Source organism: Manacus candei, unplaced genomic scaffold, assembly GCF_025592945.1.
Source record: "Manacus candei isolate 608988 ecotype Guabito, Panama unplaced genomic scaffold, ASM2559294v1 h1tg000113l, whole genome shotgun sequence".
Taxonomy (NCBI): domain Eukaryota; kingdom Metazoa; phylum Chordata; class Aves; order Passeriformes; family Pipridae; genus Manacus; species Manacus candei.
In genome coordinates this window covers 3135172-3279350 of record NW_026138161.1, presented here as the reverse complement: position 1 = coordinate 3279350, position 144179 = coordinate 3135172, and the positions used below count along the sequence as shown (strand labels likewise).

The 144179-nt window shown below is 43.5% G+C and overlaps 1 protein-coding gene and 1 long non-coding RNA gene across 2 annotated transcripts; one reads left to right on the top strand and one right to left on the bottom strand.

Moving 5' to 3' along the window:
• Positions 1 to 44184: 44184 nt before the first annotated feature.
• JAG2 (jagged canonical Notch ligand 2) lies at positions 44185 to 114668 on the bottom strand. Its single transcript, XM_051769985.1, has 26 exons — positions 114300 to 114668; positions 113706 to 114029; positions 88148 to 88202; positions 80968 to 81222; positions 79973 to 80033; positions 69090 to 69220; positions 68585 to 68704; positions 66395 to 66508; positions 65442 to 65555; positions 64789 to 64902; positions 64227 to 64273; positions 63765 to 63938; positions 61272 to 61422; positions 60821 to 60985; positions 60128 to 60241; positions 59010 to 59123; positions 58511 to 58624; positions 57453 to 57569; positions 56758 to 56785; positions 55681 to 55766; positions 53304 to 53417; positions 52997 to 53112; positions 51127 to 51372; positions 50554 to 50685; positions 49394 to 49550; positions 44185 to 46512 (listed from the first exon to the last, which is right to left on the bottom strand). Exons 1-26 carry the CDS (start codon positions 114666 to 114668, stop codon positions 46040 to 46042), a joined length of 4005 nt encoding a protein of 1334 aa, XP_051625945.1. The 3' UTR covers positions 44185 to 46039.
• Positions 114669 to 126723: 12055 nt separating this feature from the next.
• LOC127461844 (uncharacterized) lies at positions 126724 to 140354 on the top strand. The gene is made up of 4 exons (XR_007900215.1): positions 126724 to 127104; positions 131468 to 132152; positions 135328 to 135449; positions 140065 to 140354. It is a non-coding gene; the product is annotated as an uncharacterized LOC127461844 (long non-coding RNA).
• Positions 140355 to 144179: the final 3825 nt, after the last annotated feature.

Here is a 144179-nt window from a genome sequence, read left to right as displayed (position 1 = left end):
GAGTCAGACTCTTTAGAATTGAGAATAAAATCCAGTTCTAAATGCACTTTTCCTCTGGCATACTGGACGAAGTTGCCTGCTCTCTTACATTCATTACCGCTTTACGTCAGTCTGCCATAAAGTGCTTTATCCATATCTTCTTCCCTTTGAAATGGATATAACCCCAAATACCAGTGGATCCCTGCAGAGGATCTTTAGCCATTTCTGCCAGCTTTGGAACTTCTGATGTACCGATGAGATCAGCCATGACTGATTTGATTTGGTGCTAACACACAGCGTTGCCATGACTCTTCATATTGCAAACTCTTCTCTTCTTTTCCCAAAGTCAAATATGGAAAAGCTGTGACAGCAGCATGAGCAAAAGGATATTGGAAATAATCCTCTTCATTCAGCCTGCATGCAAGATTTAGTGGTGCAGTAGCATTGCAAGGATGATTTCCACGCATCTGATAACACTGTGACACCCTATAATAAAACATATACCTTCTGTTTCATTTTATCCATTTAAGCCCTTTGAGCAACCAGCAGTTGTTGAGTTCCCCACTCCAGCTATTAATAGTCGGGGCAGACCACGTCTGCCTACTTAGATTTATTACATTTTAACTAATCTTGATTGAAGTCTTCATATGTAAAGGCTCCAGGGCAGTCACTCACTAGGGTTACACACAGTGTACACACACACACATACACACACAGAGTTTGCCCTGAAATTATCTCATTAGATCTCACATAATAACCGTTTAATGTGAAAAAAAACCAGGTTTTGATTTCCCCTTTCACTTATGAAACCTGGACAACTAAACACAAGGATCACCTCTTTCACCATCATGGATGTATTCTGGACTTTGACCCATGTGAAAATTCCTCTGAAGTCTATGGGGAGATTTTCCTGAGCTGGGAAACCTGTGCAGGTCCACAAGTTTTGTCTGTACTGAGAAGCCATGATTCAAAAGACGTCACACACAGGAAAGCAGAGAAAATCCACCGTGATACTCTATATTTTTTGCTGAATATTTTCAGTTATGGACTATAAGCCCAGGGACTTGTTAGTGACATATGAAAACCTGCTCAGGGGAAAATTTGTGATGCAGATTTTCAGCTCAAGATGAGATCTGACAAGCCCCATGTATGTATTGCACAGGGATGATGAAAAGACTGATGCTCTCCCCATGGCTGGGAGAAGGGGATTTGGAGGCTGCCATGTCCTTGTGTCCCTCCTTCCTCCCCCAAGGATTGCATGAGTAAGCTGGATGCCTGGCTGAGGAAGGACTTCTGAAGACACTCTGAACACTTTGCCTTAAACACAACCTTTCAGTTCCTGTAAGACAAAATATTTTGTTTAATTTCCATGTTTCAGTTTTTATTACTCCAATAAAAAGTCAATCATGCTCACTTCCTAAAAGATATGTCAACTTTAAAGGTTTCTTGAGAAACATCCAAAACCTAAAAATAAAATAAACCAAAAATACTTCCCATTCTGGGCAAGAGTATCTCCGTTCTTAGATTCAACCCACCATGAGTTTTTCCAGGAACTGAATTTGCCAGTGAACGAGCTATACACCAGCAACATACCCTGACTGCAGGTAACCCTCTCTGGAGGAGCTAGGCAATCTTGGGAGAAAAGGCTGTCACCTCCTAAAAATCCTCAAGACACAGATTCTTTTGCTTGAATCTGATTTTCACAGAATGCCTCCTGCAACCAGTGCTGGGGGCAGGTGTAAGTGCAGCTCCCAGACTGTGGGATCTGAGGATGCTGTCAGCACACTGCAGGACCCTGTGAGAGAGTGCACATGAACTATAGAGACCATATTCCTGGAAACTTTGGAAGAAACCTGGCTATTGGCAAAACTCTGCATTTGGGGAGGGGCAGCAAGAGACTGATAGGAAACTGTTTTCCTGACAATTCAGCAAAAATCCCAGGAGGAATGATAACTAGGGAGGGGCTTGCGTTGTCTGTGGTTTGGCAGTGGGTTATGGCTCAGCTGGGACTTTCCACCTGTTAAAGCCCTCCCATTGTCTGGGTCCAGGACAGAGGTGACAATTTGTTTCCTCTTGCTTCCTTCCTCTGGCACATTGGGGTTTCTGGCCTTCCACTGGAAATGTGTGTTGAGGACAGCCTTGGTCCTGCACTGCATGGTGGGGACATGCAGGGCCAGCAGTGGAGAGCGATGCTCACAGGATTGAGGGGGGCTGGACTGGATGGTCCCAAATGCCTTCCCATCCTGTGTTGGGTGGTATCTTCTACTTTGAACCACTGCTTTGACCTGCAAGCTGAGGGATGAAAATCCATGCTGCTCTGATGTGGCAAACAGGTAGAAAATTCACCCTTTTACTGATCTTTCTGTCCCCGACTGTGCAGTGTGCCTCTGCCTGCCTGGCCACTGAAAGAGCCTTTCATGAAGAGCTGATGGCTGGTGACATTTGTTCTCAAGAACAGAGTAAAAGGGAGATGTGGGAGTCAGTGTTAGATGTGGAAAGGTGATGTGGACACCGCTTCAATGCTTGTGTGGATGCTTTAAAAGAGCAACTGGGTGGTTCAGTGATGTCTGCCAGGAGTAGCACTCTGTGTTTGGCTTGTGACATTGGCATACACCCCACATAGCTAAAGGGACCTCTGCATACCCACTAGAATCGTAAAAACATCAGCTGCAGGGGATTTGCATCTAATGTCTTTCTTGGCACAAACAGGACCTCCCCACCCCCAGCAACCAAACAATCCATCCCCCCTATCTGCTTTTGCCATAATATGTAATGCAGATCAGCACTCCCATCAGGGAGACCTAAACACTTTTATAAGCAATTTCATAAAAAGATACTTCTCTGAGCCTACATACAGGAGAATCTGGAACAAAAGATAAAGCACAGTGACAAATCCATCCATTGCCAGCAATATATTTAGGAAATTTTATGTCTTTTTCTGTCTCACACACCTATTGCAAAACTCTGTATCTTATCAGTTGTTCTAAACAGTGTCCAGATTTCCTCTGTAAATCATTTTTAATTCACAGCCATCACTTTGTGACTGCTAATGACATTATTTACAAGACATTTTTACAGTTACCAGCAGCTTGATGTATGTATATATTCCAGTGAAAAAAAAAATTGAGCAGCCAAGCAAAGCATGAAGATTAAAATGTTGTTTTAAGACTATTGAGGCACAACAGAGATGGAAGAAACTTTTGGTGGGAGAAAGAAATCTCAGTGGACATTTTGGAGCAAAGGCTTGGGGCTGTGACTGTGGTCCCTGCTGGGGATTCTGAGCTGGAAAACAGGCTTTGCTGTTTTCAGCCAGCTGGGAAACCTTCTCCATTTTCCTGGGTGTGGATTTTCCCGAAGCATTGTGACTGCAATGTGTTTTCCCAGGGGTTCGCACGGAAGACAGGAGCCCATGGAGCAGTACTGGTGAGACAGCCACTGTTGCTAAGCTGATGAGGTGCCCTGGTCTGGGATGGAGTGCCATCCTCATCCCAGCCTGCAGGGACTTGTCAGCAGCGCTGAACCCACAGGAAAGCCAGACCTTGCTCAGGGCTGAGAGCAGCAAAAGCCCTCCCCGAGGTTCATTCCTGGGCTGACCTCAGCATATGGTTGGCCCACAGCAAGGAAATGTGTGTGGGAGAGCAGGCAGGGAAGGGAAGCATAGCTGTGAAGAAGGGGAGAGGCTGAGATGGAAAATCCATGGGCATCACAAGCCCGAAGGAAAAGCCCCAGTGGTAAGTGGTGGGTACCGAGGTGTGGAGGCAGGTCCTTCTCCTGCAAACAGTGGGGAAAGGCTTTTGCAATCCAGGGGAAAGTGCAATCAAGACCTGGCAAAAGTCTTTGTTCAAGCCATGCTTCTTTGATGCTCCTGTGGCCAAGTTGAAAAGAAAAATCCTGTTTAAAAGAAAATAAAGGGCTTAACAGAGCATATCAATTATATAATAACAATACTTATAAAACCATCTGCTGGCCCCTGATGCCTCACTTAGTTACAAGCAATTACTTGGTGCATTTTGCTTTCTAAATAGCAGGATGTCCCCTGAAAAAAGCAAACTCAGAGCTGCTTCTTGGGAGAAAAGCAACATTCCATTTGTTGAAACCCGTGCTGTGAGCCAGCACATCAAGGAAGAAGAGCGTTTCCTCAGCTTTTCCTCCTGGAAACCATTTTGGAGGAAGCCTTCCTTACGAAGGCAGAGCATGCCCCCAGTCCAGTTCCATTCTTTTTAAACGCCATCCCAGGCTTTGCAGCGGGCTTGAGAGGGCTCAGCCAATCCTGGAGTGACAGGAATTCCTTAAAAAATGATCTGCATGCCCCCCTTGAGCCCCCTCATGCTTGTGCTCCCCCGGCCCTGGGGAGGCAGGAGGACTTTGTGAGGCTGCTGTGGTCCAGACAGCCTTGAAGCAGCCCCAGTGGGGTGATTGATGGGCCCTGTGGTGGTGGGAGCGCTGAAAATAATCCCAACACATGTTTCCCAGTAGCACCTGGCAGCCAACCAGAAGACAGCACTAGCATTTCCTAAATACTGGAAAAATGACTGTCACCGCAGATGCCTTGCTAAATATAACCTCAGTGAGGTGGCAGCCTGTGAAAGGCTGGAGAGGGGCAGCTACCCAGGACATACATACAGCTCTGGTCCCATCTGAGCCCTGGCTGTCTTCCCTGGACTGCAGGATCTCCAGCACTGCTTGTAGCACAGGCTTCGGAATCACAGACCTGATGAGGAAGTGCCACTCAAGGCGTAGGTGCCAATAAAATGCTGGAAATTAAAAATATAGATCTGTCCTAGCAAAGCAGGCTCTTACTGCCCATGTGCAGGAGGTATGATTTAGGGTGCCTCTCCACATTTTGGTATCTCTGGGATGGGGTTTTCCCCTCTTTGAGGCCATGGACTTGGGACTACAGATTGTGTGGTCCTCCATGGTGCCTGCTCTCTGCCTCTGCAGAGGGGCCTGGGCAAGCCCCTTTGTCTGGCACCCAGCTGAGAGCTGAGCAGCTTGCACACCTAGAATTTCCTGGCTTTTCTCAGCGTTTCACAGAGCAAAGTGCTACCCAGTGTTGGAGCAGTAGAACACAGTGTTTAATTTTTAAAGGAGATGGGGATTATCCTCCCCAGTGTGCCCCTCTCCCCTTTGCCCCCTGGCCTCACCTCAAGGATTAGTTTACCAGCAGAGTCCAGTGGTTCCTTGGGTGACAGCACTGCAAAGCATCAGTCCTGGGAGCTGCTCTGTATTGTGTTACAGGGCAAGTCAAGGGGTAGTGCTGCCAGTGTTTGCTTTAGCAGCTTGCTGGGCCACCATATGCATCCAGATACATGGTTCTGACTGATAACCCGAGTCTCGTTTTCCCAAGATGGTTTTTGTAGGGGGGAGTAGAGCTGAAGGGACCTCTTGGGTCAGTCTTGAAATCTGGGATCTGGGACAAGCCCCGCTCAAGGTGTTTCATGCTTGTGAGACTCAGAGGTACCATTCAAGAGTCAAAATGTTAAAATAACATGCCTAGATTTGTGCTTCTAAGAGAGAAGAGTTTGTTTGCAGAGGTTTCATGTGCTCTTCAGCTTGCTGTCACCCCCCAGTATGAAGTGTATAAGGTCAGCCCTATACACTACAGACACAGCCCTAAGGAGCTGTGTCATGAACTCTGCCAGGTGAGAGCCAAAATCAGAATTTTAAATTAGTAGCATTTTTCTTCACTCCCTAACAGGGCTTGTGAGCCATGGGGAGTGACAAGGCAGTGGAAGAGAGCCTTCAAATCTGGGAGCACAGAAAGCCCCCAGTAAGAAAGAGTTACCATCCAAGAGAGCCTGAGTGAGGCTGCAGAGCAAGGCAGTCACTGTAGAATGCTCGTTGTCTTTGTCTAAGTAGCAGGATGAACAGAGCCCTGAAATCATTATGACCCTGCTTTTACCTGACTGTCACTCAGGTCTCCAGCAGGGACCTGTTCTTCTGTTACCTGTGCTTGACAAAGCTCATGTCATGGAGCCCTTGCTAGAAAACTGCTATCATTGTTCTAACACGCACAGCAGTCATGCTTCATCCTGCTTTGTGGAAAAACCCACAGATGAGGCAACAAAAAAAACCATTAAAAAAATCTTTTCCTGGTTTTGTGTTCTAGGAAATTATGGGAATGTCTTTTGGGGAAGTGACAGGAACAACATTGCTAACACCAAGTCCAATCTTCTAGCAAGCCTTGCCCAAGATCAGTCCACTGCCAGATAGGGAAGGGCTCAACAGCACGTTTCCAGTCTAGATGCTCTAGCCCAGGTTGGCCTCCTTGGTAGAGTAAATGGGCCTTTTTTCTGTTGGCCAAAGAAGGTTACAGCAGTATGAGATGCCACTGCTGGAGTGTTTGCTGGTGCAGCAATCTTTGATTGCTTTTACAATGTCTGCTCTTGGATGTTTGGCATCTAACACTGCCAGAATTTGAACTTTGTGCTGGACCTCAGTTTAATTTCAGCGATGCAGAAAGAGGGCCTGAGTGGAAGATTTGTTTTTCTGGATTTGGCCTTGCCCTTTGATCCTGATCTGTATAAAGCAACAAGTAACCTTTTCACAGCTCTGATTCAGGAGCAGAATTTAAAAAGAAAAAGATTAATCAGCAGAATAGAAAGAAAAGCCCATCCTGTATACTCTGAGCTATGTCCTTTCTATATGTGTGCAGAGTGCCTGCTGGGGCAAACTCAGGGATCCTGAAGAGTTATCATCAGACAGGTAGACTGCAATGGCAGACTTCCATCTCAAATCCTTCATGTAACATGCTGGCAGAGGGTAATTCTGGAACTCATTATCTGAAGCTGCCATCTTCTAGATGCAGCTCCCCATACACAGTTCTAAATACTCTTTGGAAATTCTCACTCTTCCACTTTTTTAAATGATTTAGGTTTCAGCCCATCAAGATGAACAATTAATTTCCAGCCCAAGGAGCACAAGGTTTCAGACTTGCAGGTGTTCCCTCTAATAGGAGCTGTCATAGGAACGGTTCCTACAGCAGAGTAGGTAAACAAACGGATATAGAACACAGTCCTCTGTAGGACAGCTGGTGAGAAAAGCTGTAAGGGCAGAAGTGTCATTTAAACAAAAATAGCTAATTTGGGATCTCCTGTACAGGACACAAGCCTTTAGGATTTGCCAGTGTTCGACCACATTAGAGTACATGGTTATGGCTGATCCATTTTTGTCTCCAGCATTATCTGTACAACCCAGAATGCAGCATGTGAAATTTTTTTGTGCAATGAAATGGGCAAAACCAATCTCAATAAAGGGATGTGCAGCTTCATCAGCACTGCCTGCATTTCTGGGTTTCCTTTTTTGCTGTGTGCTTCCCTCCAGCCTGGCTGTCCATGTCCACCTGTTGCCTCTGCTCTTATGTTTCGATTGTAACCACTTTGAGATGCAAAGACTTATCTTCATGTGGGGCACTTGTGCAGGGCCTTAAAGCTCTGACATTTTGTGTAATGGTCTCCTATAGCAGTAAAGTCTGTAATACATACAAAAGTGTGTGCTCACACGTATGTTCAGACTGCGTGGTGTGGCATTTCATGAACCCTGGTAGGTGGGAAGTGTTGGGGTGGGACCAGCAGGCATGGAGCTGGATGTGGGGGCTGCTGAACCACCTGCACCCCAGTTGGGGGAAGGGAGACATCCTGTCCACAGTAACATCTCCTGCCTATCATGGGGCTCCAGGATCCATCCCTGGAGCAAGATATAGTGCTCCTGGGGAGGCTCCTGAGAGGCTTGCAGCGTGGGGCAGCGTAGGGCTGCAGCATGTGGAGTCAGCAGCCCCTGATCCAGAGTGAAAAGTAAGGGTTTTGGGAGTGAAGCACTCAGCTGAGGTGTGAGTGATGAAATTCCACCCCCTTTGCAGCATGTCATAGGATAAACCACCTTCTCAGGGCCTTGCTCCCACCCTCCTCTTTGTGTCTTGCCATCCTTCCCCTCGTCTCCTGCCAGTTTACGTCCTGCAGAGCTGGTTGTGTTTCATACCCATGTTTGTGGTGTGTGGTGGAGTTGGACTCAATGACCCTCGTGGGTCCCTTCTAACTCAGGATATTCCATGGTGAAGCAGCGAGGAGAGAAAGGGCTCCTTCAGCCCACTTTTCTGATTCCTCCCTGCCTCTGGCACAGCTTTCCTCCAGGCAATGAGAAAAATGCCTCCTGGTAAATCAGCTGAGCTGGGACTCCTTGAGACATCATTGCAGCAAATCTCATAACCTTTTAGGAGATTCCTCAGCATTCCCCCCCCCCCCTTGTGCCTTCATTCAGCATGCTTGAGGATGCTCTCAGGTGGTTTTGGAAGAGCAACCCTCCATGGCTGAGATGAAGAGCTCTGGGTCTCTTCTCTTCAGCCCTCCAGTGGGAAGCTGGTTTCCAAGAGGCGTTAGAGGGCACTAAGAAAAATCAGCTGATCAAAAAGCTCCCTTTATCCTCATACTCATCTTCTTTAGGAAGGCCCATTGTGTATCTTCCTTTGCATTCAGGTATTAGCAAAGTTAACAGGCACCTCAGGAGCCATTAGGATTTTAATATTCACACACTTTCCTAATTGTTCACTTCCCAGTGTCTTTTCTTCCTACCAGGAGATGATAATGTTCCTTGCCTAGAGCCAGATTCCTCCAGCTCTCTGACTAATTTTCCTACAAATTTTGCAGCAAAAGCAGTTGGCTTGTAGACCTGTTCAACACTGAAATTGTACTTTGTGTGAAATTCATGTCCCTAGTTGTAGATGCCTCCATCTAGCTCATTACCATTTAGCCTGCTGCTGTCTTTGGCTTCAAGCAGGATTTATCTCATGCTAAAATGGGTGCCCAAAATTAATTATCTCCATCCTTCTCTAGAACATGTTGCAGGACTGTGAAGGGAGCTCTGATAAGACAGCAATGCTGTAAACTTCTAAATCACAGTGAGATGAATCTTGTGCCACAACTGTTTTTCTCCAGTAACTAAAGTTGGTTAAAAAGAATGTTAGGATTTATAACAAATTCACAGCTGCATTGATCAAAGTCATCAAAAGCCTTGACTTCTTTCTTATTACTCCAGATGAAGAGTTCCTATTAGCTCCTAATCCCCAAAATTATCTTGAACCTCCCAATCCCAGTGACAGGTCCCAAGAAATTTTTATGAAGGTTCTGTATCAGCTTTCTGTGTGTTTGCCCACAGTTTGTTATCTTATCTACAATGAAGTGTCCCTTTCAGTGGCTGAACTGCAGGTTTGGATGCCTGAAGCAGCAGCTTTCCAGGTCTGTAGCTGTGAATTTAGGGCAGGTTGATGAGCTGTACATGTGCTTTGCCCACCCATGTCCACACCAGGGAAAACATGGGCAAAAAGAGAATTGTGGAGTCATAGAATGTTTTTGGTTGCAAGAGACCTTAAAGACCATCTCATTCCAAACCCCCGCCATGGGCAGGGACACCTTCCACTAGACTAGGTTGCTCAAAGCACCATCCAAACTGGGCTTGAACACTTCCAGGGATGAGGTATCCATGGCTTCTCTGGGCACTTGGTGTCAGCGCCTCACCACCCTCACAGGGAGGAATTTCTTCCTAATATCTAAACTAAACCTGCCTTTTTTCAGCTTAAGGACATCTCCCCTTGTCCTAAAACACTTTATATCCTAATTTCTTCTGAAAGTCTTCTTCACTTTGGTTCTGAGTTGTGAGTTTTCAGTCTTCCCAGTGTCTATAGAAACTTGTAGGGTCTTTAATTTAGTGGGAGACTTTGGCACATGTCAAAAGACAGCCACATAGTGAATCTCCCTCCTGAATAAGGAGACACTAAAGACTAGGGTCCTTTGAATAGAGTATTAGTGTTTATTTTAGGTCTTAGGGGCTGAAGTTATGCTCTTGCTGTATGGTTGTCCAGTGGACTGGAGACTGTGAGTCTGCAGATACACACATGCACAGACACACAACTGGTTTGCAAACTATCAATTACAGCACTAAAAAAGAGAGTTCGATATCTGCTGAGACACACAGACGAAGTGGGAAAAAAAATTAAGGAAAAAAAAAATAAAAAGCACAGAACTGGCAAGAGTACTGCCCAGAAGTAATAAGTGAAGTTTTTAAGCTAAGTTCGAAGACTAGCTGCAACTTGCCACACAGGAAAAAACAGAAGACAAAAGCACCATTATGCTTTCTTAAAAATGTAAGAGTACAGCACACACATTCCCTGACAAGGTCATTAAACATCGGTTCAGAGACCCACAGCAGCATATGCCCGGGTACAATGGGTGTTTACTCTTTGATTCAGCGAGGTGCTGGTATGCATAGGGGTTACTGTCGCCTGAAGAATATCGTTTTTGGCCCCGTGTGGATCATAACCACTTGGTTTGGTTAGTGCACAGAAATGTGGCTAGACCCACCCCTTCGGATATCTAATTTGTTTGGAATGACAGGCATGTCCTGACTAAAAATTAATTCTGCCAGGTGATACAACTTGTTTGAATTTGCAGGAATTTGCCATTTGGAAAAAGGAAAAACATTTAATTAGGGATGGAGCTAAAGCGGCTAAAGCAGCTAATTTGATCTTTCTATGGAAAAAAATAAATTACAGTTTGAAAATGAGGATTGTGTGCTTTGGGTGAAGCATGGTCCCTCCTTTCAGGTATGCTTTGATGAGGCTTCTTCCCCTGCTAAGAAATGCAGTGTGTGCCTCTGTCAAAGCAATGGCAGCACTGACTTCATCTTGCTCTTTGTCATCCTCCTGCCTCTGACCCTGAGCAGATGACCCAGCCATGCCAGGGATTTATCCAGGGGGCTTCACTCTGCTGTTCAGCTCTTTGTGCGACGAGTCAAAGCCAGCTGCTGTGGCACAGAGAACAGACTTGCCTCTCCAGGGCTTCCCACCCCACGCACAACTCTGGCTCAGCCTGTGCCCTCTCCTTCCCGGGAAGGAGACCCCCTACACCCCTTCCTATTCCCTGGAGCTGGGCAGTCCCTTTTATCCACACTTTTTATCACACCCAAACCCTGTGGCACAGCCCCTGCAACAGAAATTATGTGGTGGGGAGCCTGAGTCGGGTGGGCACAGTGCTGCCTGGTCTGGGCTGGCCCAAGCATGGCCATGAGACCACTGCCCACAGCTTCTCTGTGCTCTGGAGAGCCCCAGGGCAGCTTCAAAGGAGTAGTTTGTTTGGCATGTCCTCGGAGCTACCTCAGCCCCTGCCCAGATGCAAAATGAACCTTGCAGGTCGGTTTGACCTCCGGTCCAAAGAAACCCAGGCAAATTTCCTGTTGACTCCAGCACTGCAGATCATTAATAGCACCAAGGACATGTCCCAGCAGCAATGGTTTTTGGGCTTCCTTCTTCTAGGGGAAATCTGTGACTCCTTTACTCCTTCTGCCTCCCCTGGGACACCCAGCCCAGAAGCACAATTCAGGAGAGCTTTGTCACCCACGTCAGAGGGGTTCGAATGCAGACGGGTTCAGACCCACCCTTCCCCTGACCACGAGTCTAGACGACTAAAAAACCACATTTTCTGGAAGTAGGTACTCAGAGGGAGTCACTTCCTGACAGAGCTTTTTGTCTTTTATCAGGAGGAGCGCAATCAGAAAAAAAAGCGCTAATTATTTACTGGAGGGAGGCTTTTTTGCTTAAATCTTTTCTCTTTTCTTATTAGTGTCCTTCCAGTTTATTGCTCATCTGTGGCTTTTTTACAAGTTGTCTTTCAGGTGAGGCGCAGTGAAGTGGTGTTACATTCCATACATGTAGGGGCTTAGCAGCCGCTTCATTGTGTATTCAACCCTATAATTAAGACTCAGATGGAAGACTTTATGCCTCTAAAGCAAAGAAATTCTAGGTTTCTTGGCAAAACATTTGGCTGAGTACATAGAGAGCACCTTAAGTACTTAAATGGTCTCTACGTGAGGAAACCTGATGCCAGAAATGATGTACCTTAGAGGCAGGCTGTTGGGAAAAGGCAAACAAACCAACGCTAAAACGCTTGATGTCTCGAGGTGCATTCTTCCTGCGTATTACTTTTTTCTTGGAAGATGCTCTGTGAGAGGAATTGTATTCTCAAAAACTGCTTGATGCTGGCACCCGATCGCTGTTAATGTGAGCCACAGAAGGCGTGGGAGTCAGCAAAAACCACACGGCTGGTTCTCAATAAATTATGAGGGACTCGGCCACCGCCTTTAAGAGAATCAATACAGCGCTGCCGTGGTGTGCCAACAGCCAGGAATACTCCATGGGAGGAAGCCAGCATCTTTCTCAGGGCGTGTCCATGCAAGGCTGCAGTGCCTGGTCCCTTCAAGGGGGAGGATGGATGGAGTGAGGCATGGCAGCCGTGGGACTGCGGGATGAGGCTCACGGCAGGTTGGGGCGCTGGCACAGGAGGGCTTTACCCACGAGAAAACCCCTGCAGGGAAGAGGAGAAGCGTGTCTCCTTCAGCCCATAGCTCTGCACAGGACAGCCAAGGGCTGTACCCCTGGCTGTGGCAGGGCTGGGGCAGTCACCGGCGGGAGGAGATGCTCTGCTCTTGCCAGTGGTGTTTTCCCATCTGGGCATGCACTCATCATCTCCCCCCGCCTCTCCTCTCTGTGTGCTGCCCTGCAGCCTTCCCTGCATCCCTCAGGGCCTGCTGATGTGCAAATGGGACCCACTGCTGCAAAGGAAGGCTTTGGAGGTGGGAGTCAGCAGAGCAGCCCTGTGACCCACCCCTCCAGGGGGAGCAAGAGCAGTTGGTCTTTTACTTTTTGTCTCCTGCTGGAAGGCAGCCCAGCTCAGTGCAGACTTTGAAGCTGGAGATGGTAGAAAGGACACGGTCATTAGACTCGGGATAAGCAGCACAGGTCACCTCTCCCCATACTAAACTGTATCACCCACATGGTGCTCAGACAGCTGGGTGGAGCAACATGGACTGGCTTAACAGCCACCACTGGGGTAACAAGAGGCAGCAAGAATATTAATGCTAGCAATAATGGTCTCAAAATACTACAAAAAGGGATCAATAACTTTTTTTTGTAGATGGAGAAACAGTGTCACAGAGCGCTGACCTTGTCACTGCCATGCAGCTGGCTGCCTGAAGAGCCAGCAGCAGAATTAAATTCTCAGCCCTTGCTTTTCTCAGCCTAAAACAGACTCAGCTTTGCCAGTTTGGCTTTTCTCGGTGTCATTCCAAAATTTGGCAAAGATCCGTGTATCCTCCGCTCACCTCCCCTGTGTTTGGGGTCTATCAAATGTTAAATGAAACAGCAGAACCAGAGCAATAAAGATTTCTATCAATGGGGACCTCCCACTGCACAAGGAATGCATTTAGTTTGACCTTCAAAAGTAAGCATTTTGCCAAATTCAGCCCCAGGTTTTTAGGGCTATCTGTGCTTCTTTCAAGGAGATGGTCAGTTTGTATCAGATGAACCAAATCTGTTAAAATTACAGATGTGAAAAATTTAAACAGCTTCTTTTTCTTTCTTTTTGTTTTTTCGTTATTAGGCATCAGAGTAAATAAGTATAAGCCCTACACGGAGCATCTTGTTGGGGCATACATTGTATATGCTCCAGGGCACAAATATTTTACACACCCTCCCCTTTGATTTTTTTTTAATGGAATATGCAAATCGTGCATGTTTCAGCTGGGATTGTCTCTCTTTGATCTGACTGCTCTCCATCCTGGAATTTCTCGCAGCAGGGAGAAATTGAACTGAGATGTGCAGCTAAAGGGAATTTCACCCTGCACTTTCTGCAAACCTGTCGGGAGCAGCAAACTCCTTGCAGAGGCCTCGGAGGGTGGCAACAGGTTTGAAACAAAGCCTCTGCAAAGGAAGGGCCAGAGAGAGCACTGCTCCAGACCACTGCAAAGGAGGAGCAGGAGGGCTTGGTACCTCCCTCCATGCGAGGATGCACCTACAATGGGGACATACATGAAAGAAGTCATGCTTTCCTTTGAATTGCAATTCCTGTTCTCAGCATGAGGCAGTGATAGCTGGGTCCTGCAAGCATGATATGTGCAGAATGATGGAGAGCAGCGTGTAGCTCTCCCACCCAGGCAAAGACCTACACTAGTCAAATCCCTGTCAGGATCTGCTCTTAGTGCTGTTACCAGTTTGCTGCCTTTGCCCAGCACCTCTTGGCCCCGCAGGGTTTTAAAAGTAATTCAGGATGCAAACATGTCCAGTGGGAGCACCTTCAGGAGTCCCACGAAGCAGGGCAGGGCAGGGCAGGAGGTCCTCCGTCCACAAGCGATTCACAGGAAAATGGTTTTTAAAAGCACAGCGGGGGGAAAGCTGGCGTGAGAGCCACCTGCATCCATCCAGGAGGCCGGGGCAGGCGCCGCCGGAGAGGTCAGCTGGAGCAACAAGCGGTGCCTTGGCTACGCTGCCAAAACAGCTCACGCCGGGGCTTGAATTACCGCCTTTGTGCAAACACCCCGCGCGGCCACCGCCATCAGCTCCGGGCTTTGATGAAGCAGATAGGGCCGAAAGGAAAACAGAACAGGGAGAGAAAGCAACATATGGCGATACGGGTGGATTTGCCGGACGAAACCTGCTCCTGCTCCCGCTGGAGCCAGGGGAAGTTTTGCCTCTGACCCCAGTGACAGCAAAAGTGGAGCTCAGGGGACTGGAGGGGTGTTTTGGCACACAGGGAAATGAGCTGTTGATCGGGGGCATATCCATCGCCAGGAAGACCATCCACCTGTATTCCAGGCTGTGCTGCAGCAAACCAAGCAGGTTCAGGAATTTACAAGTTTTCAGAGAGAACCATTTAAGCTGTCAGGAGAAAAATATACTTATACTGGGGAAAAGAAGGAGGGAGAAAAGACGAGAGGGAGAGAGGGAGGGAGGGAGCCCTTCCCGAATTTGGAAAGCGTTCCTGTTTATTTCTGCTTGCCTGTGGGGGAGAGGGAAGCATAATGAATCATCCCAGCCACATAAAGAGCACAACTAAGATTTTACCTGAGCGAGAAGAACGCTTTTTCATGGCTCATAAATGCTTATTGATTTGTCCTTTTCTATTTGTGTGCCTCTGCATTTCCGGGAGCACAAGTGGAAAGAAAACATCCCTGAAAAAAACCACAACACTATTAGCAGAGGTCTGACCCTCGGCCCCTTGACAGGGATGTAGCCACTTGCCTCCAGCAATGGATTTGGTCCATCCTCTGCTGACAAAAGCAAACCAGCCCCGGCGTGTGGAGCCCCTGGCCTGCAGCAGTGCCCTGCTGTGCTCCCCACTGCCTCTCTCCCGCACACCTTTGCCTTTCTGGAGAGTGCAGGACACTGCCAACGGTCAGCTGGGGGGTAGCCAAGAGTTTGGCCTGCAGTGTCTTGGGGCTTATCAATGGGCTGTTGTTCAGCTTGGGATTCCTGAGCTTCTTAGTCACATCTTTGCAGGTAACTATAAATCACCTTCTGTAGAGCCCGGGGTTTTGCAATACTTGGCCCTTTGCAATGTTGCCTCTTTTGCAAATAACAAGAGTAGCCATTTTTGCCCTGCTTGAGTCAGGCTTTCCAGTTATGGGCTCTGGTTCACAAAGAATTGTTTGGGCTGATTCTGCTTCCTTGCCAAAGTTATTAAATTTCATTAAAAGCAGCTAGAAACACATTAAGTTCCTCTGTGCTCTTGTTTTCCCATATAAGGAATAGTTGCCAGTGGGGTGGAAAATTGGCAAAAGCATCCATAAAAGCATCACTAAACAGTCTTGGGGAAGAGAAATCACATACCTGGATGAGTGTACATCCCTGGTCCATCTCACCCTGGTGGGTGGCCTTCCCCCTCAAGTGGGCTCAAAGTTGGTTGTGGGTTCAAACCCTCCTGCTGTTGCTGTGATGGTGATCAGTCCTGCAGAGGCAGGTGAATTCTGGAGTCTCCCTTTCCCCCACATCAAATCACATCTGCCTCTATGGGTGATGGAGTCCCAGAGGACAAACCTGGCACCCACACTCTTCCCCTCTGTGTCATGCCATGCAGTTTCATGGTGCTCCAATTTGACTGGGACCATGGCTGCACAGCTAAATGTGGGTCCCAGGGGATATCAGCTGATGGTTTAGCAGTGCTGTGGCCTTGGCAGGGCTCTGCACAGGGCAGGAGGCCCTGCCACCACTCCCATCTGTGCTTCAGGATCAAGGGGATGTGCTGACAACAGAGCTAGAGCTGAGCTGCTTTGCACCAGCCAGGGTGTCCTCCAGCCTCAGGTGACAGCACTGCCACCCCAGGAGCACCCAGCCAGGCTCACAACCCATACATCCCTGTATGGGACTGCATCACGTCTGTGGGGTTTGGCTCTGGGACAGCTCATCCAATGGCAAAGTGTTTCCACTCCCTCAGCACTGAGCTAATTAGGACAGAAACAAGTCTACTGCAGGCTTTAACATTTACTGCCTCATTTTTCACAAAGTCACTAAAATCATGGAAAACCCCCACGCTGCTGCAGCAAACCATCAGCATGGCTGTCATGTCTCTGTGCCTGGCCCGCTCTGCCCATGGGAGCAGCTGCTGCATTGGCTACTGAGGCTGCTCAGGGTTGGATTTATTTTTAAATTCCTTTTTATTACAGGGATAGTTTTGGCTTTTCCACTTTTCAGGTTCACTCACTCTCTCTCTCTCGTCGGTGCCTTTCCCTCCCTGAGATCACTTAATAATGCATGACAAGGAGCACAGGCTGCTCGCTCTGCCACAGCAGCAATAATGCAGCGCGGCCCCGCTCCGTGCAGGGTCAGGTTTCTGCCGCTCGGGAATTCGACAGATGGAAATGCTGGGATTCTTTCCATGGCCCTCCTGCCTCCCAGGCCCCCAGGATAGCAGAAGATTATCGGGGGCATATCCCAGCACAGTCACAGGCATGGGAGAGAGAGGACCCATGGTGAGGGTGGGGGAGAGGAAGAGAGGGTATGAGTCATTTTAATGAAACTGTTGAAGATGAGACCCTTTCCTCTGCCTGGGAAACAGTGCTAATTAAATCAGTTTGGTTTCTTTAAACTGACTTTTTTTCACTCTCATGACCCAACTAATTAAAAAATTCAAATTCAGACAAAAAAAAATAAAAACAAGGTCTCCTCATCTCCATCTTCAAACTGATGCTTGTGTTTCCTCTCCTTTGTTTTCTCTGCACCACATCAGGAGCAGAATCCCTCTGTTCCAAGGGATTCTGAAGAAGATGTCCAGACACTGGGGTCTGCCCAGACTCCCTCACCCACTAGGGAGGAGGCCATGATTACAAGATCAAGTGCTTCTGCCACCCCTGAGTCACTGCTGCTTCCAGATACCCACTTCTAGAGTTGTAGGGACTGTCCATATGATCAGGCCTCTCCCCTATCCATGCAGAGGATACTGCTTTCAGATCAATCCCTTTTGTGCCAGATACCCCACAGGTGCCAGACTGGTGCAGTAGAGAAGAAAAAGGAATATTGCAAGCTGGTCTGGTGGTAGAGCAATGTGAATCTTATTTCCCTAATCTGTGTTGTCTGGGAGAGCTAGGGTCTTCAGGTTATAGAAGATAAGACAGAAAAACCTGGATTACGAAAAGCAAAAATGCACATGAGGTCACTGAAAAGAGGAGCAACAGAGAAGGTGTCACAGCCAAAGTTAAAGAAGAACAAAAAAGACAGCTCATCTGTCAGGTTTGTGTTCTGAAAACAAAGCACCAGTGGTGGTTTTCTGCGTCATATATCTTTGTTTCTTTATACTGAGAAACATGGATGGGAGCAGCAGGGTGCACAGGCCAGGGATTTGGGGGTTTCAGGATCAAGTGACAGTCCATGCTGGAATGTGCACAGGTGAAGACATCCTGAAAAATGGGTTGAAACCACACCCGTTCTTCTCCCTGAGTCTGCCTCCCATCACCTCTCACATTCATTAACATTGTGGCATGATGGTTTCTGACTCCAGCCCCAGTCCTTTCTATATGGGGAAAGACCTGGGCTTCTTTGTCTACAGGAGTCATCTTTTCTTCCAAACACCCCAAAATCTCACCTACCTTCCAAGTTTCATCCCAGGTTAAATAGCTACTTGTTTCAGAAACAGCCGTCTGCCCAGTAACAAAAATATTCATCATCATTTTCATGTAGGAAACATTGCAAAAGCCAAAGCTGGTTATATTTTACAGTTATGTCAGGTGGCTGAAGCAGTCCCACAAAAATGGTGTTTCTGTCAGAAATGGATTACTGGGACATGGAAACATCAGTGCAGAGGACAGTGTGAAGTTTCGGGGACCATTCAACTGCTTTTGCAGTTGCTTCCAGTGGAGAAAGAGTTGAACAGGAACCCAGTACCTGATGCAGTGCAGTACCAGCGTCTACCCCAGGTGCTCAGTTGTGGCTGAGTGAACACAATGAGAGCTGGTTGGTGTCTTGGCACACTGGGTGAATGCCCTCAGCTGGTGCTGAGACAGGGGCTGCCCCCCATAAGGTTCCTCCTTCTGCATTTGCAACCCTCATTTCATCTCCTGATGCTGCCCCATACGGTGACAAGCAGCTAAATGTGGGACTTAGACACATCCATAGTAAGAAGTCACTGATTTTTGTCTCGGCTGGGAGATGTACAGTGCTCTGGGAGCTGAGCATGTGGGAGAGGGAGCTGAGATGCTCCCAGAACCTGAGAGGGGTGGTGCAGCCCCAGTGCTCCATGGCCAGCAGAGCTGCGAAGAGAAGAATGATATAAGTCTTACGAGGATCAGATGAGGGAACTAGGGGTGTTTAGCCTGGAGAAAAGAAGGCTCAAGGGGGACCTTATCACTCTGTACGACTACCTGAAAGGAGGTTGTACCAGATGGAGGTCAGGCTCCCTTCCCAGGTAACAAACAGCAGGACAAGAGGAAATGGCCTCAAGCTGTGCCAGGGGAGGTTCAGTTTGGACATTAGAAAAAAATGTTTTCTGAAAAGTTTGTCAAACATTGGAACAGGATGCCCAGGGAAGTGATGGGAGCTACCATCCCTAGAAGCATTCAAAAAATCTGTAAATGTTGTTCTTAGGGATGTGGTTTAGTGGTGGACCTGGTAGTGCTGGATAAACAGTTGGACTCGGTCATCTTAGAGGTCTTTTCCAAACTTAACAATTGTATGATTCTGTGATACGTGCTGGGATTTCACATCCTGAGGTGGCAGGGAGGAGGTGGCGTGGCAGTGGGTCTGCTTTGGTGTTTCAGTGCCTCTGTTAGGTGAGGGACAGCTGGTGGCCAGGGACATCACTGTGGGGCATGGCGAGCCTCCCCTCGGCTCCAGGGAGGAGGGAAGGGTATAACATGGAACATCAGGCAGGCATATCATTTGACTTTATCCCTTTATGAGGCCACTTTGTGGTCTCTGTCAATCCTAGATGACAAGACTTGTAGATGGAAGCCAGCATTTGCTCCGTGTCTCAGTTTGCCCACGCCAGCCATGTACAGAGGCTTAAAGCTCCTTCGGAACAGGGACAGAGGTTGATCCTGCACCAAAATATGTCACTGCTGGCTGACGCAATCCGGGCAAGAGACAAGGGGACTTAACGCAGCTCATGAAAAAAAATGCCATGAGACTCGCCTTTAAACCTTGCCTTCAGGCTTTTGGACTTAAAAATAACACACACCATTGGCCATTTATGTTTAGCTCGCTGGGGGCTTTCTTTCCTGCAGGAATGCAAGGATTAGATGGTCTTCTCCGCTTGTGCAGTGACTCCACCAGAGTCCTGCGAAGTGATCATGTTCTTCTCTCCTAGAGCCCAGGCTGGATTGGCAGCAGTGGTGCAACAGCAGATGCATGAATGAGATTCCAGCACTCCATGTCTGGTCCCAGTGGGAAGGAGGGGACCACTGTGCCGGACAGGCTCCAGGATGGGCTGGAGCAGGACCTTGGAGCTGAGTGAAGACTCCAAGAAGAATGTGGGTGACATTCACGTCTGTTTTGTAGGCAACAAACCCCACTGATTGCAATGCCCTGCTTTCTGAGGGTCAGATCCAGCTGCCTGGCTGAAATTGGTGATAAGCTGCCAACTTTATTCCACTACCAGCAGTGGAATAAAATGACTGGGAATGACACTAGGAAGTTGTTGTAGAGGTTTGTTGATCAAGGAAGTGTTAGATAGGCAGGTACTTAGCACGATGCAGCAAAATCATCGGAGTGGAGAGGTGTAACACCGGGCTGCCTGGAGCCAGGACTGGAGCTGTGACTTGGGGATGTTGGGGGCTCATAAACTTATTCTGCCCTCAGAGCTGAGTCTGAGCTCTCTGTGATACATCAAAACAGCATGTGGGGTAAAAACAAGCCATGGGTCTGGTGCTGGCTCCCCTCCAGTTCCTCCGCAGGACAGACACCTGAGTCTGAGAGATGCAGCCCCCAGCCTCTGTCTAGGCAGCAGCTTGCTCTGTGATTGAGTGGTGAATGTACATGTGCAGTCCTGAGGCACAATCCCGCAACCTGACAAGACAGAGGAACCAAATTCAATCTCCTCCTGCCCCACAAAGAAGAGGCTGCCCACAGTGGGCAGCTCATTGCTGGGCCTTCTGGGCAGGAGGCAGTACATTATACAAGGGACACAGTAAGGTTTCAGGGCCCAATGACAAGTACCTTGGCTACTACCAGCACCTCATGGTCTCTCTGGTGTGCACCTTGGGGGCCTGGATGGCTCTCATTAGCCAACTCACTGACACTTTTATTTATTTGTTATTTTGATTTTTGGTCATGTAACAATGTGGGGATGCTGAGGAATACAGAAATAAAAGAAGAGGTTTACTAGAAGAGGCCTAGAATGAGCATCCACACAAAACCTGAGAGCAGGTTTGATTCTGAGAATGAACCTGAGATGCAGGCTCTGCATCACAGCAGAAAACAAGTTTGTCACAGGAAGAGGGACTTGTGTCTTCATCTGTCAGGGGACAGATGAGTGGTGGAGTAGTTCCCCAGTGATATGCCTGGTGATTGCCTTGCAGATGCAGGGAGACAAATGCTGTTCAGAAGGAATTTCATTATCAGGGACAGTGAGGTTGGACTAGGTGCTGGTTGCCATGCTGGGTGTTGATGTGCTTTCCCCAGGTGGTACTGGCCCTCTGTCCTCTTGCAGGAGTAGTCCAGCCATCCAGCCAGAGGGATGCAGCAGCAGGCACTGCTGACCTCTGGTCTGTGTACTTTGGGATGAGATTCACAGAGGTGCTGCTTCCTCAGAGCTGAGGAAGTGGCTTCAGCCCAGGTAATACCTCCACCTCCCTCCCAACAGCTCAGGACATCAGTGCTGGCTGTCAGAGGCTGCTGAGCTTGCCATGACTTTCATCTTCAGACAGTTTCAGGCTTTCCTAGTGCCTCCTTCTTTTGTTATTTCACCTGCTTTGGGGTCTAGCCAGAACACTTCTGAGGTTCCCTTCACACTAGTCCCTTAACACATTTCACCTCCAACAGTGGTAAGAACTGATGCTGTTACCTTTGCTTCACAGAGCCTCCTAAGGTGCTGTGCTGTTGAAGACTCTGTCATAGTAGCACTCCTACACATGGACAGTAGCCTACTCCAGCCCACTGGATTGCACTGAGATAAGCAGTCTTCCTTCAAACTGCTTCAGCCTTCTATGATCTTTATGGAGCAATTTGTTGTGTTAAGTGTAGGAGGTAGCATGGGGCAGCAGAGCAGTGGTCCTTAAAATATGCTTGTTAGAGAAGGAACATTTGCAAAGGTGAACTTGAGGTGAGAAGAACACACAGCTCAGATGTCAAATGCCATACTGAAAAAGTGTTTGGTGATGAAATAAAGATTGGTAAACTCTCTTGTGATGGCTGGTTTGAGAGATCAAATACTGCCTTTGGGCTAACTGTAAAAATGTGGAGAATCTAAAGACACATGGGGCTTGGTGAAAGAGAGAAGTGGTAGGTGATCATTCATGCCGATCTAATAATGCTGGGAATAGTTTGAAACAAATTAGAGGTGGAAAAATGAGAGTAAAAAAAATTAAAAATAATAATAAAAAAGAAGGTAGGAAAGAACAACCTGTAGATATTGCTAATATTTCTTGTCCTGTACAAGTGAAAAATTTTCCTTGTGGATAATTGGACTCTCCAGCCAAGTGAGAATGTGTAATTGTAATTCATGCGGAGAAGAAACTCTTGGTTGTCATCATTAGTGATAATATATTAGTACTGGATGTTCTGATGAGGGCCCTCTGTGGTCAAGTAAACATGCCTGCAAGGCTTAGCAATAGTCCCTTCCTTTTAGAGAGCACTTAATTACATCTAGAGAGACCTATTGCACCTTCAAACGTGATAAATTACCACTGCTGTGCTTCTGACCCTAGAGCTGCCTGTCTGCAGAGCAGTGGTAGAGATCAGCAGACTCGGTGGGTGGTTCCTTAGTAAAGTGGAAATCACTTCCACCACCTGAGTCTACCCTTAATGTGTTTTACTTCCACACACCTTTTCATGGCCTGGTTCTGAGCTGGCCAAATGACACACACGATTTTCTTTTCTCCTGACCTCCCAGCCCATCGCCTAGGTGCAATTCCCAAGAGACAAAACATCAGGAGAAGGTCTACCACAATCATTGGCCCAGCTCTCAGGATGAAAGGAAGTAGCTCACCCAGCAGGTCCTCACAGGACTAAGCATCCCATGAAGATTCATGAAAAAGCCTGTGTTCAACCATTGCACATCAGGAACCCCTGCAGAGTTATTTACCAGAACACTTCCACTGCTTGCCAGGGGAAGAGATTGTCTCAGCCTCTTGAGTCCTTTGCAGAAACTAGCTTGAAGAACAGCAGAACCCCCTGGTGATCCCTCTGTATTTATGCAAATTAAATCTTAGTGTGAGAAAAAATAACTTTGGAATATTTTTTCTGGTCACCTTTCTGATTTGCAGCTACAAAGTTTTACTCAGTGGTGCCTGTTAATATGTTCCTTGGGAGCCGTTGGGGTGGCACTGTTCAGACAGGCCAGGAAGTGTTCGGAGAAGCAAACTGGCTCTCTGAATGCATATTAGCCCTCTGAGATAGCTGGAAAGCTCTTTCTTGTGGGATCTGCTAAATACTGTGGTCTAACAGGCCGTTATTTGCTCCTTTGTTCTGAAAGTAGGTGCTGAATGCACACCCTGGCATGACCTGATGCTGTTTGTCCAGACTGCAGGTTGGGCATAGAAATTAAATGAGCACAGACACACTGAGCCTGCAAAAACAACAGGTTCATAAACCACTTTCAGCTGTACACCGAGTCACACAGGTATGGGTCTTGCTTGGGCTGCATTTGCCCTTGTTTCATAGAATCATGAAATCTTTAAGGTTGGGAAAAACCTCTAAAAACCATCGAGTCCCACTGTTAACCCAGCACTGCCAAGCCCATCACTAAACCATGTCCCCAACTGCCACATCTACTCATCTTTTAAATTCTTTCAGGGACAGTGACTCCACCACTTCCCTGGGCAGCCCGTTCCAATACTTGACCATCCTTTCAGAGAAGAAATTTTCCCTAATATCCAGTCTAAACCTCCACTGGTGCAACTTGAGTCTGTGTCCTCTCATCCTATCACTTGTTACCTGGCAGAAGGGACCGACCCCCACTGTCAACAACCTCCTTTAAGTTAGTTGTAGAGAGCAATAAGGTCTCCATTGAGCCTCATTTTCTTGAGGCTGAACAAGCCCAGTTTCCTCAGCCACTCCTCATCAGACTTGTGCTCCAAGTTTCCCACTGGCATAGCCCTGATGACTTCAATGCCATATAAACAGGGTAAGAATCCCATGGTAAGTGTCTGTGAGCTTATAGAAGGGCTTGAGTATACAATAGTGGTGCAACAGGTCTACTTCTAAAATCAGGTGTGTTTCTATTAAGTAACTGTATGGAAGAGACTGGAGAGGCACAGTCCTGAGTAGGTCTGGAGCTGTATGCTTTGATCTGCTGCTGGGACAGCAGCTAAGAACACTATAAAGTGTCAGAAAACCCTTATATCACTTGAAAGGAGAGTTATAAACCCTTATTAGCTCAAGAGAAACCAGGTAGGCAGAACCCTATGGGTGAGGTTCCAATTCATCAAAGTCTTCCCCCATGGGTCAGCACATGGTCTACCCTAAAATACCGAGACCAGCCTGGCAATGACGTGAGTATGAGCATTTTCCCAGCTCAGTGCCCATGTGAGCGAACAGATCCATGAGAAAACAACCTTTCTTGTCCTGAGACAGCAATGACAAGGCTTGAGCCAGCCTGCCAGTCTCTTCCAGCCAAGGCAACAAAGCCCTGGCTGCACATGCCCATCTGCAGAGAGTTTCTCCATGCCCGTTTCTTCTGGACAAGGCGGTCAGGCCGTGGCGACTTGAGGCTACTTGGGGCGTGCTGGGCCACACACTGGGACAGTCATGGCATCCACGGTGGATCTGGGGATAGCTGGTGGAGTGAAGAACATTTCCACTGCTGTAAGCCTCGTCTCCCCTGCAGCACCCAACTGCAAACTGCCGCTAGGCAAAGAGAAACTGTTTCTCTGCACTCTTAGTTGCTTTTTGTCATATTTTCAGGATTGGTTCACATCCTGTTCTCTTTTCATTGTTAACTCTGAACTCCTCTCTCTCTGTGTTTTCCAAGCCTGGTGTCCTGCCAGGACATTTCCTTGGGAAATCTCCATGCCTCGAGTCCCTGAGCCTGCGCCCTGCACAGGATGAGGGTACGCAGTGCTGTTTATTTGCCACAGGGCATCAGGGCTTGTGGCTCTGGTTTGCTCCTGCTTGCCTGCACATTCCCACCTGGGATAACAGTATTGTCTCAAGGAGCGGCTGGCGTAGGTAAGGGATCAGGAAACTTGTTTAGTCATGCCGGAATCAGAGCAGGAACTCTCTTATCTGCTCTTATCACGCAGTCCTGCAGTGAGGCTTCCCTAACCCAGCAGTCTCTCCAAAACCTGGCCAGTGCAAAGGCTGCTGGTGTGGGACCACAGACTCTGGTGCAGCATCGCTACCCAAAAATGGATCAGGCTATCCTCCCTGCACTGATGGCCATGTTCTGCTTCCTTGGGGATGCCAGGGAAGCATGGAGGGAAGGAAGAAGTGCTGGGGAAAACCTGTGCATTCGTTGCAGCTCCAAGGCTGGGGTCAGCTGCTCTCTTGCAAGCAGCGCTGCATACAGATGCTGCACCTGGTCATGACATAAACCCCAGGGAAGGGGGTTTTGACTACCCACGAGCCTGACCAGGGAGCATCAGGACCTCCAGGAAGAGTAGTTTGGCACTGGGCACTTTAGAGAGCATCCATCAGCCAGGAGGTGCCTGTGCTGCCTTACTCCTGCTACAGCCAGCCTTCCTATGCTTATGTCATCTGCTTATGGGTGAGCTTTGAGAAAGCTGAGTCTAAGTTTTGCACTGCTTCAGGGGTCCAAAACAAGACCCAAAGTTCACCACAGTGTTTGCCACCCCTCCAAATCCTGCCTGGTGCTGCCTACCCAGTTTTTGATCAGGAGCAGAGGCAGGTGCCAGGTCTGCTCTCCACTGCAGCCCTTGACACAGAGGGTGGCCTGTCTCAGGCAGAGGCAACCAGGAGCAGCTAATTAACCCTGGCCTAATTTGAAATAATTGCTACACAAAACAGATGCACCCTACACTGGTTAATACACACCCCACTCCATGGTCAGTTGCCTCCTGGTGCTCCTGGACAGCCAAGGTTTGATGGTGGTTCCTCTGGATCTCTCCTTTTCCATACAGAGGAGCTGTGAGGGTGAAAACTCCCACACTGAGAGATGTCTTGTGCCTCACTGCCACCAGCTCCGTGCATGCATAACGTGATGAGGCAAGAAAATAAAACAGGAGCGTGAATTTCTGGTGGCATTTGAGCAGGAGAGGCTGGTCTTTCAAAACTCCGGCTTTGGGCTCGTTTCTGCCCTCCCTCTTCAGAGGAAGTGTCTCCAGATTTTTCTAGGCCTGTTTAAAATAAAAGCTAGTGAGCCTAGCAGATGTATTTCAGCATTTTGCCTCAGACCTTGCTCACCATGAAAATACTGTGATATTCAAAAATACAGGGGTAAACCAGAAGTTGCAAGCTTTGGGAAGCCTTGGATTGGGTCCAAGTGTGGGCAAAGTGACTGGACTGTTGCTATCAAAGTGTCTTTCTCCCTTTGATACAGCTGGGGCTGCTGTGGCTGACAGCACCTTGGCAGAATTCCCCCAAATCCAAGAACAGAGTTTCCCATCATGTGAAGACTGCTGTGATTTATTACAGTATAATCTATTGAAAGGGGGTGAAGGGACTGGTCAGGACAGGTAGCGGGGATCATGGTGTCCCGGGCAGGGACCGAAAGCAAATGGGACAAGAGTCTTTAGTGCAGAGCTGGGACATTGAAACAGTACAGATGCAAGGTGTAAGCCTAGGGTTCAGCAAAGCAAGCTGCTGGCTTCAGGCTTGGGCTGTAGGATTGACATCAGTGAAAGTAAAATATTGCAGAGGAATGGGCAAAGACTGTTGTGGATAGGAAAACACCATCTTTGCTTGCTTTCCTATATGCTGCCAGGAGCACCAGCAGCTAAGTAGCATCTGATGAGTTGTCCTGCATCTGAGGCATTACCAGCATCTACAGGCCCTTCTTGTCTATTATTTTACAATAAATCACAGCAGATCTTCCCCTGATGGAAACTCTCTGTTTGTTCTTGGATTTAGGAGGTGAGGCACGCTGGGGGCTGGCCGGGCCGGGATTGAATGTGTTTGCACATTCCCTCCCCTTATAGGATTGAATCCCTGTCAGCCCAGTGATGGATGCACTGCTGAGCCAGTGTATCTGATAGCCAGAATCATTAACTAAATTGTTGGAGGGTCAGGGGTTGGAAGGCCCAACACCGTCCCCGCTCCCGGATTTACAAGGTTCCTTTGTCGCATTGTGTGCGAGCACAAGCCGTGCAGGCAGGGAGAGCCACTTGGAGCCCTGACACTGTGGCTGATCCACAGGGGGACGTAGAGAACAAGGGACAAGCTGTTTGCACAGGGATGGGGAGAAAACTGTGGGGCTTGCGTCACTCAGCCGCTGGATCTGCCATATTTTTGGGAATGAATGCAGGATTTCCCCACGCTCGCATCTTCGTTTGAGAGTGGCATTTGCCTCTCCTCTCTGCAGAAGGAGAAAGGGCACCGTGGCTGCACTGGCTTCCACCCCCCATCTTCCTCGCTGCCCTCCCCCTCTTCCTCCTTTGGGAAAGGTCATTTACAGGACACAGCCTGTCTCCCCAGTCCATCAGGGCCTCCCTGCAGTTTCTAGCTGTCACACACATGCCCAGGAACTTTTCTGGAAAATTGCCCTCCATTTACTTACGTCTGACACACAAACACGTGTGGATCCCAGGGAGGCAGATACTTTCCCGGGCAGATGTCTCCAACTGTTAAAAAAAATAATCAGCTGCAAGATGGGATACTCCTGTTCATCCTGGGGGACAAACTGCAGCAGAAAAAAAGGGATGTGACTGTCCCCTGGCTCTTATGGAGGGTCTGTTGCTTAAGAGGCTATTGAGCCACATTTAATGCACCACTGAGGCATCTAAGAGGGGATTTAGGGACTTAAAATTTGCCTGTGGGCACCAATGCACACTTTGTGAACAAATGTCTGTGATCCTGAAAAGAATGACAAAAGACAGGGAAGAAGTAAATGGTTCATGTTGGGACAGACAAAGAAATGGGAATGGGACAAAATGGCAGGATGCTCAGGTGGGCCCAAGACAGGGAGAAAACCCCCACAGATGAAATTCCTGAGCAGAAAAATGTGCTGCCCAGAAGCTTTGGAAAATACTCTGGGAAAAGTGTAGAGGGAAAATGTGTGATATTAAGTACGTCCACTTCAGTGACCAAAAATACTTTTGCTCATTCTTCTGTGTCACAAGAAGACATTTTTGTCATAGCTTATTTAGACAGCTGCCTGCAAATAATCAGGTTGAGTCCTTTTTTGTCAGGGAAAAAAAAAAAAGAGGAAAAAAATGGAAAGGAAAAGAAGTACCATTTCTTAAATAAATTGAAACTTTCTGTGGGAACATGGAACTTTCAAACGAAAGTGACTTTGCAAGAAGTTACACTGGCACTTTTCTGCAAAGGTCAAGATATTCTCTCAGCCTTTTCTAAGAGCTTTTTTCTTCTTTTCTTCTTTTTTTGTTTTTGAAACAACTTTTCATTAATTTTTAATGCATATTCTATTACAAACACCAGTGCACTTCAGAAAAGACTGAGCCTGGAACAAGAAGCATTGATCGTATTGATGGAGAATGTTGATTTGACACCTGAAGTTCCACTTCTACCTTTGGAAGAGGATTTCAAATTTCTTTTTTTTTTATTACATTCTGAGTTTGAACCAATATTTCAAACTCAGATTCAAAATCACGTAAATTCCCTGCCACCCACTGAAGGAAATTCTCATCCCATGTAGCTTTACTCATTTCTTCCTCAGACCTGTGGAATGTGCCATTGCCAGTGCCTCTGCCAGGAGGAGGGATGAGGAGCTGCAGAGCTGGCAGAAAGCCACTTATGGGCTGTGGGGAATGGGAAAGCCTGTGAGAAAAAAACAAACATCAACTACCCCCAAACATAGATCATCTTCTTTTCAAAAGCCACGGGTATCCAGAGAGCACTGGGGATTTTGCTCCTGGTGTAAATACGTCAATATCATCAACATGATTGAAGAGAGAATTCCTTGGGGAAGACGTGTGAGGAGTGTGGAAGGCAGTAAGGTGCAGTGACCCTGTGAGCATCACCTGGTGAGAGGGATGCTGCAGGCAACACCTTCTCCAAGTTTTGTCCAAATAATGTCCCAAGCTGATTGTGGCCTGGGCTCTGGCTCAGGAGAACTGTGCCACAGAACTGTGACTGCATTAACCCTACTACTTACTGACCTTTGACAGGAGATATAACCTGTCAACTTGCAGTCCCTGTGGAGGTGCAGGCAGAAATGGAAGCAGTAAGGGGACCCACGGGATATCCAGTTTCATGACACAATGTGGTGGGGATAAAAAACTGCTGAAAAGGGGAATATTCAGAGGTGCTTTTTTTTCAGCTGCTGTTGGTGTGACTCCACTCCCAGAGATGCCAAAGGAGCTTTGGGAAGCCCTACTGCAGGCTGTCCAGCATGGTGAGAAGTTGGAAGGAAGGAGACTCTCTGCAGAGAGGATAACAGCTGAAGGACCTGTGGAGGCACACAGGAGATATCAGATTAGAGGGGACCCAAATTCCTGGGCAGTGGAATCCTTGCCAAACAGATTCTCTCATCTGCACCACCAAAATTTGAGGGTTTTGTGGACATAGTGACTGCACACCATAATGTTTATGGGAAGTGATGCCCATGCCAGGGGCTGGTCCCACACTAGCAGTGCTGAGCTGGCCTGCTGGGCATGTGCTGAGGTCAAAGGCAGGCTGGGTATCCCTCCTCTACAGCTGGCTACAGACCAAAACACGAGCCCAGACCAAGGGAGCAAGCCTGGGAATGTATGGGCAGGAGCTAAGCAGATGCCCCCAGAAGGTCTCATTAACTATCCATAAGGTAACTCAGCCTCTGGATGCACAGCAGAAAGGCAAAAGAAAGAAGCTGCACTAAAATCTGGCCTCATGCAGTAAGTTTTCAGCACATTTTCCTCTCCTGTGACTCCCGTTAGCTGGCTTGCTCAACAGCTGGGTGGTGTCCCAGTCCCATTGCAGATGTGTGGGCTCCAAATCCTCTACACTTGACTACCCATTTGGGAAACCGCCTTGAGGTCACTTAGGAAACCTGGCACCTGGAGGTTTCAAAGCTGTGTCTGACTCAGAGGTGTGCAGGAGCTGCTGCCGTGACCTTGGTTTGTGAGATAACCACAGACATCATCTCTGACAGGAGAGGCGATTAATACTACCCAGGCCACTGCTTGAGCTTTTGCAGAATCACCTCTCTCCTCTGCCTGAGATGGGTAATTATTATTATTTATTTTCGTCATAAGGAAGATGGGTTTCTTTTGTCTGTAAGCCTTGGGCTGCTCCGTGGCATCCAATTAATTTTACAGGAGAAAGCATCTTGGTCTCCTGTCCAGATTAAAAGCAACAAACAGGAAATGTTCCTTCTTCTGAAAACTGAAAGATTCACATGAGGGTAATAGAAAGGTGTGAGTATTCCTATGCTAGGACTTTATATTTTAAAGGAGAAATGATTTGATAACGAAGCAGTCACCACGCGATGCTCCGTTTCAGTGACATTTTTGTGTGGATTGGTGAATGAAATGGTGAAAAATTCATGGCTGGAGTCAGCCAGCTGTGGGCAAATGGTTCCTAAGTTGTCACCTGAGACACAACACTGCACAGAGGGCAAGCAAACACTTCAAACCAAGCTAATAATTCCCAGGAAGGAATTTGTTTGGTGAATGTGAGCGAGGTCCCTGTGATTCCTTGGAATTACTGACTACAGAGTTAGGTTTTTCTTGGCAGAGTCGGTGGGGAGTTTTGTTGGGCCTTATTTTTTTTTTTTTGCTTATTGTCAGAATTTCAGGTGCATTCTGATGGGAAATGTAAGCTGTGGCACATGATTGTGTGCCCAAATGAACCAAATAAAACTCTGCAAAGGATCTGCATTCAGAGTGGACTTTCTACAGCAGGAAAGACAATTCAGTGGGGATTAATAATTGTGCCCAGGCAACTAGAAGTGGGGGATGAACTGAGCTCCTTGAGGCTCATGTGAAAGAATAAAAAGAGAAAAATAATAAAATAGTCATAATAATGCAATGAGCTTAGTTTCTCAGGCAGTTCTGTGTGTTTATATGAAGTCACACTGTGCCAAAACTGAGAAGCCATGAGTTTGATGGTCCTCTGGTAAAATAAGTATTGCCAAGGCTCAAGTCAGGATTTGGTTACAGCTAGCTCCAGGACATCAGTAGGTCATTGCTCCAAGACACTAGCATGTCATTGCTTCAGGATGTTTTTTTGTCATTGCTCCAGGACAATAAGTTGTCACTGTTTCATGAAGGGAGCAAAGCCCAACAAGGCAATATCAAGTAGGTCTTAATGGGATATTGGCCTCTGGGGTACACTTCTGTTCTGTGATCAGCTAAACCCAGTTCAAGGAAGAGCTGCAGATGGAAAGTGACTTGTGTGGACAGAAGGACAACTCCAGAAGTGTGGCCCACAATAAAGATCCAGTGTGCTCTTTGCCTGATTTCTAACCTCCAAAACTGGAAGTGAGATCATGTGTTTCCAAAACTTGAACCCAGGCTAAATTCCAGGACCCCTTTAACATCTATTTTTTCTGTCACAGTAGGTACCAGGTCAGACACCAGCTGGCCAGGGAGCAAACAGGCTTTTCTCCCTGTCCCTGGTGCAAACCACCAGTGTTCCTGGATCTTCCCCATCTTGGTGAAGCCAAAGGCACAGGGAAGTTGAACACAGGTCTTGGGCTTTGCCTTGGGATGGGGGAAGGAGGAAGATGTCTCTCCACTCTGCACAGCAAGTTGAATACAGAATGAAGGGGGCTTCCTTTGGATATTGAGCTAAAAAATATGTGGAAAGGAAACCTCCTTTTCCAGTGAGCAGCTCTTGCTGTCAAGGTCCTACATCCTGAACTTCCTCACCCCAACCTTCTCTCAGAGATTTAGGCAATAAAAGCGCTGCCATAACCAGGTACGAGTGGACCAGATTCTAGATTGCAACTCGCTGTCCCTCCAGAATTTGAGTCCTGTTGGTATTCTTCTCCCTTTCTTTTTTAAGGGTATTTGAAAAGCCCCTACACTAGTACTTAGAGCCTGCTCCTCCTTCAGTGTTTGAGTCAATACCCCTCCTTGAGCATGTGATGGACTCAAAACACAGCCAATTGCTCCCCACAGTACTATCATCAAACCTGTACTGGCTGGTCTGGGATAACATCTGGGATGCCAACCCCCATGTCCAGTGCAGTACCAGGCCCTGAGTTGTTTCTCTGCCCCCATGTTGTATTTTCATCATGTTTATCAAGTCGTGTCATCTCTGAAGAGCACATGGGTATTTTGTCAGGTTCCACATAGATAAGAGGTCATCTTTTCCTTCCATCTTTCAAAACCCACTGTTTGTTCTTTATTCACTTCCTTCTGCTGATTTAATCTGCTGCAGAAATGAGCCGTTGCATTGTGGCTCCTGGAGGAGCCGTGCACTTGGGCACCCTCCCACAGAAACCATCAGCTCCTCGTTCAGGGTGGCCACCTCCCATGGAGATGCTTGCCCACGACCTGCTGCCGGTAGGATCTCAGCCATAGGAGGGTCTTCAGTAAATCTTATCCCAAAGTACCTGGTTTGGTCAGAGCCTGAGGAAAAATGAAACATCCTGAGTTTTGGAAACAGTTTGTGGTAGACCAGGTTTCTGATGCTGATTGCCAGGGGTGTATGTTACCCACCATGGATGTAGGAGGCAGAGGAGGAGGGCAGACCTTGGAGGCAGGCTCTTAAGAAGCTGAGTCTCTACATAATTTTAGCAAAGAGGACTGAGAGACAGCCTGATACACATGTTCTGAAGGGGTGAAAATATTCAGTGCTGCTGAGGTCTGCAACATTACCAAAGGCATTGGTGGATTAACAGATAAGGACAAGCATATTTGAACCAGAAGGAAAGCACATAACTGAGCTATGATGGTGACCAATTACTGAGACAAAGAGAAAGAAGAGCTCCCAGTGCCTTCAGAGCGATTTGGACTTCAGTGAAACAAGCTACTGAGTTTGAGTGATTGAGCTCAGTGATCTGTGTAAATCCAGATTTAGCAATTCCTCCTGGCCATAAACACTATGACCCTGCTGGTTCTCACAGTTTACCAGTGGGAAAGGGCCAGATTTGGTAAACTCAGACATAAGTGTCATGTGCTATATTTATACAAAGCAGTGCAACACTCTCCTTGTAGGGGAGCAGTCCTGTCCCTGCGTGGCAGCAGTCACTCATCAAAGGGTGGGAGCAAGTCTGGGGTGAGGGGACACCCCCTGGGAGGGTGGCTGGAAGCCATCCACTGCTGTCTGGACGTACTGGTGGTGCTGGCATCACAGACTCACTTCTACGCTCCCAAGGAAGCTCGGAGGCAGAGAGGGAGAGTTCTCTGCTCCCAGAAAGGCATCCCCAAGAGGTCCAGTGCTGGCAGCATCCTGCAATGCCCAGACAGGAGCCCAACACAGAGGGGAGTGATGTTTCTGAAGAATGTAGATAAACAGCATCCGCATTGCTGTGATCAGATCTGATTTGCTCTGCTTCATCCTGTATTCATGTAAATGCAATTCCCTGAACACCTAAGCTTTGCCAGCCAACCTCATTTGCCCACAAATCCCTGCAATAACTAAAAAATCCAAATGCAAGAAATATATCCCTGCAAGAAATATAAGCTTTGTAACTCCCCAAACCCACTTTGGTTCCAGGTTGTTGCTCTTGCAAGACAGAGGAGGATTTCCAGCTTTTGTCTGGAAGACAGCTTCACCTCCCATATAGGAATCCCTGGCACCAGTCCTCTGTCCCCTTGCAGGGCACACACATGTGAAGCCAGAAACACTGCTAACCCACCTGAGCCTGGGCACTGTTTTTTTGTAAGAGTCATGGTATTAACCAGGCCTCCTGTGAAAGGATCTTGAGCATGAAAGGTAATGCAGGAGTGGTTTGAAACTCACTGGGGAGAGTAATCAGAGCAGCAGCATCACTATAGCAATGGAGATAAGGGGCAGCCCTCACACCACAGCTGATGAGTGACATGGTTTCTAGCCCTTTCAATGCCTTGAAGTGTTTTCCTCCTTGACTCAAACTAGAAGTAGCACAACTTAAAAACAATTAAAGTCCCGTTGGAGAGGAAAAAAAAAAAAAACCAACAAAAAACAAACCCCAGTAATTTTTCCTTCTATTTTTAAGTCTCACTTCACCACAATAGCTCCGATATTTCACTCCTGATTCAAAGGTGAAGTCCGAGGGAGCAGGATATGCTATAGGGTATCTCTCTGGCCACACTATTCGTGTTATTTTCAAGTTCCTCTCTCCAGGGTTGATCTTGGCAGCAGATCACAGCGGCGGCGCAGCACAATGCAAACCGGAGCCATTGTTACTCCATCTCCCGCTCCTCGTCGCTGCAACAACATTTCCCCGCTCGCCTCCCAGCAAACTGTTGCATGTCCCGTCCTGCTTCCCCCGCCTCCGAAGGCCATTAGGCTCCTGCAGTTCAGCTACTCATCTATCCTCCTTGGAGGATCTGAAATAAAGAGGTTTCCCTTAGCTGACTGACACTAGGCAGGGTTTTGACGACTTGTCTCAGTGACGGTGGTGGGTGACTGTGCTGCAGGGCTGCCCCACGTTTCATGTCGTGTGCACTGAGCGGGCACAGAAGGCTAGTAGGGAAGCAGGCAGCTATCAAAATGGCCTGAAATTGCTTAACTTTCTTCAATCACCTGGTGAAGGCACAGTGGTGGGTCTGGTAAGAGGTCAAGGAGGTGACCCTTTCTCGTGGGATCAGCCTGTTGTGCCATCTGAGGAGCATACCAGGGTTTGGACCAATACAGCCAGGTGGCTTTTGCTGATGGATGAGTTGCAATACCAATGCAGAGCCCAGGGCCTCAGTCGTCATCAGTGGGACTTATGAAGCTTTTGCTCCAGCTTTCGCTGGAGCTTTTGCTTACAAATTGGTGGCTAATGGGGCACTGACACACGTAAATATGATGTATCTATGTGTATGCGTCTGGGCTCACTCCATCAACAACTCAAAGCCAACTGCACAACATCAGCACGATGCTGAACCTCAGCTGACCCACATTGCTTCACATGGGTGCGTGTTACCCTGGCCCCAGCAGCTGTAGCAGAAGGAGGATCTACCAGCAAAGCCAGCCCCATCCCTGCAGAGCTACTCACAGCCACGCTCTGCCTGGGCTGGTGGTGGATGGCACCCAAGATGGGCTGGGAGCAGCGATAAAAGTGATGTCTGTGGGAGTTCACCACCAACTTCAGTGAAACAGGATTAAGTTTTCAGTCACTTGGCATCCCACTTTATCAACGTGAACTTGTATCTCTTTCTGCTGCTGTTTTTCCAAGGGCTATTCATGGTTCAAAGCTGTAGACAACACTGTTCCTTTCTTCACTCACTGCCACCTAGTTATCTCTGGCAGAGTGTGACTCTGGAGAGAAGCAATTTGAGGGAGGAAATACATTGGAGATGGAAATAGCATGGAAGATATAACAAGGACTCGACTTTCTTGTTTCTATCTTATTCAAGATTATGTTTCCTGACTAAATCCCTGAAGTCATTCAAGTTGTTTTAAAAATTAGGAAAGCAACAAAAGAATTTTTTTTCATGCACATTGCAGAGAATCCAGAATGATTCAGCTGACTTCCATGGTGTGGAAGCAGGAAATGGGGTTTGGCCCTTGGCCCTTGGCTAAAGCATGAAATATAGGGAAGGCCCAGGGGCATGGAGGAAGAAAATTATGTGTCCCAATCAGATAAATACGTTGGAACATTTCTGTCAGCATCCCAGTTCATAGCTCATCGGAAAATCCATCTTGGTCTCTGAAAACTTCAGTTTCATAAAAATTCAGTAGGTGGACAGCAAAATGTCAAAATGGACAGGACAGGTTAAGTTGAAAGAAATGACTGATGAAATCTAAAGCCATAGGTTTCAAATCTTGGGTGTGCTCCCATTCCTTTGAAGCTTGCTGGAGCAGTTCATCTGTATGGTGAGGAAGTTTGTCTTCTCATCCTGGGCTTACCCTGAGTTTCCAAAGTTTACAATGGAATTTGGCTCAGAAGCTCTCACATGTTTCATTCATGGAAAGGTGAAGTGAAAAAAGTGCACATAAACACAAGAAAATTTTTATAGTAAGAGTTTTGCAATCTCAACAAAACTTTCCTTGAAAGACTAAAGCCATCCTCCCATGGGTAAATCTGATCTGACTGATTTGATATTCTGAAAAACATATATGTAGACGTCAGGTGATAAGTTTGCAATGAATTAACAAAATGAATGAAGAATAAACAGAATAGAAAGAAAATGACAGGAAAGTCGTAAAAACAATAACCTTGAGAAACAATTTAACAAATCCAATTTTTCTCCACTTAGCTGACCTGCAACAATTAAGGCTAAAAGGTCACATAAACCCCAGCAGGAGGGTGCAGTGGCTCTGCTTGGAACAGTCCCCTGAGGATGGAGGGACCTCAGGGAAGCATCCCATGGGCAGAGATCCTACTGTTGCCCCACTGCCTGGGGCACTTCCAGTGGCCAGGACACTGGGATACAAAGTGACATCAGGACATGACCTTATCCCCTTCATACCGCTGGGGCTGTGCGTTGGAAAGCCTCATTGAGAGAGTGGCTCTGAAGAGATTCAGAGCTGCCAAAAATCCCAGACTGAAACTTTCTATTTTGATCAAATCCAGCATGACCACAAAGCTTTTTTTCCTGCCTGATCCCAAATGGATTTGCAGGCAGGAAAATTTATGAGAAGTAAACAGCTAGAGTAAAATAAACACTTGCAGGCCTTTGGCTATCCTGGCAGGGGAAAAAAAATAAAGTAGAAACTTGACAGCAAATATTAGCAACAGATTTTTAACAGGTGGAGGAATTATCGTATGTATCTAGGAAAGAAAACAAAACAGGCACTCCTAAATCACCAGTGCTGATTTAAACATGAGCTTTTAAATATAGTGTGTGAGCAGCAAATGAGTTCTAATTGAGGAAGGCTTGTAAACAAACAACAGCTTTCATCTGCAGCATCACGCGCGATACAGGCTCTGTGCTGGGGGCTGGACTGTGCCACCACAGCCTGGGCCTGCCAGGGGAGATGGGAACAGGTTCTGATCTCCTCAATGAATTTCAAGGCATCCTGGAGCAAGAAGGAGCAACAAACCTGGACTCTCGCTTCCCAAGGTCTGGATGGGCAAAGGGAACAGCGCCTGGATCGGTGAACCAGGGACACACCAGGATCATGAGTTTTCTCCTCATCCAGGTGCTGCAGAAAACCAGAGCAGTGTCTGGAGACAGGCTCGGAGCAGCCAGACTGCAATGAGGGTCACCTTTTAAAACCACCTTTGAGAGATGTCATTTGCCTTGAAGTAAGAGAGGTGAGGACCCTTCCAGCACCTGTGTGGGCATCTGATCCGTGCCATGTTCACTCATCTGCCTCAGCATCCAAGGGCTAGTGAGCACCATAAAGTGTCTGAGGAGCAATCTGGGAGTCAGACAAAGAAGGGAACGTGGCTGGAAGCAAGCCTCTGAAAGATAGCTGGGGCTGTGGTCAGAAAGGAAAGGTCTGCTGCAGCAAAGCATGCACAGTTATTGCTCAGCCTGTGATGCAAGAGCAGGGGAGATACAGCACGTCAGGAAATGTCTATGCAGTGCAGATACAATCAGGCTGAAAACACGCAGAGCATGCCAAGGAAGTAACCTTGAATGTCTGCTGGTATTTTTCTCTGGAAAGCAACAACAGGATATTACAAAGGGACAGAAGCATGGACATGGTTGCCAGTGCTTACCAAGATACATAAATTACCTGCCCTGGAAATGAGCATGAAAGGGGAGAGTGTTTATGCCCAGTTCCAGACCAGGGCTCCTTAAAAGGCCAGCACTGGCTTTGCTTGTAGCAGTGCCCTGCTGAGCTGTCACAGTCAGCTGGATGTTTTGACAGCAGGGTGGTCATATTCAGCATTAGAGTTCAGCCTTTCCACTGGCTCTGCAGGGGACAGGCCATGGAAAACGCTCCGGTTGGAAGAGGGATATCCTGCAGCGGCCACGCTACATGTGCATCAGGCATCTGCTGCTGGGAAGAAGCAGTCAGCCTATGTTCAGTTTTTATTTCTACAAGTTTTAATCTCTCTCTCCTCTGATAAATGATTAATCGCTCAGATGAGCCGAACCAGAAACTGGCAAATCAAAGCCACCCTTTGTTTTGAAAACACGTTGCCCACAAACCCCAGTTTAGCACCATACCCCACAGCAGGAGAAACACAAACCCCAGCAGAATATAGCACCCGCAGCTCCCAACCCAAGTACCCAAATTTAGGCATGGAGATAGAGCAGCTTAACCCCGAGGATTGCTGGGACCCATATAGACCACCAGAGTCAATGGAAGCAGCAGGTGCTTGGAAACACTGCGAATCAAAGCACTCATTTAGGGCACTAAATATAGAGCAAAATTTAAACACCCAGGCTGGAAAATGTCGGCCATGTACTCCCTCCACTGCCTGGCGCTGCGGGTCCTGCACACCCAGGCTGCTGCTGCACAATGCCCCTAGAAGGGCTGGGTCTCTGCTCCCACCACCACTGCTCATTAACAGGCTTTTATCCATGGTGACACAGTGCAAAGAGGGTTCTCCTCCTCACTTTTCTAGAGGATATTGCTGCACTTGAGATAACCTCACTGGTTTATCTGTACTGAAAGCGATGTCAGCAGACTGTCAGAACACCTCCCTGCAGACCCGCCACGTCCGTGGAGCCTCAGGAACCTGCGTGAGGGTTGTCCCTGTGCCACCATACTGGGGACCCTCACCAGGCCCAGGTTTGCATCAGGCACCTCTGTCAGCCCACCAGGTCAGAACCAAAGTAGCTTCAAGAATATCTCAAGAGAGCAGAGCTCTCCGCTGCCAATTTTTTTCTTTTTTTTTGGGGAGGGAGCTATAATTTTATTTTAAAAAGAAGAAAGAGGGGGAAGAGAAATAGAAAGGACAGCCTGCTGATCCACACTCACCTTTTAACTTGCCTAAAAGTTCAACTCCAGCAATTTTCCTTCCCGTTGAGAAGCTGCTGCACTCACCATTCCTATTTTCTTCTCAGAAGCAGAGATAAGAAAATGCTGCAGCAGTTTGAGCCTTCGGCGCCCTATGGAGATGCTAGCCCTGCCTGGGGGAATTTTAGCACCATGGAAGGCAGTCCATGTCAAGGATATCACCTTGGGCAGAGCAAGGGCTGGTTGGCACATCTCCTGTGTAGGCTGCCTTGGGGATTCTGCACTGAACAGCCCTTTCTCCCTCCCCTTTACACCTCCTTGTAAGTAACACATGGAGGATTTTGGAGTGTAGCCCAGTCATGTAGACATACATCAGTGAAGGGACCACCAAAGAGGGAAGCACTAGATAAGCCACGTGGCAAAAGGAGAAGCAGATACAAACTGTCCCTGAATTTCTAATCCATAGAGCAGTCAGGTCCTGGGACCACATCTAACAGGGGTACAAAAAGAGGGACAACCCTTTGTTCCCTGACAGCTACCATACACTATTTTGAAATGATACCACAAAAGTTTACATGAAACTATGACTCCTGGATATGCAAAACTAATTTTGAGCTGTTTCTGAATGGAGTTATGTTGCTGCTTTTCCTGGCACTGGTAGGTACCAGGACCTAAAAAAGCCCTGTCAGAGCATTTCCTTTACTCCTAAAACAACAAACTGTCCAAAGCAGATCTTGGACACAGGTAAGCTTTTCATAAGTGGCATCCCCATGATGAACCAGAGCTGATGCTCTCTGATAGGTAATGGTGGGAAGAAGCCTCCTGGGCTGCTCCCCTCAAACTTGAGCAACTGCACGTCTGCCCAGGGCTGGGCACAGGACAACAGTCACCAGGCACCCACCCCTTCTCTCTTCTTCCTTTTGTGTCTCCAACAGCAAACCACAAATGCTGGTGCTGCAGCATGAATGTGGCCATTTTGGCCTCACCTTGGAGAGTGCAGGGCTGTGGATGCACCACTTTTGAGAAAGACTGTGCCAGCTGTGATTTGTTGCACAGCTCTTCAGCAGCAGGGAAATCTAGAAGGGATGAACAGATCCAACATAGTACCTACCTAACCGTCACCTCAAGATCTTGCTGATGTAGTGCTCCCCAAAACACAGTCCTCTTCCACACTCACTGATGCCCACATCCTTTTCAGACTCCTCCCTGCTGGGAAGGCTGCAGGGTTAGTTCCTCTACTACCTTGTGTGCACAAGTCCTGGGCATTGGCATATCCCCCCCATTCCCACTCCGCCCCAAACAGAATCACAACACTCACCCACAGTGCGGACCCCCACACCTCAGCACTGCTCCTTGCAGACAGTCAGGGCAGAGTGAGCTTCTCCAGGGACTCCAGCACTCAAACCAGCAAGGTTCAGACAGTTTTGCACCCTTGCTCTAACAAGAACCAGGCACACGCAGAGTCAAGGCTTGAAATAACCATCTTTGCTTCCTCACAAGCCTTGTAGTCAGCACGGGCTAAAAAGCAACTACCCCACCAGAAAGGATCTGAAGAAAATATAGAACAGTGCTGGACTCTGGAACTCATTGTCACATGATGTTGTGAAGGCCTAAAGCATAAAAAGGATGATATGATGCCATGGAGGAGAGATACCTATCAAATATATCTGGCTCAGGAACCCCATAAACCACTGAGCAACAGAAGCTGGATGGGTGGGAGAAGGGCTTATGCTGCAATTTACTGCTCTCTTGCACTTTCTGTAAGCATCTTCCTCTGGCCACTGCAGGACAGAGGATACCAGACTGTGTGGACCTTTGATCTGCACCAGTACAGCTGTTGGCTGAACCAACTTCCACCCACAGGTAGGGCTTCGTTAATTAATAGGTGGGGTTATGCCCAGAGTTATGCCTCCAGGCAGATGGCCAAGCCTTCAAAGGGCCTTCTGTATGCTGCTGCCACAGCAGTTTCCAAACCTGCTCCACAGCTCCCTGCTCAACCTTCTTCCATCCATAGTCTATCAGCACAGCAAATCTGCCAAAGAAGTCCCCTCCAACCCAAGCCTCCTTCAGATGGGTGGGAGAGAAAATAGGATAGCAGCTGAGAAAGATCTACAAGTTAACAAGACTCTCCCTACCAAACAGAGCTGAAGGATTTGCATTTCATTGGTTTGGGTTTTTTGGTTTGTTTTTGGTTTTTTTTTTTTTTTTTTTTTTTTTTTTTTGCAGAACACTGGAAAGTGTTCTTGGGAACCCAAGGGTCAGAAAACATCGTGCCTCCCTAGTCACATTTACACCTGGAAAGTGGTCCCTCTGTGTTATCCACCACTGGGAAAAAAAAAAAAAGAAATCTTAGTTTGGGTTTCAGAAAAGCACACGTTCCTTGTGTCTCTTAAGAGTAATACAGATGGAGTATATTACTCTGAGCAAACTCATAGCATCTCCTAAATGTTGCTTAAGGTTTCTGTGATTTTTTTTTTGTTTGTTTTTGCCCATCCAGAAAAAACTGAAGCAGCTTTGGTGCTAGAGAAAAAATTAACTAAAGTTCCTCCCCTGAGCTTCTAAAGACTGGGTCATTTGTCCCTCAAGCTAGTTGATTTCCACACTCCATTCATAAAGGTATTGCAAAGTACCCTTTGAGAAGGATGTCCCACACAGTTGTAGGAATGGGTTACAGGTATGAACTGTGGGACTTGTTACTGGCTGCAAAAATCATGAAGATGACAGTATTCAGTCTGTGGAAAATTACATGCCTGATGAATGGAGATCTTATAGCACCTTCCAGTTCCTAAAGGCATGTACTGGCAGGACAAAGGGGAAAGGCTTTAAACTGAAGATTTAGATTAGATATTAGGGAGAAATTCTTCACTTTGAGGGTGGTGAGGCATTGGAAGAGGTTATCAGGAGAACTTATGGATGCCCAATCCCTGGAAGTGTTCAAGGCCAAGTTGGATTGGGTTTTGAGCAACCTTTTCTAGTGGAAGGTTTTCCTTCTCACGGTAGGGACGTTGGAACTAGATCATTCTTAAGGTCCCTTCCAAGGCAAACCATTCCATGACTCTATGAAATCATGCTGATTGTCTGCAAAAAACTGGATTGTTAACTTTGAAGCAGGACAGGTGGGTCTCTGTTCAGCTCATTTGTAATGTACACTGCCCTGTACATTGTCTGTTTCTTCTTGCTCTAAAATTAGTATATACAATGTAAAAAGGAGATTCATATAAACCATCCAGAAACTTAATGATTCTTGTAGAAAAAGAAAAGACTTCCTTCTTCAGAATATTACATATGACATTCACTTATAAACATTTGATTGCAAGCACATGTTTACAATCAAATGGTCGAAGAAGAGATATTTTTGCACTTAGTCTAAGTCCCCATCACACTAACAAAATATACAGAGCATAATGTATACAAAGCAAAAGCAAAAAGTTCCACATATTTGTACAGAAACACTTTCACAAGAATGGGTGCCGTAACAAGGATGATCTTGGGAAGGATTCAGTCATCTCTCATTCTCAAGAGGACCTTTTGTTCCTTTACTGTTTTATAAGCCCATTCTTTATTCCACCACCTTGGATGAAATAATGACACAAGGCTAGTTAGGGACTGCTTTGTAGCACTGAACACAGCAAGTCTGAGCATCGTTCAGTTTTTCCAAAGCAAGAGCAAGATTCCAACTGAAAGTGACTCAAACACTCACTTTACCCTTGAGGAAGAGTAAAGCCAACCTCTACCACCCCCCTTCACACAAAATAACCCCCCCAAAGCTCACAGCTAGACTGTCCAACAGAAGAGATGCAACCTCCCCAGGACAGCTCACAAGCTATTTGAGCTCTTCTTCAGGCTAATTCTTTCTCTGGTGCATCCAAAGGAGTAAAATAGCCCACCAACACTCAAGAATAACGAGAGAGTTCAATTCTGTCACACATATCATAACTCTAATAGAATTTCCTCTGCAAGTTAATTTCATGTCCCCCCAATCCCTGTTGTCCAAGCTACCTCACAATTAGCTTGGCAACGAGTGTCCTCTGCAGCTTTCGAGGCAGTGACTGAAATGCCTTTCAACCCTTAGGTTATTCTGGAAAAGGTATGAGCAAGTTATTTTGCTGTATGAACTAACTTTATAGCTGAGCACAGTCTGATCTCAAGAGGAGTAATTACATGGCCTGCTGCAGAACAAACCAGACCACAGCAAATGGCCAGAGGAATCAGGCTCACCAGGTGATTCAGGGTAACATCAGATCTTGAAAAGAGCATTGGAGAAGAAAAATTAGCACAAAACTACTCATTATGTAGAAAAATCTTGAGGAAGAGTCCATTTATTAGTTTTCCTCATTATATAGCTCTTGCAACATATGATTCTGGTAGTACCCTCATGCTTAGTCGAGATGTAAGGGTTCAGCACTTGTAAAAATCAAAAGGAAACAAAACTACTGAATAAGGAGATTTCGGGTATGTGGAGAAAACATACAAGTAATTTAAGAGCAGCATAAAAATAAAATCTGCATAAAGTAGATTAAGGTTAATTTGTGCAAGTTAAAAAGCTCACTTTTTGTTCAACCTCCTACTTTATTCATCTTGTTCCATGTATCTCAGCATACATAACTTGCCCATCACATGAAGGAGGCACGAAATAATTCTTGGTTTTGGAAGGCAAAGAGCACTACAAAGCTAAACACTTATCTGTGGTGGTTTAGTGAATCCACAGTCCTGAACACAGTATCAGACACTTTGTTTAGAATAGCAGGTGATGACCATTCTTATGCCCCCATTACTTTATATGCTATTTCAGTACTGTGAAGAAGCAGAATCAGCACCTTTGGGAGCAGTGAGCCAGCTGACAGATGCACGACAGAACAGCAAGAGTCTTAACTCTGTATGTATATAAATCTATTTCTCCTTTTGAGAAAGGTAACAGAACTTGATTTTGAGAACTGACTTAGAAACAAACTCTTGCTTATCATGACAAAGACAAGCAAATACTTCAAGGAAAGCAGTAACAAAGTAGTTGTATGATGACAAGTAAAAGCTCTGCCAGGATCTACAATTCTTCTTTGGAGGTTGATAGCTATTAGGAAAAATCCAACTTTTATATTCCATATTACCTTACACAAGAATTCACCTTTTACTGCAAAAAATATTCCATACAAAGGCACTGTAAGAAACAGGCATAGACCTAGTGAACTGAAATTGGAGCATGACACAAACAGCTGCAGAATAGAGGAGGAAGGTATTACTTTAAAATCCAACTCAATTTGGCAAGGATATCACCTCAGGCCCCTGCACGCTCTTCTCACCTGAGGAACCAAAACGCTGCTGCTCAGACAAGCCTTCACTCAGCAGCCAGGAGAAGAACCACTGCAAAAGAGGCAGATCGTACACACAACCACAGAATATCCTGAGCTGGATGGGACCCACAAGGATCATCCAAGTCCAACCCCTGGCAGCTAAAACACAGCCCTTGTGCTTTGCAGAGGGGCAGCACAGGGAGAGCCTCGGTTTAGGAACTGGAGGCGTCCCTGTCTCTAAAGCACACATGGGACACCCCCTCCTCCACAGACTGTCAGCAGCGTGGGCACAGGACAAGGCTGCCAAGAGGGCTCAGGAAGTGTCGGCGCTCGGTGCAGGCTGAACGCTCGGGTTACGGGAAGTACCGGGAATTAAGTCAGGACTTTCACTCCTCCTCTGTTTAGCCCTGTCACATCCGAACTCCAAAGCACTTAGAAAGCAAACACAACCTGAAGTATCTTACACACAATGAGGGAATCATTTTATTAGATTATGGAAGACAGCAGCATTACAGTACAAAAAGTTACAAGAGTAGCAGAAAAAAAGTGTTTTTGGTTTAAATACTCAGGATTATACTGGGGAACATGAGAAGGATAGTACCCTTTTCTAAACTAACTCCTAACCAGGTTATCAAAATAAGTTTTGAATATTTAGCACAAGTAAAAAAGTTACAACAAACATCATTATAAAATGCTTTAATAAATAGTTTCTTTTCTGAAAGTGTTTTTTTTTCCAAGAACATGTCAAAAAAATGTACTAATACAGATGATCCTGCAAAGCAAATCCTGCATTCCTGTATAAAATAACTGGTTTCAAAACATTCACGTTTACATTGTTCATGGGCCAGAGTTTACACTCTCAGATGTCCGTTCCTCTCAGTGGCAGGGTAACTAGGTGTATGTAGTGTTATGCTTCTTCAGTAATTAAAAAAAAAAAACAAACAACTTACAGTTTGCCCAGTTAACAGCAATAATAAAAGCCTTAAAAAAAAAAAAAAAGCATAAGCCTTCCATAAGATATAACCATTTCTAATGAGATACTCCCATCCTCTGAGCTTGCCAGCCTTTTTTTCCTTTAGAGCGAAAGATGAATAAAGCACAACAGAAACAAGATTGAGGAAAATATTGTTCCCTTCATTAGGCCTGTATTTAAACGCAAAAAAAAAAAGTAATACCACATGTAATTAACATATTCACAAAAGAAAAAACAATGCCTCGCTATGTTGGTACTGTACAGTAGATGCACCCGTTAGTGTTCTTGAGATGGGCTGAACATGGGGATAAACAAACATTTCTGGATCTATTTACACATAGAGTGGTTATGTTCCTATGTAAATACAAATGACCAACAGATTTCCTAACATTGATTGTATTAACATCATTTTCTAATCTGGACATTATACCAAAAAAAGTCTTATAAACTGCCATAGAACCTCCTTTTCTGCAACATAAATTAAAAGGAATGACATGTAAAAAAAAAAAAAAAAAGACCAAAATATTTAACTTATTAAATCAAATATACAGAGTGATTCATTTAATATGTACATATTTACAAAAAAGCACTTTCACTATTAGAAAATAAACTGTGTCAGTTGGGGAACCTAGAGTTCTCACAATTTTACTATATTGATATGGCAGTCTTTGACAGTTGCTATAGAAAAAGTTTAATCTCAAGGCACTTGTCACATGCTTCAATACTGCAATTCTAAAGTAATTAAACAGAAATAAAAAGGCCACTTTTAAACCACAGTTGAAAGATCTCTATAATTATTTTTTTTGTTCCTATTACAAAGTGTGTAAGGCAAATTTGGAAAAAATCTTACAGAAGCTACTAACGTAACAAGTGCAGTGAGCTGCCATTAATAGAGATTCAAAGTCAAGAAAGCAGTTTAAAGTTCACACAATTTCCTCAACCAGGAGGTTTTAAAGCCACCATTAAATTAGAGCAAGTAATAAAAAGAAATACATTCTGTAAACAGTGTACAGTCTTTTGTAATAAACTTTACACATATTGAAAATACAACCTCTCCTCTGCCACACAGCGAGTGTATTATAAGTAAACTTTACAAAAATAGCAACTATCAAAGATTACTCATTTTTTTTTCATCTGACAGTCATTGAATAATTTATACAAGGCTAAAGAAACAAAATAAATTTTATTTATTATTTTTATTTATTTTTTTTTACGCAAAATAAAGAAACTATGAACATTTGACTCCAGATACTTTTAGTCCTTGATGCAAAGTGGAGATGTCAATTTTTCCCCTCCCCAGCAAGCGCAGGCGCAGTCTGCCTACGTCCCAAATACAGGTTAGACTCTACTGCCTTCAAAGTTTGATGCATTCACATTTTTTACAGATCTGTTGTCCATTTTGCCTATTTGATGGGATTTCTTTACTGGACTGCTCTCTGATGTGTCAGATACCTTTGTCGGCAAAGGCTTTGTGAGTTTGTGAGAGAGGAATTTGTCCATTTCCTCATCTCTTTCCTCCTCTTCATCCTCCTCTTCCTCATACTCTACGTACTCCTCTACTGCATCACAAGTTCTTTTTTGAGGAGATATGAAGTTTTTGCATTCATAACGAATGTCTTTGTTACTATAAGATCTGTCTATAGGATTTCTGATGGGATTTAAAGGCGCCCACTGGTTATTGGCACCCTCTTCTCTGGGAGGACGGCTTCTCTCTCTCTCTTTTCTTCTCTTCCGAGTCCACCACACGCAGATGATTATACAAGTCAGCCACACAATGCTAAATACCGCACAAAGAATTGGAACCAAATAATCTAGAGGGCAAACGAAAAGAAATAGTCTTGAGTTAACAGAACAAGATACATAGCACTGGACATCTGCAAGAAAAGCATCCATACTTAGCTACAGGTTACTCATTGAAAGATATTTTTGGGGCAAAGGAAGTAAGGTGTCTTTACAGCACAATCATAACTGCCTAAATGCACCAGTCCATCTGGAAGTGCTCTTTACTAGTTTAAAGTTAAGAGTCTCCTGTGATTAATGATGAGTGAGGAACGCTCCATTTGAGATGTTTTTTCCCCTCCAGAAGACAAACTGGTTATATAAGTAGCATCTTTCTCAAGCACCTACATGGAAGTTGGCCCAGAAAACCTCAGTAATGACTCCTAAGAGCCTGTCCCAGCAGGAGGCAGGCTATAGAGTAGTGCCTGTAAGTTGCTCTAGAAGTACTGACACTTGCCTCACAAATATGTCCTGCATTTACTATCAGTCCTTTAACATCAAATCTACAGACATTTATGTATCAACGATCTCCAGAAACATTCAGGTTAGAGCCATGTAATCAAATTGATCATGCACTCTCTAGGATGTTCCATTTTTCCTTCAGAATGAAACATCAGAATATTGTCACTAGAGACAAGAGTCTTCACTACTCAGTGAACAAACAAAAGGAGTTGAGGCAATTGCTTTCTCCACATTCCCAATCCAAAGCTCACTCTGGTGTTCTCCCAGCCACAGAACCTAGATTATTTCTATAGGAAAACATTCCTGAAAATGTATGTCTGTTTGGACTTTCCCCCCCCTTCCTCAAGGGCTTTACAGTTAGGACAGGATAACTACTTTTTCTATTCTTCTTAATAAGCAAAAATCCACATGTGCTAAGAGGTAACGAGACATGAGGTGCTTTGGTTTTTTGTAGAAAGCATGGGATCATTCAACAGCTCTGCAGGCAAATGCTGTCAACTCATCACTCTAATGTCTGATCCAAACAAATTCCCTCAGCAGTTTCAAGACATCTGCTTACAGAATAACCTGCAAAAGACTGTACAAAACCAAACAGTGTTTCGACACCACAGTCGTTCACTCTAACGTTCAAGTGTCTTCTGAGTATATTCCTATGTGGAATGTGAGACATCCTCAAACACTTCCTTTTGGTAAAGGGGGGTGAGTAAACTGCCAACATGGTTGGCCTCAAGGGATCTAAAAATTGTATTTTAACAGTCTGGAGAAGTATTGTACTTGAAGGAGTAACTGCTATTCTATCCTTATTTTTCGTAAGCAATTTAACACTAATCCATGAATGGAGGAAATACTTCAAGGAAAAAGGAGCTCTTCATAACAGCTTCTCCAATATTAGAATACAAAGCTTGCATTCTTACTGCTATCACATCTGTTATTTTGTCACAGTACCAGGGATCCAAGTTTACTTAATAACAGGTTCTTATACAAAATTGCATGCCTACAGATTCCAAATTCTTTTTAAGACAGAGAAAAATCAATGAAGTGTCAAAATGATCATCTCCACCTAGACACTTGAGCATCCCATAAAAATGAGATTCTCAACACACACATAGGCTTGACACCACATTTTGTGATAGGTTCCCACCTACCTTACCCAATTAAGGGGTAACAATAAACCAAATCAAATCAAACAACATGAGTGTCCAGGTTACAGCTTACTTCAGAACAACTCCGCTTAAAGAACTAGGGGCCAATATAGCATCTATACTAAAATGTGGAGTCTGGAAATCATTCTGCAAGAGAATCAGAGTTCATCCACTAATTTTGGAGAATCTTTAAATCTTATTGGAGGTAGGAGGCAAAGTAATCCACATCCCTTTTTCCCTAGCATTTAACATGCAATCAGGAAAACAGAGGCTGAAGTATGTACGTCAGAATCTCAGCTCGATTCTTTATCATCCACAAAACTGCTGTTCAAGACAAGAACAAAGAGGGTACACTCCTTGAGGAGAGCTAAGGAAATAATACATTTGCCAAGACTTTAACAGATGAAAGGCATTTCCTAGAAGGGAAATGCAAGGAAAGTAGAACCAGGCAATCTACTAATTGTTTGGACTATGGGTGGAAGATCTTCCAAAAGATTATGTTCGGGAGGTCTAGGAAAAAGTTGGGAGAGTCTCCTACCATTGTAAGATTTTTCACTCTGGGGATTAGTTGAACCTGAGCCTACCAGTGGTCTTGCACAAGACCATCTCCTGCCTCCCCCAGGCAGGAACACAGGCATGCAAAATCTTCAACCGCTTATTTTGGCACAGCTCTGGGAGAGCCAATATTCAGAGATAAAGGTCTCCAATCTCACTATATCCTCTGTAAGAGGAATGAACATTACATTTTAAGCCAGCTGTGCACTAGTCAGAAACACATGATGAAGAAGGGAGCAAAGTTTTACATTATCATGGCAAAGTATTGGAAAAAACTATACATCTTTAATTATTGAAGTAAATAATACATAAGCACTTCAGAAGATACTGGTACCACACTGTCTTCCCCCTCCCCATATTTTTAATTCCTCACAGCCTCAGTGCTGCAACATCAAGGGCTGACAGTGGCCTAAGGTTAACGTAGGAGATTTGAAAAGGACTGGAACCACGCACAAGAGCAACTCCTGATCTTGTGAAAGGTATGCTTAGACTGGGGAACTGCAATGGAAGTTAGATCCAAAACCGCAGCAAGAGTATCTGGGGATATCACATTAGGGATGAGGTTAAGTTTAAACTAGCACACAAGCACAAAAATCTTGATTTTAAAGCCACTTTCTCTTCAGTTAGTAACACCAATTAAAGACACAACCTGACCTGTCATTTTCTCCAACATGTAAAGAACGACAAGAGAAGATTGACAGCAGGGGAACAGAAAACACACACACATATAGGAGGTATTCTCTGGGAGACTTACCTGATGATGAATTCCCAACAACGATGGTCTCTACTTTGACTTCAGTTACTGCCAACATAACAGTGCTGTTCTGTCGCTTAGTGATGGCATTCACTATTGTATTAGCAGCATTCTGTATGAGGCTATTATCTTGTTCATCTCGGTGCGGGACAAAGGACTAAAGGGAGTGAAGGGGAAAACCAAGAAGTTATTGCAATCACCTAACCATGGAAATGTATTACAGCTAGACCTTAATTGAGTTCACTAGGTTGAATTTGCCTGACAGTAGCTACAAATAGTACTCTAGAAGTTTACCATAGCAATAGTATGGCTGGCTCTGCCCAAACTGCAGATGCAGTGTCAGACTTGGTGGGTAACGTGCCTACTTGCTAATCTAGCATACTTCAAAGGAAAGGCAGTGACTTCCATGTTACTTAAACTGATGAGCTAAACTTAGTCATAGTTTGGAGCAGTTCAATATGTGGATTATCTAGATAGAAGTTTGGACTAATAACAGTCTGCTCTATTTATGCCATACACTTTGCTCCCTGCATCATGGCTCAGCATGTTCTTTACAGTACTAGAAGAGACAGACAGTCCAGCTTCTGCCTGGATAAACATTTACTATGAAAATTAACCCTTCCTTGAAACCAAAGCTAGACACTGGTATCAAGTGATTGAGCTGTAAGTGCCTCTAAAGCAAGTCTTGAGCTCATTAGGGCAAGTTACTTTCATCTACTCATCTTGCACCTTCTTCCACTTCTCACTTAGTACCTTGTGTTTAATGAACACCCTGAAGCAGCCATGCTCTAAATGCACAGCAGAAACCCCTTCACAAGATCCAATCCAGCCACCTGCACCCATATCTCCTTACTGAGAAGGTCAATAGCCCAAGATTTCTGACAGAATAAGTAGGCACCTGTTCTCTAATTTGGGCTGAATTACTCTGAAGACTAATTTATCAGAAGGCTGTAGTAGCCTTCTGTCATTAATGAGACCTACAATTTCAGCTATCTGCCACTACAGGAAATTGTGAGATCACAAAATTGCTTTGCAGTCAAGACTAAGCCACAGATTTCACCACCTGCATTCAAGTGGAACAAGCTTAAATGACCTCTTCCCCAGCAAAAACTAATAAGAAAACATTTTTGTATATACACTAATACCAGTCTCATACTTACAATAGCGACTTCCACTGCATTCTCTGTAGAGTAAGACAGATCACATAATATTATCAGAGTCCTGTCCCTAGAAACAGTCCTAGTAGCTGGTAAATACCGGATTTCAGAACAGATATTTTCTGTTGTAGTGCCCTGTTAGAAGCAAGGGAGATGGTATGTTTTTAGTTCAAGTGAAAAATGGCATGGAAAAATAAACACCTTGAGTTCTTGCAGTTACTAAAAGCCAATGAAGGTAGCAAACACAGCAGCAAGAAAGGGCAGAAAAGTGAAGAACAGGGTTTTGGAATGAAGGGTGAAAAACTGAGCTTGCATCAATCTCCTAGTACAGCCTGAGCCCATCTTGAAATGTAAATAGTTCAAGACTAAAGAAAGAAAATAAAATATTCTGTACAAACCCTAATTTTGCCTCACCCTTTAGACAAGGCACAATTCACAGCAACAGAGGAGTCTAGTAATGGATTTTGCACGTTCATAATAGCAAGAGGTCATACTAGAAACCTTAATCTTCCATGCTGTGACGTAGAATAGATCTCTACATATATTACCATACTTCATTATGAATTCTATTCTTACCTGGGGGACTTTGTCTCCGTTAAAAATTAAAGTAATTCTAGCACAGTCATTGTCCAAGTACCCAGAATTAGGCAGACACTTGATATTGATAGGCAGAGGTTCAGAGGCACTGCATTCTCCCCAGTCTGTGCATGGTGGCTGAAAGCATTTCATGTACTTCTCCTGGCATTCTTGACCCATGGGACACTGGTTATTTGAGCTATCCCAGTATTTGTGTAACAGACAAGGTTTTTTTCCACACCACACCTAGAAATTAAAAAGAACAAAGTACTGTTACAGGTAATTGCTCAAATCAAAATAAGGAATTCATGTAAGATGGTCATCATCTACTGTTGACTGCAAAATATCCGTATTTTGATACTGTGGTAGTCTAGTAGCAGATGGAACTGCTCTTCCACAAAATGAGGACATTTTGTACGGACAGAAGAGTAAAAAACTGGACAAAAATAACCCGAGAAACCACTGACTGGGCATATCTCTTTAGAAGTTTATAGATTTGTACCACATAACTGAGCTATACAGAAATTTAAGTATTTATTTTAATCTAGTCATCCAGGTTTCTATAATCTAGAAAGAGAAGTATCTCCACAAAGATTAATTTCTTCAATATTTGTGCTGAGACCCTTGACAGAAAATGCTGAATATGTTAAGAGCTGATGTACACTGGTGATAAGCACTGCCACTTCAACCACACTCCCAAAAGAAAACAGTATGCTGGTACCCACAAATTACTGAGATGCAGGGAGTTTCCAAAGTTCCTTTCCAGGAGTTGGACTCCAAGGATCCTTGTGGGTCCCTTCCAACTCAGGATATTCTGTGATTCCATGTAACCTTTAAGATTCTACATAATACTCTACAGCTATTAGTGTAGAAACTTAGAGATTCTTAAAGCACAACTGTCAGTGATAAAGTGAATTTGTTCTGCTATGCAGGAAAGAACCAAATACCACACACTGATAACTTGCATTTACAGCACCCACCATTTGAGATTCTAGTTACCTTCACATACTGTTATCTTCTGAAGACATCTCAAACTCACAATCACACCACCATAAAGGGTCTAAAAGAGCATTTCTAAATTACTAAGTGCAATATTTAGCTACTTTTTTGCCTACAGTGTGCACTTAGCTAAAAATAAAAAAAAGATGCTGGATAGATAAAACCTGGAGGTTTTTTATCTGGTGCTCCCAGTGAAAGATGGGAGACTGCCATGTTAGGCAATGTTCTAAGTGCTATTAGTGCTCAGCTGGAGCCACCCACTTAGCCCACCAACCTTCCTTCTCTGTCTCCAGCTGTGATATGAAGTTGCACAGGTACCACAAATCCACTGAGAAATGCTATCTCAGGAGGGCAGAAAGGCCTGGAGCACATATACTAACACACATGTCCAATCTACATTTAGGTTAGTTTTACTTTTTCTAAGTCACAACCACCAGGATATAGTCCATAATAAATAAAGGTTGAAATCTGTCAATTCATAAAGCCACTAAAGGACAATACAAAAAGGCAATTAATACCCACTGAAAAAACTTCTTCCAACATGTCCTTCACCTTGGAACTAATGTTGCACAAAATTAAGAGCTCTAAAATTGTGTTTGGAAAGTTTTAGCAGAGTAATTTATTTATCCTTTCAAGGATCATTATTCCAGTTAGTATTTCATCTTCTGTAACAAGAGCTCTAGAGAGCCTGTTCTAGCAGGTAGAGAGCAGGACAGTACTTAGGATTATAAAGACAATCCATAAGTACTTTTACAGGAAGTAACTTTTTTTTTTAAACAAAGGATATTTAGGAGAGACAAATACAAACTTGTGCATGAAGAACAGCAAATTTCAGCCAGAAGAATTTAAAAAAATAGCTCAAAATGCCTACCTTGGTGCAGTCAATACGGCCATCCAAACAGTGGCAGCTGTTGCACTCCTGTTCCCACCGGCTCCCATGGGGAAAAGTCATTCCTTTAAGCCAGCAAGGCTTTCCAATTCCAATCACTAAAGAAAAAAAAAATCAACAAAACCACACTCAGACACTTCATCTCTTCAATGTTAAAACTATACAAATTTAAATAAAAAAATACTAGCTACTGTTCCTTACACATCAGACTACTGTATATAAACTCTATACTGGCTACATTGTGCCCTACTGATTTTTGGGTAGAGGTTGACAGCAGATATAGGAATACCTTCTTGGCATCTTGGACCAATTCTTCCAGGGGGACAAGTGCATCGGTATCCATTTATCTCATCTATACAGGTGGCACCATATCCACAAGGGGAAGACTGGCATTCATCAATATCTAGAGAGAAAATAGGTAAAACTCAGTGACGAAGACACAGAACATTGTAATTAATAATTTACTGAGATGTAATTTGACAATACCTCCTTTTCTAAACGCAAAGGACGGTTTCTCCTCAGAATTCATCTCCTAATTAAACAGTTCTATCATTTCAGCAGTAACCTGTAACAGATTTCTCATAATTGCACCCTAATTGAAGTTCTGGTAATTAAAACAGCAGTCATATGCTGACTCATCTCACAGAGCAGAGGTGTTGGAGAGCTGAAGGTGCTAATGCCTTCTCCACATTCAGCTATAGAACAAGTCCCACATCCTGTTCTAGTGCTAAACTCAGACATTTAGGCTTCCTAGAAAAGCACATGCTTTCATGAAGTTATCACAGTGCAAGAGCTGAACAATTAATTTGCTCAACAATGCTCAAAAAAGTGACTTAGTGCAATACAAGTCACCATGAGGCAGAAGAATAAGTTTGGTTTGTAACACATTTGATGAACATCAATAACCTTGAAATAAGTGAGCAGATTAATTTAGTGCATACATACTTAGCATGAAAGCCTCTTAAAAAAACCCCCCACCTTCCAAGATTCAGAGGCTTAGCTGTAGTAATCTATGGAAAAAGGCAGGGAAGCATAGTGCATTCAGATGCATGGCAAGGTGTCATTTGTTGTCCTGGGGAATTGACCAATACTAACTTGTGCAACAGTCTACAAAAGGCAACAGAGTCCAAATTCAGAAGCTACAGGCACCAACTTCTTCATTTTCAACTTTAATCTTTCTCTTCCAAAGCATCTTTTGAAAGGTTTCTATCCACTGAATACAAATGGCATTCATATTCAATCCCAACCCCTCAAAAAACCTGTTTAAATACCAGTTCTTGTCCAACACACAGTATCAGCTCATTTTCTGTCTTTAAAGGACTGAACTTTGAAAGCGAACACAATAAACGGCAGTAGTGAGACTGCTACACATGTAAGCAATAGAAAATAATCAAATGGATATGGAAGGGCTTTTGGTTCTATTGTAGCTTCCTTCAAAAGTGCACTAAGATGAAGTTTTACATAAACACACGAGTATCTAAACGTCAGTGGGGTTTAACTACTCTTTCCTTCTCTCTTCAAGCTATGTAGGTTTAAGATTCTCCAGTCTCTGTATGCTGAAAAAAGTGACTTAACTCTGTTTCTGTATCATCCATAAGAGGCATTTTTGTCAGAGCTACTCCTTCTGTCTATACCAGTCTAAACAAGTAAAAAAATGTCTGCAGTTCCATTAAAGCACAGTATTTGTATTTGTGACGTCCTACTCTTAAGGGGAAAAAGCACCCAAGCAGAATTTGATACCCCTTTCTGGGTGTCTGGACCCAGACACAGGATGATCTGCTATCCCTGGTTCTGTATCCAGAGATCACTAAGTGGATGCTTCTACAAGTGCTGCAGCTGCCCTCCAACTAGAGGTGGTGGTTTATTTTCTATGAGCCAGAATGAGGATGAAGTCTTAACTTGAAGGCATATTCACCATACTGATGGAGTGGAAGGACCAAGCCCAAAAGCCTCAAGGCTACAGAAGACTCAAAGTCTGATCTTCCAAAGTAGAAATAAGGTAAAAATAAGGTATCTATCCATGCAAGTCAAAATGGCAACATTCCATCAAAAAACCCCCCCAGAACAACGCCCAAACCCAACCAAACAATAAAACCCCACCACCAGATTCTTCCGCAACACTTCAACACATTTTTAGGGTCTGTTGCTCTCCCTTCTTTTCAGCCTCTATCCTTAGAATAATTGCAGTGCAACAGGTTTGTTTTCTAGCTTTGAAAGACCTTTATCATACTTTTGTTATTCATGTGCCAGCACTGCACTCCTTATGTTTTTGTTTTCATTTGTGGAGTCTCAGGGGATTTTCGTTTCTTATGTTAAGTGGAACACCTATTGATACACATCATCTTTACCAACAAGTTGTTTGTCAAGAAAAATATTTAAAACTTAAGCTTCTAAGAAACCAGCACCCCAGAACCTTCAGAATTGTCCAGTGAAACCCAGAAACCAAATTTTTCAGTGTAATTTAGGTCAAGTCATTTCAGCTCCATTTCATGAAATTAATAAAGGCATATAACTTGGCAATATTCACAAGGTATCAGTACCTGGCTTAACAGGTGGTTTCTGCTTCATTATTTGGAATTCAGCTAACCTAACACAAAAAGGGTCACCAGGAGTTTGTGCATTGGAATGGTTCAGCCATTCAGGCCTTTACCCACACAGGTACTTACTAATTCTGCAGTCAGGACCAGCAAACCCAGGTGCACATTCACATCGAAACCAATTCACCCCATCAACGCAGATGCCTCCATTGTAACTGTAAAAATAATAAACCTGTCATTACACTAAGCATTCTCAGGGTAGACTCACTAGTCTACAGATGAGTCTTAGGCAGCATGTTCAAATGCAAATTTCCATTGTCCCTATTCTATTTTTTCCTCACTATTCAACAATGCAGAATTAAAAGCTCCCTATTAATTCATAATACAAGTCTACTTAAAAAAGCCATCTGCATTATTCCATTGGTCTCCAGTTAAAAAACTCTGTTAATTAAAGCATCTGCTGCTGTTTAAGGGGACAATTTATTGCTATCAACAGAGAAAGTATAGTGCTAGACAAACAATATTGCTTAGTAAGTCACCTGTTAAAACAGCAACATCCTACAAATGCATGAGTAAGTATATCCACAGAACTCAAGGAGATGCAACAACAATTCCAAGTGAACATAAAGAAAGCCCAAACTTTTGCAAGTTTGTTTCTTTTTTAATACATGAAACACAGAGAAAGATAAGGCAGATTGTTTGCTTCATCCACACACTGTTTTTCACCTTCGACCATAAATATCAACTTCTATATTCAAAATATTCCCATTGTATCTTCCAAAAATTTAATTTTGTTTTTAAAACACATTTGGACACAGTAATTCATTTAACAGCACATTTAAATTTATTTATTGCAAATGAACAGGTTTCAATTTTTCTTTTTTATTCTGCTCAGTTGCAAAGGCTTCAAATGTTATCAAGTCTGATTCACTTCATATCACTGCAATTTACTGTTCAGCACTAGCACGAAGAGTACACTAAAATACTTTTATCTGTTCATACAGAATCGACTCAGGATTGTTTTGTGGTCTTTGTTGCTGTCAAGGAATAGATATGGCATGGCAAAAAAATGGCTTTAAGATATTTTAGAGAGACTGGCTTCAATTATCTTAGAGTAGAATTAGTTCTAATCTGAAATGGAAATCTATATTACTGTGTTCACTTTTGTTTTCACAATAGGTACAGAACTGGAGTTCACATACTTACCACGGATGAGGGTTGCAGTCATTGGTGTCTATAAAAAAGAACAATACAGACTAGTGTAACTAGTGGCACAATTTATTTTCTAATACATAATACTACAGTTTAGAAAACAACATATCTGACAAGGAAAGTAAAGAAAAATAATACAGAATTGAATGTTTTCTTCCACACTTGTAAAGAAAGTTCAATTATCATATCACCAGTAGACTTAAAGTAAAAACAGAGCTGAAATTTAGATTTTCCCTCCCCCAGTGTTATGCCTTGGGGGAAAAAAATAAACAAACCAAAGTTGCAGGCTTTACTCCACCTAAGCAATTCATTGTATTGGTATGTCAAAGTAGTTACTGCTATCCTCAGAGAAAATGGCTTATATGCTACTGCTCACCTTTCTGTATAGTTTTCATTATTAAAATTAGTAGTTCTGTGAGGATTTTTCTGCTCTGCACATGTTTCCAAAAGCTATATTTTTACAGAAGGCTGAGAGTCTTATTTTGGCAGAGACTAGATACAAAAAGAAGCATGACAAACCCTTCATTCATTACTCGAGCATCGTCTTCTTTACCTACCTCCCACTCTGAATGATTCAGATATTTTGGCACACGAACCCTATAAACTTGCTTTGTTTCAGTTAACAGCTCTCTGCCAGACACTCCCAATATCCCAGGGGAATGCAGGGGAAGAAAGGAGAAAAGCCTTACTCTGTGTGCATGTACGTCCTTCCCATCCTTCTTTGCAGATGCATGAAAAGGAATCTCCACTGCCAACACATGTTCCACCATTCATGCAAGGGTTTAGAATACAGCTGCTGTTTTTAGCTTTGAAAACAGAAAAGGTCTGTATTTAGCACAGGAAGCAAAGAGTATGTATCATCTGGGTATGCCAACATCACAATCCTAAACAATATTTAAATCAACAGTTCAAGACTCATAAGATCAAAGGGCTCCAAAAATAGTCACGTTGCATGATAATCTCTCACCTACCTTCACCATCCTCCCAATTCAATTGTTTAATTGAACCATGAAATTTTATTTAAGAAGAATTACTTATTTTCTTCCCCATCTGTGTAAGCATTCTTCATATACTGCTAAATTATTGCTTTGGCAGCAAGTTACCCAGATCATGAGGTGTTCTTCATGACAAAGTACTAGTATTTAAAGTTCAGGTTTTGATAAAAAGCTGCAAATGTATCTAAAAAGTAGAAAAACTGTACTGAATGACCTTCAGTAATGGAAGTTACTAATGGAAGTTTCATTTTCAGAAAGATGCACCACAGATACTACATTGAATTTCCAAAAAAACAAGAGTAGTTCCCTACAGCAGGCAGTAACCCTGCAAATCCCCCAGGAAGAAGCACTTCATTCCATTCTCCCTGAGTATGCCTGCTCAGACACCTCTCGATCACAAACTTATTCACATTATGACTCCACAAGCCAAGTAGGGAACTAAGTTCCCAGGAAAACCCTTACACAGGGCCTCTGAAGACTAATAGACAAATTAAGACAAGCCCAAGTGTTCTAAAACTGTTTAGGAGAAGCTATTGAAGAGACCAGAAATGCAGTCAGAGGAAAACAGCTTCCTAAAAATCAGTATCATGTCAGGTGAGCAGAAAAAGTTACTTTAAACTTCAGTCACCACCCAACTGGAACAGCTCTGAACTAGCCAGAAGAGTTTGCCTATTTACTAAACAATTTTTTTTATTATTTGAACACTTCTCTACTTCTTCTGGGTTCACCTGTAGATAATTCAGAAAGCTTACCAGTGTTGCAAGTGCTTCCTATCCATTCTGGAGGGCATGAGCAGCGGAATGTATCTCCATCATCATAGCACGTTCCACCATTGCTGCAAGTGTTTGCATCACACTGGTATTCACCTAAACATCACAACAAAGCAACTTTAGTTTCCATTCCTCTTGCTGATTTTAAAGAAGATATACTTCTTAATCACCAAAGTACTTTAAAAGAGACTTAATATTTAAATGCAACAGCACCAGAAACACGTAGTTCCACTTGTTGTATTACGGTAAGCAACCCAAAGAATGGAATCTAAGGACATCTCTTACAAAACTGTTTCACTACATGAAGGAATACGTTTTTTTAAGTGTTCCATTTTGTGACTGGGAAAATGGAAGAGGTAATGAAAACGTGCCTATTTTTTCACTGCAATTGTTTTATTTTAAATTTCAGGAACTCTAGTCCCTTGAGAAGAAAGAAAACAAATCTTTGGGTAATCTAAAGATCAAAGCAAAGAACACTTACGTGAATGACAAGTTTTGCCTTTCCAGTCATTCTTACACTCACAATAGAAGTCATTTACCAAATCAATGCATCGGCCACCGTTGTGACATGGGTTAGGAGAACAGTCATTGAAATCTAGAAAAACAGTTATTCAGCTTAGATGATCTAGCCCAGCCAAGGCCATGAGAAAATACAAAATGCTTCTCTATAAAGAAAATAAATTTTGTACTATTTAGGAAGATGGCGATCCTAATTATTACAAGGTTATCTTTATATAAGCAAGGAAAAAACTCTGATATAATACAGAACAATATGAATCATGAAAGATTTTCTGACAGCTTAGAAGGACCATTGAGTATGGTTTCTAAGTAGAGCACCAAAGTAACTCAATTTTTACAAACAGCTGTATTCTGAATGTCAGAAAAAGTTTTCTAGTAGGGACCACAGTGTCCTGAAAAGGAGTCCCAACACAGGACATCCACATGAGGCAGTTAAGGCCCCCTTCTTCTGCTTTATGTTTCAAAACAGAGTTAAAGCCATTAGGTGGTTTAACCATATATACACATGTATGTGTAAGTATACACACATTAAACATATATACACAAACATAAACTTTAGAGAAAATTCTTTTCACTTGAGACAAACGTTTTAATAGGTGGAACATAATTATTCCAGAACAAACTTCATTTAGACCACACAAAAGGCTCTTTCGACAGCAATAGCTGCCAAAAGCTTCTCAGTCTCTATTTCACATCTGAATTCATGCATGTCCTGTAATAAGTCTCAGCAAGTCCTTGCCATCATGTTTTAGAAGGGGCTTCATTCAGAGCAGAAAAAGAAACAACCAGAGTTTTCTCTGAGGTGACTTAACCATGAACTGGCCTAGTACACGTCTTGGACAATATTTTTGCCTATTCCCAGGAGAAAGTTCTCTCCTCCTATACCAAAGAATCAGATTCTGCTCCTATTAAAGGAACAGACTTCTAGAGTAGCTACCCAGAATATCTTCCTGAAAACACTTCTGCAAACAAGCCTGTAATTACAGAACAGAGAAACTACCCCATTATTAACTACATACCACCTCTAACTGTTACAACAAAGCTGTAATATTTGACCCCGCAACACTTAGCAATACTCACTTGTGTCACACAATTCTCCTTCCCAGCCACTTGAACAGAAACATCTAAATGAATCAACTTCATCGATGCATGTCCCACCATTCTTGCAAGGTTTCCCAAGACAATCATTGATATCTACAACAAAAAGTCAACAATTATGGCACAAGGCTCTTCTCCCCTACTTAGAGGAGTGATGTAGACTTGTGCCTCTAGGAAAAGTTATTACTTCATTCATACATGCAAAAGAAAGGCTCAAACACCTCTTCTCAAGCCTGGTAAGGTTCCTAGCTGTATTGTCCGTCATGCAGCAATTAAACCAGAGCATTAAGTTTACCTGGCAAAAATATCCAGGTGTTTAAAAAACACCTAGACCAGAATACATGTGCTACTAAGTTGTGCTGTCAATTTGTCAGTCTCTTCTTTATCACTCTCATGCTGGAGAAACCCATGGCTTCTATGACTGTACATAAAGGTAGCGGGCACTAACACATTCACACTGAAGTTGGACTAAAGCCAGTTTTCTTTCACAGAGGAAGTGTGAACCACTACAAAGACAACTGCTACCGGAAGAAACCGAATTTCAAGCAGTACAAGCAAAACAATGCTCTGTGTGCAATTTTATTAAAATCCAAATGTTCTGTTCTATGTTGTAAAGCTTCATAACAAAAACTAAAGTTTTTAGAGAAAAATAATTTACAGACAACTCCTACTTACTTTCATGACAGTATGTTCCAGTAAAACCTCTGTCACATGCACAGGTAAAGTTCCCTCCTGGCTGACTAATACACCGTCCATGAGGCCCACAAACATTAGATGAAATGAAACGGATTCCTTCTTGGGTAGCATTAGTGAAGACTTCTATTGTACAGCTGTCTATTACTAAGAATGAGAAGTGTATTATCAGAGTAATGATCTGCATCATCAGTTTTTAATTTTACAAACATTATACAAAAATTAAAACTAAATCACAGTATTATGTGATAAGTTACCATCTACCTCTATAGGTAGATGGTCTATAAGGAGCACTTCTTCTCACTGCCTCACTATTTTACAAAGTTTAAGTGAGTACAATAATATTTCTGCATTATTCTATTCCCAACAATACTACTTTTTTTACAATGTACCACCACTATATCACGACAGATTTCTGGACAACAGCAGGTACCTTTACAAGAATTGTTCTTGCAGTGGTCCTTGAGATGAGAGCAATTTTTTCCATCATAGTCATCAGGGCAGGCACAGTAATAATCTCCTCCCAGATCATAACATTTAGCCCCATTCTGGCAAGGGTTAGGTTCACAGAAATCAATATCCATCTGTAAGAGAGACCACAGTTAGCAGCAGCTGCTTCATTTCCCAGGAGCAGGCAGCATTATCTGCTTTGCCAAAGACACAGATGAAGCTAACGTACAAGGAACCTCCAGGTTTAAGAAGGTTTATGAATCATACATATTGCATTCCATCCTGCAAGACACAGAAACTTCAGCTTACTTTAGTCCATCCTAACGCAAAGCATTTGTGCTACTGCTAAGAAGATACTCCTTTGCAGGAAGCTGAATCAGCACATTTGCAACAACTTATTCAAGAGTTACTTAAGCCATTCAGAGACATCTCACTGTGACTGCTGTGGATCACTTTAAGTCACTTCTCTGTCCTTCACATTCATGGACTAAGGGCTATAATGCAAGTGAAATACCAGCGCACTTGTCGGCTTTGTGTGTGTAAGAGATTTAAAATACACAGAACCTGAACAAAATCCCATCCTCTAGAGCAACATCTCTTCCCACCTCAATTAACACAGAGAATTTATCACAAAACCACACAGCTTGGAACGGACCTCTAGAGGTCAGCTACTCCCCACCTCCAGCTCAAAGTAGGTCTGGTTAGACCCAGCTGCTCAGGGCCTTATTCTTACAGACACTGTCACCGTGCCAATTTACACACAGATACATGAGGTACATTTTGAACTCTTACCATCTGATTCAGAGAGCAAAATTTAAACCCAGCTTTCACAATATAACCTTTAACATAGACATTGCTGTGGCAAAACAATTCTGCTGCTTTCTGCTTTAGACTGACACACAGGATCAGTGATTCGTGATGCCCTAAATTGGTCTCAAAATCCAGAAAGCAGCCTCAAAAGGGATATTTTTACATCACAGTATCTTTCCTCCAAATTGTTATTCTTAAGGATTGCTTTTCTCCCCCCAAGTCAGTTTTTCCTTCTTCACATCTCTCTTGGGAGAAAGACAGCTTTCAACTTTACAGACATAAAATTAAGCCCAATAGCGGTTTTTCATCCCTATTTTTAGCAGTTCAGTAGTTAAATAGGAGAAAAATGCAAAACTAGCCAAAGCAGAAGCAACACAAATGGTGTTAAGTATTTAATTCAGAGGAGCACATACAATTCCAGCAAGCCATTTCGTGCTTTCATATGGAACATTCAAAGCAAACTATAAAAAAAATAGCTAAGGGCTGAGAAAGATTCTCAGATCTCCTCTATCAGATGTCTCCATTTGTTTCCTTCCATTAGTGTAAATTTCCCCTTCCCAATGCAAGTTCAGTAGCTGGTACTTTAGCATCTGGAATCAATGGTAGATGTTTCCTGCAACACACAAGGCAAGCAGCCAACTCTCCCCTATTATTCAAGCACATTTGCTAAAACTTTAGCTACACAGTGCTGTATGAATCAGCGCAGAGTAGGGCACTCGGGTTATGATCCTTATGCAGAAATGGTTCATGAGCTATTAGGTGCTGCACCAGTTTTATTAAACTGGTTGGTACCTGTAGCCCTTTTTAATTTTGAATAAAAGGAGGGCACTGCTTCTTTAACGATGCAAATAATAGAATAAAATTGCTTCACTCATTCACATCATTAAGACAGATCGCTCCAATGTCCTCCACAAAAAAGTCTGGAGCAAATCCAACAAAACTCTAACATAATGCCTCCAGCTGATGCTGTCTTGCTAAGCATAACACTCACATGGATTTGACCATCAGCAAGACCCAGGGAGTGCATACTTAATGCAAAATAATTTTACATTGAGAAGTCTAACATTCTCTCTAGAAAGAAGAATATCTTCATTATCATGAAGTACTTCAGGAATTATCATTAGGACTTCAATATTTCATATCTGAATCCTTAAGCACTAGAACTACATGTTCCTAAAATGATCTCAAACAAAGTTCTGAGAACTAATACTTGCATATCTGCCTGCCGTTAATAATTATATTAATTATCTACATTATATGTAATATAGATAATTGATAAATAATTAATATACTCCCAGCAACAGCAGTAGGATTACTTCAGTTATCAGGATGAGAACTTAAAGCATTCTAGTGTAACAAAAGGATGAAGGTCCTGACAATTGCAAAGGAAAATGTTTCAAGTTTAAGGAATACTTGCAGCCTTAAAACACTTAGGAAGGCCAACACCTATATGCAACAACTTGTAGTCTATCAGGCTGCAAATTCAAGTGTTAGAGCTACTATGACAGCACTGCACAACAAATTTGCTTATTCAGAGTATCAGGTAACAGCTACGACAGGCAGTAATGCTTCAGCCTCTGGTCACTCCCATTTAAACCCAGAGATATATTTCTTTCAAGAATTCAATCCATGAGAAGTATTGCAGTAATGTCTCCACTGCCCTCACCTCGCAAAAGACTCCCGAGAATCCCTGTGAACACAGGCAACTGAATCCATTCACCAGGTCTTTGCACCGGCCTCCATTTTGGCAGGGATTGCTCTCACACTCATTTGTTTCAATCTCACAGTTTTTTCCTGTGAAACCACGAGGGCACAAGCAGTGGTAACCGTTCACTTCATCCTTCAGAGGCAGGAAGAAAAGAAGCAAAAGTAGAAAGATTTGTTTATTGATAAAACTTGCACACAAATATTCAAGTTATTTCTATATTCTGTATTTGGGAACCACCAAAAGTAATTTTGTAGCACCACATAAAGTTATTTTGTGAAACGAGTGCGAGAGTCTGTAAATGTAATACTACGCTTTTAATATTTAAACTCACTTAAACAACCTGTAAATCCAAACTACAGAATTCATAAGTAGGCAGAAAAAGATTAATTTTCAATATGGAATGTAATAAGTAAGAGTTACCTTACAAGTCCCTCCATGCTGACATTGTCCATGACAGTCATTAATATCTAGAGATAAAATATGCAAAGTGTTAGAATTTATACTGGAAGACTAAGCCATAAAGTATAGGTTTGGTACAAGAAGGGAGAACAAATGATTTTCAGAAAGGACTTTTCTATACGTTTTAACAGAAAGCAAGGATGCCTGATATCTTGAGAGATTCTCATTTTTAGAAATATCTAATAAAAACTTATATTCTATATTTCTATTACAACATACTAAAAATGAGTCAAATATCAAACTTTGTATCTAACATTTTAGCATAAAAATATTTTAAATTGAATCAGTACATGATATCATTCAGAAATAGGAATGAAGAGTGTATATTTGAGCTTATTTTAATACCTATTAACTTTTAAAGTAAGTTTTCAAACAGTATTTTCAATTTTCATGCTAAAAATTCAAAAAATCCTGACAACAGATATTTTTTCTTGTACAAGTATGTGCACTATCACTTATCAGAAAATCTTTTTTAAAGAACAAAACATCCTACTGTCATCATACATACTAAAGAAATACTAACTGATATGACAATTTACTCCTGTCCATCCTGGAATGCAGTCACAGTAATATCCACCAATGAGATTTTTGCAAGAGTAAGCATTAACACAGGGTTTCCCCTCACACTCATTAGCATCTGTGAAAGAAGAGAAAATAAAGAATAGAATAAAGAACAAACCCAGAAACAGATTACCACAGCACCAAGCAAAGTGTCCATGCAGTCAAAGCATCAGCAGCTTATATTACAAATTGGTAGGGCACTAAAACCACTTATATACCACAGGTTTTTAATGCACACTTGCCTACAGTAGCACATGCATGTTATCTTACTCTTCCCTTTCCCAAAACTCAAAAAGATATGTTAGTCAGGGCAAATCCTTTCTTGCCCCCATAAGCTTAAGTCACTCTTCTGCCACCATGAAGAACCATCACCAATGCTGCATTTTACAACAGAAAAGTTATGGGGCATTATAAGTAAGCTTAAGTTGGTGCTCAAATAGTTAGATTCACCTGAAACTTCTGGCTTTAAGACATACTAAAGAGGAGCTAAGATAACAATAACACAACACGTTCCACATTTTCTTCAATAAACATCATGCCAGAAACACACACTGTTATTCATCACTTAGGAACAACCTCCAGTGGCCATCAAAACTTTGGAAGGCAATTACTTACCAAGCTGACAAGTTGCTCCAATCCACTGTTGTGGACATATGCACTCAAATGCATTAACACCATCAATGCAGGTCCCTCCTTGAGCACAGGGGTTAGAGGCGCATTCGTCAATATCTGCAAAGTCAGAGGGCACCTTCCATTACACAGCTCAAGGATGGGCTTAACAGGTTTTGGTTTAAAGTTATTTTGAGATGAAGGGGGAGAATGTACGAACAAACAAGCTTAGGAACAAACCAACATTTCAAACCTAACTTTTACTTAGGCTTTTCTCACATCTAAGATAGGGGAGAGGGAAATTCTGAAAATTTCTATTTGCAAACAGCAAGAAGACTCAGTTAATCTGCCAGCAATTTGCAGATTGAAAGTCATGTTCCCAGATCATGACATAAGTTTAGCCAGTTTTGGTTTCGTGGTTGGTTGGGGCTTTTTTGGGTTTTTTTGGGGGACAGTTGCCATTTAAAAATGGATAAGCCACCTGTATTCCAAATCACAGGAAAACCAATTACAGAGATCCACAATACATTTCAACCACTTCCCTGTCTTCCAATTCAGACATTAAGTATTTAAGTGCACAAATCTACTCTTCAACCATTTAAGAAAGGGGAGAACCCTTCATCCTCACATTTATATTTCTTAAGATGAAACCATTCTGTATTTTCCTTTAGACTGTTTAAGGAGTCAGGAATTGTCAAACAACCTTTGCCAACCGGGCATTTCTTTGGATATGGTCCAACTATGCTTTTGATAACCTTTAGAACTCAGCTGCATCAAATCAGTGCTGCTGGCTGCACAGTACTACTCCTCTTTTCAGTCCACCAATGCTTAGCTGTTAAAAAGTCAGGTAAAGTAAAAGACTACCACCAATTTCCATACCCACAGAGCATGATGTTGCCAAGTTAGCTGCATCAGCCCTTCCATCCTAACAGGTTACTCACCAGTAAATGCATACCCACCAATAGCACATGTTGGTCCACTCCAGCCCGATGGGCAGTGACACTTGAAGCCTGACGAAATTTCGTGACAAATTCCACCATTAGCACAGGGATTAGATACACAAGCATGCTCCGCTGGGAAGAGAGAGAGAGAAAGACATTCTTGCTAAATACTCTTCCAGTATCCAACAGAAGGAGAACTTGTGGTTAAAAATTGCATCGATTAAAAGTGACCAAGAACAGGGGCAGTGGAGAGGTGCCAGTACATGAGATTGGAGCCTCCCTCTCCCAGCTGCAGAGAGTTAAGACTCCCAGCAGAAAACTAAAGCAGGATTTTGCTGAAGGTGCATCATCCTTCCTATCTAATGACTACAAAGCCTAAACAGAGACAGGTCACTATTTCAATATCCCACAAACTAGAAAAGTTTCCCATTAACATTTTGCTTCCAGCCATACACTTCCACCTACTAGAGTGCTGCAGCACTTCTTTTAAATTCAGTGAGACAAAACAGATATGCTGTGTTCAGAGGTCTGAACAGCAGCAGTAGTTTAAGTATCAAAGTTCTGTTTAGCTTCATTCTAATACTGTTCCTTGGAAACAGCAAAGAACAGAGGTGCTGGCAGTTCTGGGCAGTGCTGCTCGTTGTCACTCCATGTAGGGTGTAACACTGGCAGAAGCTGCACTAAGCAAGAATCAGGTTGAGGAGGGACAAGCTCTATGCCATCACTCTTGGTGTCTTCCCTTCTCAGTTGGAATCTTTCTTTCAGGGATGTTATCCATTTTGAAAACTGAATTTACATCGTCTATGACCCTTCATACTAGTACCTAAAGCAGCTCATACACCAACCTACTGTTAATAATCACGATAGCTCTGAACAATTGTATGGCTCCTTTTTCACTGCCTCCTCACCTGAAGAGCCAAGGTGCTTCCCCACAGCTTTCAGGGCAAGCTAAGACAAGATTTCATCCACTTTAGCCTCAACTTTGCATCATATTTTACCAGTAGAAGCAAAATTCAAGTTTTGATAGTATCTTTAATACAACAGCACTTCATGGAAGTTCAAAGATCTACATCCTGATTAACTCTGAAAACTTTCTGTAATACTTTAGTCAACTTAAGGCCAAGCAGTTAAGTGAGAGAAAAAAATGGACACTTCCTATCTGAACTTTTAACTATAAAGGAATAGCAAAATTCATAGTGAGAAGACTGGGAATATCACATGTAAAAAAAAGGATTTAACAATCCATCATGACAGGACATCCAACTAAATACTACATGTGAGAAACTTAAATCAAAAGCTCTAATTTTTCTTCAAACATCAAAACTTTAAAGCAAAATAGGAAAAAACTAGAAAACTGCACACTTGTCCATTTACCTCCAAAGTGAGAATAATCATGAAAAGTCTGCAAATACCAAAACTGTCCCCAGAATATGAACATTTTGGTCTTTGTGTAACACACACAAACAAATAGAAAAAAGCAACATGCTATCTTCATACTGTGGTTGAGATAGGAAGCAGTTTTTCATGTTGGAAAGACACAGATCTGTTAGACTCAAGTCACAAAGGCATACTTCATCACAAATGTGGTTTAAATGCTTTCCTCCATTTTGGTAATGGGAACAGGGAAGACACTTTTTGTTCAGACTGCTCAAGGTGACTCTGTAAGACAGTTTGAGCACATTTCCATAGTACTCAACATCTGCATTATTAATCCAAAAGTATTAGAAGTCCCATATTAAAAGATTTAAGTTTCAGTTGATTAAAAAGGATAGCTAACACATTCAGCCAACTAAAAATTGGGCCAAAACCCCACATCACAGTTAAAACTACAGTGTCCATCACCTCCACCTTCCTTAGACCCCAGCTTGCATAAAATGCATGTTTGTGAAGAAGTCAGAAGACAAGAAAACGGGTAGTGGGGAGAAAGGTAACAGGAAAAGGTGCATGTGTAACCTATTTCCATGAGACTACAGCCCAGTTGCATGTGAGGATTAAGGAAGTGAAGAACTCTAAGGGAAGAAATATTCCCAGTCTCATCTAAATCCAAAGGAAATTGCTGCAGCATTTCTGTTGCCCTCAATGATTTTTTTGAAGAGCCAGCATAAGGCACTAGATAGGAGAGACAGAGCTGGCATATCCCCACTGAGCCTATAAGAATGCCTAAGACAGTTTCAGATTTCCAAAGATAGATGAGATATCCACAAGTACCAATTTCGCAGTTCTTTCCAGAGTAGCCGTCTGGGCAGGCACAGCGATATTCATCCGGCTCAGTGTTCATACAGGTTCCGCCGTTCAGGCAGGGATGGTGATTTCCACAGTAATTCAGATCTGGACAGAGAAAAGTGTCAATCAACAGGGAACACAAATCTCACCATTTCAATCCCTGGTCAGATACACAGATGCCTTTCTGGCTTGAACACCATTCACCCACATCATCCCCGTATTCCGTGAGCTAGCCTGTCATCTGGTAACTATCCACAGAACAAGGAAGAATGAACAAGAGACAACTGCATGAGTTAGAAGAGTCAGGACCATTCAAGCCTTTTTTCTTAAACTTCTTATACTTATGATGCTTAGGCACCATCTGCCATAAAAGAATTAAGGCACAGAAACACTCAGGTAGTTGCACACTAGCAGAAAAAAAAGGGGTTAATGAGTTATCAGTTAATCATGCAACTTAAACTTATTTTTCCTGTACATTAATGTTAAGTACCTTTGTTACAGAGCAGGCCACCCCAGTTGGTTTCACAATTACACTGCCATGGTTCATTACAGCTCCCATGAGCACAGCCTGGGTAGCGGACACACTCATCACAGAACTGTCCTTGCCAACCATAATGACACCTAAGATGTAAGTTCACATGTTAAAAGTTAGCAACATGATGCTTAATTATCAGCAGTACATGTATTTAGAACACCACACTTACCATTCTCAAGAACAAGGTCAACTGCTCAATGTGCAACAGATAACAAAACTTTATTTATCCTGTTTAGAAGGGACACACTAGTCTTGTTGAACATCCTTACTGGAACTCATCCTGCTCAAACATATTACATACCCTGGCAACAAACGCCACCAAGCACTATGTGTTATGAGAACTGTACATTGAATTAGCTGTTCTTTCACAAGAAGTCCCATCTTCACATAATCAGCTCACACTAGGATAAAAATTGTGATTGATATAAAAAAAAAAGTTGAAATTGCTTTTCAAAAGGAGGCTGCTGGCTTACTGCACTGAGCACCACAGGGTTTTTCTATGAAGAGAAATTTCAAGATAATAGCTACTTTGCTCTAGAGTGCTACAGCCTTAAAGGACCAGGGCAGCCAGAGAGGCAGCAGTCTTGGCAATTTTCTCAAGGCCTAATTTCTCAAGAGAACCCTTCTTATAGATTCACTCTGTTATAGCCTCAGTGTTCTCTACTGACACTATGGAAAAAGTACTCTTTGGAGAAAGGAGAAGCAAGAACAGAAACAAAAGCTATTAATAATTCATTTAGCTTAGAGTTGAATTTTTTCCCCCCCAAGATTTCTTCAGAGACCAGTATCTTTATGTTAATCTGTAACAGAAGCAACTGTTTAGGCTATAGAAAAGTGTTAAAGTCTGAACTTACAAGAAAAAAAAAAAAGAAAAGGGCATAAGCTAACGTTTTTTCTTAATGTATATTTCACACATTTTAAGTAACAAGAAATAGTAAGCTTGCTCTTTTGAGCCAACAAAAGAAGTGTTCAGCCTGTTAAAGAGTATTTCTTATACAGAATTTAAGAGACATACTAGCAACAAAGAGATGCATAAAAACACTGAATGGGAGTTGGGCACATGCATGCCACTGCTGCCCTAATGCCTAGGGGAAGAAAAGCATTAGAAATGCAACTGTACATTTTTTAGATTTAACACTACCATTCTATTATCCACTTTTTGAACAGTATAAAAGAACAGAAAATAAATTAGGTCTTTGGGGTGCAATGAGAAAAGATAAGGAGGAGATATATAAATGAGAAGTCTTGGTTCCTTGTGATTCAATCCCCTTCCACTGTTTCAGTGAGCTGGATCAATCCCCAGAGCAACAGAACAAGTTGTGCTGGCAGCATAGTATTTAGATTTCTATTATTTACATCGGCAGAAAGAATCTAGGTACAGATCTTTGCAAGACCATTTTTTTCCATATAAAGTTCTAGAACTACTTTGAGCTCTTAGTCCCAGTACCTGCTCCTCATTGAGAACCTCACAGTTGTGGGATCCCTAAGGAGAACCTCAGCTGTGTTCCCAGCCCAGAGGCCTCAGTTGCTCATCTGAGCAAGGCTGTCAGAAGTCTGGAGAACACACATATTTTAGATGCAGTTTTCTTTCGCTGTATTAGCAGTAAGAGGAAACAAATACTGCTCCTGCTAAATTTGATCTCTTCCTTCCTCCTCAAGGACAGAAAAATCTTTTCGGAGGCTGGTAATAAACAATAAAAAAAGCACTTTACTGGCCCCAACCCAAATCTTCATCTATGCCAAACCTGGCACTACTGCCAGTGATTCACCATGACTATCCTAGCCAGAGCCAACTCCCCACCCACATACAACAAGAATTTTCAAGAGCTGAAAGTCTGCATCACAAAGCAAATAATCACAATATCTCAATTTGTTCTCCATAGCCAATGGATAACAAGATTCTTTGTTAAACATTGCACTGGTACTTAAGAGTACAAGGAAAAATACTGACAACCTTCTAGAATTTGAAGGCGTCTTAAGCACCCACTTGAGTTTGTAGGTGTGCTTGATGGCATTAAAATGAATTCAGAAATAAAAAAAGGTTGCTGCTTTTTCATGATATTCAACACAGTCAAAGTTTACTGTTAAAGTTGCCACCAAGCCTGAGGGAAATAATTTCTAGAGGCTAAAAGCAGTCCAAAGGAACACACTGTTTACAAGTCAAAAGGTTACTATGTGGTAAGCTGATCAGCCCTCAGTTTACAAGGAAGAGTAAATTAGGATTTCCTCTTGAACAGGAAGTCTGGTTGCATCCTATATTAGCAGGTGCTAGAGCAGCATTAATTCCACTTCCTTCTAAAAAGATAATGTTTGCATGGATTTTGGCTCACCCTGAGAGCAAGATGTGTTCAATAAAGAGAAACCAATTCAGAAATGGGCATGTTGTCATTTATGAGAAAAATATCAAGCCAAAACACAAGGACGAAAAAGGTTAATGAGCCACTATAAGAAGTCCAAAAGGTACAGACACAAAAGCAACATCATCAAGAAAAAAAACAAACCAGAGTTCCTTTTCCAGTACCAACCACTTGTGTAAAAGCCAAAGGGAAACTGCTAGTGCAGCAAACAGTGGGCTAAAGTTACTTCTTCCCTGCACCCCCCACCAGTAAAGAATCAACTAAATTGCAGTTCTAAATTTTTCACATCTGACTAAATAAGAAAGCCAAATATAGAGAATCCATAAGGATTCTCATTGTTCAACGGACAAAGAAAATTCTTATTGGAATCAAGATTCTACTTCCTTTGTCCTTCCCCTCTGCTGACTTCATCAGCTCTAACGTGTCTTTACAACCCAGCACATGCAAAACAAAAATCAGGCCTGGCTTAATCTTAGCCTTTGCTGGGTTATTAGCAGTACAAAGAAGCTACCATAAATAGATTGTTACAGTTTAGTAACTTCCTGACTGGAGGTTGAAGTACAGGCATCTGCTCCCAGACCAAAGCATCCCTTTGGGTCAGAATTAACACAGTGTAATAGGGAGAGAAGAACAATTGCTAGTTATCTTGAAACCAAGAGCTTGCAGAAGAGACCTGGTAATTCTACAGGCACACTTCACGGCTTCCATTTTTCTTAGATGAGAGTCTGGTGGCAAAAGAAAATGAGAATTCAAATAAAAGTCTGGAGGAAGGGGAGGTGGCAGGAGTTAACATTAGCAAAAATTCTAGATAACATTTCAGTCTTCAGATTAAAAAAAAAAAAACCTGCAACTGTGCAGAAAATATCTACTTGTCAATGACAACAGTATAAAGTCACAGTAATTCAGCTCAGTGTATACTTGGCTATAATATGACAATGGGGCTTCAAACAGCTAAATTCCAGGATAAGAAAAAGACTTTCTACAGTAAAACTCAGTGTGTTTAAAGTAGTAAATTTAGCATCAGGGAAACCTACAGAAGCACTCATCACTACACACAGTTCAGAGCTACATATGTCCTCAGAGGCAGGAGCAGGAGGAAGTGGGGAAAGGAAAAAGAAACAGAAGATTTGCATTTTTTGTTGTTTTTTTTTTTTTTTTTTTCCCAGGGCCATTAAAGAGCTAAACTCATCAAGTCCAAAAGAACAGATTTTTCTACAGAACTATGTTTTCCCTACATTCTTTTGAAACAGTTATAATTAAGGAAAAAGTTGACAGTGGTCTTTGCTTTCCTCTGAGGATGTTTGTGTTATAATTATTTAGTGAAATCTAGGTTGAAATTGAGTATTTCCAAATCAGATGGAACAAGACCCAATGCTGCTGTATGTAAAAAGATACATTACTGGGAGGAAAAGGCCCTGAGCAACCTGGTCTAACTAGACCTCCTCAGGCAAGGAGGTGGGACTTGATGACCCTGGAAGTTTTGTTCAGATTCTTATTTTATGATAAATTCTACAATGGCAGTTATGGAAGTGATGTGGAACAGTAAAGAGATCCTGATGGTCTGTAAACCATGGTCTCTCAGCACCTTGCATGATTAACTCCTCCTTATCCCAAAGGAGGATGCCTATCTGCTAACACAACAAAAAAGTTAAAGTTGACCATTGAGAGCACCCTAACTCAGATGTTTTGTACTATCTTCATACATGGTTTATTCTCCTGGTTTAATCACTTCTGGTTATTTGAGAGTCCTGAACCTTCTGTGCAGAAAGGTCAGCTGAGAAACTTCGTCTCACACATCTCATCCAATCACAGATCTACTCTGGTTAACCTTAAAAAAAAAAGCTTTGTAATAGAAAAGAACGAGAGGATACCTAAATAAATTCTGTTCCACATCTATCTGCAGATCTGTGTCAGCACTTCATGCATAAATACACCTAAACCACTAACGTGAAGAAAGTCAAGACTATTTCTGCAATCTAGGTCAGAATATGGGACCTAAAAATAAATTTAAAAAATCTCAGGGAGGTTGTAGGCAATGTGGTATAAGCCTTTAAATGCCACAGGTTACACTTTACTGGTATATTGCTCTTTCTACAAAGGCTGAAGTGAAGATAATTATGACATACTTACACATATTTTTTAAGCATATTCTTTTGGAGAGAGCTTCTCCCAATCATGTTTCAAGTGGAAGCTGGGGCCAAAACACTCAACACAGGAAAATGAAGCAGAACAGTGACATTAAGAGCAGAAGCAAAATGCATCATTCAGGGGTGGGGGAGAAATAACCTCTTAAATAGAAAACCACTAAATTTTCTAATGACGTGAACAGGATGGTGTTGCATAGGCCAGAACAATAGCTTTATATTAGTTATTTACTTAAAATAACTATAAGAAAGTCTGTTTAAACTTTTAAGAGATTACTTGTTGCATAGCAGGCAGCAATATTGTCTAGCTGTTAGATCCTTCTATGCTAATAGGTAGTACAGTACTCATTCACTAAGATTTGTCACAAAAACACTTTGTCTACTTCGAAATAGGTAAGACAATCTTGTGAATAGGAAAGGAAAATATGCTTGTTAATGAACTCAAATAATTTAATTACCTGAAAGCTTGTTATCTTTTCCTCTCACCCCCAGCATTCTTATCACACCAAAAGATACAAACCCTTCCCTACAAGTTTTTTTCTCCTCTAATGAAGGAAGTTATTGAAAGCTAACAGTCTCTCCCCAGTACTATTTAGAGTTTTGACAATGAGTTGATAGGGGGATGGTTCAACATTTTTTAGCCAGAACACTGCTCAGTTAACTCACAGTAAGTGGCTCTAAGGGTGTGCCTGTATTTGCATTAGTTCACACCTGGAACATGCTGTTTGAGTGAACTGCCTGATCATTCCTGTTAATGGTGCATTGGTTCACCTCACAGAGCTGTTTTGGAACAAAGGCATTGGATTCCTTTTAGGTTAAGCTAAGGTAACATATGACAAGGTATGCCAGGAGCACATCTAATGTGTTCCACCTGCAAACAGGCACTCAGTCCACATGAACATACTAGAGGTAGTCTAAAATTTACAAACCTGAAGTGTTTTGAGTATAGATGGTGGGTTCTCGAGGCTGCTTTGATCTACTGTTCTAGTTCAGCTGCACTGCCTACACTATTATAGACACAAGTTAAAGCATTACATGTTTTTATTTCCTGTACACCTGCTCACGTTCTCCTGGAAGCAGCACCCACCTTTAGAATACATTCTATGCCTTCCTACCCACTAACCATCCAAGCAAGTGAAAGCAGAGTGTGCCTCAGTTCATTGACCAATAAAGAAACAAAACATGGGACTCTTTGTGTAACTTAATGTGTCTACTTGTGAAATACCTGCCAGCATTCCCAAAGGGCTTACCACTAGGCCATAAAAAACAATAATAAAAGCATACTGGCTGTAACAACAGGGAAGAATACTAAATACGATGAAAGGCATAGTAATTGTAGTAATTTTACAAGATCTTTGAAACCCAAAGCTGTGATACAATATCTTACACCAAAGAGGTGACAGGAGATGATGAACAGGTACCAAGTGCATTCCTGCAGGGCCAAAACAACAGCCTTAAGCTCTTTAGGGACCATAGGCAGTCCAACATTGCAGGAATTGAAGCGGTCAGATGCCAAAGCAGCTAGCACACTGCTCAAACAAGACTGTTTCTAGTTTACTGCTCAGAGCAGTTTATGAGATTTCTCATAATTCTGCTCTGGAACAACTGTGGAAGCTCCCCACCTCTTACTTCCCCCCCACACACACACACTTTTAGAAGCAGGAATAGCATTTCCTTTTTTTCAGCTCTTTGTAACCTTTTGTTAGTCCTCTACAGTCTTTCAATAACAACCTGTTTTGAGAAGCCTCAGTGGATCACCTTGAACATAAGGATGAGTTTACAAGACTCCAGGTGCCCTTTTTTATTGTTTTGTTTGTTTGTTTGCTTTGTTGGGTTTTTTTTTTTTTGAAGTTTAGGCAGAGTTCCCCAGTGCTGATGTTAACCATGTTATCTACCCAACTGCCATAAAAACACAAATGAGATATCAGTGTTACTGTAGGCCTCCTACTGAAAAAGACAGGAAGACTATGCAAGTCTAAGATTTAACAAAGAATCTCTAGAACACTATTACACTCTCAGTATTCCAGGTAGTTACGAGCTCATTTTGCAACTCAAGCTTTTGAGCCTGCATCTCTGCAAAGAAAGTACTCAGTACTTGCTCAACATGAATAATAGCTGAGCAAGTTTGGGCCCTTAAAGTTCTCCCATCACTAGGGACATGGCTAGAGCCCTTGCAGACTCTGCTGGACACACGAAATCAGCTTTGTGAGCAGGGAAGTTCCAGAAGAGGAACACAAGGACTACAGAAGGCACAGCACCGAACAGAAAGTTTGAGAAATCTGTTTCAATGGGACAAAAAAAAGTATATGATTAAACAAAAACACACCAACACTGTAAAACAAATCTTTTGTCACACATATTTCAAAATTAATTCTAGAATAAAGCCAGTTAAAAGCACATCAACCTCAATTTACAAGTTTTTGTTGCAAGTACACTTGCTTTGTTCACCTTGCACAAAATTCACATTACAGCTCTATTAACGATCCCATTTCTAATTCATTTCAGTCAGTCTACACATTCTAAAGAAATTTTGTATCAGAGTTGTGTGAAGTAAGGCTGGCATTTCCCAGGTCCTACCATAGCTCCAGAAGCTTAACACAACCTGAGTAGTGTTAAGGATTTGACTCCTTTTATTTTGCTTTAGATGAGAAATTTAAACATTCAAATGCAACAGGAAATGTCAAAAGACCTCTGAAAATACCATCATCCTGGCAGGAATATGACAATGTAGGCCAGATATGAGGCATATCTGGACCTCAACCAAAGCCATACCACTCTGGATAACAAGGAAGTGAAAGATTAAGCTGTTAAGCCTAGTGACAGTTTATGAGTGGTACCAAACATAGTCAGGTCAGCAGTTTTAATCGAGGAAGGAGATTGTCACTTGTGGTTTCTCTATATTCAACTTTGCTAATTGCATAAGGCGGTTGAACCTAAGCCAGATATGAGCCATTAGATGAAACTTCATTCTCCTCTAGACAGCTTAATGGAATTTAACAAAGTACTTTGAGTGATGTAAAAACATACAAAAAGCACCAACATCATGGCTCAGCAATGTTGCTTCTTTGATAATCCTTCCTACTACTTTGGCCTGGTGAAGTCAATAAACAAGAGCATCTGGTCTGCCGCTGCAGACCAATGTTTATTGACTTTCTTTATCCACTATGGATAAAGATTGGTTTGTTTTCTTTTTATTTTAAGAAGCTGGCAATTTCCCATTCTTGCAAGACTAAGCTAAGTTGCTTTTGCTTTCCTCAAGAATATATTTTTTCCTCATTATGCAGAAAATTTTTATTTTTTTCTGAATTGCCTCCACAATGACAAAAAAACTATTACCTAGACCCAGTCATACTGTAAAATCATTTCCTACATCAGGGCATCCCTATTTTTTTTTCCACTTTGATGAAAACTCAACAAAAGAAATGGAAAAATATTTCAACACTAACTTTCTCAAAACAATGGGCATATGAACTTGCCTGACAGATGATGTACAACTAGAACTAATGGCACATCCTTTATTAACAGCCTGAGGTCATTCAGTTATTTCTAAGATCTGGTTTCATTATAACTTTTAATCCAACAACAGCTCCATATTACATTGGAACATCATGAATGGAGGGTAGATCCTTTCTATGAGAGCTAGGCTGAAGCCTGAGAGACACAGTGCCTAATTTACCTGCATGCTCATGCAAGTTGAAGAAGGAAACTGTTTTCCAACTTTTCTATTTAAAAACACCACTGCAAATTCTGGCAATCAAGTAGCTATTGGCAGCAGTAGATTTCCATGCATCTCACACCCATATTTTTCTCACATTTTTATTTTCTTTCTGAATTAAAAAAGGACATTGTTTTCACCTGTTAAAATGACAGTGGCAACTGTCCAAAAAGCAGGATGAAGCAATCTAGATTAAAATTCAATAGCACCAAACATAGCAGTTTCTTTTAAATAACAGCTTCCTTTGTACTGCTGAAGATAAAGGTCATATCTGTAAGCCTTGTTTATTTTTAGTTCAGCATCATTTTTCTACAGAAAGTATTATCCATTTCTGTTAAAAGCAACGTTTCTAATGTAGTCTAATAACTATTACAGAATAAAAGTTAAAGACAGCTGTGTGAACATGCTCAGGCTACCAAATCACTACTCAAGACGTAGCTGAGAACTTTCTGCAGTTTTGCAGAGTGGCCACTGTTCTCAAACTTGCTGATCACAGATCTATCACTTCAGCAGACAGGCACTAAAAAACAAGGCATACAATCCATTTTTCCTTCTCTCAGTACTTTCAGAATCCACCTAAAAAATAGTGAGATACCTGGACAGAGGCCTTAAATAGACTCAGCGTTATTTTTGTCAGCTTAGTTTAGCAAGGGAACACCTGGAGTTCAATACTAGATGCTTCCTCACATCAGCAACAGGCTGCAAGGAAAGGCTTTGCTTGTATAAGACTACATATTAACAGGTACCTTAAAAAAAGGAAACACAGCCACTCAGCCCCCCATCTTCAAAGGTTTTGTATTCCCTTCTTTAAACCCTCCTCCTCCTCTCCAACTTCTGCCTTCAGAATCATTTCTCTGTGAGACCAGCTGTAAGTTAAAAAGGAAACTGCACCAATCCCTCTCACTCCCCTACCCCCATAAAAAGAACACAACAAAAAAAGGTACTGCTTTCTGTTTGCTTAAACCTGTTTCTTTTACACTTTTAGTCAAAAGACTTCTTGCATTCAAACAGCAAATATTCACAGGCTCCTAGGATGTTCCTTTGAAACCTACAGGACTCCAGAAACCCTTACATGAATCAAAATTCATTAAAGTAGGTTCTCAAGGGGAAAAATGTGTTCCTGGAAGGCTCAGAGGAAGGAGTGCTTCTTCCTCAGGCAGAAGTGACACTGGTCCAGCTCTCAACCATAATCTTTACTTGTAACCTAAAAAAAATCACCAACAGCAGTTGGGGCACACAATACTTGAAATCACAAGGAAAATATTTAGTGATATGGAAAGATTAAAAAACCATTGTTTAAATATCTGCCTTGAGAAAAAAATCCTTTAAGGGATATTTTATAGCTCTTGAGAAGTGAAACTACACACACACACACCCCCCGAAGCGCTGCAAATTTCAAATTTACAGTTTTCAGTCAGATCCGAGAGCTACAACACACCAAACCTTCAACAAGTCAGCTGCATCTGATGGAAGTTTCAGGGCAGTAAGAAACCACTCTGTGGTGCAGTGATTTAAGGTTTACTTTGTTATCTGCCATGCCCCACTGACAGAAGCTTCAGGCTCTGCAGCAGGATGGGACTTGTCCGCATGTCACCTAACACAGCTCACAAACTGGCGCCTCAACCCCAGTTTAGCTCTAAGCCCAGCTAAACTAAGTTCTCTGCATCCTATTTCTGCCACTTCTGTGATGGTTGCAGTAATTAGTAGTAGAAGGATGAAGCAAAATTGCCTTAAACTGTCACAGCTTGCCACAAGTGGTATTTGTCAGCTCTCAGGGGTTCTGGCAGCCAGTGCAGTTTCACATCACTCCAATCAAGCAGGTTCAACACAGCTTACTAAGGAACCACTGCATAAATCTACTCTTGGTGATGCATTCCACTCTGACCACAAATAAAACTGAAGAACTTACACAGAATCCCAAACTTGCAAGCAGACCTGTCCCATTTCTTCAACAGCCAGTGTAAAAATAACACCCATTTCCCCTTGACCTACTATGTCGAATGCCTGAACCTTTACAGGAAAACAATGAACTGCCCTTGCTATCAAAGTCTACTTAAGTTGCATCATGAAGTTAAAGGGAACATTTCAGACTCTGTTCTCTTGTATTCAGGGACCAAAAAAGTTTACCTGGGGTAGAAAGTTTAGGCTGGGCTTGCTACTGTATCTCCATTACTAGCAAAACTCTTTTTTTCTTGGAACAAAGTCTGGTGACCAAAATATATATTGAGTTTCCTAGGACTGTGAGCATTCCCTGATCCTAACAGTCCAAAGAACAAGCTGCCCTTTTTATTTGAGAGGAACAAGTAGTACATAGAGATCAAAACTAAGGATTTTGAAAATAATAAACCACAATATTTTTATCATTTGAAAGAGGCATAGTTCTGAATTACATGAAGCAAATCTGTTCAGTCCTATATGTGCGAAAAATAGAACAGCATCACAAAACAGTATAAAGTATATGCAATTCTTACACACGAGACATCTACTTCAGATCTCTTTCCATCCATGTTCTTACACAGAATTTTTCCATTTTAATGTAGACTTTTTAAAAGCAGCACCATACGCAGAAAACACTAGAGATCAGTACTCCTAAACAGAAGATACTCAAGCATGCAGACTTACTTGCATTCCCCAGGTACACTGCAACCCCCATGGAGCAAATTACATCCTTGTTTACACACAGCTGTAAATACAAAAAGATTTAGGCATCAGTGTGGGCAGCCAGGTGTCCATTAGTACAGCAGCAATCTGGAGCTGTTCAGCTATGGTTTCTGTCATTTAGCCTGTGTGTTGTTTGTGCAAAGCAGACTGTCTTTTGCCATGTTCCAATAGTTGTTGCTCTTCCAGCTAGCTATTTCACAAAACACAACTCCATTTCCAACAAAAAGGTTTGCAGCAAGAGTTTCAGCACTGAAACATTTCTCAAATAAAGTTATTTTTAAAACCTGGTGTTATGCTGGAACCCCCAAACTTCAAATGCTACACATGACCTTGAGTAAGCCCTAAAAATGGCCCTCCCCATCATTAACAAGCTTTTTACTGAAAAGGAACAGAAAACTAAACAAAGAAGCCCTCAGCAGAAGAGTATATCAAATAATTTTAGTGCTAATTACTTACTGAAGACAAAAGGCAAAGAGATTTGATTGAGTGGTACATTAAAAGAGATGACTACACCTGAATTTCTGTTCACATTAAGGGCTATCAAAAAGCTTTCAGCCTTGCATACTATACACTTAAAATTTTTCATTTGCAAAACCAGGGCATTTCTCCAGGATTAAAGTCTATGGTATTACTGATGATATCACTTCAATAAAATCTTACATTAGGGGATGTAATACATCATCATCATTTTGCTTTGAAGGAACACTACCACTGAATGAATGTAATATGTAAAAAGATGTTTCACTGCTTTGAATCCTAAATTTAAGTGTCCACAGAACACACCAGAAGCAACACTGTGCTCCACTTTTCACAGAGGAGGTTTTATTTCAAAGATTTGTATTTAAAAGATTGTATGTGCTAAAATTAATATGCTATAGGACTGACACCACAGAAGTACCTACTGCAGTTTATTATATAAACACCAGGGCTAATCTAAACCAAAGGAAACATATTACCTTGTTTACATTCTTCGCCCATCCAACCTTCCATGCAAGCTTTGTTTCCATTTTGATCGCAGGTGTAGTGACCAACAAAGTCATCTCGGGGGCCGCAGAATTTATTGCACAGGGCACTGTAGTAATTTTCATCACACTTCACCCTTATTTGTACTTCAAAATGGGCAACAGGACCATTGATTTGTAGTGTCTTCCATCGATCTTCTGGGTTGATCATGCCAGCATGTGCCACTCGCTCTATTAACAAGTCTTCACCTTTTTTTTTTTTTGGAAAAACAAACAAAAGAAAAAGGTAAATTCAACAGGTGGTAAGTTCAATAGCACACAAGAACATATGGAATCCAATTGAAAGTATTCAACTGGTTAAGATAAAACCTAGTGAAGAAAATGTTAAGATGATAAAGATCTACTGTGTAACTGAATTTTCCTTTGCCTTGCAAAGTTCATTACAGGAAGGCCAATTTAAAAAAGTGTCCCAAAGGAAATATTAAAAAACCCTGGAACATAATCCATAGGAAATAGCTTATTTTTCAAGGCAGCCAAACATACCACACCCACACGCTGACAACTAGCAGCTTTATCTTGATTTGAGGCTCTTTTTGCCTCCTTTTTGTTCTTATAAAATTGCAAAATCTGCATAATCTAGTAGCTGAGACATTAAAGTTCTCCAATGTGAGTTTAATTTTAAATATAAAACAAAACACAATATATTCAATATGCCATGAAGTTACTGAGCAAAAGTAAATGCTCTGGTGGGCTTGCATTATTGTACATAAACTGGTTTGGTGCATTTTATCATTCTCTCTACAATAAAAGCAAAACACCTTTAAGAAGCACTTCAGAGAACACTGTGCAGCTAATATTTCACATTTTGAGAAGATATAAAGAAGTGAACCCAGGATTGTCAAGGGCCATTCTCAACTCTGCATCCAGCTTATCCTTATCCCTCGTGAAACTACTGATAACTGTGATCTCTGTTGCAATACACTTTGTAAGCATCCTGCCTTGCCCCTGTGGAAAGCAGCAGCACTCCTACTGCCAGGTTCCATTAAATGAGACCAAATGTGCACAAAGTATTATCTGTCACAGGGGACAAGAGGATTTTAGGATATAAAGTTGTGGAAACTGCCAACACAAAGTATTTTCACTTTTATGAATATCCATTTTGTACTTTTATTCATGTAATTCTTGGTATAGAAGCTTCAATACCAGGAGGAGAGACACAATTATAGTCAGTACAATGAAATTATACAATGTCTCCAGCAAACATCAAGAATAAGCAAAGCACAGTAAGGGATAAGGGCAGACAGTGAGTAATTCCAGTGACAGGAGTTTTCTAATGGTTTCACTGTTCAAATCTGGTACCATTCTACTGCAAGCTGCAACTGCAACACCAAACACTAGTTAAGGACAAGAAGAAGGTACAGAAGCTTCACTGGTACACATTAATTTCACACCCATCTATGAAATCACTATAATAATGCCAGCTAACAGCTTCAGCATCCATTTTGTTTAAATAAAGTTTATTTAAAATGCCTGTTTAGAGAAATGAAGAACCAAAAACTTGCACACAGCAAGAGGCTGAAATGGTAGTAAGAGAAAGCCTAAAGTTCAAATAATTAATAATATAAAACATACCAAGCTGGTAGTAAGCAATATTACCCTACTACTTTTTCAGCAAATGTATTTTACCTACTTACTTTCTAGAACTCATTAACCTAATCTGTTTAGAAAACAAAACCAAAGGAGTGGTTTTTTCTCAACTAGAAAGTTATTGACAGCATAGAAGTATCCTGTCTTCTCTTACCAAAGCAGCATTTTCCCCTCAGCACGTAAAAGGACTCAAATGACAATTTTCAGTCACTCCAACATTAAAGAAAAAGGAAAGCTGCAGAAGTAGCCAGGTCTGCAAAGCATTTTGTTCTCTTGATATCTTTTTTCAAGCTTGTTTCTATAAAAATGTTTCCTCTTAACATTAAACAGTACTGAACTTAAAAAAACCCAACCTTTTTAATTAAGCACTGAAAGTACTTCAATTATTAAGAAATTATAGTATCTCTCTCCTTTAATATTAAAAGTGGTATTGCCATGTATAGGCTACAAGTCATGCTTGCCTGGACTAGTCTGCATAAAACATTTCTTGGCTAGCTGAGACACACTGATGTCTACCCCTGTTCTTTAACTCTCTCATTCCTATACACTAACTCCTCTGACATCCAGCAGTACATGGATGACAGAGGTATCAGAGTGGACAAGAAACATGCAAGACTGAAAAGGCTGCCTGCATTTTATTTTTGACTTAACAGAATATTTATGGCACCAGTCACCACTAAAAGATTCACAATTAGATAGAATCATAGAACTGTTTAGGTTGGAAAAGACCTTTAAGGTCATTGAGTCCAACCATTAACCCAGCACTGCCAAGGCCACCACTAAACCATGTCTACAAGAGTCACATCTACACATCTTTTAAATCCCTCCAGGGGTGGTGGCTCCACCACTTCCCCGGGCAGATTTCAACATCATTTTGTATAATCTTATTCTTCTCCAATGACTACTGATCTGAAAAACTATAAAGGAAAACATGCTAAACCACTGGATGGTCAAGGAAATTTGAACAAATAGCAGATATGCACTACAGAGCTATTTTTCAGCTAAAAGCAACAGTGGCTCCTTAAAAACAGCTGCAGCAGCCACTGCTATAAAAGTGTTTCCTCAAAGTGCATCAGATGGACTGAAGAACAAGTCCTGAGATTAAAGCAGTGGCTTATATAATAAAAACCTTATCAGGCATCTTCAGGCTAATGGAGATTCATCAGACCCAGTTAAACAACTGGAACAAGCATTACAGCTACTGCAAATATACCTATGCAGAACAGACCTCTTGATACCGGGGGTCGAGAACAGGGGAAATAACCCAAGAGTGTCTTTTTTTTTTTGAACACTCAAACTTTATCTTCATGAGCTCCTCTGAAAAAGAATGTATTCAGAGTCTTAAGAGTTTTTCCTCAAGTTTATATCAGCACAAGTAGGGTTTAACAGCCTAAATAAGCAAGCCAAATAATTTACCCTGAACCACAGAAGGCATTGGAAAAATCAGCTCCAAGCCATTTAGTTTCTAACACTTAATTCTTAAGTACCAGAGTATTAGAATTCTGCTTTACTTCTAATTTAAAACTGATCCCAACTAGAAGGTGTATCTTCCAAAGAGATCTGTAATCACAGGGAGGAACATGTTTGTCAGGGTTCCTCCTTCCTCCCCCACAATATCAAAGTGCTTCTGAAGCTATTCCAGTTTCTCTCACCTAACTGTTTTGATGAGACAAGTTTGCTCCCTGCATCTGCCTTTGCCATGAAGTTTACCTTAGGGACTCAGACTCATTTCTTTTAGCTCTCAGTAAAGGCAATGGGCTGTATGACTGAATTTGTCTGGTTATTGGTCAAAAAAGTAGCATTCATTACTCAAACTTTCACACCTCCCAACAAGCAATTAGGCTTCTTTTCCTTGATTAATAAGAAGCTTTTACAAGCCTGTCTAGAAAAGCAGATAGTAGTACAGATGTTTGCACAAAAGGAGATGATGGACAAAAGGTAGTTTTTTAATTAATGTTTCCGGAGCATCTGATTTTTGGAAGAGAAAGTCTTATCTGGAGAGTATTTAACTGTGCAATTGGGAGCCACAATACACAAATAAGAACACTGCTCATCAACACCCTAACTTTTAGCAGAGGTCAGACATTCCCAACCAGCCACTCACAGGCCATGCAAAAGGTGATGCTGGTGCCTGTTTGCAAGGGAACACACACACGGTACCACGTGACGTTCACTTCCAAAGGAACAGGAGGTGCCCTTTTCAGGAAGCACATTCTCTTCAGCTGTTTTCAAGCATGCATTTCAAAATGCCATAAAGGACAGATTAGTCTCCTACAGATTTCATGGGAAAGAGGAAGGCAACCACTGCATCCCTGCAGAGGACTTGTAGTCAAATGGAAAGTTACTTCCCATGTGAGGATGCCAGCTTGCTTTGTAATGGCAGGGCTGGGGCAGATCTCTGCTACACAGCTTGAAGTTTGCCAAGTCAAATGACTTACCTGGAAAGCAGCAGGGGTTGCCGTGACAGATGACAGCGAGCAGGCCCTTTACAGTGACTTAGTATCTAAGCCAGTTTCCTCTCCCCCTCTTCCAAAGCAAACAAGTGGTAACAACTACACTGCCACAAGCTTACCTCTGGGCCAACCCTGGGGCACAGAGGAGGAGGAAAACACAGAAATAGGTCAGGAACCCGGGTCTGAAAGACACTCTTAAGAGTTCATAGTTTGAGGTAAGTACAGGGGAAACATTTGCCCCGGCAGACTTGTTCTCGAGATGGTACTTCACAGATCTGCTCTGAGCCCCCTTGCCTTGCTTTCGATGAGTGCAAGGAAGAACACAGGATACAAGGGCACAGAGGGAGGGAAGAATCACAAGTGTTCTCAAACCTTCAAGTTGTTCACTAGAAACCCCACTTTCTAGGTTTTAGGATTTCTTTTGTTTGCTTGTTGTTTGGTTTGGGTTTTGTTGTTTGTTTTTGTTGTTGTTTCATTTTTATTTTGTAGGGGAGTTGTTTTGTTTTGGATGGGGTTTTGGGGCTGTTTTGTTTTGTTTGTTACCCACTTGAGAGTCCAAGCTGAAACACAGAATCTACATTTAACTTTCAGCCTTACTCATCCTCATTAAAGGAAAGCAAAACCTGACTCTGGAACTAATTAATCAGCTTATAAACAGACTGGCAATTACTTTGATTAATCTTTCTTACAGTAGCAACAGAAGATACATGTAACCTGATCCACAGACCAGCTCCGTGTTCAGGATTGATAGGGAGCTAAGCTTTCCACAGATACTCACTTCACCCCTCCAGGATGCAGATACAGTTTGTCTTTTTTCTGGAGAAGTTGCCATATTCCTTTTCCTATTCCCTTACACGTGATTTTTTACTGATCTGGTCCTGTGTGGCATTTCAGCACTTGTAAAAATACAAGCAAAGCACCTTTGCATGTTGACAGATTCACAAGGCAAAACCTACTGGAGGACTCACTGTAAAGATCAAACCCCCCCCCCCCCAAAAAAAAACCCCTTCAGCAGCAAGGAATTCTTCATAGGAATCTTACATGCAAGTGTAAATTGCAGCATGGCAAAGCAACAGATCTGTCACGAAATTGGTAAACAGATTACAGAAACATTTAACCAAAACAAGCACTTTGATAGCATTCTGCAAAACTACAGGTCAAGAAAGTCTTCCCAAACTGACATGACAAGCCTTCTAGTTTCAGATGCAGTATGACTTAGCAGTACCTCTTCAGCAGCCTAAATTAAAGGGAAGTTCACTTCCCATCAGCAGTTTCTCATGAGAGCTAAACCGTAATCTGACACTTATATAGACTCCTGCAGTTCACGGAAACTTAAATTAAGGAGATGGCACACTGGGCCTCCAGAAGGCACTCTATATCCTGTTGGCCTCAAGTTCACAAAAAGAAGTGTGACATGAATGCAAGTAAAGAGATTTGTTAGAGCATGTTAAACTAAAAAGCACAACAAAGACTTAACACAGGCCTGAAGCGATTGTCCTCTTATCAAATGTATTTAAAAGAAATACCGGGGGTTTAAAGCTATAGGTTTGTAAGAGGATTCTGCAAATCCTAAGAAATATGCAAACTTATGAGACCATTACTTATCAAGAAGCTTTCTAATAAACAAAATACAACACTTAAATGCATACAGATGACTTACAGGGTAGGCTCTTCATGTTCACCCACTCCTACAACACCATCTCATGAGTTGACCTGCCACCTAGAACTAGGGAATTTCACTCCAATATTTGCTGTATTAGTTGTCCCTAGGTAAATTATTCCCAAGATGGAAAGTATTTAAAAGAATTAGCTTAATGTAGTACTTTTTGAGCAAAGCATTCAATAGGATTCCTCCAATCTGTTGCTTTGTAGGATATCTAAACTTATTCATGATTCAAGCTTACTCTGCTCAGCACACAAGATCTCATTTTGAACACCACATCCATTCATTCAAGAAGGATGTGGACAAACTCAGCTGAAAAGTTGCAGCAGCATAAATAACAGAGATTTAAAGAAAACATGGCTAATAAAGTTTGAAGAAGTTGTTAAACACAACAAAAGTTTAATTCTAACAGAAGAAGGGTTCAGGAACAAATTACAAACTCATCATTACTTTGTCTACCATTGGAGATACAGTATGCTAGAAAAATCTCTCAGTTAGGAAAATTCAAGTGAGACTGATCCCCATCTTAAAGAAAAAGGACCGTGAAACTCTGACATGGCATTAATATTAATTCAGCTCTGCCAAGTTTTTATGTTTGATGCATTTTGATAAGAATGGTCAGTGAAGTAGGGGAAGATGCAACTGATAATTTGAAACTGATGATGATTTGGGACATAATCCCTTTGCTATCTTAATGTCTTCCTCTACATTGATCCCAAACAAAACGAAATAGTCCACCAATAACCACAATGCAAGTCTGAGTTCACTTAACACTTGTAGCCAGAAGCATTGATTATTTTAAGACAGATTTGTAAACCATTGCCAAAGAGTAGGTTCAAGTTGGAGTCCCACTTTAGCAACAATATAGCAATCAGCACCCTTTATGATTTTCAAGTTTTTATACCATAATCTTGCTTTTCTTTCAGATTAATAGCTCTGCTGATACTGAACATTAACATTTACAGACTGAAAATACAAGGTACTTGGACTTGAGAAGAAACAGAGAAGCAATCATACCATGATTTAGAACACAAAAACAAAGCCTGGTTTCTTTATGGGAAGCAAGAATGCTTAGTTGTTTACTAAGCACAGATTATTGTCCTTCCTTTAAACAATAAAAACAAAAAAGCTACAATGGTTTTCTAACATTTTTTAAAGCTAGTTATCAGGAGCTGTGTTACAACCTTCAGTTACTATTGTCCATTATTTTTCCTATACAGCAATAATTTTTCATGGTTCCTAACCCAATAGTCACTGTTTGGGCATGTACAAGCCCTTTAGACAGCAGGTTTGCATTCAGGCTGATTGGGAGGGATGGCTAGTTGCAGCAGTATACCATTCCCCTCTACCCAATTTACATACAAACAGCACAGAAGTTAGTAAAAACTCCAAGTTTTACACAAATACTCACCAGCTTTTGTATCGTTATCCCAATCCCATGCTTCTAATATTAATGTGAACGATCTCTGAAAAGAAACAAGACACCAATTAGACAGTAATAAAAAGCTACTGGTTACACACCAGACAAACTGTGATTTGAAATAAGCAGATATTCTTGCTACAAGAAAGCCAAATGAAAGCAGTTAAAAATTTCACTTCTCTGTTGTCATGTGAAAGCCCTTGAAGGCATCTTCTCAAAAACATGAAATATAACAGCATTAAAAATTGTGGGGTAAACCATGCTAACAGCAAAACAAAAACATCCCCCCCACACACATATAGAGGACTGAATTATTATTATTATTCTCCTCCCACTGCATCTAATTCTCAGCTCTGCCTAGCCACAGAAATCCTTTTTAGACACAGCCCTAAAAGGTTTAAATGAAATGAAGTTCTCAACCTTGGGAAACAGCTAGGATATTTAAGACTTAAACAACTGAACCGTTCCCCTGAAAAAGGAATAAAATGAGGTAAGTCTATACCAGATCTGTTTTACAGAAAAACATATCTAAAGAAGAAACACAGAATTCACCCTGCATCTATCAAAAATTTAGACTTCTTTCTCATGGAAGGGACAGTGTGAAAAACACACCTGCAAAAGACACAGTAGAAACATAATTATTACAGCAAGCACATCTGGCGTTGTATTTTCCCCAGAGGAAAGAGAAAAACCATGATTTCAGACAGTTTTAAAATTATTTGGAAAAAACATGAAGGCTTTACTTCACACTAAAGCAAGGCTTCAGGCATCTTTCTTGTGTTTATGATCAAATATGTAGGACACGTGTTGATATTCAAATACTAAGCTTATTTAGAAAAAAGTTACCTTATGCATATAGGTAATGTTTACCTGTTTTGTGTTTAACAACAATAGCTGTTAAACCCTTCAGCTTTGACAGTCTCCAGTGGTTCCAAGTAACATTGAGATCCTCACATACATTCAAAACCAAGGAAAAAAACCCCACTAAGAACAGAAGGAGTTATTGCATCACTGTCCTAAAACCCCGCTGTACACATCTTTGTGCTCAGAGGTAAGCCACACCAAAACCTGGGGCTCATTAAGTACAGCAGAGCCAAGCCCTGATGTGTGCAGAATTCACAGGTTAATGATCTATGAATTCACATGGATATGGGAATATTCGGCCAAGAAATTTCCAGCACTCTTAGGAAGAGGACTATGTAAGAATTCAGCCATCTTTCATAGCATGGCTAAAACTATTGTACTGTTATATCAAGAGATATTGTACTGTTTTCACTTTGAGATAGCTCATAAGTGCTTTTTATGCCCCTTGACTTCCCACCAAGTGATCATAACACTGAAATCTCCCCATTTTAAAACAGCAGTGACAAGAACAGAGATCAGTGCAGCACCCTAAGCAGAAAGGCTCTTTGCCTGGAGGTCTTTCACTACTACAGCAGAGTCTACTCAGAAGCACACTTAACTGAGTGCATATTTTTCTTCTGTACTTTCAGCTTCAGACATATACTGGGGAAGATGATTTTCCATCATTGAAACAGAAAAAGTAAATATTTAGATTACACAAGGAAGGAGGGGGAAAGGGAGCTCAGGAGTGGCTACACTGGACAGAGGCATACTGGAGCTTGGACTGCCTTTGAATAAGGACATCTGATCGAGATCAGCTGAGAAAGTAAAGGTCTCTACTTCTGAGGTATGATATCATAGCACAACTCACAGCTCCACCCAGTTTTTTTGAAGAGAAGTGTTAGTGAAGCATTTTAGTAGATTCATCCTCCAACTCCCCGCTCTCCCATGCCCCCAACCACCAATATCTCAGTATTTAGGGATTCTACTGTACTCTGAAAACACTGCCTGCCACCCTTCTTTCTAACTGCAACCTGAAAAAAAAAACAACATACCTTGAATAGTTGAGAAAATAAGTACTATGTAGCACTGCCCTAACATTATCTTCTTCTGGCAATGGTGAGTTATCCTTATTTTGAAAAATTATGAACTAATCCAGGCAGAATTCTGCAAATCGGTGCAAGATCCAAAGATGTTATCCACCTCTTCTACTTTTAACTACTTGTCTTCTAACATATCCCCAGTTTTCCTGTGTTCCACTGATCTGTATTAGAAGTATAAACTAGAGCCCAAGTGCTTCCAGATGTCCACTTGCTTATCTTATGTAAGTGCTGGTCTTTCCTACTGCAAATTGACTTCTGCATCTGACTTCCCACACAAGCCAAGGCAGAAAAAAAAATTCAAGCTGGACTTGCTGCATTAGGAAACAGATCAGTCAACTATGCTTTCCCATCATACCATTTGAAAGCAGATTTGTATCTTTGCTCAGAATGCTAAGGAATTTTTGTGGGTTAAGAGAACTCCACACAATACACTGCTCCAGCATGCTCATGCTGGATAGTGTGAATGGGGATAAAGAGGCCTTCTACCAATTTTAAGATGCTTAAAACAAGGAATCCAATAGCTCTGGCAGCAAATCTCACAATCTAAGTTGTCATAGTCTCTGGAGTTGAAAATATTCCTCTAGTGTCTTATAGAGACTCAATAGTACATTAGAAGCAACTATGACTCTGGTTCTCAACAGTTCTTTCAAAATGTGAAAGAACTGAAATTCTGTCCCAAACCCTGACCTTTGCTGCCCACGCAGCTCGTGCTGCCTCCTCGTGGCTTTGCAAGCCCCAGGTTCCACAAGCCTGGTCTCCAGCATTTGCTTTTACCATCGTCCCACTAATGACCACCAAGCACCATAAGCCCATCTATAAAAAGCTTAAAACCCCTACAAAAGAAAGATGAGACCCAGACTATTAAATTCTTTCACTTACTGGCATCCCATAGCCTCAGTTTCCCTGTGTTTACTTATGGGCTAATGGGCTATCCCTTGGTTGTTCATATGTAAGCAACATATGGAGTGTAACATTTTAGGAAGGCTTGTAGTCACACTTGCAGGAGATTAGAGATGTTAATCAGATGGCATTAAACAGTATTGATAGACAAATACATATTTACTGGAAGATCAGTTTCAGCTGGGACAGCTCTCAGTTGTGCCGCTTCCTGCTTTCTACTGAATTACCTTCAAAACCCTTAGACACAGCAAGAATGCAACCATAAAACTGATTTTTATGGCTATTTTACCACTAGAGAAGACAGCTAAGGCTACCAGCTCAATTTGTCTTCCCTTCCTCACTTTCAGCTAGTCAGTAACTTGAAAGAGGAATTCCTCTCTGTGGTAGTGCAATGGATTGTCATATTACAATTACTACACCTCAAAAGAGAGAGCTGGTCCTTAACATACTGGTTTGAAAAAAAACAGTCTTGCCCACTATCACATGTAGGAAGTCTTGCACTAGATCTGCTTAAGCTCATTTGAATTTTGCACTTTAATTTAAAACAACAGCTGAAAACTTAAAAAAAAAAAAGCATCTGTGTTACCAAGTATGTCTATAGTATGCTGCACCGAGAGCTTCCCAGTTATGGCTCAATTATCAGAAACATGTTTGACTATCAAAATGATTTACTAGTGGAATTTTTAATATTCATACACCCACTCACAATGTAACCCTGCCCAATAACCAAAGTAGGAGCTATAAAGCTGAATAATACTAATGGATATAAACTTTGAAGGATATCTTTAGCTCACATAATGGCCACACTCATTTTACGCATTAGTCACACCTGTACTCTTCAACAGAAAGTCTAAGACAGACTACCCAGCACACCATCTACTAACACCAGCTGCAAGTAACCCTTCTATTGCACAGACATTGACACCAGACATTTTTCTCAAATGGTGCTTGCAGCAAACAGCTTCAAAATTTGCACTGATTTAGCTCTTGTCCAGAATCTAAGGTCTACTCATACTGCAAATCTTTAACCCCCTCACATCATCCAGCAGTGTCTTGGCTCTTTGATGTACCTTTGATATGAACAGGTCAGCATAGGTTATTGAAGACAGAATGTTCTCCATAGACTGTTGATATGAATGTGTGATCAAGTTCAGGAATGAATCTACCAGAAATCTCTATAAAAGTATCCTAAAAATGCCCCAAAATCATGAGTCTTATGCATAATACACACACACCACCTCACCTGCTTCTTCTTTAACTTGCACAGAACTCTTGCTGTAGGCTGATACAACCATAACAGCAGGACATGCACACTCCAGTCTGTTCTTACATATAAGAAAAGCTTTGTGAAGTAGTACCTGTTGTTCATTTCAACTAGTACTAGCAAAACACTGAGAAAATATTTTTAAAGTGACCATGGCACAGATTGGAGGGTGAGGGGATAGGGGCTAATATACTGAAAATACACTTCATTCTGCTGACTTTAGTGTCTGGGTTTGTTTTCTGGAAAGATATAAAACACACAACAGCATTTGTGCTCATCAAATGAAAAACTGGAAGATGTTAAAGGCTACGAATCAGGAGAGCATCAGCACACTTCTGCAGAAGAGCACAGCTTATGCAAGAACTACTTCGTAGGAGTTAACTGAACAGATATGCCAAGCAGCTTGGAAAGATACAAATTAAGTCTGTTTATCATGGTGATGCTGCTTCAGTTGTGTTTTTTTCTCAGGATTCGTGTTGACATAAGCAACTTCAAAGCATTATTCCACTGTTTGCACTAAACAAAACACTCCCCATACTATCCCAGCGACCTCCTTTATGAGGAGAGGGGAAACAAGACCTGTAAGATTGGTTTTGTTCACTTTCATGAACTACTACTATTACCTTGATACCTGCAATTCAACATTCAAAAGGTATGGGTTTTCTGGCAAATCAGACATGTCAGATTTTTCATCCCAAGAAAGATGATCAATCTGCTGACAGCACTTTGTCAGGCATAGAACTCATATATAGTCATAGAACACTCAAAGTCATAGAACTCATATATTCTCCAACTCATAGTCTGAAAAACGCAAAAGGTGAAGGTTGAGTTGAAATCAATACTTGAAGGTTTTTGCATCAATTACATGCTACTGTGTATCAAAACTTCTAACAGACACAAAATTATCAATTTCACATTAAAAGGACTGACTGGAGTTTCTACAAGGAAAAACCTCATAAGAATGAGCTATGAAGTAGAAAAAAAAAGTTTGGCTCCTAAACAAACCCCGAGCCCACCTTATCTTCCTGTTCCACAGCCACACAGTAAATGCAGGGTCTCATCCCCAGTAAATACCACTTTTCAAACCTCAATCAAGCATAGGCAGCATTTGTAGTCAAACATTTCGACTGTCAAAACAGGCTGAACAACAACAGCATAGTACTCTTCTTACTGCTAGTCTAATTTTTGTAATTTCTGGAATAAACCATCACCAATATGTCTTGCAAGTCCATCAAGTCTTGATCAGCACAGTCAACTCTCCTGCTTGCTTTCCTAAGGAACTCTGAGACAAGTGAGGCAAACACAGGTCTGAGGGCTTGCCCCCCCTTTTTTTTGTTTCAGCACCTTCCCGCCCCCCCCCTCAAGCAGCCTGCTTGCCATGGAAAAAGATGACTTCAAGGCAAGCATATTCCATTTCCTTCCCCAGGAACCCTGCAGCGAGTTCTTACAACTTCCTCATGAATAACCCAGAGGTGTAAAGGGAATAAGGAAGAAATAAAGAAAGATTCTGAGAAGATCCAGGACTCATCTTCAATACAGGTTTAAGGGCAGACAAATGAAACGGGTCTGCAGGTTTATCTTTTAGAAAGAGACATTATAGAGTCACAATGGAGACCTTTGCTGAAGGAGTAAATGATCTCCATTGGGGGAGGGAGGTTGGGAATTGTTTGGTTTTTTTTTTTTGAAACTTGAATGATATTTCAGCCACTTGCATGCAAGAACTTGTCTGCTGGTCTCAGAGGCCATTCACCACACAGAATCATAAAGATACCTATCCTCTAAACCCTCATTTTCCATTTAAGCAGCAAGCATAGTGCTTCCCTTTGGAAATCAGGGCCAAACAGCTCCATTTTGTTAGGAGTGGAAGGCCGGGTTAGAGTACTGCAAACATCAGCAGCAGATAGCAGAAAGCAGTTGAACAAGTTGAAGCTTTCTATTTGAGAGCAATTACTGCAGTTATACTCCTCTTGGCCCAGTCACAAAAGCAGAACCATGTTTACAAACTCTGGAGCCCTAATGCTGTTTGAGGGGAACTCTTTATGAATTAGCCCCACCTGACAATCTTTAGGAAGTCTGTAACACCAGGGAGTGGGGAGAGGGGCTATTTTTTGCCATGATTAACAGTCAACAGGCTGATATCTCCACCTACATGAGTCTGAACACTCATTCCACTCCTCCCCCAAACTAAGCAAAATCTAAACTGGAGGGGTGTGTGTGTGTACGCATATGGGGGTGGCAGAGGGAAATCTAGATGTCTAGACTACTAAGAGTCATTTCATTGCAAAAAGAGCACAAATAAAAACAACAGGTGAACAGGAGTCAGTCTTGGAGTTAATATACCAAATTTAACACCCAGGTAGAGACTCATTCCAGTAAAATTACCCAGCAACTAGGTGGAAGAATCCTACCAACAACCAGCTGCATGTATCTGAAAGATAAAACAACTTCAAGGAGGGACTCAAAGGGGTATTACAACACCTATTTGGCAGTGCCTAGTGTTTTGTGAAACAGGAGCATAGTGTGCTTCTCTCCAGGGTGATCAAACTACTAGGATCATGGCACACCTTACCAGATGATATACCTGTAGGAAGATCTTCAAGCAAAGGTTGAAGACACTCTGATCCTGCTGCAATGGCAGAATGCAGCAGGAGTTTCTCCACATGAAAGGGTTTTGATATATCACAAGACAGGAAGCATTTTAGCTGAGGAGTTCTCAAAATCATCTGAAGTCACATATAAGCTTTAGCTAATGCCTGTAAAACAGTGACCCATTTTCACAAAAGGCCAAAATGCCATGACTGACTAGAGATCGTCAAGGCAGAACATTAACACGGCCACCTCAGGCCACACAAAAGCAAAGAGAAAGACCTCTGGAGATCCAACTACATATGAGAAGCTAAACTGTTGGAAGGACTCCACAAGCTTCTTGTAACTAGACAGAAACTCAAAGCAAATCTCAGCCAAGTCAACCTTGTGACAGATGACAAGTCTTAGAGATGTATTTGCTCCCGATACCTCAGTGATACTTTGACAGCACTCTCTGTCAGACAGCTGCTGCAGCCAGGGCAGCAGCACCCCTGAGAAAAAATGAAGCATGCACCTCACCAATAGTTTTCACAAGGCCAGAAACAAGTCATTAGTTTCTTATTTAGAAAACCTGAAGGATATCTGACCAGGCAGTAGTCATGTGAGGATTTCATCTGAAGAAAAGTTCATCGGCTGTCTACTCTCAGCTCACGGGACACTAAAGGTTCTAGAAGAGCCCATCCCTATTTTAAAGCAGTGCCTTTCACCATTACACACATAGCAGTAATGCTAGTCCAGTGGAACAGAAGTAATACTTGCCTCTGCTTTTTATAGCTGTCTGCTATTCATCCCCACCCTACTCCATCCCCCCTCCCCTGATTCCAGCATGTACACATCTCTGTACTCAGGGAGATTAAGTTCCAACTATGAAGTCCAAGCTGCCAACTGTGGCCACTTAAATTTGAACAAACACTGAAGGATTGACTTCCAAGTCATTTGTTTTCCTTATACTTTCAGAACTAAACAAAAAAAGCATCAGTGAAAATTCTGCTACTCGGGTACAAGGACTCCCACAATCACTCCCAAAATCTTTGTCAAGATTTTTCAGCAAGAAACAAGAATATCAATGTTTAATACCAGTTCATGTTATCAAATTTGTCAGTTTTCTTGAAACACTTCTATTTTACTGCAAATGCCTCCTGCCTATGTCATCTCCAGGCACCTCCTCTGAGACAAGTCTCAGCAAAAGTACTGGTTTATAAAACTAATCAATACATCAAGGGAGACATAGAAAAATCTTTTCCCCAACTGGATAAGCAAGCTTAATATTCATGAAAAAAGTAAGCCATTTCATCTTAGATGAATGACCAGTAACTACAATTTTATTCTAGTTACTAGAATAGTGACATTCTAGGCAGTCTTTAAACTACTACTTAATCTTATCATTTCTCTTTCCACAGTACCTTTCAGAATTCTCTGTACCAACTGTCATAATGGGAGTATAGTGTTGCATATCTCATTATTTTAACTTCCAGCCTTGTTGAATGTAAACTAATTTTCAGAGAGCCTCACATAACCCTGAGTTAATGACACCTGTGACCTTGTTCTTCTGTGCAAATCTGTATTGATAAGGTTTCCCAAAATACATCTTGCAACTTGCCGGTTCCACAACCAGTTACTCCTTCAACCCACCAAAGCCATCTTGCTCCTAGCTAAGCGAGTTCCCTTCACAAACTCAACACAAGTTCTTTGATCAGATTACATTAAGAGATCTGCCTCCCACTCTCACCCATGTCTTGACTATTTAATATTCAGATGTCTGTTGGAAAGAGCATCCTGGAGAGAAAGGGAGGCTAGAGAACAGGGCAAACAACAAGGAAAAAAGATATCCAGTGCTACGACACTGTGCAATTCTGTAAGTGAAGGTGGAGGGAAGCAGTGTGGTTCCCCTGTTCTCCCTCTCCCATGAGATGGGATGAACAGCAATCCCCAAGAGGAGGATGTCAGAAATCAAAGGTCCAGAGAAAGGCAAGAAGGAACAAAGAGTCAAATTATTTCCACAAGAGAAATGCACGAGTTGGTCAAACCTCCATAGCCTAGAAGAGACACAAGGGGAATATGCAACAGAAGCCTACAAGGCTTCAGAAAGAGACCCTGGGGATGGTTAGGAGTAGATCATCTGTTTTCATGTTCTTGACACAAAAGGCATGAAAGTAAGCTAATAGGATCCATGGCCAGAAGAAATGAAGAAAAGATGGCACTTGAGGCAGAAATTTGCAAAACAATACATAGGTTGCCTAAGTGCAAAGTGGTTTTAAGAGTTTTGTGGGTCCAAGGACAGTGTGGCAGAAATACTTCAGAGAGACCAATCACAGTTAGCTCAGGAAGGTCCCAGGTTGAAAACAAAGCTTGAGAGAACACAGAACAGTTTTCTATATTCTTGCCCTTAGCCTCTCATCGACATTTGCTTACATTCCCTGAACTCTGACTTCAGTATAGGTGCAGTTCTGAAGCAAGTATTTTGCTTTTTCTAATGGCTGACATTAAAACAAAAGAGTAGTAAAATAAATAAAATGATTACACTGTAGAATCTTGCATGCCTGCCTGAGTCATTACCACTTATCCTAGGGTAATCAAAATTGTGCCCAAGGAGTGTTTGAGGAAAAAAAAAAGGACCCAGGATAAACAAAGCACAGTTCTAAATCAGATTTATAATTATATTTCAGAACTCCTCTTTGAAAACCATGACAGAAGAAACCATAACTGAAAAATCTAATTAGATCCTCCTTTCTGCAATACTGAAATGTCACATGAAATAAAACAAATGCAAAAATCACCAACCCTTGTATGAAATTCAGTCAGGTACCTGTTGCAGCAAACACAACATATGCTATTCAGAAAAAAAAAAAAAAAAAGGACAAGCTGAGTTAAAGCTACTAATTGGAGACCTTACTATTTGGAATAAAGGAGGACTGCAGGCTTCTGAAACTTCCCCTGAGGAAAAGGTAATCCAGACAGTCTTTTAATAGTGATTAAGTCAGGTGACACAAAGCAGAACATTCTGTCATCCAAGGCAAGGTAACAGAAATGCTTGAATACACCAAGCATTTATCCTTTAACTAGAGGAAGACTGACAAGTGTCAAGTGAAATACTAAGCTTACCAAATTTTCACATAAAAATTCATCAGCGCATTTGTGACAAAAAAAACGGTTTAAGTATAAGAAAACTGGTACTTGTCTTGGAGAGACTAAACCAAGGTTTACACAAAAAGGTAACTGAAATAATTCGGCAATTCATCTCCAAACTTCAGCTATTCTATTTACATTAGTCCAAATCAATCCCTATTGGGTTCTATACAGCATAGATGAAGGCTGGTGCTATTCCTAATTAAGCCTCCTCCACTAATAAAGTGATTGTGCACTGTCTGTGTGTGTCACTGAGCCAAGTTCACACTAGCCAGACATGTTCTTCCACACTAGCTGAAAAGCAAGCAAGAAATACCTCCCCCATTAAAAGCTGGGACTTTCAGTAACTCAGGACACCATCTAAGAAGGAACAAAACAGCTTTCAAAACATCACTCATATACTCTTAGGAGAATTAGGGCAAGAATAGAATAGAAAGGGTGAAAATTAAGTTAGCATGACTGGCACAAAAACTGTGAAGGCAACAGCATCTGTGACAGTCTGGAAATACCAGCTAAAAAAAGTGATAGAACTTTAGAGCTGAAAGGGATTAAAAAGCAAAAAACAGTCATAGACTTGCTGCAGAACTTCCTCTAACTTGACTGAACTATCCTCAATGCAACACTGCTATCTGTAAAACCTATTTTCAAATACTGAAAGGGAATATTGCCATTACTCAAGGTCCCAGACAAACTACAGGAAGAAGCAGACTCTTCGGAGCAAACCAGATTAATTGTCTGGATTTCCAAAAGATGCTTCTAGATACACTGCATGGATACCTAGAGTGCTCCTGATAAAGGGAAATGTAGATGTATCTGCTTAGCCCTTCAGATACCTCAGTACCTGTGTACTTGACAGTTGCTACAGTTTCAGTCCAGGGCTCAGGCAACACAGCTTCAGAATTTGAGCAGAGATCAGAATCCTTACTGACCTCAGAAAACACAGTTTAGACCAGAATAAACAGGGGTAAGGAAGTAGGAATTAAGACACAATAAGCCTTCTGGATCCATACCTATAGAGGTAAACCCATTTCAGGTAACCTTGTTCATTTGAACTTTTGCACACTGTCCAGTAGGGAAAAAAATGCCTTAAAAGTTTTGGTCAATAAGCACAGAAGACCTTGTCCTTCAGGTCTCTAACAAGTCATATGAAAAGACTTGCAGAAACTCAATACCATTCAACACCTCAGTGAAACTGCTTTTGTTCCACATAAAGGAATCCCACCTCACCCTGCCTATTCCAATCTGCAACAAAGAACACGGCAGATGCATCTTGGAGGTGATACTTAGATTTACTGGCCAGAGGCCTAGCATCCCATAAAAAGCTTTAGGCATGTGGAAAACAGGTCTCAAAAAGGACAGGTCCTCCCAGCTGCCAGAGCTCTGTTCACACATGACCACTGTGAAAGAACAATTGACACTATAAAGAAAGATGATATGTGCACGAAGTCAAATGCACCTGAAAGCAGTCTTAACAAGCCACCCTGATCATCACTTTGCTTTGTTACAAAATGAGATGAGAGCTAATGATGACCACAGAATACAGAAGAGTTAGTGTGACCAGCAAATACCAGTGCTCAGAAGAACCATCAGTCATCCTTCCTACTGCCACAGCTCCCCTCTGCTGGTTAATTTACCCAGCACATCTCTGTGCACTAAACCTTTATGTAGTCTGATTAAAAGGTAACAAATGTTTAGCTAGCCTTTGATACGGGTGTTCATGTGCCTGTTCCAATGAGGTTCTGGAATGCATATTGGGATACAAAATAGTATCAGCAAGCTTTCCTTCTACACCTTAGAAGAAATTAGTAGAGAAGCCAGTCAACCACCAAAACTATTTTAAATATAACAGCTACCAACCAAAGCAATGGAATTTGGTATGGTACACTACAACCATACAAGAGGAAGAGACAGCATCCTACTATCTTACCTGAGAGCAGTCAAACAAGTATCACTCTGTATTGTAACTCTTTCAAACAGCAGAGTCTAGTGTAACACCTCCAGGTTACATTTCTGGAGTTTCTAGAGCAGAAGCAGCAGGAAGGAAAATGAAATTATCCCTACATGCATCAATCCTGAAAACATGCTAGAACCTTAAATAACAGCCTTCTCTTCCATCCTGAACAGGAAGAACCCCAGGTATTGATTTTTAATTGAGATTAAATCATAAATTATACACAAGAGAGCAGAGTAGCAATTCCAGTAGATGGTTTTTTTTGCTAGTATCCAGTTTTACTGGATGACAACAACAAAAAACTAACTAACCAAACAAAAAAAACAAAACCAAACAAGCAACAAAACCAAAACACACTGATTTAGATGGAGAGTCATAGGATTAAGTGTAAACAGACACTTTGCCTGATCATTACATAAAAGGAAATAAACAAGCTACATCTTCAGATACTTTCATGACTTCCCAGCTAATATAACACAGTCCTCTCCCGCACAGCTGGAGCTAGCACTAGCATTTTCCAGAAATCCACTGAGCTAATCCAATAGCAAAGAACAGAAGAAAGTATTGATGAAATTAGAGAACAGAGAAAAAAGCCTTTTATAAAGAGACATGTACAACACCAGGCAGACAGTTGGGTACCATCTCAGCATCCTTCTATTAGATTTCAGCAGAAGCTTTCAGTCCTGCTACCACCTTTGAACTGCTTCAGACAAACTTGATATTAACCAAGTATCCACGTCCTACTCTTTTCCTAAAGTTTTGGAAGAAGTCCAAGATAAATTGAGCCCACTATACATACACTTTCTTGTTGCATTAATGAAAGTGTAGCTAGATTGTCTCTTTTGAAGTGTGTGTAACAACCATGAAGACCCATTAACGGTTAGTGCAAGACTTGTTTTATGCTAATATTTAGAATTCAAAGATGAACTAGTAATTAATACTGCTCTTCCCCTCCCCTCTGCTCTCCATGTGGCATGGGTATTAGTGTCCTCTGGGCACTTCAAGCCATGCATCATTATAATTTCAACTTGAAGTCAAGAGGGAATTAAGCTAACTATGTAATAACATACTTTAATTATTGTTCTAAACACAGAACACCTGCATGCACTCTTTTGTATTGGAAATATGCATACTAAGAAGGTAAGCAAATACATTAAAAAAAAAGATATGCCCCCAAGTTCTGTGTATGCAAAGTTCCCAGGAACAGAGAGTAGTGTTTTAATCTTACCCCTTTTAAATATTGTTAGCTGCTGATAGCACTGCAATCTTTCCCTTTGTTTTTGAAAAAGCAAATGCCCACAAAACCAATTCCAGCTAATGAGCCTAGATGTCTTGCCTTAGGAAGAGGAGAGGCCCACACTCAACCTCTGCTCCTAAGGGAGTGGGGATTACAGCATCGTTTTTCTAAGTCCTCTTCATCTCTCTCATCAGTCCTACCCAACTGAGTCACCTCTAGAGCTACTTGGGCAGCAGCAGTCACAGCTGAAAGAGGACAAATGAGATAAAGACTCTACTGCCCCACACTAACAGCAACCCCTGACTGATTAAATATTCATACAGATCCAAACAAGACACATCCCAATGCTGTGGGCTCTGAGCACAGCTATCATTACAGATCTTCTCATCATAAAGCAACACAATTGTCTCAGTTTTATTGCTACTTGAGTCACACGACAGCTTCAGTCAATTTGAACTTCACATTTTCACAAGAGACTTATCAAACAGATTGTAGATCTGCTCGTGGCTAGTAACAGAAGTGTCATTAATCCAGAGAAAAGGAATAACACACCTAATCTGTCCTTCATTTCAGCCCCAAGTGAAACACCAGCTCAGTTTTCAAATTCTGCAAATGGTAAAGAGGCTGGCAGAGAAGTCAACAGATAGAAAGCACCTTATTTTAGTTCTCTGTACATTTGCAGGAAGAAGTTGAGCAGAAAAGTAAGAGTCACCACTCTAAGAGTGGGTGCAAGATCTTTCATGCAGATCCAACTCATGCAAGGAACTTGAATAAAGGATTAAACAGGGACTATGCACACATTTAAATACACATGGTAGAGGCAAAGTTTAGTTGGGAAAAAATAAGTCTATAAATATGTTCCTGAAAAAAAATCTTGTATCATATTCCAGCAGCAAGACTGAATCTTCTGAACAATACTTTATGGCTACAGTAAATCTTTATCACATGCTTGCAGCACCAACCACCACATTGTATTTAATTACTCTTAAAAATTAGTTGCTTACAGCAATAGCATAGGTAGCCCACAATTCCACGGTATCTATTTGAATATATGACAACAGCCATGATCAATCCCACCATAACAAAGCAGCATCTGAACTTTAATAACCAATCATATCTTTCATATTCACATAAGCTGGAGGGGAATCTGATACAGTTTTTTACTACTACAACTCAGACAAACCTCACAAATGGGCACACCTTCGGAAGGAAAGGGTAACAAGTGTAGCAAAGCACATGAAACAGCCTTTGAAAGTAAGCACTTGCCCTGTAAATTTACTCTAAGCATGTAAATTCAGAATGCTTCTCTATTTTTTTTCCACCCTTCTCCTCCCATTGACATGGATCTGGAAGCTATGAAAGGCATATTATCTCAGCAAGTCTTCAAATTCATTTCATTGTTGACCCCTAGTTACTCCTCTGGTGGGTAACAAGGTTGCACTCTTTCCTCATAAGGATGAGTATCAATGGAGAACAGAACGAAGCCATCTAAAGTAACCTAATATTAGCAAAACCTGGAGACTAGTTTTGCTAGTCCAAAGCTGGACTTGTATCTCAAAAGTAGGTACTAGTGACTATTTTTCAGTTTCAGTACTTCATTTACCACTCATTCTGCTGTTCTGACTTCCCCAGACTCCTTGTCAAGCTGAAGTTTCACAGGCTACCAAATCTTGAAAATCCATCCTAAAGGCTCAGGGACAAACAAATTATTGCTGATAGCAAGCTACCACAAGTCAAGACTATTGCTTCATGCCAGCTAAAGCTTATTTTGTTTACCTTATGTTTCCAGTGATCTAGGAGTAAATATGAACAGCTTGAGATCAGTTAATATGCAAGTTTGTACTTCTGTCTAAACCCTGTGACAATCAAGGGGCAACCACCTTACCCCTCACCTCTTATAGAGCAAGAGGGATATGAAGAGACTACAAGATATAAACCATACAGCCCTGAAGTTATCAGGGTTACTTAACAGCAAACATCAGAAGGCACTGCAGGAGCACTAAACATTTGACAACCAACACCTTAGGTGTGCGTCCAAGTCTAAACATTTCAGTTTCCCTACTTCCTTCCCTTCTTCACTTTCTGGTAGGAGAAAGCACCAATATGTGGGGATGAATCACAGAAACAACACTCTGTTCTACAAAGGTCTCCAACGGCCAAATACAATACTAAAATATTTGGGGTCTATATATAAACATATGATTTAAACAACAGTTTATAACCAACAGAAGGGTGCTATCAGGTCATTGTTGTGTACAAAATCTAGTCATTACTGAGGGGCAACAGACAGCTATACTTGCTCTTAACAGTTCAAGTAAGCATGGTCAGACTTCTAGACTTTGCTGATTGCATGTAGCCAGTTACAGTAAAAATTCCATGTTGTAATACAAGGAAAATCATGTTATTGTAACATAAGGGAATCAAAACCATAAAAAGCACCATGTTTTTTTTGTTTTTTGTTTGTGGGTTTTTGTTTGGTTGGTTTGGGGGTTTTTTTGTTGGTTTTTTTTCTACATGGTATAAGAGAAAGAAACTGACACTAAAACCTATTTATTAAGCAGTAGCATAGGTTACCAAACCAGTGCTGTTAAAATTGTCCTCAATCAATAGAAAGAACAGTAAGTGGTACCAAAAATTGAACACTCCAGAAAACTTATACTTCAGTCTTGACTGGAGTAGATCAATAATTAAGCTATTTAAGTATTTCTCAACTTACTGCTCAAAGCACATGTCAATCAAGTCTTCCAAGGATGAAGAAGTTCCCTAATTAGAACTTAAGTTTTTCATCTGCAATCCAGGACCTTTTACATTAAAAACGTAGATTGGGTTTTAAGGTAGACATTTCAATTTTATGACGCTATAACCAGAATCATATATATTTGGGGGGGGGGGAAGACTGAAAGAATCCTGTTTGATGTTTTAGGTTAACTGCTACCTTGTACAATAGTTCACTGCAATTTGCATGAACAGAACTGCTTTGGAAGGGGTAAGAAAAGCTAGCTCTACAGCATCAATATCACTATTGCCTACTCACTAAGTTTTAAAAATGTAAAAACTATGCAATCTGAACTTTAGATGCCTAGAGTTACTTAAGCTGGTGTGTTCACAGTACTAGAAAAGTACTGGAGAGACTAAAGACCTAGTGGACTATCTGGAACTAGATGAGGCATTGCAGGAACAATTTAAGCATAATAATAATAATCAATTAGTAACATACTAAACAAAACCCACCAGAACACATCCGGCTGGGAACAACAAATATATAAAATCAGGACTTTCAAGCCCGAAGCAGGATGTAAACAGATTGCAGTTTATCTACTAATACTCCAGTCTTATCTCAGATTTAAAAAAAAAAAAAAAAAAAAAACACAAACCAACTTCAGAGAATGAGCACCTGTGCATCTGTCCAAGGGGCATATAATTGCTTACTCAAGGACTATTAGGCTGTTTCTTAGCAACCTCAGCAAGCTCTAATCAAGTAAGACTAAGATTGTCATTTAGCCTTGAAATGCCTTGCCCCTTCCATCTAATACAGCATTCTAACTGCTCTTGAGAAGCAAACAGTCATTTCAACCACAGATAAAAATCAAGGCTTGCTATGTGTTTCAGCTCAGAGTTCTTGTTATCAGATCTTCATGTTAAATATGCTTTTTACATTTTATTTAGCATCTGAAACAGCAACTAATAAAATAAACATTTAACTTTTCTCCCTTATATACAAATTAAAGGCTAACTATGACTCTAAAGAAAACCCTTGGAAACAAAGTTTAATAAATGAGCATAAGGTATAGCTCAACTCTCGAAAAACAAGATTTTATAACTGTAAAACATTCCACAGATATGATTACAAAAAAAAAATGCTTAATATCAAAAGCAGCAGTAGAGACATTTCAGGTAAATAGCAAGCATTTCTCTCAGAGCCAGATGGTATTTAAATCTTTGGTGATGGTGAAGTGTATCTACTATGTTGCACACATCAGATTTCTAAATTTAAACACCTTTAAGCAAAATCTGGCCATCAGACCAGAAAAAAAAGCCCAAGGCACTGGAGTAATTAAAAAAAATAAACTCATCTGTTTAGTCCTAGTCTACATCACTGCTTGTCTGTATTATCAATGGACAGAGTCTCCACTAAAGACAGCACCTTTAACCATTAAGTTTTATATACAGTATTTTTTCTTGTACAGTAAGCAAAGACACCACAAGTCTGTGGTTAAATCAAGGATGGTCACCCCTCCCTGACACAAGGTGGTTCTACACAAGAGCCATCACAGCACTCTCTTCAGCTCTCTCCATCCCAACAGGTCTCCCTGGGTGTACAGAGGGGAAGGAGCAGCTCTCAGAGCCCCCACACCCCACGGGAGGCAGAAGTTCAATCCTGCCCAACATGAACTAGCAGAGATGTTCTTAGGTACCCACACTGGTTCACTCCCCACCCCCTGGGGGCAGTGGTGGGGTGGGGGTGTTCAGGCCCCACCTGATGTGGGTGTTCAGCTCTCACGTGAGACCTGAATGTGCAGCTCAAAAACACTGAATGAACTTGGCAGACACCACTGCCAACAGTCACCTCTGACCAAAGACTGACCTGTTTTAGACACCCACTAATCAGAAGCCAGACCAGAGGATGACCATCAAAGGTTTATCACAGTGCAGAAGAGGAAGGGAGGGCTGGAGTTACTGCCAGGGAACAGTAGCAACTATCCTTCAAGTAAGCAAATGGCTAAGTACTAAGGAGCCAGAAGCAATGCCATTATACCCTTATTCCTCACTCCCTGAGGCAGCACCTCTCCTTCCAAATTGATGCTCTCAAGCTCCTTCCAGATCAGAGGATTATTAGTAACTAGAACTGGAAAGGAACGAGGGAAAGTAAATGTGTGTGCTGGCAGAAAAGGGAGGGTCACTTTCTAGTCTCCTCAGCAGGCTAAGCAGCTCTGAACTAGAGCAGGCAATGCAAACAGGACCCACACAGAGTTGACAAAACATTGGGCTTGTTTTCAGAAGAGAGGGGAGGGAAGCTTTCTGGCACACAATAACGTAAAGTGTCTGCAGATGACTAAGAATACGGTGTGATCATAGCTGCTTTATGAACTTAGAGTAGTTTTTAAAGTATGTTCATAGCATGTACTCCAGAGCCAACACTCACACAAATCAACACCTAGAGGAAAAACAAGAGGAGTCAGACTACACAAAAAGGATGAATTCCACTCATCTCACCTACACGCAGTGACTCAATGGCATCGCTCAACAGAGGGGCCAGACAGCCACTGGCCCACAGGGACAGCACAAAAGTAATTTTAAAGGTTAAAAAACAAAATCACAATTTACCCTACATACCTGTCTCAAATACAATCCTTCTCATGCAAGAAAAATTTTGTGGCAACAGTACAGATTAACAACAAACAGATTAAAAACTCACTCACTACGCTCTTTTGGTATTTTTTACATCCAGAAAATGTACTTGTTTCCCATAATTTATTGTTTGGCAGAAGCTTAATTTTTGCAGCTTTTGTGCCGACATCCAATGAACTCCAGTAGTAATTCAAAGTGAGCTGGACTTTTATCAGGAATACAAGCAATAGCATCAAACACAGATTGTAGCTTTGGCCACACAAAGTTCCTCAACATCTACACTAACACTTGAACTTCACAGGATCACTCAGGCTGCCTACAATACAGTGGGAATGCAGCCCAATTAGGCCAAATATCACAAGTCTGATATAACACAACCAATTACGGTCTTACCCCAAACAACTATGCTCTAGATAAACCTGATAGTTTAAGATTAAAGCTACAAGTAGTCATGTCTTCAGCAAACCTTTCATATGCAAACTTTTTTTTGAGAAAACAGGATTTGAAACATCTTCAAACAGTCCAGAGAAAGTGCTATAAAGCCTCCGCTGCCCTGCAGTGACTCAAACATGCTCTGCTTCTACTTCACCCTCTTCTCCAGCTCATATCCTCTACTGTAAGAGTAATCCTGACTACTTTAATACCTATTCCATTTTCAGTCAAAGATTTAATGCCCACACCAGCTGTGTGGCAAGGAGTGTAGCATTTCACAGATAGGCTGGCTGGAGCACCTTCTGGAATAAAGATTAGAAAGTCAACTAGAGGTATACAAGAATACCCACTCTCAGTGGCTGGGAGGTGAGGGAGTTTGTCTGCAAGTTTTAACTTCAGCCTCAATGTTTCCAATAAATAAGCAGGTGTTTATTTAAGGAAGCTTTCAAGGAGTATAAATAGAAGTGTTCTTTACTATCTGACCATCTCTGTGACATTCAAAAACCCCTCCAGAACTTTGAGGTATAAAGTTTAAATAGTTAGGAGAATACTGTCCTTTGAGGCATATTTATTTCAAAGACATAAGAAATTCTAGATTTAGTGACATCAATGCATGAAAGATTAAGAGTGCAAAGAGAATTTCTGCTTAAAATTAGAAGACAGATTTCCTATAGTTACATGAAACTTAAGTCTTTAGACTTTCTATTCTGGGCAAGCTGCAAATAGTTGCTGGCACACACAGCATGCCAATAATAAATCCCTTTTTCAAAGAGTGGTTCTGAAGTGGTTACCATTAAGGCCTTGATTCTTTTTTAGAGGTGACACCTGCAGCTGCTATTGAAATCAACTGGAGTTGTCACTACCCAGCACTGCTGAAGTCACTCTCTAAAACATCACCTGATTATCTTCTTTTAAGAAAGAGCATAACAAAACCTGAGAACTACTCTTTGCATTTATGTAACTTGAAACCAAAGGGATATCGTTTATATAATAAAACCATTCCCTCGACCTCTCATTTCTGATCAAAAAGGTTTCAAGGCAAAAACAGTACCGAGCAGATGGAAGCATACAAATTCCCTAATCTAGCTCCCCAAAACTGAGGAAACATAGATCCATGTTTTCTGATCCACAATATATTTGTTCATAAATTGCAAAAAGCAGGGAAGGGCTCTACAAGTAAAAGGACTGCAGGTGTTTTGGCAAAATATGAAACACTTTGGCATGGCAGTTCCACAGGAGTCCTAGAGTCTGCTGACAAGTCCATCAGGCAGTCAGTAATCATGCACCAAGTTCAGGGGGGGAAAATAAAATAAATAAATAGTCAAGTAAAAAAAAAGGAAGCTCTGTGCTGTCAGCAAAGCCTTCCACCTGGGGGGAAAAAAACTTAGGCTGCTAGCGAAGAAGACATTAAACATTTATGTTAAATAGTCAGTATATAGCTACTAACTACAATACTTTTTCCACACTGATTTCCTCTGCTAACAAGGTGTGATGCGTGTACATTATAACCCATCACCACACCAGGTGAATTTCACATTTTGGCAGAAGGTCTTGCTCTTAATTCCTTCTTATTCCCTGCCCTAAGGTCTTGCTTGCAACTGTGCTTTTGCATGCACTTTAATAAAGGAGAGTATCAATGGAGCAAAGAACAATTAATTACAGGTAAAGCCTGCTGTGTCTCACTTGATGCTTCATTTGTCTAATTGTAATCCTTTTTGTGAAAAAAACATACCTACTGTTCCTCTGGCACAGCTGTGTAGAAGGACCTTTTCCAGTGCTAAACTTTAACCTGCCTAATTTTTAAGCCGATGGGTTGTCATCCAAGCTGACAGGATGCATGTTTACTCCATCAGGGAGCAGCGAGTAACCTAATCCAGGATATTTTCATTACAAAGCCTCAAGATCCTGATCAGAGAGCAGTGATGGCTGTGTTGAGACAGGAGGTAGACCAACTGTGGATCTACCAGCCAAACAAAAATAGACAAGAGCATTTCCTACAGTCAGGCTATATCTACAGGCACCAAGGATCCCAGATAGTGAGCTTCAAGGCTAGATGCCTTCCAGGGCCTGAACACATTCGTTTTTCAAATTAGAAGGATTGAGAGAGCTTGACGAAGATTCCTAAACTTAAGCAGACAACACGTGGAAGTGCCAAACACAAAGCTGTACCCATTAAGCAATAAAAGCTGTAAGGTCAAGTATTCCTGCTCAGGTTTTGGCAGGGGAGGAGATGGGTTGCTTTCTAAGAATTTTATCACTTACTGCTGCAGCCAAGTTATCCTCTCAGCAGTTTTACATATTTGATGGTTCATGCTCCTGTATATGCTTTAGATCAAGGCTGAGCCCCTCCAGGCATTTGGATGAGACTCTCATGTGGACTGAATATGGATGAAACTCACACAGAGCCTGGATATGAAAAATATATGCATTTTTAATCTACCTGAAAGTTAACAGTACTTCAGAAGTTTAGAAAGTGTTGCTACAATCACACTCTAAACAGGAAAAAGCCTTAGTATAGTGCTCACAAAAATAATTAGTTGCACAATTCTAGTGGGGAAGGCACCCTTTACTCAAGCAATTTGCGAGGGCTGCCTGAACCTCTACTACCTCTCCTTCAGATAGGTACACAGAGTCCTAGCTAAGTACTAAGGGAAAAAAAGAGATGAAAATGCTTGTTTCTGCTACTTATCTCCAAAGCCCTGAACTCTGAGGTTCACTTGGGGAGTTCAGAGTACACAGCACTCATATGTGCACTGCACTGACTGTCAATCACAGTAGGATCTCGAAAACAGAGGGGCTGAGAGGAGCTAATGATGCATACTGTAATACATGATTTCAACATCCACAACTAGTCAGAACAATCCCTCTATATGACTAATTAACTGAAGTAATGGATGCCATACCAATATTTATGGTACAGGAAAAGCTGTGAATTCCCTGAGGGAAAGAACAGGGTGGAGGGAAAAACCACACACACAACTCCATTTCATGCCATCTTGCAAAGGAGTACAAAAAAATGGTTCCACCCATCCAGCAGAATGTCTATAGTTCAGAGCATCATTTTCAGCACTAACCTTCAATTAACCCCAAATCTAAAAGTCTGCCAATAACCTAACTGCTATTGATAAATATTGCTCTGCCAGGTATTTCTGAAGCTTCAGTGTCTGAACAAACAGCTTTGTGCTAGGAAAAAAAAATGCTAAGACTAATGAACTTAAACTGTGTAACTGATTAGAATCCATTCTTCAAAGCTACTTGGAATTCTTCTGTCTTTTTTGTTTTAAAGTTGCACATAAATTTTAATTGCATCATTTGTTTGTTAACAATCTCAAACAATCATTAAGCTTCAAGTTTTACAGCAGGAGGCAAAGAAATAAATGTGAGGTAGGTGGGTGAAGAAGACAGCTGTATTGTTCTAGCCGTTCCTCAGCCTCTCCCACTGCCAGATTTCTGGGGATGATGTATCCCAAGGTAGCAATTTTAAGAACTTTTTGGCAATATCCCAAGCTCCCTCTTGCAAATCAGAGATCAGACTAATGATATTAAAAAAGAGAGACAGGAAATAGGAATAAACTGGATAACTGACACTGTAACAAACACCAGAAGTCACTGAACTCTGGTACCGCAGTTTTACAGAAGAGACACTTGTCCAAATTTTGGAATAAAATTTTACCTTGTAAAATTAAAAAAAGAAAATCAGTAAACCAAAACAAATTACTTTTCATGAAACTACTTGCTTTACAGCTACTGCTAACTCAGGACATGGCAATATCAAACAGACTTCAAGAAAACCTCCCTCAAGCAATTTAAGCATTACTACATTAGTCTCTAAATGAGGGAGTTATTGTTCAGATGAGGTTCAGTAAGAAGTGAACATATACCAATGCTGGCTTTCATTAGGGTTGGATTTTTTTAGTCTTAAAAATCCAAACTACAACTACTGAAAAAAGTCCTTTTCTCCCTGCCAACACCAAAGCAAATTTGTTTCAGAAGGACACAATTTCCAGTTCTCTTTACTCTTGCTCCTTCCCAGCATTTTATATAAGCAATAATTTCATTACTGTTGTATAGCAAAAATAAAAATCATATGAAAAGGCTATGCCCATTTTGTTGTTTCTTGTTTGCAAACTTGAATAGAGAGAATATTACTGGAGAATAATTTTGAAATTACCCCAGGGAGTTGAAACCTAACCCAGGAACTCAATCTACTTCAAAAGCCCCTTGTGTTAAACTAGCATTACAATTAAGCCTGTCCTTGCAGAGTCTACACTGCTTATGTACAGCTCTGACAAAGATGCTGTGCTCCCCATCAACAGACTGAACATCAAGAGTTAAGATCTAACTACAATATACAGGAGGGACTTCTTTTCCATAGGTGCATCCACAGACTGTTTTAAGAAGTACAACTACTCCAAAACCTATTTTTAGAACCGTGGGTAGGCTGGAAGAGTATTCAGTAAACCTTCCAAAAATCAGCTAGCCACCCACTAGACTGCAGTGGCACTGTTTAAATAAATTACAGGCTGCTTTGCAACAGCTGCAAGAAAAAAATGGTGGAAAAAACCCCGAGTATTTCAATTCTCTTAAAATGCTGGAGGCAACAACTCAAGAAACAGCAGCAGACAGGGCCCTGTACTGGAGACACTGCTTTAATTCACCTGCAAGAGGCAGGTCAAACAGGCCTTACTTAGGACCAGGTGAGCATAGAACAACAATATCCGGCAGCTGCAAGGTAAGAATGTGCTTATTCCAACAGAGAAAAATCCAAAGAAGGCTGGGCTTAGGGACCTGCACCACAAGGATTATCAAACTCTCCTCGTGTTTCAAGTAGCAATACTAGAAACTGGCAAAATAAAAGCGTGAGTTAAGTTACCTTTACTTCCTCATGCAGATAACATATAAAGTTTGAGGTGCTAATGTTACTGCAATCTCCTACTGAAGAGTTTACGATTTCATCAAGCCTCTATTAAATGGTCAATAAAGAGAAGAAAGAATATTAATTTTCCCTTTGATCTTACAACTTAAGAGCACAGTTCTAAATGCCCTGTTTTTATGGTATTGATTATACACATTAATAGGAACGTTTCCAAGTTCAACAGGCCACAGGACCAACAAAGGCCATCAAAACACCCCAACCTGGCAACCAGAGCTTAAGTGCCTCTGCACAGAAAAATTTATCGGTTGTACTGTATTTTTTTAACCATTTAACTGCTGCAAAACCCCCATCTCCAAATAACAGTCAGCTCTTAAGGCACGAGCATCAGGTCCCTAGCAGCACAGAAAGTTCACTGATTTACGTGGAGCGGGTTTCCTTTAGCTTGAAAGGCAAGTGAAGCATTTTTGCAACCCTGATCGCTCCTAGCTGGGGTTTTCCAAGTAGCAAAGATCCCGCGAGCTACCTGCGTTTCAGAGAGGTCAGCAAGGGCCATTTCATCTGTTTAGTCACCAGGTGCCAAACGCAGCCCGCAGGTACCGAGGCTCCCGATACGCATCTCCGCGCTCGGGCACCGCACCACCCCCATTCCTCAGCGCCTCGCAACTTGCCAGCTCCCACCCCGTGGCCCACTTGGAAGGGCCGAGGGCAACAGCTGTGAAACTCCCTGCAGGACCCTACCTGCCTGCAGCCGGGCAGGGAGCCCGGCCTTCCCTCCCTCCGCTCTCCACACCCAGCACCCCCAAACAGCAGGAGGGATCCGCCAGCCGGCAAGGACGGGGACCAGCGCTGGCCCCTGCGGATGCCCCATCCCTGGAAGCGTTCAAAGCCAGGCTGGACGGGGCTTTGAGCAACGCGGTGCAGCGAAAAGTGTCCCTGACTATGGTGGGGGGGTGTGTCAGACCCGGACGATCTACGCGGTCCCTTCCAACCCAAATCATTCCATGCGCCCCGCGGGGCAGGCGGCGCACGGGGCGGCGGGGGCTGAGGCAACGCACCCGAGAGCCCCCCACGAGACACGGAGGGGAGAGGAGGGCAGGGAAGGGCAGAGCAGCCGCGGGGTTACACACACACACACGGAGCCGGCGTTTGCGGGGTCTGAGCAGGGCTGCGCTTCGGGAGGAGGCGGCGGCTGCAACCCCCGCTCCCACAACCCGCGCCACCTGGGGAGACGGGGAGCGCCGGGCTCGCCCGGGTGCGGGGTGTCCCCCAAGTGCGGGGTGTCCCCTCCCAGCTCAGGTGTGAGGGTCCCTCAGGTGCGGGGACACCTCCCCACACAGACCCCTCCCCGCCTCCCCCCCCCCACCGCGGCCACGCGCGGCCCCGCCCGCGCCCCGGGGCCGCTCGCGCCCTCCGCGAGCCGCGGCACGCGCCGCGACCCGCCCGGCGGCAGCGCCCCCTGCCGGGGGCAGCCCCGCGCTGCGCGCACCCGCGGGCCCGGGCGCGCCACCACCGCTCCCCCCGGGGGTGGGGGGATTTTCACTCCTCGTTAATATCATTTCCCTTCGTTTAGCCTCTCGCGTTCCGTCTGCGGCAGCCCCCTCACGCCGCCAACCCGCCGGGCCGCTACCCGGAGCGCCTGCACAGCATCCCCCCCTCCCGCGCACCCCTCTCGGAGGGGCGAGGGCTGCGCACCCCCATCCCACCCCCGCATCCCGCTCCGCCGGCCGTGCCCCGCAGCCCCGGGAGGCGGCGGCCGCGCCCAGGCTGCGCACCGGCGGCTCGCCCCGCTCTCTTAACGCGGGAGCGGCACCGACGGGAGCGGGCGGGGGGGAACCACACACAAAAAAAAAGGGTGATAGCGACAGCGCGATCATCAACCTACCGGCCACGCGAACTGGAAGGGAATAACAATCCTGCCCGTCTCGGGGGTTCTGCCTTGGTGGGAGTATTTGTTGCTGTTCAAATAGAAAATATTTCCACCGAGAACGGGGGTAGATCCGAATCCGTAGTTGCAGGGTCCGACCGGCGTGATCTTGGCCTGATATTCCTTGAGGCAGACTTTCACGTAAGTGTCGCACTCGTCCCGGGAGCAGTCCTGGTTCTGGGGGCTTTTCATGCCATCGCAGCATTCCCCATTGAGCAACTCGCCGTTTACATTCCGCACCGAGTTAAGCTGCAGCTCGAAATAGCCCGTGGAGCGGGACACCTAAAAATAAAAGCCGAAGGGGAGAGACAGCCTCGTTACTACCGCGGCCGGGGGTGCAGCGCCGGCAGCGCGGGGCTTGCGGGTCCCCGGCTCCCCGCGACAACTTTCGCCGGCTGCGGGCTCAACAGAGAGACAGACAGATAGATGGATAGATATAATATTATATATATAAATTAGAAACGAGCAAGGTGGAAACGGAGCGGGGAGAAGGCAGAAGGGACCCGCGGACGCCCCGCGGCCGGAGCGGAGCCCCCCGCGCCCCGTCCCTACCTGCACGCAGGAGGCGAGGAGCAGCGCCAGGCCGAGCGCGGCGGCGCGGGGGGCCCGGCTCGGCCGGCCGGCGCCCCGCATGCCTCCTCCTCCTCCTCCTCCTTCTCCTGCCGCTGCCGCTCCGCGCCGCCGCCTCAGAGGAGCCCGCCGAGCCCACCGGCCACGGACCGGCGGCCGCTCGCGGCATGGGCGGCGGGGGAGCCGCCCGCAGCGCGCCGGGGGGCGCAGGGCATGGGCTGCCGGCGGGGCCGCCCGGAGCGCTCCACCGCCGCCGCCGCTCCCCTCCCGCGGGCTCCGCTCGCCCTCTGTGCGCCTCGGCTCCGCGGACACCCAACAAGTAGGTGCCGGAGTGACAGCTTCATTACCCATTCGCCGCCGCGGCCGCCGCCTTCATATTAATGAGGGGGACGGCCCGGCCCCGCGGCCGAGCGGGTGGGGCCAGCACCGCTCCCGCCGCGGCTCTTAAAGGGCGGCGGGCGGCCCTCGCTCCGCCCTGCCCTGCCCCGCCGGCCCCAGGTGGTGGAGGGGGATGATGAGGGATGCGGGATGCCTGCGGGAGGGGTACGCGCTCTCCGCGTGTCGGTGGATGCGGGGTGCGCGCACCCACAGTGTTAGAGGGATAGCCCTGGGATGGGTGTGTGTGCCCGCGGCGTGGAGGAGGGCGTAGGGTGGATGTACCTCTGGTTGCAGGGGAGCACGCGGTGCGTGCGCCCACGCTCGTGTGGAACTGCCCAGGGCGTATGCACAGATGGGCATGGAAGAGTACACACAACCAAGGAATGCTTGGGGTGGGAGCACCCCGGCAATGCGGGAGTTGGCACAGCTGTGGAAGAGTGCTCAAGGTGGGATCACCTACAACTGTCAAGAAGTGCTTTAGATAGGATCACCTAGAGGAGTGCTCAGGGTGCGGTCACTTACAGCTGTGGAGTGTTCAGGGTGGGATTACTTACAGCTGTGGAGGAGTGCTCAGGATGGGATGGCTGACAGCTGTGGAGGAACACTATGCACCCACAGTCATGGAGGACTGCACTGGTTGGCTGTGCCTGCAGTCATGTAGATGCATGGTGTGTGCAGATGTAGGTGTGGAGGAGAACATGGTATAGGATCATCCACAGCAGTGGAAGAGCATGCATGGTGCATGGTCTTGCAGCTGTGGAGGAGCGTATGGGGTGGGTGCACCCGTGATTGTAGAGGAACAGTGAGGGTTGGAGCACCCATGGCCCCAGAGGAGCGTGTGGGGTGCACACACCCACAGCTGGGTAGGACCACCCATGGTGCGTGCACACACTGCTGTGGAGCAGTGCACGGGGTGTGCACACCCACGCTCATGTAAAGGCACAAAGGGTGTGTGAACCTACAGCCCGGGAAGAGTTCACACAGGATGGCTTTTAGAGTGCTCTCAGTGACATGTGTGCTGCACAGAGCAGATGGCCAAGTGGTGGGATCATGTCCTCCTCCAGTGGTGGCTCAAACAAGTATGAGAGTAACTGAGCAGAGATTTCTCCTTTAGTTTAATCACCCTGTGATTTTGATCCCTGCTGACAACTATGAAAGCTATACATCCAGACAACTGCATACTATAGATACACTATCAAAGCCCAGATCTGCATTTAGGACCTAAGTTTTCCTTCTGTTTCTCTCCCTCCCCCCCCTCCCCATTTAACTCTTTACTACTGATCATCCACCGGAGGGGACAATTGGAGAACAAACAGCTCAGAAATCAAAGGGCTGTCACGTTCCCCTGCGCAGAAAACCTTTCACAGAGCCTCCCCTTGCCTTTTCAGCACCCCGGCTGCCCCCCGTCCCTCCAGCAGCCAGCCGGCACGCTGCTCCTCTGCTATTCATGGCCAGCGTGCAGCTGCAGCTACTCTCCTAGGCTGACACAGCAGCAGCTGCTATATGTGTGCCAGCTGGCCAGCCGCTCTCCAAAATCCTCTTGTCCGCCCCGCTCCCCTTGCTTTCCTGCTTCCCCACCTACAGACCTGCTTCTCCTTCCCTACCATGTCTCCCACTTGCCACAATCTGCTCCAGTTTCCTGTCTCCCCACTGTCCTAAGCCTACCCCTCTGCTGTCCTGGTTCACCTTACTTGCTCTTCAGGAAGCATCCCTTACTTTCCCTCTCATCCCTCCGGAGCTCAAACAGGAGCTCTCTGAAGTGGAGCGGTGAATATTGCTTTTAATTATTTTATGTGTCCTCTCTTTGAAACTGTGCCTCCCAACATAACTGCACTCAAGCATTTTTTTGGTTAAGATAACCTCTGGGATAACCACCTTTAGAAGGCGGCAGAGGGAAAGAGGGGGGAGCTGAGGGAGGGCTGTCACTGTGGGTTGAGGTGTTATTTTGAAGCTGCTAACTTTTGCTGATCAGACACTCTGCTGAGTCCATACTCTTTGAGCTGCTTGCTGGCTTCCAAATGGACAGACAAATTCTCTTTAGTTTTTAACTGCTTTTTCTGGTGGCTGAAGGGAAGGAGTTTCTTAGACAAGCTTTCTGCCTAAAGATTATTTTGTGGTGGACGGCAGCCAAAATATTTTGCAAGACAGGTATTTTGTTTTCATGTATCATCATAAACAAACATAAAACCTCACAATCTACCTTCAGCATTATGCGGTCAATATGCCTGTGGAGGAAGACATATATTTTTATCACCAAGCTAAGTAAATGTAACACAGAAGAAAGATGATCCAGTAGTTACTGCATATGCTTGGTCTCTACAGAGCCAAGCTCGGTTACCTGCTGCATCACAGAATTTCTTTGTTACCTTGAGCACAGTGCGTGCTCTTTTTGTGCTTTGGTTTCGCCTTTGTAAATATTCTACAGTACTTGAAAACTCTGGTGCTATTTTAAAATGCCTTTTCTCGCTGTAACCTGACTTCACAGGAGCAGAGAGGGGAGGTGCAGCTATTTCCAGGAATTCTCTCTGCTTGGGGAAATTTTCATTTTATTCTTCTCGGTGCTGCAGCCCAATTTTCAGCCTGAACTCCTTAGTTCTCTCGCCGTGGTTATTATTTTTCAAGTGCTGTGGAATTTCACTCTATTCTTATTTGGGTATGGAAAGTTGTTTCATTACAGTTAAGCACAGATATAGTAATGGTTTGCAGGTAATGCAGCAAAAGTATTTCTTAACAAATGACTGTTGAGCTTTTGAAAAAGCCTGGTGGCCAGATCTGGAGGTGAATGCCCAGCAAGGCTAAGAGGAGCCATCACTCACAGCTTGGACAATCTGCATCAGATCAGCCCAGAAGAAGGACAGTCACAGCCTCTGTCACAGCCTCCCCTTCTGACTAGGGCTGCCTCCCTCTAGCATCTGGAGGGAGATGAAGTTGGGTAAGATGAAAAGCAAAATATCCTGTGCAGCCTTTGGGTGCCTCAGTCACTTCCAGCAGGCCGCCAAAATTCTGCATCCAGGAGTGCAGTGGCAGGATTTACTCCCTTCTTCCTGCAACATTTCCCAGGCTCTGGACCCCTGACACAGGACAGCTCGCAGGACTGGGCTTCCCCCACTCTGAGCAAGCACGCTGGAGGCGGCTGGCTCCATAACTCATTCCCAATCAGCTGCACGCTCCAAGGCCTGCTCGAGGCCCCGGCTGCCAAGTGTAACGTGTCTCCTCTTACAGCCACACCTGCAGCCCAGCCTGCTGTCACCCAACCCGCCGCCTCTCCCGGCCGGCCTGCATCTGGCTGCACCCTGCGCCAGCAGCCATCCTTTTTCCACTGGTGAGGCCAAGACCTTTCCTTCCCCACTGCAGGGTCATCCTCCCCTCACCTTCCCCGGAAAACAGTCCCCATGCCTTGCGGGTTGCGTGGCTGTCCATGCAGTCCCGTGCAGGCAGGCACCTGCCTGCTGCTCAGGGGGAGTTGATATAAATTTCCCTATGCCGAGCATAAGCTTTGAGGTGCTGCTCTTTTGCTCCCTCCCTACCAAAACAATAGCTGTTGAGATCCAGATGAAAAAAAACGTAAATATCTTCCCGTTGCTGCTCCCTCGCTTCCTCCTGCTGCTGCTCCTTCTCCTTTCTCTGGCAACCCCAGCTGATGGTAGCGAGTGGGAATCAGGGGCTGTGTATGAAAGAGGGGTGGAAATAGGGCTGAGAAAACTCATGCTTGACTTTAACTGGGGTTTGAGCTTGCAGCCAGCAGTTACTCATCCTGCACAGGGGACACAACTGGAGAACATCGGTCCCTCTGGCAGGGGAGGGATGCGCTCACCGCCAGTCTCAGGCAGGGTGGAGTGCCGGCATCCCACACCTCCTCCATCCCAGCCCTCTGGGCCAGGATTTTTTGCTTTTGAGCTCTGGCTGTGCACTTGCGCTAAGTTTATGCCTGTATGCAAACCCTTTGCAATTACGCTCGTTAAACCATTTGCATAAAATATCCCTGGAGGATCATAGCACATAGGAAGTGGCTGGGTTCATCCATGTGCCCTAGGGAAGGCAGAGGTATAGGGATGTCATTTATGTGTATACATATGGATATGGATATACATCTCATCCAGGCCGGAATGTGTCCACTTGGGAAAGCTAAAGGCAAGAAGATCACTTTGGATGTTGTCCATGTGAACTTTGGCAGGGTAGGAGTTAACCCTCCCTTTCTGGCCAGAAAGACTACAGCTGCCTGTCCTGAGATCAAGGCATTTCAGGACAGACCCAGCTGTGACGAATTAATTTCTCTCCTTTCTCCTCCAGGAGAAGCCCTATGGGTCAGGGCTAAGAGTATGGATGGAGAATACTGCTCAGGAACAGAACTAGAGGGTAACCAGAGGAGAAGGATTTTTCTTTCTCTTGTTTGTGGAATTTGGCTGGAGCAAGGTATTTTGAGCTTTGCTGTGGACTTGGCAGGACAAAGACATGTCTTGTCCCTTGACTTTGACTGAAGTCCTGTTGGATTTGTATGGCTCATGTAATGTCTTTAACAAGTGTGTACATGCATGTGCTTGCTCTTCATGGCAGCAAAGCAGACTTGAACTGCAAAGATGTTGTTTTAAAATGTCTTCCAGTATAAGACTGGGGAGTGTTCTCTCAGTTAGGATAGAGCTACTGGTACAGCCCAAGAGAAGACCAGGTGGAGAAAGCATAAGGTAGTGCTTATATATTTGTCTTCCTTCCCAACTACTACTAGGAAAGTAAAGTTATGCTTGATGGAAGCTGTGCCAGGAAAGGAGCTAAGATCTTGGCACTACCCTTTCCTATTTCAGTGGTTGCCCAGCTCTGATCTGGCACCAGACTCTGTGGGCTTTAAAGCAAAAAAAAAAAAGGTGGTTTCCTATCATTTCAGCTTTGCAGCCTGGCATGCTTTCTTCTTGTGGGGCCTGGTCTTCTGCCAGCAGAAGCATATGTTGAGTCTGGCCTGAGAAGACAGTTGGACTCAGTTTGTACAGTTGGATACTAAAGGCCAGCAATATTGATAAAGTGAAGGAGAACCATTGAACACAGCCTTTGAGAGCTCCTCCCAACTCATCACCTCCTGTGTTTGAGCCCTGCCTAAAATGTGAACACTTGGGGTGAGGGTAGAAATGTTAACTGGTCACTTTGGGGAAAAAAAAAATCAGAAAACCAGCTCAACTGATCTCACTTCTGAGACTCAGTTTGCTTCCTTAAAAGTGGAGTTCTTGCTCTCCTAGTGGCTTATCTTCTTTGTGGTTTTTCAAAAAACAACTCATCAGAAAAGCCTTCTCAAAACTGACTGAACCATGCTGTGTCTGCTATCCACAACCAGCCTTTGCTCCTCAGGCTCATTGCAGTCAGCCTCAAAGAAAGCTCTCCTATGACCTCCCTGGTGCATGAATCACAGAAAACAAGGTCAGATCCAGAGATTGTCTAGTTTATCCCATTCCACAAGGAAGGACAAACAGTGCCTGCTTCCTGCATAACAGGTGAGTATCCGACCTCTTTTTAAAAATATCCCCAGATAGAAATTTCCTAGCTGTAATAACCTGTGCTGGTGATTAACCATCAGAACATGTACACTACTTCATTACTGCACTTTGATCCCGCTTCTTGACCTGCTTGCCATGAATGTGGAGCACAGCAAATTCCCTTCCTCTCTGCTGCTACCCTTTGTGTATTTGAAGACTACTGTTTGCCTCCCTCTGATGTCTTTTCTTTACATTGGGGGGAAAAAAAAATATCTTTCTGGTCTTACGTGATCACAGACCATATTTTCTAGACCCTTTTTCATTTGTGTGGTCCTACTGTAGTCCCTCTGCCCTTGTTCCTCAATTAAAAATCTTTATTTGTTCCGATTTTCTCTGTAAATTCCAGTGACATTGCCTTGTGCTTTATTCTTCAGCTCCTCCCTTTCCCAAAAAGGAGTTATGTCTCACTTCTCCAGTATTCTGACACCTTGCTGGTTCTCTGTGGGATCCCAGAGAGCTGGTAACAGCCGTGAGATTGCTTTAACAAGCAGTCTAAGCACATTATATGTAATCCAGGCAAGTATTCTTTACTTATTCTTTCTTCTTTCTAGACTGAGGTCTTTCCCTGTCATCCATGGCACTAATTGTGTTAACCATTTGGGTACAAGTGATCTCTTTACTCAAAGCTGTGGTGAAGAAGGCAAGTGCTTCCACTCTCTTTACATCACTCATTGCTAGTTTTTCTTCCCTGTTGGATAGTTCTTCCATGGCCTTTATGTCACTGATAATGTATTTTATGCTTTCTTCATGCGCTGTTGGTCCTGTTGGTTATATTTCTTTTTGCATCTTGATTTTTCCTTCTTGGTCCCTATATCTTCAGCCTATGCATTTACATTCCCTTGCAGGTGAATATCTTTTCCATTTTCTGAATACACTATTTCTAGTGTTAGAAGTCAATGAAGTGGTCATGATTTATGCAAATAGTCTATCTCTTAGGACAGTTGTTTTCCCTGCTCTGCTGGGATTGTTTGAATTGATGTCCTTACCATTGTTTCTTTAATGTGCTGCAAATTTTTCTGAATTCTATTTTCTCTGAGACTTGTTTCTCAGGATTATCAGTTCTGTGAGGTCTTTGAAATATGGATTCTGGAAGTCCATTGTGTTTATTTTGCTGTTTTCCTTCGTTCCTTTCCTATGACATGTGAACTCTGTTGTTTCGTGGTCATTCTCACCCAAGCTGCATTCCTCTTGTGTGTCATAAGTGGTTCCTTCTCTTTAGTTAGAGTCAGACTCAGTTCTCATTTGTATTATGTAGAGAGGTTTTAATTTCTTCTTATTTATTCCTTATACTGTTTCCATGATTTCAGGAGGTGATGCCTTATCCTCTTCAGCATCCTTCCAGTGATTTTCTAATGAGTAATGGTATTCACCCTCATTTATAATATCTCTGCCCAAATACTTGATGTTTGTATTTACCTGTTCACTTTTGAAATCAGTCCTTGTGGATCCTAATTAAATTAATTTAGCAGGTCAGGGCACAGAGATGCTCTTTCTGTCCTAAGTTGAATGCTAGCTTTGATCACCAGTTCTTTTTCTTGGAATGTCCATCCAGGATCAAGCAAGTCAAAACCTTCCTGTTGGTACCACCTGCACAGCCCTGCATTCATTTCCAGGAACAGAGTTATAAGTAGCTGATGCCACTCGTGACCAAAATAGCTAGTGCTTTATTCATGGAAGGAATTTTCCCTTCCTCCTTTCATACATCAGTTGGCCTGACCAATGCTACAAAAACCCACTCAGAATATGTTGAATCCAGCCAAATGCCAACACATCAGATCTCTAATTCCCATGGAAAATTCATAGGGAAATTACCCAAGATGCAATTAACACTCTATCTAATTGAAACCCAATCTAGATTCATACTAAGCCACTGACATCTTTGATAATCTGCTGTGAGAGGAGGGAGGCCTGACATGTCTCTCCTGCATCTGAACCACTTGGCAGAGCAGGAGCTGTTGCTGACCAGGAGCTACTTTTTTCCTGCTAAGTGGAGGTGGCAGAATTCAGGAAAATGCAGTCAAATATCCATGTCTGTGGAAAGGATGTATTCAATGAGTAGGGAGGAAAGCAGAGATCTGTCTATGCAATAAATTCCTATGGTGCAATGTATTGAGGTATCAGGTGTATGCACACAGATATAATGGTACTTTTCACTCCTTTCACCATGCTAGCCATGTGACTGGCCTTGACCAGCTCACAGCTTCTTAAACTTAAATGGGAGTAAGATGGAGAGTGTGGTAGAAAAAAAAGAAGAAAAAATATGATGTATTTAAAATTATTATTCCACCTTCTTTATTTGAAAGCAACCTACTCACTGTCAGTAGCGTAGGGTTCATGCACTCCCCTCTGATATTACACTCTTGCACAGCAGCATCCTCAGCTGATATTATCCATTATTTCTGATGACCTGGAAATATGTTTCTGATACCCAGCATTGGAGCCATAGAGATTGCTCTTTGTCAGGCTCCTCTGTCATGTAGAGACTGCTGTAACACGATGTGCTTTGCTGTAAAGCAGTCAGACCTAAGGAAGTGCACACCTGTACCTGGCACTGCTGAACACAACATGGTGATGTCCCAGTGTGAGCATCACACCAGTCCAGCCTCAGCAGCAAGGAGGCACAAGAGAAAGCTCTTCCAGGGCAAAGACCTGGTATTGCACTTACACAGTGACACAGATTAAAAGAAATTAAAGAAAAAAGGCAATAGCGATAACATTCCTATAGATTCTTTCCAGTTACTAATGCATTTATTTTAATTGCTGTTTGATGCACATTTTGATCTGACGTGCCTGTTCATGCAATCTTTCTTCCCTCTCACTGACACCATATTTTGATAAATAAAGTCAGGTATCTTTCTAAAAAGTTCTCTTTCTGGGATTCTGTATGGCTGAGGTTGTCAGAGAAGTGATTGTTCACACCATAGCTCTTGAACTAAAATACTTGTGCTCCTGCCTCTATTAACACTTGGATCTTGGTCAGTCTTTGACTTTTCTTTCATCCAGTGCCTTCCAGCACTTTCTGTCAGAAGGCATTGTGCAGGAACAGACCTCCAGCTTGCAGAAGACAGCTCAATTCATTTGAGATAAGTGACTGGGAGCCAGGACCATGCCATCCACTGTGCTGGATCAGAGTCATGTTCACAATTCATCTGTTTATGCCCCGATTAACCATTCAAATAAAATTTTTTATCACTCCTAGTTAAAAGCAGACATAAATGAGAGCTTCCTCTTCTGAACAAGAGGCCTTGCTCTGAAACAGAATTCCTTCTTCCTGGAGCCAGGCAAAATAACCAAGTGGGGCGACAGATGATTCATCTACCAGCACTCTTCATCAAAAACTGTAGCTAAAACAAGATTACTAAAAAGAAGAGTGCTATTAAAGGAGGAAACTGCTGCTGTAATTTTGTTAAGGAACATGAGATTATTTAAAAGCCTTTTAAAAAGTGTGTTTGTTCCGGGAGAGGAGGGGTGATGGAGGATTTTAGAGGAAAGGAGAAGGGAGAGAGATTATTAGTCTTTCTTGCCTGTAAAGAATCATGCTGCCTCCCTTGTCCTAGCCGGCAAAGTGATTTCAGAAGCCTTTGTAAGCCATTAGTCCAGCCCTAATGAATAGGGGACAACCTCCACCTTAGCTTTGCAGGGCCTGAAATCGTGGGAAGAAAAGTTTGTGGGACGTAAAGGATTTGGTACACTGTACTGCACATAATTGCAGGTTAGGATTTTTTTCCAGCCTGTGTTTTTGTTCCTGACAGTGACGAGCCCCAGAATACTCTCACAACAGCAGTCTCACATTGTTCAGTGGCTTTATAAACTCTCAAAGCCACGAACAAGTGAGTCTCAAAGTGTGTTCCTCGCTTCACTCACCGATAACCAGGTTTGCACCTGCTCAGCACACAAAGCAGCGATGAAGCAGGTACTGAAACAGGCTGCCACCACTTCCAGCAGGCTCCTCTGTGTCTTGTTCACAGTAAGTTACACGGCACACACATGTCAGCACAGTGACCTTGTACGAGGGGGGGGGGCAGAGGGAGAATCCCAGAGCTTGGGGAGCAGGGATTTGGGTGATTCTGTGGGGACTGATCTGGACCTGGCTGAAGACCTTAGCCGGGTGCTGCTCCTGGATTGGGTCTGCCCCAGTCTGCTGGGTTTCTCACCAAGCCAGGCCAGCACAGCTGTCCCTGGGATTGAGGGCAGAACCTTAGCCTGGAAAGTCTGAGATCCTATTCTGCTTCTGAATGTGGCTTCTTCAGATACCAACTGGATGTACCACAGGTATTACTGAGAGAGATAGGAAGAGGATTTGTGCCCTGCAGACACAGCTCACTGATCTGGAGTTACATGTAGTCTCTCCAAATGGGATCCTCCATAGGGAAAGCTAAGGCACCAAAGGCATCCATTTAACCAGATACTTCAGTTGTACAAAAAGCATTTTGTGTACAGTGTCAACCTGCAGCCAGAGCTGTGCATTTTGATCAGGTTCTCAAGGTCAGATGGAACCTTGGTGGTGATCTGGTTTGACCTCAACTGGTTTTCAGACTTTTGCTCTGTTTGCTTTTATTAAAAGAGAGGCTGTGCACCAGGGCTCCCAGGATGGGCCACTCACAAGGCAGAATTTGGCCCAGGGGATGCCTAAAATATTGGAAAAACACTGCTGAGCAGCAGAAAGCTCCGGGACCCAGCACAGGTTGTGTTTGTCCATTTCTCCAAGACAACAGAAGAGTGCTCTGGAATGGAGCTGATACCTGTTCATTCATTGTGTGTCAAAATTGCACTGTTGTCATAAATTAATGGATGTTTTAAATGCAGAGCAGAATGCTATAAAACTTTGGCTTTGTGATGTGTCAGGATGGGGGGTTTGGGAGAACTGCAGCAGTTTTGGACTTCAAAAAAAGGAATTTTATACAAAGGAGCTTGGAAGTTGAGAGGGGTTCCAATAATGAACAACTTTAAATTTATGCTGCAAAAAAAATGTTCAGGATGTGGCTTGTTTTCTGTAGTTAATCCCTTCTAAATATTTAGGGGAAAAGAATAAAAAGAGGGAATGGAAATAGTGGTTTGTTTCAAAATAGGATCAGAGGTTCTACTAAACACATGAAGAAATATTTCAGCTTATTGTACCCTGGGATCCCTCCCCTCAAACATGTTCACCCTACTCGATGCATCCTGGAAGAGCCAAAAATGAGTTTGCATTTTTAAAATGTATGTCTAGGATTTAGTAGCTTCCAAATTTGGTTTCAGCCCTCAAAGCGTGTGTGTCCAAAGCATGTGTCACACAGGAGCTGTGATGAGAGCATGCAAAGAAACAGGGAATCAGACCTGCTGTCACTGTAATGTGCAAACTGACCTGGGGCTGGGGAGAGACCCCTCAGCTCCACCGTCAGACCCTTTGTACAGCTGGCACAGCCTCCCCTCACTGCCCTGCCTTATGAAATCTCTCTCTGCAGGCCAGCCACGTGCCCAAGGCCTCTGAAACCCTGGATCCATCCAGCATGGACCAAAACACACAGAGCTGGCTGCACGCCCAAACGCAGGGGTTTGTGGGTGTATTGTGTCCTTGCATACATTTCCAGGGAAAGCATATTACACCTAGCTTCAGATGCCAAACTTTTCCAATTATGAGAGAATAGTAATTCACCAAGGAGCAAGTATTCCTTCAATTTCCTTTCCTTGGAAATGATACTGAGAATCTGTTCTGAATGGAGGCAGATGAAAAATGCTACATGTTAATGCATATTCTGGGTTAGCTGTCTTTGTTAAATTAGAATGAATGCTGCTCATTTCCCATCTGGTCCTCTTTGACATTACTTCCAGAATATATTCACAGCTCTTATTTGTACAGTTCAAATGGCTGGCTGTAGTACCAACTTTACCTTTTATAGGCTGCTAAAATGTTGGTGCCAGATCGCAAAATAACGTTCTACTTCTAGGAAGCATCTGTGGGCATCGCGTGCTCCAACAGCTTTCTTTTTTTCTTACTCTTATTTTCTTTAAATGTAACCATATATGTGAAGTGAGTTTGTTGTCAAACCGAGTGAAAGTTGACGGTTTGACAGCCCTGGAGCCTGCAATCTTCCTCGAGCAGCGAGGATGCAGCAGGCAGATCAAGCAACGTGCTATCAGCTCTCTCATCTCTTCTGCACAGCCTTCCCCGAGGGCTGAAAGCGCAGATATTTCTCCATCTGCAGCTGCTGGTTGGTGCCTTTGCTGGCTGCAGCGCCCAGGGATTTTTTTGCTCTGGATCCCTGCACGCTCCCGGTTGCCCTGAAAAATACCAGTGCAACAGCAACAGAGCAGCTCTCGGCCAGCGCTGGATCCGGCGCTGCTGACCTGAGCTGGTTTTTTGATTATTCCGAAATCTTCCCATCCATGTTTGTTTCTGGCAGTTTCCTTAGCAGGCTCCCCGTCCCAGCAACCTCCGCCCCTGCCCTCCGATGCCTTTCGGACCCACCTCGGTAAACAGAGTGTTGTGATCCGAAACGCCCACGTTTGTCTGCCCGGAGTGACCAAGGGCTGCGGCGTCGCGCCGGGAATTCTCACCATAGCAACTACCGGCATTGACAGAATTTGGTACTCATTAAATAGGCTGTTTGTTTACCTCTCGGGCTGCTAGAGCAGACTACAACCTGCGCTGAAACACCGCCGGCTGAACAATGCTGGGCTGCCACTAGAAACTTCACGTGTGAAACAGATAATTACTGTGTTCCGCAAGTGAAACAGATACAGAAAGCCTGCGTGGGGTGGGAGTGTTGAAGATGTAGGGTGACACGGTATTATTATCAGAAGATCAGCGAGCACGTTCGTCAGATGCTGCGAGGTGCTCTCGATGGATCCAGCAGAAAGCGAGTCCTTCTGGTCACATCCCCCTGATCTAAATGGATGCATTCACGGAGGTCAGTTCATGGACTTAGCAAGCAGCAAGTGCACGGGGCAGGAAGGGGAGAAAGGAATAAATTATTGGTACCCCAGCATAAAATACTGAAGCTTGTGGACAGAAGCTCAGTGCTCAGCCTCTCAGGGGTCAAATGTATGGGAGTGGTTTTTAAGATGGTTGTCTGTGCCCAAAATGCAGAATCGCCTAACTGTGCAAAAGTGATTTACAGAAAACATCTCCCATCATCCATTGCCACAACCAACAATGTGGCATCAGCCAGCCTCTGAGCAACCCTGGTCTTCCAGTGGGACATAACCTGGAGCGGGTTCGCTGTCAGCTCTGTCCAGCAAAGGATACAGGTGCTGAAAATAAGAGGCAGCACCACAGTTGAATCTCTTCGGGGTATCCCAGAGCTGCCCAACCTCCTTAGCAGTGCCTCTGTCAGGGCAATGTCTTTCAAAGACTGCACAGGGGTGCTGCAGGGCACCCACCACCGCATGGATGGGAGCAGGTCGATGATCAGCCTTGACATAAGACCTGTGAGCTGTGCTGTCTGTCCCATGGGTGCTCTGCAGTGGGTGCAACTGCCCCTGCTGCACCCTGTCAGCAAAGCCTTGAGGCAGCCCTGTAAAATCAGCCAGTGAGTCCCCAGCACAGCCAAATCCACGGAGAAGGAGCACGTGTGGGCATGACCAGAGCACAGACTGGGAGTGTTGAGCACTGAACATCAAGCATCCCGTGGCACACAGCTGCAGTTTCTGTCCAGCACCTGAATTACACTGACCACTGCTCCACACCTCCCCTACAAGTCTCCGATCTGGGTGGGAATTCCTGCTTGCCCCTTCCTGTCTGCTGCCTCAGCACCACTGAGGTTTAGGAGGTTGCCGGCAGTGAGGGGCCCGATCCAGACAGCAGCCTCAGTCGGCAGCTGTAAAACACTGAAAGAGGAAAGAGAAGTCACAGTGCACATCCTCCAGCTGGCATTCCCATTAAAACGGGGCAGGGCTGCTGCCCCAGGCAGGGAGGGGACAGGAGGTGGACCAAAGTCATTTTCCATACCATCACCTAATTTAGCATTTCAGTAAGAAGGACAGGTCCAAGCACCATCCCCTTTGCCTTTTGGGGAGCACAATAGGTGTTCAGTCACAGGTGGCATGCTTAGGACTCTGTGCAGGCAGGGGCTTGCACGAAGGGAGGGCAAAGGGGATAAATACCTCTGTGACAAGGGTGAGCCTGGAAAGCAGCCTCCATAGCTCTGCTGACTGCAAAAGCCCAAGAATTCTGCAGGCTTTTATTAACACTTTTCCTCAGGTCTTACCTTGAATTAACCTTTCTCCCTTCCCTAGGCAGTAATTTTTGCTGTTTTTTCCCTAACCTTATCACCTTGTTAATAGTCCTCCCTTCTTTGCAGGTGCTAACCCTTCTTTTCACTTACCTAGAGTAATTAACAAAATTAAACTCAGTGACTTGTGCACAGATATCCCCAGACTGGAACTGCTTCTTCTCTTTCAAACCCAAAGATGGGATTTTAGACCTTTAAACCTGCCTGTTTTCTCTAACCATGTGAGCTTGTCTGATGAGGGTCACTATATCTCCATACAACCCTGATCTTGCTTAATGGCAGGGAGGGGAAAGCCCTGTTCTCTTGTACCCGTGTCCCCAATTCTTTCAGCATCTGTTCAATTTTAAAAGCACAGGGCTTTCCTTAGGGGTGCCTTGAGCATGAGGTTGGGGACATGTTTCCACTCCCCAACTCCTGGTACAATTATCTTTGTTTAACCATTGATGGGAGGAGGGATGGAGAACCCTGCTGCATCCCAGCCAGGTGTGGATGCCCTCCTGGGGACTTTCAGTGGGTTTGGCTCCTTATCTGAGGGAGCCTGATCCCCACAGCTGGATCCTCCCTGCTCCCAGCAAGAAGGAGAGACCCCAGAGGGCAGCGGGGAGTAAATTGTTACTGCAGCAGTGATTTCAGCTACCAGGGCTTGGGAAGGCTTTGTGCAGTCTGGGCCACCACAGCTTTGCTGCCACCAGCCAGGGCACAGCTCTGAGCCCAGCTGATCTCACCCAGACCCAGATCTTGAGGTTCACTTGGACATCACAGTTCCTCACAACTTCAGTATCCTCTGCTTCTGGATGCTCGACTTTAGATGGCATAGGTTTCATTTTTTGAGATGTCAGACTCTCTTCATTCCTGCTGCAATCAGAGCACAGCAGAAGCATCAAACTGAGCCTCCAGTTTGGACAGAGAATGGGGGCAGCAGCAGCATGCCTGGAGGGGAGAGGTTATTGTTCTCCTTTGAAAGGACGGGGATGGAGTTCAGTGAAGGTATGAGGATTAAGCAAATGCTAATGCTGAGCAGGTAAATGGGTGATCAGATTAGAGGGAGAGCTGCAGGCCCTTACATGTGGGGACAAGCAGAACTGTGGGGCAGCTATGGGCCATGGGGCTCTTCTTGTAGCTGCTCTCAGAGAGGTGCTGCTGTGCCTTGTTTCCAGGCTGCTTGTGGCAGGTTGGTATGTTGCTCTTGTTCCAGCCTTACCACTTATGACCAGGCACATTCCACATTTCAAGGTATTTTTCTACTGACTCTCCTATAAGCAACAGTATGACCCAAAATGCAGCCTTGAATATTTCACAGTGATCAGAGGAAGACCTTCAACAGCTAAAATTTCTTCAGTGTCAGACATTTACTGGAGTTTGAAGGTACAGAGATGTTGAAAGGTGGTTGTCTGCCATTTAGTTCTGCAAGGAGAGGGGTGCTGGCATGTACCAGGCACTGATGGGGTGGCAATTCTCCAGTCTCATGGGGGACCTTTCAGTCATCCTTGTGTGGGGCTTCCTCAAACAGGATAAAATTGTGGTCCCTTAGAAATTCATCATGAGTTCCCATGGACAAAAGGAGACTTAGAAAGAGTATCTTTGCCCAAGAAGTAAACAATGTGCAAAATGAATTACATAAAGCAGGAAAAAATGTTTGCATGTGTGTTGCAGTTTAACCCAGGATAATGTGGATTTCGTACATGAATTAGTTAGCTAAGGGGGAATATACTTTTTTTATCCAGAGTATTTCTTTCTGCTCTCCACTTCCATGATTTCTAATGAGCTGCAATTCCCCAACTGCACTTCAAAACATTGAGGAGAGCAATTGTGAACAATGTGCAGCTGAACACCAGAAGAAAACTGGCTGGTTTTTCTCAGTTCATAGCGGGGTCCCAACCTGAGTCTTTTGCTGGACTCAAACTGTCCTTGCACACTAGCAGTTGTTTCTCATTGCTGCTTTAGAATAACAGCACTGGCTTTCCTGGGGCCCTGTTCAAAGCACGGGCTGCTTTGGATTTCTCTGTGGGGAGGGAAGGGCATGACTTGGTGCACATTAACCCTGCTGGACCCTTCCTCCCTGTGCTGGGCTGGGCTGCCAGGGAGACAGAGGTCGGGAGCTGAGCTTCTGCTCTCCCAAGGCTTGGGACTGCCTGCACATCCACCTACTTTTACTATGCCCCTTCCCACTGTGAAGCTGCACATCCATGCTTTGGGGCTGAATTGAAGCTGGTCTTCAAGGGCAACTAAGCCCAAACCAGACCTGAACCCCCCAAATTTATCCTGGTTCAAATACCTGGGAGACAACTGATGTGAAATAGACAATAAGTCCCTTTGTTTCCCATTTCTGACTCATCCTCTTTTACTGCCTCATGTTTCCAGTGAAGAATGAGCCCAACTGCCAGTTTGGAGAATTATTTTTGTGGCAGAGCATGCCTGATGGAAGAGACATCCATTGCTATCCATTTCCATTAGCAGCCTGTCAATAGAAATTAAATTACATGAATAAGGCACTATCAGTGCCAACATCACTGCAGGAAAACATTAATTAATCCTCATTTACATTAGTCAGTGCTACCATCAAATAGACTCTTCTGTTGCTACAAAAGACATTTCCACAAATGATTGTTGCTGTCTGATAAACAGATTCACAGAACCTCACTGACTCACTTGTTGGGCACTTGCCATCATGTTCAGGGTCTGATCGAAGCAAATGCTTTGTGGGAACCTATTCAAAGCCCAGGTTGAACACTGGGCCTCCCAGTCCTATTCAAACCAACCCAGACACTGAAGAGGTGGGGCTTTGGGCTTTAAAGAAAATAAATCCCCAATTACCTTGAAACAGTCAGAGCAAATTTATTTTTCTAAGGAGTTCATGATGTGCCTGTCACCGGTGTATCTAAACATCACTAAGAGTCTAATGATCTTTCAGAGAGTGCTAAACAATAGGAGGAAAATGGAGGGGACTGATCCTTGCCTTCTGGCTTGAGGAGGAAGGATTAAAAGCTAAACTCTTTCTCTAGTGAACGTTTAAGTCAGATATGCCCTCTTTAAATTACAGGATGTCTTTACTTTGGGATTTTTGAGCCTTGGTGAAATCCAGATTTGCAAACAGGCTCTGCCTTCTCTGCAGAGTGAATGAAGCTTCCACATCCAAACACTGCTCCCCTCTGAGGGGCTCCAAGCCCTGGCTCTGCAGCAGGACTCACCTCGGGGTGCCTGATCCCTGGCTGCCTGCCCTCTGTCCAGGGAAACAAAAGCAAGGAGCAGTGCTGCTGCATCAGGAGAGCTGTCCTTTGCATCCACCTTTTGGAAGATAAAGAAGACATGGTACATGGCCAGATTCACATCTGGGACTCACCCAGTGCAGGAGAAATGACAACATAAAGGGTTGACCATAATGAGTCATCATGACCCCAGAGGCTTCCCTAATGCTCTCACCATCCCATTCATCCACTGAGCTGACACAACTGACTTCACCACCAAACAACATGGACATGGATCTGTAGCATAAGCAGTGCAAACCCTTGGCTTCCCTCCAGGGATCTCCTTGGGAAGGGAGGATCTGCAAACTGGAATGGCTCAGAAAGCACTTTGAAGAGGTCAAGTGCCTGCTTTGGGATTGAAAGCCCTATTCCTGGATCTGAATACTGGACACAGCAACATTTATGTTATTTTCAAGTCTTCCCATGACTGTGCAGGAAACACTGTGACCTGATGGAACGGGTTGTTTCTCCAGGAGCTGGGTAGGTATTGGCTCAGGCTGAGCCAGACACAAGGCAGAGCTGGTCACTGCAGGTGTTTCTGCCTGTGGTGGAAGCCAGAAACTAAGACAGCAGACCTGGTGGCAAAAAACAGAGGGGTGAAGAAGGAGGAGTGAGGGAGAAGCAAAGAAAACACCAGAATATCTCTAAATCACGGCAATGACTTCCTAAATAAGCTGCATTGCAGGGCTGGGTTTAGCAGCCACTGAGGTGACTGTGTACCAGCACAACAAATATTTTATTCCGCTTTGCTGCAGGAGACAAAATGGCCTAATAGGAGGTGGGAATGGGTGGAAATGGAAATTATAATCATCAGCAGCTTTTGCCAGGAGATAAGAAATGCCATTAGCAGCTCTTCTCTGTGGCAGATTGCTGGGTCATGGGCGCTGCTCCTCCTCCCTGAGCGCTCAGGAGAGCATTTCATCCAGCCACCAGCACTGCCAGGGACCTACTTGGAAGCACAGGCTGTGAATTCTTATCTCTGCTGGAGACCTCTGTGCCTGTGCTTGGGGTCTTTCTTTTAACCCACGTGCAGAAGTAGCACTGGTACAGGTCTATACCCTGAAGAGCACTATTTTGAGCCAGTAATGGAGGATAGAGAAATAACAGAAAAATCAGCCTAAAAATCTCTAGGTTTTGGTAGGTTTTGAAATCGTATGAAATGTTGCAACTATACAGTGTCTGGCACGAGCTGCTGGTTACTGTAATAAGTCTTTAAATCTGCTTTAAGTGCCCTTCCACTTCTTTTCTTCCTTTCACAAGGCGTGTGTTCAGCCGCCAAATGACTATATGGGGATGTATGAAGCAATAAACGGCAGAGCCCAGATAAAAAAGCTTAGCTCGGATAAAGATAAGGCAGTATCCACACAATCAGTGCATGCATGGGCAAAACTCAGAGCAGGAAATGTGGGATGCATCTCAAGAACACTTCACATGAAAGCAAAATACACCCCATAACCCTCCAGAGATTTAGATTGAGGAAATGGAGATGTGAACATCATTTATTTATTGGTCCTGCTCTTGGGGCTGTCCTGGGAGGGCAGGGATGGGCAGCACTTTCCACCCTGAGTAGGAGATGCTGCAATGGAGCTTTGAAGCCCTGCTGGTCCATGGAGGGGCTGCATCCCACAGAGCTCAGCCTGGTCCCACTGGGTGTGGGTATGCAGGGATCAGTCTCCTGCTCCATCTCTCTCTCCATCTCTCCATCTAAGAGGAGAGAGCATTTCTGTGCATGTTCCCCCTGACGCTGGTGCCTGAAAAGGTCTCTGCAGGAGATAATGGTGAGCAGCCCTCAATGAAAGCTAAATCTGACTCACAGGGATTGCTTAAAGTGTGTTACCCAGTCATCTGCTACCTTGTGCCATGTGCCAACATTAATATAATGAACCTCTGATCCTGCACTTAATAGCTACACTGTGGCTGAAAAGCTGGGGACTCCTACATCATGTAAATTTGCCTAGATTTCATACGCCTACTGCTGACCTCCAGTCCCTTTCAAAATGGTTTAGTTCCTCAGAATAGAATGGATTTATTCTGGGGGTTTTTCTTCAGTGAGATAAATGGAACAGGATTCAGGTCCCTAATGTTATGTTAAACTGCATTGAATCAGCCATGGCAGAAAAATTTCAACTCAGGTAAAATGTCAGGTATTTAAGATTTTTCAATGCTAATCTCTAACTTTCCTTGCATGAGCTGTTTTGTTTGGTTGGTTTTTTTTCTTCCAGTAAATAAATTTTTGCTCACTTTTCCAGATAATTAACCTTTCTGTTTCAGAGTGGGGTGTGGATGGGAGGGCTCATACTCCAGGGGATTCTCGCAAAGGGGGACAAGTAAAATTAGAATCATAGAATCACAGAATGGTTTGGGTTGGAAGGAACCTTAAAGATCATCTAGTTCCAATCCCCCTGCCATGGGCAGAGACATCTGATTAGAAGTAATCAGATAAAAATAATGTGGCACCATGAAAGACTGATAGTGCCAAAAGCAGTGAAGAAACTATGTATATTCTTACCTTGGTGTGTTTAAAGAGCAGTGATTTCAAGAAGCCAACCTCAGTATGTCTAAGAAATCAAACCCAAAAATCACCTTCAAATTACTCATCGCCTTAGAAAATGCCCATTTAGTTGAAAACTATCTCCTTAACTAAACTCATAGACTGGTTTCCACCGAGACCTTGTGCCATCTGGCCAAAACTATACCCAGCACACAGCTGGGATGTCTCCCACATGGCCAGTATATCCATGACACCGTGAACAACTTGGTGTCCACGTGACGTGTTCCCTGGTTTCTCCCACAACCTGTGGATAGGCAGCCAAACGGGGTGCAAGGGGCAAACCCTGCTCTGTGGCAGCGGCAGAAGTGATTTCCTTCTGCTTTACTCCTGGATATGAGGTGCATCCACCTGGCTGGAGGTTATAAGAGAAGGTGGGAGACTCACTTCCTGAGCTCTGTGCTGCATCCCACCATCCTCTTGGTCTTTCTGCTCCAGGAGGGGCTCACTGGGAGTGCACAGGGATCTGGGGGGCTCTTCCACTGACTGCTGAAGAAAGCAGATGGTGGGTTAGATGAGGGAGAACAGATGGTCTGAGGAGGGTGTTTGAAAACCAGACTGGAGAAATTGGTTCTTCCCTGCACCTCCCAAGTTGTACAAAGTACATGGCAAATTACTCACATGCAATTTTCTCAGTGTATTCCTCATTTTCTCTGTGCCCAGCATGGGACGCTCATTTATTTCACTGTGATACGTTGCCACCACACTTTATAGCACCTGAGTGCCACATGGAGTACCAAGGTGAAGTCCCTGGACATCACTGATCATGGTGTTTTTTCTCTCATGTCTCTCCTGTCCCTTTGTGAGTCCGCTGAACAGGCACATACACATGCACCTGGGGAGGGAAGAGGGGGAAGAGGGGAGATATCCATTGACTTGGCTGTGTTTCAGTAGGGATGTAAGGGCACAAGCACTGCATCAATACTTGACTTAAGATTTCCAGATGGCTGAGTGATCACAGGCAGTGCAAAGTCTTTATGTTCAAACCACAAAGTCTGCTTGGTGCTATAAAACATGGAGCATTCAGAAAAAACTCAAGCTGAGCACTCTCAGTAATAGGGAAAGTAGCAATTTTGATCTTAATGTCCTAATTTCCCCTTTTTCCAGGTTTCCAAAAGAGGTAATGCCACCAGGTCTCTCAGGGAGTCATGCTGGTTGACTCCTCAATGCTGGCAGCCTGCTCAGCTACTGCAAAGAGCAATTGTTATGAATGAGGCATGAAAATTGAGGTAATGATGTAGTTAAAGACATCCTTAATGCTGCTGATTTACCTGTGCAGTACTTGGTTTTCTGGTCCTATTTATAGTTTTAAATGTATAAACAGCAGCTTACCAGCCCATGAGAAGTAAGGTGGGGGGGGGGGGTTTGGGAAGATCATCCTCAGGCTGCAGTTTCATGGCTTCATCCTGAAATGGTTGTTCATTGACTCAGTTAAAGTAACTTGAAAAATTTTCTATCTTTAATGTGAGTTACATCTCAGAGGAGACACAACAACACTGTGGGGTTAAAGCTTCTGTAGAAAGGAGGTGGAGAACGGCCAGGATGTTGAGATATTGAGTCCATTTGGCTACATACACTTCTTACTTGTGTTGCTGTGGTACTTGGAGGCCTAGCTGTGGTTCAGCACCCCCTTTTGCAGAGTTCTTGTTGGTTCTCCTTCTCTTTTGTACATTTGCTTTGAGATAACAGGTAATTGCATAGGAAACAGAAGCTGGGCAAGAGACCAGCTCGGGCTTTAGTTCTCAAAGGCTATCCAGAAAAAGTGAGGCATTTCTATGGATAAGTACATGCCAGACATCCCATCAGGATCATGTTTAATCAGCCAACAGTGATGACCCCCCTAAAAATCGCCACTTGCCTTAGATAAGACATATCTCTCTGATAACCTCAGTATTTGCCTTATTCGAGATAATTCCCATAACGAGTACAACGAACTAGGTGCTATTTATTCAAGCAAAATTATTTATGAAGGGAATGGCTGTGCCATGACTCTCACAGTCACAGGCACTCTTGGACAGGTGATGGTCAGGCTGGGGCAGTGACCACAGCGCCTCGTGGCTCTTCTCACCTGCTGCCCCTGGGAAGCTCACCCAGATGTCTGCCACAGCCCAGTTTGCCACAGAGAGACTGAGCAAAGGTGTTGTTACAATTTTAGTCAGTGCTTTCTGTGTCTTTTTTCAGTTTTCAAGCAAGGTCTCCCCTGGTTTCCAGGTGCCTTGGTGGCTGTGGCCAGGAGAAGGTGGTGGGTGAGGGTGTGACTGGGTCCATCATCTGAGGGACACTGGGGTGAAGTAGAGCTCATGTGGATGGGAAGGACAAGGTTGTTTTCCCAGCCAGGGATGATGTATTTTTCTTACCTGGCAGAACAAAAGATTGAACATAGGAGGTAATTCTATGGAAGGCAAGACATGGATAAAATACTACAGAAGGGGAATGGAAGAGAAAATCTCCTGAAATCAAGGCAAGCTTTCACTCTCAAGAAAATTGTTGCAAAAGAATCAGCAGAGATTTTAACTTTTTCACTGTAGTTTATGAACATATACATACATCTGTCTATCTATCTATCTATCTATCTATCTATCTATCTATCTATCTATCTGTCTCCATGGATACGTGTGTGTGTGTCTATGTCAAATCCCCCAGCCCAAGCCTGGTATGTTGACCACTCCATTGAACCTGTGAGGAACATTATACAGACCTACAGACCCAGGAATGACAAGGATTTTACAATGGGCATATACACACACAGGACCCTGAAGCCTAATAAGGAAACTCTTTACCATTTGTTTAAAGACTACATAATTTATGTTTTTCATCATCTCAGAGAGGAGAGAAGGTTGTTTACTTTGATTTGTTGATGCAGCAATTTTAAACATACTGTATGGTATGTGGAATCTATCTGGAAAAAACCCCCACACCTTATTGATCATGGTGTAACCAACCCAAAAGCCATGGCATGTGAAGAAGGAAACTGTGTGTTAAGGGTAGAGAGTGCACCATTCTCACTCATATTACACACCAGAACCCTTTATGCGATGTTTGTGATTGAAAACACCTTGCATGACAGGAAAATTAAAAAGAAAGATTAAAAATGCCAGTCTGAGATGTGCTTTGGGGGCAGAAGGAGGGAGAGGTAGCCATGGAGTCACCCCAGGCTGCACAGCTCCTGTGGGTCGAGGTTTGAGCTCTTGGGGGCAGGTAGTTGTGGAACCAGAGGAACAACAGCGAGGCAACTCCACGGAAAATCCGCAGTGATAAATTGTTTGCTCTTAATATAAGCAGGCTCATAAACCAATCTGATCCCTGAAGCTTGATAGAGACCAGATACCAGAAAGCACATTTTCAGCTGCAGACCTGGCAGAAATCATACCTGGGATCCTGACCCAGGTGTAGCATTACACGGTGCTTCGAGCAGGTTTGATTGCTCACCATGTCCTCACTGGGTTATCCAGGGCTGTCACGCACGGTGAGGCTCTCAGAGATAGAATAAGCTTTGATTTTGTCATCACAGGCAGGGTGATGTGTCTTGGGTGTGCACAGTCTGTGTGATGGTGCTTTGGGAGCTCAGGGTGCTCCTTGCTGGGATACCAAGCAAAGCCCCATTGGGCGTGGGGCTGAGCATGGCCCATCAGTGCTACCTGCAGCACGGAGCTGGGCAACCTGGGCAAGCCCCTGGGATGAGGCTCTCCCTGCAGCCACCCCTTCTCCAGGGAAGCCTGGCCAAAAGGTGCCCCGTTGGTTGCAGAGCGGGTACAGCAGTGATACCACGGGTACCATGCCGAAGCTGGAGTGGCCCTTTGATTTTCCTCTGGGCAGGTCTCATCTCCCCATCCTCCTCTCAGTCTGAAAGCCCCTCCCTTCACTCCCGTATCCTCACATCTCCTCTTGTTTTCATTCCCAGTACACAAGCGTGCTGACGATCGTAAGTGGGGAGAGCAGACCTTCAATTCTTCAAACTTTTTACAAGAAAAGAGTGCACTTTGCCTAATATGGGCTGCTCCCTGGGCTCTTTGCTTACATCTATAATTTTAAACAGAAGGAGTGGGGTTTGCTGGTGGCTTTTATTCCCTCCTTGTTCCCATTTGTTTTACTGTAAGGAAAATGTAGCCATATAGTCTTACTTCTTTGTGCAAAGGGTTTGGGTTCAGGCAACAGATGAGAAGTAACAATTTAAGTTTGATAGCACATTTTCATAGACCTGATAATCAAATGGTAGATGTGCACTGGAAAAGCCAGATTCTGCCTTCAGTTCCTGAGCCAGATTGCAGTAGGTGGACTAAGCAAACTACAGATACAATTCAAACCTCTAGCTTTGTTTACAGCAACCACTTTTTTTTCATCTTGAATGGTCTTAACATAAACTGTTGCTCTTTTTCTTTTTCCTTTTTTTTTTTTTTGGTAATTCTTGGTTTTTATGTTTACATCCTAATGCAGCTGGGAATTTATTGAAAATATCTCTTATCAGGACTTCTTGCACTGTGCCAAACATTTATTGAAGCATTTTGTAGAGATAGAAAAAAATTATTTCATCATGCAGGGACTCTTCCTTGTCCTATGGCTTAACTTTTTATTAGATGTCATGAAATCAAGATATCAAGCCACAAAGTGGCTAATGGCTAGAGCAGACTTAGAAAATCCTCTCCTTATCTCTTCCTACCCTTTTCCAACTGAGATGTGAAGTTTTAGCTGCAGTGAAGCATTTTGGCTTTCCTCAGGAAAACTCGTGTTTCTTTTATAGAGAATAGGAATAGAGAAACACTCTTTTTTTTATCGTAAAATTTACAGTTTCTGCGAGCAAAAATGTCTCGGCAGAAATGTTTCAACTAAATTGACTAATAGCAGTGTGCCTCTGATCCTATCTATTAGTAGGATGTATTCCAGACAGAACTTGAAATGAAGTAGACAGCTATTAATGCAACATAGTTTCAGCTTTTGAATTTTTATGTTCAGATGATTCCACTTGAATCTTCTTTGTTCATGCAGTAATCCTTATTTCCCTGTTCAGGACATGCACTTGGTTTACCTTCAGTGTTCCTTTTGCACTGAATTGCCAAATATGAACGGCATAAACATGCAAATGCTTTTCAGCCTCTCATCCCTCTGTTCCCTTGGTTTGTACCGGAGTGGTACCCAGGTTTTTGTTATAAACACAAATATGACCTGATGTTTTGATAAACAGCAACAGCTACAGGAGCATCAGGGAGTGTGAGGGAGGGGAGGCCACTGCTGTGTTGTCTCTTTTGGAGTCTTTGGAGGCCCGAAGGTGATGCCCACACGGATGAGTTTGGTGACTCAGGTACCAGAGTGGCACAGGGTGGTGTGACGACCTGCCTGGATGCACCAGCCCAGGCCAGCAACCCATCTCTGGGCTCCTTAGCTTCAGACACACTGAGTTTCAGCCAAACCAACCCTTCCCACTCCTCCCTCCCAGCTACTTGCCCCATCCTCTTGGCCATGTTTCTGGAAGGGTACTGGGGTCTGGTGAGGACAACAGCAGAGATTGGAGTTGGTTGTGAGGAAAATGCAATTTTTCTTTTCTCCTTCCCTGTGTTATTTTCCAGCTGGATCAGTTTCCTAGGCTGGCTCAAAGACCCCTCAGGGGCAGGTATGTGGCAGGAGGGTTTTTCCCTAGTGCTGGCATGGGACGAGGTGTGGAGAGATTCAGGGACACCAAGAACCAGCCATGCTATTGGACAAGACCCCTCACCCCCACGTCTTGTCCCAGGTGGCTGGAGCAGCCTCTGGTGAAACGGAGACCAAATGCCTCCAACAGGCTCTTGATTAAGCCATTATGTTTGTGACTAATTTCTTAAATATCTGCTTTCCTTCTTATGTTCTCTCAAGAGCCTCCCGCCCTGCAGTTGACTCACACGTGAGCAGGTGCTGCTGGCAGAGCCAGCACATGCCAGTCCCTCCACCCCTGCCTCCATACCAAGCCCCAGTGCTGTTCCTCTGGTATCCCCCATTCCCAGCACTGAAGATGGATTTTGCCCAGACCTGTCCTGCTGCTGGTGGGTTCAGGGAAACGATGCTGTGAAGTAGCTCACGATATTCAAACATCCATCTGGGTGGAAAAAAAGCAATTTTGCTGTTTGCTTTACTTCTTGATGAGGAAGAAAAGGGTTTGCAGTGCACAAGGGGGGTTCTGGCATAAGAAATGGAAGCCTTTTCCGTTCAGAAACTGTCTCATCATTTCTGCAATGCATCTATATTTCAGAAATCACCATTTTCAGTGCTGAGCACTACATGGAGCAGGTGATGCGACCAGGGCAGGCCTGTGAACAAGCTGGTCAGCTGCACAGTGGGGATGAGAACTGGGTTTAACTGCAGCTGTTACACCACTGACAAATGAACCTGCCCTCCACACCAAGTCATTCTTTCTTAGGGGAATGATGGGAGGGGCCAAACTCACGCGATGCTGTAGTGAAATAATCACCAGAGCACTTGCTCAAAAATTGCAGATCCAGCATTGCCTGAGAGTAAAGTAATCCAGCAGCCTCAGCCCTGTGGGTACAGCTCGAGACAAGGCACGGACACCAGAGCCAGACCTCGCTTTGCGTTTACCGAAAGTTCAAGAAGGAAGGAAGTCAAGGGAATGAGTTGCATTTCTTTGAGTCAGGCATGGGAGAGGCGATTTAGGCTGTGGTGTTGCTACAGGATGTGTCCTCTGTCTTCTGGCAAAGCCCTGTCATGATTAAGGCATGATTTGGGTTGTTGTGGGCTTTGGTAGAGGAGGGAAGGCACTTGTGTGTCAAACACCCTCTTGCATTGAAGTTCTCTTGGTGGCCCAAAGGTCACATCCTGGTGCAGCAGCTCAATCCATCTGGAAAAGGCCAGGAAGGGTTGTGCAAGCAGTGAACACTGCCCCAACAGCTTTCCAATTGCTCTGCATGAATGCTGGGTTTGACCCACTGGAACCAAAATGGCAGAACCCAACTTTTTTGGGAGCTGCAGCTGCTGCTTTTCTCCTGCAAGCCATTTGTCAGCCTTGCTCTTCCCTCTCTGCTGCTGAAGACCCAGTGTGGTTTCAGCAAGGGCCAGGAAAACCAGCCATCCCTGCAGCAGCAAAAAACATCACCTCAGAGCTCTGCAGTGAGGAGAGAAAGGGCAGCAGTCGCTTGTCTGCAAGGACCTCACACCACGTTATTAACGTCTGGTGGCGAGAAAAACATCACTGGGAAACACTCTCCTCTGCAGCGCAGGGGCAGGGCTGGGCTCTGTGTCGGGGCTGTGCTGAGCCAGCCGGTGGATCTATACAATTTCCAGACCCCTTCCTTGCTCGACCGTAGCCTGGGAGAGCAGATGCAGCACCACTGAGCTCATTCCTGCTTTTTCTTCCATATTAGGCAGACCCCTAAGTGTCGTGCCCTTCCCAGAGCTAACATGATCTCCAGATAGCAGCAGATGGCACTCAACGGCTTGTGTTGTGCCCGCAACTCCTTACACACATTTCACCCTTCTCCAGGCTCCAATTCCCTCCCCCAGCATCACACCCCATCGCATCACCTCTTGGGGGTGCAACCACTGGACCGTGTTCTTCCTCCTATTTAAAGATATTCAAGTGCCACCAGTGGATGTGGGCTCCTAAGGAGCAGGTGCCACATGGATCAAGCTACTGATGCTGTGGAGACACGTTCCCCAGAGAGAGGGCAGAGATGTCTCTTTGCCTTCACTGGTGGCCTCCTTGTGAATTGCATCAAACTTGAGGCCTTGTATCAAACGCCCCAAGAAGAGCACCCCCAAAAGCAGAGAGGTCAGCACCAAGGGAACAGATCCCATCTCACTGGAGGGGATCACAAGGAGCAAAGCAGTTGTGGGTCACGTCACCCAATTTTCTATTTGATGGGGGGCTTGGGGGGGCTTCTGCCTGCTTTGTTAAGGGGGCCCCTGGGGGACCATTCCAGAATGGTGGGTTCATTTTGTGGGTGTCAGGGCTTTGGTTGCCCAGGGCCATTACGAGTCACTGAGCTGGGATGGGGATGAAGGGGCAAGGGTAGAAATGAAGAAGGTGTCAATATTGACACAAATTAAGAAGATGATTATGAAAAGGAAGGAAAAGAAGGCAATGAGGATGCAAATGATGCAGAAGCAAATGATGTGAATGTGGAGGAAGAGAACAATGGTGGCGAAAATGGAGAAGAAGGAGGCAATGTTGTCACAAACGAAGGAGACCATGTTGGAAATGGAGGAAAAGAAGGCAATGAGGAAACAAAGGAAGAAGTAAGTGACAATGCAAATGTGCAGGAAGGCAATGCTGTTGGAAATGAAGGGAAATATAATGCAAATGAAGACAAAGACCATGGTGTTGAAAGTAAGCTTGGAAGGCTCTTAGAGGAGCACATACAGTGACCTGTTCTGGACCTGGACAGAGGTTGTGTGATGATCCCTGACCTGATGGACAACTTCACAAGTACTTTTGGACACTACCTGTCAAATTGTTTCTACCCAGTGCCACAACAAACCATGAGGGTGGAAGCACATTTGAAGTTTGGAGGATGTTGTGTTCCATGTGCTTGTACCCCTGAATCCTCCCAGGGCATGCCTTCCACCTGGAACTGGACACTACAGAAAAGAAGATCCAGAAGCCCTCATGGGGGCCATGCAGGAGTACACTGGCCTGCAACATTGGCTCAAAGGACTCCTGCTTGCTGCTGTTGAAAGAAGTGCTCACACACAGAGCTGTGCTTGTGGGGCTCACACCTGAGGACAGACATGCAGATTTTAACAGTAGTTAATATATAAGTAGCGAATAGGTAGTTAGTGCATTTATCCTGAGTAATCCTGAACCTGCTTCCCTGTTGTTTCAATAAAATGTACTGTTCCATAATCTGGATTGTGCAAGTTCTTGTTGTACCTATACTACTGAATTGGCTCTAATCAGAAATTAAGCCTATTTCCACCCAGAGAGTCTTATCTCAGAGCTGGAATTCAAGGAGTTTTCTTTTATGCTAAATATCTTTAATGCACCAGACACCCTATACCTTCCCAAGGGATCTGGTGCTACCTGAGTGGGCATGCTGGATACAGAGAAGGGGCTGCTGTATCAGCAGTGGGATTTGCTGCTGCACCTTTCCTCCACTGCAAAAGCAGACTCTGGGCAGGCAGAGCTGATGCAGCTGAGGAGGTCATGAAGGATGACTTGAACGTGGATGCTGTGCAAGGAGAAATAAATTGAAATTTGGGATGGTGTTCAGACATTTTATGGTTTCACTTCCCTTCACATGCAGACTTTGCAGCCAAGGCGAGAAGGTGTGCACTTAGCTTATAAAAATAAACAGTGTTCTCAGCTGCATTCCTGGATGTAATGTTTGCAGATCTGATTTTCACTTGTGCCACTCCGGCAAGCATTAGTTGGTTCAAATACTAAATATTTACATAGCGTGTGTCACGTGCAGACTGCGAGGAGGGAAAGCATCATCGCTCCCACTTACAGGGGAGCTAAGTGACTTTTCCATGACTGCTCTGGAAAGACCCTAGCAGGACCTAAAATCTGTCAGGGCCCCTGGGGCACAGGGCTGCTCTCTTTCACTGGGGCTTTGGGAGCCACCCTTCTGGGGAAAGCTGTCCCTTGGCAGGGGGAAAGGAGCAATAGGGAGTTCAGCACAGGCAATTGGATAAAGCTCTGGGTGCCCCATGAAAAAGTCAGGCCCTTGCATACACTGCGATGGCATCACCAAGGCCAGGCAGCTGGATCTCATGCACGACTTAATTTCATGCAGGAGACGATGCCAGAGACTTTAAAGAAGCAGTTGCCTCCTGATTCCAAAAATCACCCAGACTTCTGAGAAAGCTCATCTCTTCCAACCTGCATGGCAAGCAGAATTGTTGCTCTTTCTATTGACAACAAGCTACAAATTATCCCGTTATAAAAGGGAACGGCAGCCAGAGGAGCTGTGCTCCAGCCAGCTAGCAGGTGTTTGGTTTTAGCAGGGAGGGGGAAAACCTTTGCATTTAAGGGA

What these genes read in the sequence shown, in the direction of transcription:
- JAG2 (XM_051769985.1), bottom strand. Translation starts at nt 114,668, where the DNA reads ATGGGTAATGAAGCTGTCACTCCGGCACCTACTTGTTGGGTGTCCGCG. An exon ending in GACTGCAACCCTCATCCGTG is followed by an intron (nt 55,767 to 56,757) that starts GTAAGTATGTGA and finishes TTATTTTTACAG; the next exon opens with TTACAATGGAGGCATCTGCG. An exon ending in TGGTCCTGACTGCAGAATTA is followed by an intron (nt 53,418 to 55,680) that starts GTAAGTACCTGT and finishes TTTTCTCTCTAG; the next exon opens with ATATTGATGAATGCCAGTCT.